This window comes from Cibotium barometz, chromosome 18 (genome assembly GCF_041138505.1).
Source record: "Cibotium barometz isolate CiBa-2024 chromosome 18, ASM4113850v1, whole genome shotgun sequence".
NCBI lineage: Eukaryota > Viridiplantae > Streptophyta > Polypodiopsida > Cyatheales > Cibotiaceae > Cibotium > Cibotium barometz.
The window spans coordinates 4,612,243-4,756,421 of NC_141063.1; positions in this window are offsets into that span (position 1 = coordinate 4,612,243).

A 144,179-nucleotide genomic window follows, 5' to 3' on the forward strand; every position below is an offset into this window, starting at 1 on the left:
TGTGCTTTTGATTGCTTTAAAGCGGTTGCCTATTTTCATGTGCTTTGAACTGCTTTACAATGCTTACCATTTCTTAAAAGCAGTTGGCTACTTTCAAGTGTCTTAAATTGCCTTATAGTGCTTTAAACTGTTGTAAAGCAGTTGCCTACTATCATGTGCTTTTAACTGCTTTGCAATGCTTGCCACTGCTTTAAAGCAGCTTTCTCCACATGATAGAGGATGGAAATTATCGTGAAGATTATGACTTGCATGGACCTAACTTGCTTGTTTGGAAAATATTTGTGGAGATTTGTGAAGCATAACTTCATCTATAGGTGGCAGGCTCACTAGTTCAAGAATTATGTCTCTAGTTTCCCAAGTGATACAGTGGTCTTAGTTGTCGACTTTGCTGAGAACTACTCTTTTAAAGAGCAACATGAGATTTAGTTAATATACTGGCATTCAAGCCAGGTGACCATACTGGTTCACATCTCATATTACTAAGTGGGGTTGGGTGATGTGAAGAAGACTGCATTTCTTTATGTCAGTTGACAAACAACATGATACCTTATTTGTACAGCACTACTTTCCACTCAATGATAGGTGGTTGAGGGAGCAAGGCTTTGTATTTAAGTGGCATTGGGTATGGTCCAACAGAGCTGCATCTCAATTGAAGGCAAAGAGGCCTTTTAACTTTTTTACAAGGTTCTACAATCTCACTAGACGAGAGATGCAATAGAGTTTTTTTTTTTGTTTAGGGCATGGGAAAGGGGAGCACGATGTGTTGGAGATGCAATCCACACTTCTAGAGAGAACTAGCTCACGTGGTGAGACTAGGTTTGAATCTTGGCAAGTTGAGGTTTCTACAAATTGGATAACTGGCAAGTTGAGGTTTGAATCTTGGCAAGTTGAGGTTTCTACAAATTGGATAACTGGAGGTCACCTAACACCTAACTGGCTAGACCAATTTGTGGAACATCTTAGTTAAGCACGCTTGTGCAGGAACACAACTCGGATGGGTGACCTCCCGAGATGTGGGAAAGTAGGAGAATCTATGTTTCCAAAATGGTATCAAAGCCCAGGTTGTGATCTTGGAAGCTAAGACCTCAACCAAAGTGTGGCTTGAGGGGGGGTGTTGGAGATGCAATCCACACTTCTAGAGAGAACTAGCTCACATGGTGAGACTGGGTTTGAATCTTGGCAACTTGAGGTTTCTACAAATTGGATAACCGAAGGTCACCTAACATGTTAAGGTTTTAGAGTTTGGATGGCTAGACCAATTTGTGGAACACCTCAATTAAGCGCGCTTGCGCAGGAACACAACTGGGATGGGTGCACCATCTCCCAGGAAGTGGGGGGATCCATGTTTCCAACATGTTGCAATTTTGAGGCAAGAGGATTACCAATCTCATTGAGATAACAATAATAACACATAGTCCGCTGCATGGACATCCGCTCAGCAACACGAATCATAAGTAAGCACAAAAGAAATAAAAGGATATTGATTAAGCATAAGTTTATCAAGCATAACATAATCTGTGCTTAACATAAATATACCAGTTTCTTTGTCAGATCAATCACGAGGCACAGTGTCAAGCTGAACGGAAGATAAACATAAAACTTTGATAGTATCACAGACCACCTGCGCCAAGAACCCATGACATGAGAGATTCCCAAAGACACTTCAAAATTATAAGTTCTCTTGGTACAACTTCTCACACTTGATGTGCTTCCCTAAAAACTACCACAAAGTGGTGCTACATGGGCAATCGCCACCTCATCTATGAATATAGGAAATTACCCATAACTAGCGTAGTTTCTATTTTCACTAAGAAGCTTACTCACAAAGGTTTGATCACTAACATATAGGATCACAAAGATATAAGATTTCTAACACCCCCACTTGAGCAAATAGTAGAGTATAGAATCACTTAACCTAAAGTGAACTTTCAGAACTGATAAAATTATTTTTTGATTTGGATGCGATGATTCAACATCATCATGATTGAGCTCCTCGTCCCTCTTCTTTTTGCCACAATCTTTGATGACATGTCCAGGCTATTTGCAATAATAGCAGATACGAGGTTTCTTTACAAATAGAGCTTGCTCATTTGCACGGTTGCTTGCTTCATCTTTTGAAGATTCTTCACTTTTCTCTTTCTCTTTCTCATTCTCCTTTCTTGAAGTGATTCTAGTCTCCTCCAAGACAAGGGCAACAACAACATCACTAGGGGTTAAGCTTGATTGATTGGCTAACGAGGACACGCATGCCTCATATACATCGGGCATGCTGGCAAGAAGAACAAACACAGCTTCTTCTTGATCTACAGTCATCCCAGCACCATCAAGTTGATCCACCAAAGCATGAAGATTGCCAAGATGTTCGGCCACCTTCGTTCCTTCAACCATTTCAAGATGGTAAAACTTTTTACAAAGAAACAATCGAGAGGCAACATTCACCTTGACCAAACACACAACAAAGGCGTTCCCAAGCTTCATGTGAAGAGCCCAATGAAGCAACTTGAGCAATTTGAGCAATTTGAGAGTCTTCCAATTTAGAAATTATGAAAGCTAATGCTTTCATGTCCATGGTTACCCAAGCTGTAACATCTTCAGACTACCAAGCAAATGGTCTCCTCTTGATGCCAGATATGATCCCCACATATCACGTTCGATCAAGCCCATCTTCATTTTTGCTGACCATGTATGGTTTTTTCTTCCCATTGAAGTGATCCTTTTTGTCAAAGTATTTACCTTCAGGAGCCATGAACTTTGCCCCAACTAATCACTAGGACTGTTGTGTGGTTGGAAAAAATAGAAGTAAGAAAGCGCACTCACACACATGCAATCACATGCATACAATTATTACTCTCATAAACCATGAGTCCTCAAAATATATCACACACACACTTAAATCTCACAAGGAATCTTGCAAATCAAACACCATAAACTCTCGTAGAAAACCTGGCTCTGATACCATGTGATTTTGAGGCAAGATGATTACCAGTCATTGAGATAATAATGATTAATTATAATAACACACAGTCCACTACATGGACATCACCTTAGCAACACGAATCATAAGCAAGCACAAAAGAAATAAAAGGTGCCTAATAAAGCATAAGTTTATCAATCATAAGGAATAACATAATCTATGATTAATATAAATATACCAACTTCTTTGTCAGATCAATCATGAGGCACAGTGTCAAATTGCATGCAAGATAAACATAAAACTCTAATAACATCACAGATCACCTACACAAGAACCCATAACATGAGAGATTCACAAAGACACTTCAAATTATAAGTTCTCTTGATACAACTTCTCACACTTGATGTGCTTAATCAACAAATATAGGAAATTACCCATAACCAGCACAGTTTCTATTTTCACTAAGAAGCTTACTCACAAATGTTTAATCACTAAGGTATAGGATCACAAAGATACAAGATTTCTAACACGATGGTGGAGCTGGTGAAGTTGATGTCGTGGAGTTTCTAAGGGTTCATTTCAGCTAGGAAGCCCACATTGGCAGCTCAACTAAAACCAAGCAGGACACTAGAGTGCTTTGGGAGATCAAGGTAGGTGAAGTACAGAGAAGTGTGAAGTGGGATGTAAGTGTGTGTAGGGATCACGCTCAATGCACTGTGTGAAATGCATTATGTCTAAGCATCGAACAAGCAAGGCACAAAAGGACCATTGGGGCAATGTTATTGATGCAAACTCGTATGTGGTTACAGGGTATCGGTACTGTAAAGAAGAGAACCTTGAGTATAGCCTTTATGATACAAAAGGTTATGCTCTAATATATTCACTTGGTGAAGAAAATTAAGTTCCACATGGAGCCAGTACCATGTAATTAGTCTATAAGCTGTCGCTCGAGATAGAGGAAGCCATTTACAGTAGCATTCCCTTGGAGCTATCGCTTTCGTTGTTTACTTGAGTAGTTGAACACTGCTGGCACTGAGACAACTTTGAAGTTTTTTGAGTAACGTGATGATTATTTGTCGTTCTCAATTATCTTTTATTGCTTTGAAATATTTTGTACATTTTACTTTGAAATATTGTATATAGTTTGTATTTAAAGCTTTGAGAGACTTGTGAGAGCTGAAGGGTATACGCTAGGTTGTCATTGGTTGGTTTTAAGATTTTAGTGAGAATCTAAATTATATTATCAAAATATGGACCAAGTACAAGTAGCTCTGCACAACTTGGATCCATATATAAGTTCATGGTAAACTCACTCTAAATTCCGATATTTTAGCAAATATATAGTTTGGATTCACTATGATTTCATCCACAATGTGCATACCAACTCCGGTTTCAGCTAGCTGCATACATAGTACTCTCAAAGTTTCTGTGCCCCCCACATATAATGCATGTATAATGTAGTCTCCATCAGATATGGCCCCACATGTAATGCATGTATAATTTAGTCTCCATCAAACATGGCCCTAGCTTGTGTACGGATGCTTGGTTTTAAGTTTGAGAGGGCCATACTATTTTAGTAAATGCAGTCCAAATCATCTCAATGCACTATAAAGTACTCAAAAGCTCCTTTAGTACTTAATAGCACTCAAAAGCATCTTAAATTACTCAAAAGCACCTAAAAGAACCCAAAAAGAACAATCAAAAGCACCTAAAAGTAGTAGGATCTATACGCACCTTAAAGTAGTAGGTAGTACCTTACAGCATCAAAAAGCAATGAATTGAGGAGGGTACTTTTCCTCCCTTCAATAAAAGTAGTTAAACGCACCTAAAATTAATAAAAAACTTTTAAAAGCAATCAAAAGCACCTTAAAGTAGTTCTTGGACCAGGGCCCTCTCCCTTCCAAGCTGTAAAAAAACACTTCAAAGTAGTGCTTACCTCCCTAGAAGTAAAAGTAATCAAAAACACCTACAAGCACCTAAAAGCAGTGGCTCCCAAGCATCTGTTTTCTCATAAGGAGTCAAGTCAAAGCACTTAAATGCAATAAGAAGCACCTTAAAGCAATGTCTTAAGCACCTAAAAGTACTTTTCATCAAGCAGTCCAAAGCACCCAGAAGCAGTTAAAAGCACCTAAAAGTACTGGCTTCAACACATTGTTGAAATCACATTGTAGTTACAAGCACCATAAAGCAGTCAAAAGCATCTAGAAGTAGTTGAAAGTACATATAACTAGTGGTACCTAGAATCACTTTGCTTGCCTAGTAATCCAAAGCACCTAAAAGCATTGAAGAGCACATAGAACTTTTACCCTTTTGAAGCACCTAATAGTTAAAAGAACATTTAAGCAGTGGATTGATCTATGCACAAAGAACTGAAACATGAAAAAACATAGGAAAAGTAGTGTACAAGAACTTTAAAGGACCTAGAAGCACAAAGAATAGTGACCTTATAAGAGAATTAGGAAAAGTACATGCAGTTCTGCCACGTCAGTCTTGAAATTTAATATTTGTTCATCTGTACAAATAGTAGACAAGAGAGAAGTGCGTGTTGAAATCTGTGCTTCTAGTTTCAATACTTCCTCTGTATTTGCTCGGTCTAAAATAGCTAATTTTTTCGTGCAGATTCTAATTGCCCTTGTAAAGTGGCCGAGATGTTAAAGGAACCTTCCTCACAACATTTTCTCCTTTTTTCCATCTAACAGAGCTTTCTTTTGAGCTAGTTGATTCTTCTTTACATCAACTTTTGCCTATGCCCAAGAGGTCCTAGATTCTACAAGGAAGATATGCTTTGGGGACTGACTTTGCAAAACTCTGTGAACTCGGGGGGTCACTCATAAATATGTAAGAGTAGCATGTGGGTTTTTACACGTTTTTTACATACAGACAAGTACCACTTAAAGAGGGTATTTACATATTGAATAGACAAAGGGTGTGTTTTATTCATGAAAAATTTACAAATAAGGGGTTTTTTAATTAGGCCTTGAACGCACGTGATATGGAGGATTTACATATAGTGAACCCCCTGAGTCTGTGAACAAACAATGCTTTTGACCTCACCTTGAAAACTGTGTAGGATCTTGTGACTCCGATTAATCCTCTTCTTCTCACTCCATCTCAGCTATGTCAACCCCTCCAAATAAGGATGTTTGTGCATTGGATGATCCATTGACACCTCTCCAACGGTCCAACTTTTGCTGCAATGCACTCGGTTGCCCTTGGATAATCTGCACCACACGCTTTGCAAATTTTGCCCATGTGACCACACGTGCTGACTTCTTTGATGGAATTTGGACTCTTGAGGATATTTTAAACACCATTTTTTTCCCTTCTAGTATTCTTGGAAATTAGGTATGCTTATCTATCTTTGAGTTCATTATAATTTAGCTTGTTATGTGTTGAATCAGGTAGGATATAAGAATGTTTCTTTATAAACTCAAATAATTCTTTGGCCAATGATGATCATATCTCATACTCAACTACCATGAAAGCTGACAGAGATTGGGTAGATTCTAATATTAGAACATTACCCCTCCTCTCTCTCTCTCTCTCTCTCTCTCTCTCTCTCTCTATTTAGCTTTCAAATTTATCTTTTTGTTCACCCCCCCTATAACTTGGTTGAACACAATGCTGATCAAATACACTTAAATACACTAAGATTTGAGTAACTTGCTCAAATACAAGAAGTAAATTGCTGAATTGACAAGAGACACACAATGAGCTGGAATGGCCGACCCGTCCCTCAAATAAAGTATATTGATCTTGGGAGAATCAAGTACATAGTGTCATGGGCATTTCTGACCAAATTTCCATACCCATGCATATGAATACACTATTGCAAACAAGTGGTTGTCGAAGTAGACTTGCAATCCACACTACCCTCTCAAGTGCCCATGTTCCCTACCATCTGCTCTCTATTGTTCCATCAACACATGGTAGTAACAATCTGCAAGAGAGCACGTAGGACAAGAGAACACTACACAGGGTATGTGATCTTGTAATCCGGTTCCTCCCTCCTGCTACTTGCTTCCATATTTAAGCATAAAAGCTTACCAATATCAAGTAGAGTCGATGACAGCGGAAGTCTTCGATGGAAGTCCTTGGAGTGTTGAGATCTTTGATTTATCGCCTTTCTTCGGCGAGACAAAAGTCTTCAAGACGATGAAGGACACCTTGGGAAAGCTTCCCCTATGGTTCAACTTGAGAAAGGAGGGTTGAAATCAGGGTTTTCAACAAAAAAGACTAGAAATTATGGCAATAAAGAGAGCTGTTTTGCTAAATTTTAGTCATTGGGAGTGTGTAAGAGAGTGATTAGCATCCGAAAACACTCTTGGAAGCTTGAGAAACACCTTAACAAGCTTGGAAATGGAGTTAGGAAGGAGAATGTGTAGAAAATTGCAGTCCAATAGCCATTATGAAGGAGGAGCCAAACTCTAGAGAGAGGGGGGGAGGAGGTGAGGTGGTGAGTTGTCCAGTGCAGGTGGCACAGGCAGTGCTTTGTGGAGAGCAAGCTAGAGTGGACACATGGCTGGCTACTCCCTTTGTACAAAGGAGATAAGATCTGGGTGGTGGACATTGGATTATGTCCACCTCGGGACATTAGTGTGTGTGAACACCGGGCTGGTCATAATTTATAAGTGAGTTTTGGTCGCCCAAAACTTAATGAAGTGTGTACACACTCACTTATAAATTAGTGCTAACTCCTAAGGCCAAGTTTATGACCAATACTTACCACATGTCTCACATGCCACATAACCATGTCAGCAGACAGTTTCACACGCACGGTTCATGGGCGGCGGGCGTCCCCTTACCCGACGAAACTACACATTTGTCAAGAAAGCATGAAAACATCATGCAATTTCAATTACAAGCAAGCACATACGGATGCCGGCCCTACATACTTGCGATGGAGACTCACATGAAAAGCATTGTGTATGTGCCAATGACTAGGTAATGCCAATCTGAAAGCCACTTCATTGATCTTCTCGATCACTCAAAAAGGCCCATAGTACCTGGTTGCAAGCTTAGGATATGCACCCTCTTTGTCAAGCCTCTTTGCAAGTCTTGCTTTCTCAAATTTCAGCAATACCCAATCATTCTCTTTAACATCCAATTGCCTTCTATGCTTGTCGGCAGCCTTTTTATGCTTGTCTTGTCACCTTGCAATGGCTGTCCGCACCTGAATAAAAGTAATATCCAAGTCTCTTACATACTCATCAGCTACATATATCTCATCCTTTGTGCAAAGGATGGGTGGCAAAACCACCTTACCATAAACAATCTCAAATGGGGCCTTTCCCGTAGATGCATGCACCGTGTTGTTGTATGCAAATTCCACAAGCGGTAAGTACTTCTCCTAAGAAGACTTCTGATCCGCAACATAACTTTTCAAAAGATTCAACATGGCTGAATTTGCAGCCTCACTTTGCCCATCCATTTGAGGGTGATAAGCGGATGAGAAGTCCAATTTGGTGCCCATATTATCAAATAAGACCTGCCAAAAGAGACTTGTAGTCCTGGGATCTCTATCCCCCATAATGGACTTCGGTATTCCATGATGTTTGAACACTTGTGCAAGATATATTTTAACCATATGCTCAGCTTTGATGGTCTTTTTGACCGGCAAGAATTAAAACTTTTGTATATATGCATTTACCGATTCCCCTCATTTTGCTTCACCCAATCCCACTTCATTGTTATCTCATTCAATGCATTGGGAGGCAAGAATTGAGCAAAACTTTTGTACATATGCATTTACCGATTCCCCTCATTTTGCTTCACCCAATCCCACTTCATTGTTATCTCATTCAATGCATTGGGAGGCAAGAATTGAGCATAGAACCTCTCCTTGAACTCTTCCCATGATCTAACAGGATTCGGTGAGAGCTTCTCCGTGAGCCACCAATGGGCAGCAGTGCCTTTCATGAACATGCTTACATGCCGGATCATGGATTTCTCAGTGAAATCCTCATATTGAAAGCAATATCAAACTGGGCAATAAAAGCAAGTGCCTTTGATACATCATATTCCCCATGATATGTGTCAAACTTCACAGATTTGTCTCCGGCTTTGAAGTCATGAGACTTTGATGCATGTGCTTGCATCTCAACATGTTTTCCCCCATGTTTGTCCATTGGGATAGCCCCTGTGACTTGCATCATTTTAGGACGAAAAGGTGATGCATAAGGCATAGATACACGTGCCCTGTAAGCATGAGGCATGGTTGGCCCTTCAACATGCATTGATACATTTTTAGCCATAGCTTCTCCCTCATGAGCACACTCGAAGGCATGAGTGGCATGAGAGATATGCGGAATACCTGCACCAACAGAAATTGCAGCCCATGTTGCATGTGTTGTGCATGCACATTTTCAACCGGCAATGGCATTTGACATACATTTTGACCACTACCATAAACATTGTATCCTTCATGGGCTACATAAGGTATTCCTGCATGGCGTGAAGTCACTGATTGTTCCTCTCCCATAGCATGGAGATTCATCCTCTTAGACATAAGTTCTTGTTTGGGCACATGTGGGGACTCCAAGACATGTGGGATGGTTGCCTTTTCTGCATAGGCATGCACGTGATGCATCCCTCGGTTGCATGTGCAACTCTTGAGCAATCATTGCCGTTGCATGATCCATATAAGATTCAGCTTTCTTGGCCTTCAAACGGTCATGTACCAATGGATCCTCGTAGCAAAAGATTCAATTCTTCTTGTTGTGCATGGAGAAGAGCCTACATACGAGTAAGCTCAACCCTCAAGACTATGAACTCTTCTTCCTGCATCTTCTCTTTGCCACGAGGCTGCTATCCCACATATTCATGTTCCCTATTGTGCACCATATGAGTTTGCTCATCCGGTAAAGCATTGGAGGCATGCATTTCATTGTCCCTACCTCTTGTATTAGCATCTCCAACCTTCATTGTATGGCTGTCCATCATGTTCTAAGTGTAGAGATAGCTAGTGTTCATGGTGATCGTCTCTCACGATAGAAATGAAAGAGAACCGTATGCTCTGATACCAATGTAACTTGGTTGAACACAATGCTAATCAATACACTTAAATACACTAAGATTTGATGGACACTTGGTCAAATACAAGAAGTAAATTGCTGAATTGACAAGAGACACACAATGAGCCGGAATGGCCGACCCCTCCCTCAAATAAAGTATATTGATCTTAGGACAATCAAGTACATAGTGTCATGGGCATTTTTGACCAGATTTCCATACCAATGCATATGAATACAGCATTGCAAACAAGTGGCTGTCGAAGTAGACTTGCAATCCACACTACCCTCTCAAGTGCCCATGTTCCCTGTGAGGTCCCTGTTCCCACCGAGCAACGGATTCGGGGTACTAGCAGCGGAAGTAGCACTTCTCGCGCGGGACAGGGGTCCCACACTCGGGGCCTCGCCCACGGATATCCGGACAAGAGACTAATCCGTCGGTTTGTCCAAAACCGAAACCGGAAAAACTTCCTTTACCCGGAAAGCACGGGCGATTCCACCAGGATAACTCTTTACTCTAACGTAGTCAAGATCATTACTGATCAAACTGATCTGACTGCACCTTTAACGGTACTTGGTCAAATCAAGGAAGAACTTGCACTTGGATCATTGGGATCAACGCTTTTTTCCCCATCAAGAGGCACAGCCGTTGATTCCTATCCATAGAACAATTTCTATCCGGGATTTACTTCATCTATCGTAATAATAGAAATTAAATCTCGATTTACGAATCCATCAGTCCAGCCTAACCCCATCCGATCCCATGGGTTAGCCAACCGCCCAACCCCTGTAGTGATGGGATCCAATTTGGAATTTGGTTAGGTTTTGTCCCGGGTACCAAGGAAAAGAGTTCCAAGGCCCCCTAGCCGGAAGTTCATGCAAACATAAAACTAGTCATACCACTTACACACCCAATATGAAATTGCCTTTTTCTTAGCATCAACTAGCTTTAAAACAATCCTTTAATAAAACCATTATGTCACTGATGACAAACCTCAAAGTCCCTGGTTGAATCCTTATTTCCAGTCATTCTTTCATCGGTATACTTATGGCATCATTGGCAACCAGAACGCTCACCACCTGTTCTCTCAGGGGCCTTTTCCATAGTTCCTAGCTCACAGTAATCGGCAATATATTCATATAATAGAATGGAATCTCCGTGGAAGATCAGCAAGATCAACCCACAGATCCATATAAAAGAGCCATGGACTCATCCGTTGAGGACCAGCAAGGCCAATCAACCAGATCCATGCCCGGTTTCAGAAAACAACTCTTTCTCCTTGTTCCAATATCTTCCACGACGCACGTGTGGGTATCTTCGGCGACCCAGAGCCCGAGCACCGTATGGTCAGCACCCTCTAGGATCCTTCGCAGGTGACTTAGCGCTTCACTCATAGGCCGCTTCCTTGGTCCCTCATCCACCGTACCGGAAGCTCACCATTTAGGCTGGTCAAGACCTCGATCGACCTTGCTACGCGAGACGTCCTCCATTGACTCTCCGTCAGCAGTTGCAACTTTATCAGTTCAGTCTTCATGACCTTAATCCTCAAGACGGTCAAAATGCTTCTCCAGCATTCTTGACATAAAACAGTCATTTACAAACAGTCACAAATACAGTTTCTATAACGAACTCTTGTCTTTCCATATTATCCACTCTCGGACCACATTACTTATTTCACATTCCATTCAGTGTGTACTCCGTTCTCATCCATTCACTCATATAGACTACATTATCTCACATACATCTTCATATTCATTATTCTACATACATATCCATGTTCGTACGTCCACATCATACATCCAATTTCACATTCATACATACGCATCTACATGCATACATTCACATCTACATTCATACATCCATACCTTCATTTCCACATCCACACATCCACATTCATATTCATACATCCACATTCACATGCATACATCCATTTTCACATCCTCATTCATACATCCACATTCACATACATACATCCACATCCGTATCTACATCCATACATTCACATCCACCTCTTCATTCACAATCACATCCATACATCCACATCTACATACATACATCCACATCTACATACATACATCCATACATCCACATCTATATACATACGTCCATTTTTACATCCTCATTTATACATACACATCCACATACATACATACACATCCGTATCTACATCCATACATCCACATCCACATCAACATTCACATTCATACATATACATCTACATGTATACATCCACATCACATTCATACAACCATATTACATCCATTCTCGTCCTAACACATCCCATATACATCTTAACACATCCTAACTCATCTTAACACATTCTATCACATCTCATACACATCTTATCACATCTTTTTACATCTCATACACCTCTTATCACATCCTATCACTTTCCATACGCATCTTATCAAATCTTATCACATCTCATACACATTTTATCACATCTTGTTACATCTCATACACCTCTTATCACATCCTATCACTTTCCATACGCATCTTATCAATTCTTATCACATCTCATACACCTCTTATCACATCCTATCACTTTCCATACGCATCTTATCAATTCTTATCACATCTCATACACCTCTTATCACATCTTATCACATTTCATATCTTAAAAAAAAAAAAAGAGAATTCTTATATTTGATATAAGATTTCTCTACACATTTATTTATACATAAATTCCATTTAAGGAGACTAACACTTTCGAAATTAAAATCAATCTTTTATGCATCTTCTTATGCATAAATTCAATTTGGTAGGAAATTACACTTTTAGAATAAAAGAATTTCTCTTATGCATCTAAGTTAAGCATAAAATCCATTTATGAGAAAAATCACACTTTTAGTATAAAAAGAATATCTTTTATGCATACCTATATGCATGAAATCCAATATGATAAAAGTAACACTCTTACAATAAAATAATCAACTTTTATGCATACCTCTATGCATGAAATTCAATTATGATAAAAGTCACACTTTTATAATAAAATAATCAACTTTTATGCATACCTCTATGCATGAAATCCAATATGATAAAAGTAACACTTTTGATATAAATTTTTTTTCTTTATGCATACTTCTATGCATGAAAATTAAAAATGATAAAAGTAACACTTTTGATATAAAAAATTTTCCTTTATGCATACTTCTATGCATGAAAATTAAAAATGATAAAAATAACACTTTTGATATAAAAATTTATCCATTATGCATACTTCTATGCATGAAATAAAAATGGTAAAAATAACACTTTTGATATAAAAATTTATCCATTATGCATACTTCTATGCATGAAATAAAAATGGTAAAAATAACACTTTTGATATAAAAATTTATCCATTATGCATAATATTAAAATTCAATTTCTCCATGATTGTAATGAATTTCTTTCAATTAATCTAGGATGATAATTCCTAGAATATAGTAGGAAGTCCTCTTTTTATGCTTTGAATGAGATTATTTTATGCATAATTTTTATAAAAATTTTGCCATAGCTCCGCTGCTATGACTGATAAATCTCAATTTTTCTAAGGGATAATGCTTATCATTAAGGAAATAATTAAAATGATCTCTAATTGGATTATTAATCCATAATGGATTGAATCATCAATATACATAAACTAAAAGCATAGAAAAAAGCCATTAATTTGACCTCAAGCATAGCTTAATCTTGGGTTAAGGAAAAGCTTTATGAAAAGCTTGATTTGGATTGAGAACGGGTCATGAGTATGACCATTTCTTGAGTGAGAGAGAGAAATTACATAAAAACTATTAGAATTTAAACATAAATGGAAATTAACTTCAATAGTATTTAAAAAACCATACCAATTAAGCTTCTCAAGCTTGAGAGGGGATGAGAAGAGAGAACCATTGAGAAATTATAGAAAGATCAATATTCACTAATTACCTTACAACTTGCTTGATTCTTTGTTCACGGTAGAGGCCCCCAACCAATCAATTGGTTAAGTATGTTGATGGAGCCACTAATGGGGATTGAAGAAAGAGGGAAGCTCCAAAAACTAGTGAATTATTAAATGAATTCACAGTTCTTGGCTTAGGTGGAGTAGAGTAACGATGCATAAACACTATATATTTTTCAACAAGGGGGAGGCTTCTATTTATAGGAAAAATTGAGCTCCTAACCAAACAAACTGATTCTAGAATTTTCCAAATCAGTTTGGTCAATTTTTGACCATTTTTAGGTCAGTTAAGCTAACTTTTTGGAACTAGACTTGAATTAGGAGAGAGGAGAGATGAAATATTTCAATTTTTATGAGTTTAAAACTCATTCAAGCATGTGAAATATGCACCTCCTTTAAAGAACTCCCCTTCCTTACATATGTGTCATAATGGAATCATTTTAATATTGCTCATAGTTTTTTTACTAATAAACCTTGTACATTTTCAACTCTTCATCTTATGTGAAATATGCACCTCCTTTAAAGAACTCCCCTTCCTTACATATGTGTCATAATGGAATCATTTTAATATTGCTCATAGTTTTTTTACTAATAAACCTTGTACATTTTTAACTCTTCATCTTATGTGAGCATTTACTCATTTTTGGATACCCAAAATATCTCATATTTTTAATATGGCTCATAGTTTTTTACTAATAAACCTTGTACATTTTCAACTCTTCATCTTATGTGAGCATTTACTCATTTTTGGGTATCTTCTTTTACAAATTGGATTTATCTCCTCCCTACACATGGATTGATGCTATTGGCCCATAGGAACCTTAATTGGACCATAATCCAAAAATTTCTGAAAATCTAGACCCTTAGGGCAAGGTCCTTTATACCCATTTTCAATTAATTCCAATTGCACATTGGAAAGTTCTTTTTGAATTTCTGTTTCAGGGGAACTTATTTTAATAAGATGAGATAATTTTCTATCCAAAAATATTAAAAATTTGAATATTCTCTCTCTAGGTTAAAACAGTTAGAAACAAGTCTTATATATTTCTGAAGAGGGATTGATTACAGGGGAAGATGCTGGACATTTTGAGAGGCTGGGGAGGAATCTTACATTCCCTACCATCTGCTCTCTATTGTTCCATCAACACATGGTAGCAACAATCTGCAAGAGAGCACGTAGGACAAGATTACACTACACAAGGTATGTGATCTTGTAATCCGGTTCCTCCCTCTTGCTACTTGCTTCCATATTTAAGCATAAAAGCTTACAAATATCAAGTAGAGTCGATGATAGTGGAAGTCTTTGCGATGGAAGTCCTTGGAGTGTTGAGATCTTCGATTTGTCGCCTACAAATCGAAGATGACAAATATCAAGTAGAGTCGATGACAGTGGAAGTCTTCGCGCGATGGAAGTCCTTGGAGTGTTGAGATCTTCGATTTGTCGCCTTTCTTCGTGACAAAAGTCTTCAAGAGGATGAAGGAAACCTTGGGAAAGCTTCCCCTATGATTCAACTTGAGAAAGGAGGGCTGAAATTAGGGTTTTCAACAAAAAGACCAGAAATTACAGCAATAAAGAGGCTGTTTTACTGAATTTTAGTCATTGGGAGTGTGTAGGAGAGTGATTAGCATCTGGAAACACTTGGAAGCTTGAGAAATACCTGAGAAAGCTTGGAAATGGAGTTGAAGGAGAATGTGCAGAAAATTGCAGTCTAATAGCCCTCATGAAGGAGGCGCCAAACTCTAGAGAGAGGGGGAGGAGTGAGGTGGTGAGTTGTCCAGTGTAGGTGGCAGGCAGGTGCTTTGTGGAGCAAGCTAGAGTGGTAGGTGAGTTGTCCAGTGTAGGTGGCAGGCAGGTGCTTTGTGGAGCAAGCTAGAGTGGACACATGGCTGGCTACTCCCGCATGTATACACACCACGTTCTCATTGTGTACATGAATGACAAACAAGTATATAAGCTATAGGCAGCTTGGAAAGGGATCAGATAGCCATGACAGAGGTCGACAATGAGAGCTTCTTTTATCTTGTACATAAGTATGCTCTATTTGCTTTATTTATGCTCTATCTCCTCATATTTGGGCATGCCTTGGGAGGTCACAAAGGAAACTTTGATTTGGTTACAATTATAGGTATTGTTGCTCTCAATCTATAGTTAAGCCCACATGCTCATACAAACCATGCTCTCATTGTGAAAGAGCTTTTTTTATCTTGTAAATAAGTAAGCTTTATGAAGGGCATGCCTTGGGAAAAGCTATTTATAGTATGCTTATGTAAGCAACATCAATGGAGTGGGGACTAGAGCAAACATTTGGTGCAACCAAGTAACCCACATTTGGCTAGTCTCTATCTTGTAATCCTATAATCTATCAACAAAATTATCGCAATATATAACGGGTTCATTTGTGATTGGATACTAAAATTTTTTGTAGTGTGATTGGATACTAAAATTTTTTGTAGTCTTTGAAAACGGACTATAAACTTTTGTAGTCTTTGAAAACGGATAGGGTGACTTAGCCCACTCACATAAATTATACATGACATCAATACAATAATGAGGTTCTCCTTCAATTTTCTTTTTAACTTACTATGAGAAATATCAAAATAAATTTTGCCAAAGATTTTGACATTTAGTTGTAAAACCTTTGTTTAGAAGAGCAAAGTTGAGTTTATTTTCGTGGCCTCATCACATCACTTCGTTTGAGGGGGAGAATGAATTGCCATTTCAATGGAAACGCATGCATGCATGCATGTAAGAGCCCTTGGCGAATATATATATATATATTTGCGGCCATGCTCAATTAAAAAGGTGAGTTTAGGCATGCATATATATATACATTAAAATATATATATTTAGATGCCAATCTTCTTTTTAACTTAATGAGAAATATCAAAATAGGTTTTCTGATTACAAACGAGAATTTTACTTTCCTAATCAAGAATTATTGCCAAAATAATACTTCGGCGGCGGCGGCGGCGGCGGCCGCTTCTCTTTTTGTGCAGGTGAGTACTTAGCCCCAAAAATACTTATGCTTCAATATCCTCCCCAGCAAGCCATACATGGAAAAGAACGTGAAGAACATGAATCGGGAAGTGTAGAGAAGCAGCGTCAATAACTTGTTTGCAAGGGCATACACAGTGCCCAACACTGGAATCAGCTGCAAGAGTGGATCCCCTATGAAATAGCTGTGTTGTGACTTTATTCTTTTCAGCGTCTTCCCTGCGCTAATGTCCTGCGTGTCAAATCATAGGACTTTTTAAAAAAAATATTGCATGATTATGTAACCAATGAATTAAAAAACCATATAATGATTCCTAAGTGACCACCTTTGGGGGCGAGTCCTCGAGCAGGAGGAGGACGTGGGTGTGGAGTGGCAGCTCACGGAGGCCCAGGTGCGTCCAGGGGCGGATGTAGAGGGTGAGGGTGAGAGCGACGGCGTCCATGGAGGGGTCGTAGAGGAGGCCGTGGACGTGGGCGGCCTGGTAGTTCAAGAGGACGTGCCCCATCTGCAGCGCGGCTGTCAGGTCCTTCACCCCGGAGCCCACACTGGCGTACGAGAGCTGGTATACCACGACAGGAGAACAGTAGCGCCGCACCAGCTCCGCTTGCTGCCTCAGGCTCGGCCGATACAGCAGTCCTCGCACCACCGCTTCTATCTCCGTCTTGGGATCCTCCATCATCATATCACAACATCAATCAAATGTGAATATATATACAGACGTAACATAAAGTAGCCCCCCCACCGCTGCTGCGTGTTGCTGCGTCCTGCATGCATGCATGCATGCGAATGAAAATTAGTAAAAATAGCTTTTGCTGCCTTGCCCACACGTGGCCGGGCATATAGTGCCATTTCTAGTCAGAGCTAAAGTGTAGATTAGTGTTTCTTTTAGAATTGTCTATGCAAGTCTTCCCTTCTCTCCTTGGGTTGCTGCTTCTGGATTCCTTTGGCTCATTAATTCTTTTTTTGCTTCTTCTCATTGTTGTGTTCTTTATTTTCTCTCTTATTCACTCTAATCCTAATTTATTTGGTTTTGTTCTTCCTTTTTCATGTCTCTCTTTGCTTTCTTTCTCATGTCCTCATCTTCTTCTTTGTATATATGTTCTTGATATACTCTCTTATATTTACATAAACAATAACAATCAATATTTCATTTGTCAACCTTAAGTGCACACTTTATATGAAAAGTTCATCCAAGGTGACTCAATGTTCACACATACAAACATTCTTACATCTTCTTGAGGTCTCGTGATGGTTGGCACTTTCTCAAAAGATCCCCATTTTCTAATATTGATCCAAGGTGACTCAATGTTCACACATACAAACATTCTTACATCTTGTTCACGAATAAGGGATTCTTGTTCGTAACCACTCTAGACTCCGAATGCGATCACTTTCCGAGCTAGAAGAGGACATCTTCATTGCAAAAGAAAAAGGTAAATTAGGAAGTGATGTGTGGATATATATAAATTATACATGCATTTGAACAGCATGCATCAGTTGTTTGCGCTTTGAAATTTCCCCAGCACAGTATAAGCGTCGATAAAACCCGCGGTTCTCTTGCCTTCTTTTCAAAAGTACTTTTCTAGTCCTAAAACTCCCTCCACTCCTCTACACCATCAATTTAAATCCTAATTTAGCTCCCATGTATGAGTGCTAGATTCTTTATCTTCTTTGACCCCTTCTCTTTGGTGATAGCAATATAGTGACGGCTTCACAAGTGCAAGCTCTCTTTGGCCATGGCTATGGTGTGATGAACTTCTCTTTTTTTTTTTTTAGTTCTTGCTTTCATCTCTACATTTCATGCTTATTGCTAAAACCTTTTTACTCAATCTTAATCTATTCTAAATCTTAATCTATTACGAAACCCTAATGTCAAATCCTAATCTATGGTAGACCTTAATTTATGCTTATGTCTATGTTACACCTCTAATTAATGAAAACCCTTGTCTATGCTAAACTCTAATTTATGCTTATCTCTATACTAGATCCTAAGCACTAGGCTTTTGTACTCTCCATTAGGGCTTAACCTCTTCATTGAATAAAAGAAATCAAACAATAACAAGAGATAAGTAAGCATAGACTTACCTTAGTTGATTGCTCTTCTTTGAATGATCCTCTTAGAATGACCTTTTTCTCATTAAGGTTTGTAGATGAGTGTTCTTTTTAAAGTAGTTAACCCTCATTAAATTTATTCTTTCTTTGCTTTTTTATTTTTTACTAACATTCTTTATTTTTGTTTTTGTGTGTAGGGTGGGTTCACTTATCTTGTTTCTATGCTTTTTATTGTTTACTAACATGGTTTTTGTAGGGCTCTCTAATCTTTTGATAGGGCATAGCTTCTCTTTTCTTTAGCCTTAATCAATAACTATGACTTCTTACCCTATTTAGTTTTCTTAATATTCATGCTCTCTAATGCATGTTTAGATCTCTCTAATGCATGTGTCCCTGTTTCGTGGCTCTTGTTTCGTAAATATTATCTTTTTTGGGCCCAAAAACTTCCCAAGCACTTGATGTAAGGTCTTAAACCCTAATCTTTTTTACATTCTTTTTAGTAATTGCACCCTTGAGTGCTAGGGAGCTCTATTTCTTTTTAGTAATTTCATGCATATTGCTCTATATTACATGAGCTCTATGCATACATAGAGCTATGTATGCATACATAAAGCCTTGTAGCTCTATGTATGCATGCAAAATAGCTCTATGCATGCATACATAGAGCTACAAGGCTTTATGTATGCATAGGGCTCATGTAATATAGAGCAATATGCATGAAATTACTAAAAAGAAATAGAGCACCCTTGAGCGCTAGGGAGCTCTATTTCTTTTCAGTAATTTCATGTATATTGCTCTATATTACATGAGCTCTATGCATACATATAGCTATGTATGCATATATAAAGCCTTGTAGCTCTATGTATGCATGCATAATAGCTCTATATATGAATGCATGCATAGAGCTATTCTGCATGCAATGCATAGAGCTATTATGTATGCATGCATAGAGCTATTCTACATGCATGTATAGAGCTATTATGCATGCATACATAGAAGGCTTTATGTATGCATGCATAGCTCCTCTATATGTAGCTTTATGCATTTCTCAATGTATTGCATTATGCATTGCTCTATGTATAGAGCTGTATGCATGATCTCTATGCATACATAGCTTTATGTATGCATGTATAGCTTGATATATGCATACATAGAGCTATAAGGCTTTATGTATGCATACATAGCTCTATGTATGCATAGAGATATTATGCATGCATACATAGAGCTACAAGGCTCCATGTATGCATGAGATTAGCATAAAGCTCTGTGCATAGAGCAATGCATAATGCAATACATTGAGAAATGAATAGAGCTATACATAGATAGATGCATAGAGAAATGCATAAAGCAATACATCGAGAAATGCATAGAGCTATACATTAAAGAGAATGCAGGAGAAATAGAGATATTCAATTCCTTGTAAGAAAAACACGCACACATAAGAGAGAAATAGATGGCTAAATTTTTTAATATTCTCTACAACTATAAACTAAAGAGATAAGAGAACATACTTTAAGGAAAATTATTATCTTACTATAACATATAGTAGTTGGTTGGGAATCTGACTATATGAGCTAATACTATAATTACACCTTACTCTAGTAATCCAAATATAGCTGTCATATAGCATGTCATCCATGTACAGTATATCAACTAAATCTCACCAACCACGCCAGTGGGGCAGAAGTACAAAAGCTATAACCTCATGCCAGTGGCATGAATACGGAAGCTATTCTGCAAGCATACATAGTCAATGCCATAGGTCTGCGCATAACCCATTGGCAATTAATCTTACCTTATATCCGCTAAATGATCCATGTAAGTTATGCTTGACCTTATACACCCACTTACATCCATTTGCCTTCTTTTCCTTAGGCAAAGGCACTAACTCCCATGTTGTATTTGCATCCAATGCTGCCATCTCCTCATTCATGGCAACTTTTCATTTTTATTTCCAAAATAATTGCTTTCTCAAAATAAATGGCCTCCAACTCATGTATTTCTTTAACCATGTAAGCATAATGATGAGCTATAGATCCATCATATCTCAACCTACCTAACCGTAGACTAACATTGGATCCACTATCTCCAAGTTCTCTAAGCATCTGTGATTGCTGCTCTACATGTAGGACATCATTATTTCTTATATCTATATATTTTGTTGACTCCACTAGTGCATACTAGCTACTCATCAAAGACAACATCTCTGCTTACTCACATCTTATAAGTGGTAGGGTTATATTGTGTATAACCTTTTTGCTCCAAAGCATAACTAATGGAGAACTAATGAGATGAAATTCTCTACCTTTGGATCCAACTTTGTTCTCATTTCATCAAGAACATACACATATGCAATATAACCAAACATTTTCACGTGAGACACATCTAGTTTTATGCTTGTAAACTTCTGTTCAGGCGTCATATCATAAACAACTACAATGGGGTCTTGTTCATAGCAATTGTTTTGCTGTTTTTTTTTGCCCAAAAATAATATAGCATATTCTTTTTAGACTCATCAAGGTAGGTTTCACTTCATGTGCCTATTTTTTCTTCCTACAACACCATTCTGTTGTGGAGTATACTTGTATATGTGAATTGTCTCTTGATTCTCTACTTTCTCAAGAAATCACTAAACTCATTGGAGAAATACTCTCTCCCACCATCTGATCTCAGGTATTTTGTTTGCATACCTTTTTCCTTCTCAACCAAGGCTTTAAATTTTTAAAAGTGAGCAAACACCTCGCTTTTCTCCTTCATGAAATAAACCCACACTTTCCTAGTATGGTCTCATCAATGAATGTAACATATAATACCTACAACCTATAATTCTTAAAGCCTTAGTCGGTCCCCATACATCTAAGTGTATAGCATTCAATGGCCTTGCACTCATGTGATTTTCATACAAGAAAGCATGTTTGGCTTACTTACCATGCTTATGTATACCATCAACTTTAAACTTTGGCAAACCTGCAATAATATTTTGGGCATGCATAGACTTTAGCCACCACCACCTTTGTATATTCATATGACCAATGCACTTGTGTCATATGTCAATATTCACAATGACACTTGTCCTATGCATAAACATGGCCCCGCCTTCGCCTTAGGCATGTTCACATCCAAAGTAAACATCCTTCTATATATATTACCCTTTGCAACCAAGCAGCACTAATTTTTAAAGTCTTTTATAAAACATACCTGAGAATTAAACCTCACTTGTAGACCCTACTCAATCATCTGTCTTACAAAAACCAGGTTCTTCATAATATTTGGAACATGAAGTACATCTGCCAAGTACTTTATTTTGTCATCCTACATAGGCAATGGCGTTTTACCAACATGCACAATGGGATACGCAGTATCATTATCTATTTCCACATATCTTGGTTTTTCTATTTTTTTCATATCTCTAAACCAGTCACCATGACTTGTCATGTGGTTAGAGGCACCAGAGTCCACATACCAAATATCTTCTAATCCTGACATGTCTCATGTTGTGAAATTGAGCATGTGTTGCATCACCACAAACAACGTCCACTTCTATCATCACCACCTTGTTTACTTGATGATACATAGTTACCTTGCTATAACTTTTCACTTTTGACATCATTCTGCTTTTTATAGCATTCCTTTACAATGTGCCTTAGTTTGCCATGGTAATAGTACACTATGCTATTTGCACTCTGATTTCTTTGCCAACTACCTCAGCCTCTCTAGCTCCCCTTATCTCTAGAGTGGCCTCTTCCACCTATATGAGATTGATTTTCTTGTTGCTGCTACTATTGGTTTTGATTTCCAAAATAGCATCCACCTCGGCCTCTAGATGATAATCTATCTCTAATCGTATCCAAGGAGAACGTTTTTTTATTTGTACTTCTAGAGGATGAACCTCCCTTAATATTCATCTCTTCACAGATGAGGAAAGAAATCAATTATGAAAAATCAGGAAAGTTCTCTTGAACTCCAATAGAGATCCAAAACTGGTGGCTATATTCTTTGCCAAGATCATTTAAGGTCACCAACACTATATCATCATTATAGATAGGTGATCCAAGAGAATCAAGGGCATCTGTAAAGCCTTTAACCTTCACTAAGTAATTATTTATACTTAGCTTCCCTCTGGTCACATGATATAGCTCCTGCTTTTAGTTGCATCTTCCGAGTTGGGTGTTTATGCTATACATCTTCAAAGACCAAGGTGTCCTCAGCCTCCTTAGACATTTGTGCATCTTGTATATGAATAATTGTAGAATCTATCACACTAATAGATAACTAATACATCACCTTTCTAGCTCTTTCATGTGATGCTTTATATGCCTGCACTTGCTGAGGGGTGGGATTTTTTTCACCAATCTCTGGCTCATCACCCTGTGATGAAAAGGAGTGGGATTTTTTGGCTACTTTTCATCACCCTACGATGAACTCCTAATATCCTTTTCCAATAAGGGAATTGGTCATCTTGAAGTTCCATGCTTGGTAGTTATGGTGGTTATCCAGCTTCTCACTCACAATCTGGGATAGACTATCAGACATGATTACCTGCAACAACAACTTACCATATGGTGCTTTCAAAAAACTCTTGCACTTGCACTAGCAAACATATAATCTCCAACATAATGATATTGTAAACCTGTTATAATGCCACTATATATGAAGTAGTCACATACACACTCTATACACATACATTCACCAACACTTGTAACACTTAGATTATTTGTATAGACTACCTTGTAATCAAATTTTTATTATATTTTTTTCTTTGACCAAAAATTTGGCATATAGAGTCAAAATCAAACTTTCACAGAGTGTCTACAAAAATCTTGCAAAGCCAAAATGGGACCCAAAACATGCCCGAATTGCACTAAAACGTGCAATAGCTTAGTTGACTTCACACTAGTTTTCTTTCTTCACTGAGGAGGATGCTTCAATATATGAGATAGTGACTTCCCTATCTACTTGTATCTCTCACATCTACCAAAGGTGTTTCTCCAAAATCAAAGAGGAAAAGACATGGAAATACCCTTACCCATTCTTTGCCTTATTCTTTCCTCTTCCTTTCATGTTTAGCTCTCACACAAACCGAAGCTTTGCTACTATAAAGAGAAAGAAGGGGAGCTTGAGTTCCTTGGCAAGAAAGACATACATGCATAAGAGTAAGAGCAAGACATAAGAGAGAGATGGATGGCTTAATTTTTTTCTCTTCTATACAACCACAAACTAAAGAGATAATAGTATATACTATAAGGGAAAGTACTCTCCTACTATAACATATGATGGGTGGTCCATAGTGTGAACGCAACTATATGAGCTGACATTGTAACTATGCCATACTCTACTCATCCAAATATGGTTGTCACTAATCTATCATTCAATGGTAGCATATCAACCATAATCTTACCCAACCATGCTAGTGGCATGAGCTTGATAACTCAACATGCATGCATACATAGATCCTTATAGCTCTATGTATGCATGCATAATAGCGCTCTGTATATCATGCATAGCTATATGTATGTATGTATAATATCTCCATGTATAGCCTGCATAACTCTACGTAGATCCTTGTAGCTCTATGTATGCATGTGTAATAACTCTATGTAGATCCTTGTAGCTCTATGTATGCATGTGTAATAACTCTATGTGTAGCTTGCATAGCTCTACGTAGAGCCTTGTAGCTCTATGTATGCATAACTCTACGTAGATCCTTGTAGCTCTATGTATGCATGTGTAATAACTCTATGTGTAGCTTGCATAGCTCTACGTAGAGCCTTGTAGCTCTATGTATGCATGTATAATAGCTCTATACATGCATACCTAGAACTATGCATGCATACATAGTGTAAGGTCCCCGCCCTAGCTAGCTCAAGGGGAACCTTTTGATAGGAAGCTAAGTCTCCTTTGTCTTCAACTAACGACACCTTGATCTCTTGGACATATGAGGATATGAGCAAACAAAAGGACCTAACTCTATCTCACAGGGCAAACGTAATTATTCTACTAGGAAGCTATTCCTCCGATCAAACGACACTCAATGTGCGTGATCGAGGATGGAACAAGTTCACACTTGGTTCATGTGGAAGCTAATCCCTTTTCGCTCTTTTCTTTATGAGGTATGGCCACTAGCTCATTCTCCTCAAATGGACTTGTTTGGGTGCTATTCTATTACAGATCATAAATAATAATTATGTTAGAAAGTTACCCGACTCACCGAGTCCACCCATCCATAGGATGTTGCCATCGGGGCATCCATCCACCCACTTTCCACTTATGCACCCAATCATTTTTGTTATCTAATTAGGTCCTACCACACTGTGAAACATATAAAAATAGGTTCTTTAATTATTTCCCGTCACTGATTATTTAAGACAGTTCTTCCAAAACAATTGAAAACAAATGGATCTTCAAACAATTTCATAACATTATCACTTGCTCATTACATTATTCACATACTCCCAAGAAATCCTCGCAACCAACATAGGCGACATGGTTCCTGTGGTAGCAATTATTCCTGGAGGAGTCTAGAACTCTCAATATCACTCACCTGCTTGGTGAGGACTACTAAGTGGGTCCCTAGTTCCCTCATACTCGACGTGGCGATGACGTTTATCTATTAAATTTTTAGAATTTATGCAAAGATGTGATTAATCTAAAGCATGCTTAATTTTCTAAGTTAAATTTATATAATTCGGGCCAAAAATGCATGATTAAGAGTGCAATAAAATGAATTAGAGTGGGATTAAATCAAATTCTATGATTTCATGCAAAATTTAGCTTAACTTGATTTATTCATAATTTCCTAAGCTTTTTACTAATTATAGAGTAATTTGGAGTGAAATTTACACAATTTCATGCATAAAAGAGTGGAAAATTAAAAAGAAATGTTAATTTTTTAAACGATTTCAGAAATTAAGATTATTCAATCACTAATTCACATAAGGAAGTTAATATGAGAGTATTTAGTCAATTAGAGAATAGTTTTAATGCAAAGTCAACAAAATAATGCGTAAATAAGATGAAGCAGTAAATTTTACCTTAACTCCATGTAATTACAACAACTCTTGCTGAAAATGATGTGTGTGAGGAATCCACCAGTATCTAAGCGTATGCACAAGTGAGAATGAAGATATATATATATATGCATCTCAAGGTCTAGAATCACCTTGAGGCTACCTTCTTACAGTTTCCCTGTGTAGAGACCTTGACAGAACCAACAAATTATTTCAGCCATAACTCTCTGATAAAAACTTAGAATATGGTCATGTAGCCAGTCAAAAGAACCGGCAGGCATCTAATCCACAAGCTAGCGCGAGTACAATAGGAAAAAAACGTGTGTATATGGCTAGCCGCAAACGCGCTATCTTTAGAAACATGTTGCTTTTTCATATTTTATGCATGGACTCTAAATATGTAAAAGTACTCTAAATATGACCTCCTATCACCTAAATTCAAAATTCTATTTTTGGAGATATTTATCTCTTAATATATCTATTCTTATCTTCTTATTTCTTTCAGATTTTTGGAACTAATATTTTTACTCTATCACTTTCTTAACGTTTCTAGCCTTATAGTCTCACTTGAAGTGCACTCTCTTTCTTCTTAAAACCTATATTAAAAGAGAATCATTACATGGCTTGGGAGGGATCTTACACATAGAGCTACAAGAAGGCATATAGCATACATGGAGCTACAAGGCTATAGCTATGTATAAATGCATAGCCCTTTGTATAGCTCTATGCATTTCTCTATGCATTGCTTTATGTGTTGCTCTATTTAGAGAGCTTTATACATGAGCTCTATGGATGCATGTATAATATCTCTGTTTATACATACATAGAGCTATGTATGCATACATAGAGCTTTGTGGCTCTATGTATGCAACATAGCTCTTGTAGCTCTATGTATAGTTCTATGCATTTCTCTATACATTGCTCTACGCATAGAGCTTTATGAATGATCTCTATGCATAGATAGATCTATGTATGCATACATAGAGCTGTGTATGCATACATACCGCTTATAGCTCTATGTATGGCTCTATGTATGCATGTATAAATCTCTTTTGTTCATACATTCATATGGAATTATATTCTTATATTCATTTTACTTTTAGATGTTTGTTATATGATATAACTATTTGGCCGTGGAAAGCATCCTGGCAAAAGTACTTTAGAACCAACTCAACGTTCAATGGCCGTCTCATCAAGATGATCCTAACTTGGAGTGGCTCTCATAGTAGTTAGGACGCATGTCTATCACACTTCTATGATAGAGTGTGAGGAACATCTTTGCTCCACCCTTGATCCCTACTATAGTTAATCCTACTCCTACTACTAGTGGTACTTCCATGGGTGGTGCTACCCCTAGGTTATAAACTCCAGCGCCTATTCTCACTAGGCATTGGGCCATCTGGAGCTGGTTCTGCGATTCTCTCACTCCCCCTTCTTCTCATGTACCTACTCCATGACATCATGGGACCTCCTTGGGTGACATGATATTTGGCTCTTCTCGTCGATTTGGGGGTGAGGGGGGGAGGTTGGGGTGGGGGTTATTTAGGGCTAGCAATAGATCCTCATCAGGTTCCTTAAGCAATTGTACCCAATCAATCTCTGTTTTTGCACCATCATAATTGGATAATCCTCCATCACTATACAATCCCACTCACCTTCCTTACCATCACGTAAGGAGATCGGATGGGAGCATCATTTTGAGGATCACAAAAGGAACTAGGTGATAGCATGGATACATCACCTATTAGTAAACCTCCAACTCATATTTAGGGTATTGATTGGCGAGTACTAGATAATTCCAAAAAGGAGTATATTTTGAGTGTATTGAAGATAGAGTTTCATGTACAACACAAATTCTTACAATTTAATGAACAAAAGATGCTTGAGAGCCATAAGAAGTCACAAATTACTAATGCCATAAAGTGTGATGAACCAAAGCCAGCTAGTTGTTTCAACTCAGTTGGAAGAAGGCACAGAAGATGTATCAAGATAATCCCAAGGCATTTACGCAACAAATAGAAGTAGCCCGGATGCCACAAGTAAAACAAGGACTTTCCACCTTGGTTTGGGCGGCAAGAGGCCATCTTATTATGCATCGTTTGTAAGTATTCAAACCCTTCACCTCTTTTATACCCACTTTGGTTATTTAAAGAACTTGTGTTAATATAAAAATCTTATATGTATTTAAATCTAAGAAAATGTGGTATGTATATCTCTTACTTGTGAGTATGACTACGCTTCACCATGGGATCTTGATGACGTGGGATTAGTTGTGCAAGAATAAGGTGTCCGGTTGTTAACCATTCTGGTTAACATGACCTTTTGCGTGGCTACTATACCTCCTTTGTAATTCATCTTTTTTGTAACCGTGCTGCTAAGTGCTAATTGTAAAAGAGACATGGGATGACTGAGCTTACAGCTTGTGTAATGCCGGTCATAAGGAATTGATGTACATAGAGCTAGTTCGACATTCAAGCAATTTTCAATTTTTGTGTTTTTTCTTCATGTTTGCATTTTTATTTAATCATTCAATTAATCTCAATCCATTAGCTTAAACCATGCATTGTAGGTATCATTAAGTATCTAGAGACTAGCTCTAACTCCTTGTAAAAACAAAAACATCAAAGAAGGTGCCTGAATCAGCTGCTGCTAATTGGAGAGGTTCCCGGTGAAATTGCATTTTGCTAGGCTTCTTTGAGAAGCACACATCCATGGCAAGTTTAGGGAATATCCGTTTCAACTCTGGCATGCCCGTTCTTTTTGCCTGCAATCCAAATGTGGTAGATTTGCTGCCTAAATTTGCCAAGAGCATTAAAATTAGTTTAATTGCATTTAATTAGACCTCATGTGCATTGAAGTGCATTTAAACTAGGAGAATTTTGTATTGTCAGAGTGGCTGTCAGACTTGCAGCCATAGGGCCAGTCAAATTTGAAAATTCCCTGCCTGACAGTGCCATGGTCGTACCCTCCAAAGCGCACGTCTGTTCCAAGTCTTGCCACATCCATTCCCTCCTTATCCTAGAGCGAACGCCCATTCAAGTTCCCTTTTGCAACTTGCCATGTCCATTCTACACAACCCATAAACTCGCATGTCCATTCCTTCTCCTCTGAGAGAGCGAATGCCCATGCCAATCAGTTTACCACGCCCGTTCCAATTCGTTTCATCCCGAACACCCATTGCTTCCTACCCTGAAGCGAACGCCCGTTCCAATTCGTTTCATCCCGAATGCCCATTGCTTCCTACCCTAAAGCGAACGCCCATTCCATCTTGCAATCTCATTCCAAAAGTATGTTCCCTTCCTCACCTGAAGTGAATGCCTGTTCCATGTCGATTTCCTCGAAGCGCACGCCGTGCCAGTCTCGAGAAGTGAACGTCCGTTCCTTCTCTCACTGAGGAGCGAACGCTCGTTCACTCACAAGTGTAGAGCCGTTCCTTTTATAATAAAAAAATCTTTTCTCAAAGGGCTCTACACAGTACTTCTATATTCCCATGCACCTCTTCAACGAAGTGAGCTCTAGATGCCCCTTCGTAAATCAGATCGGACCCATCGGTAAATACCGCGTGGAGTGAAATGGTGCTTGTCTTTGATAGTACTAGAGAGAGCGAGGACCTCCCCATTAGTGGATGAGGGACTCCAGACCATATGGCAAGAGAGCCCGAACCACAGTGTATGGACAGACCATCTATCCAGGAACCTGCTTCTATCTCTCAATCAGTAAAGCCTTGCATCAAGGCTTCGCAATTTTATCATGGGAAACACACGGTCCGTAGAACCGCAACCTAGAGTGAGAGATATGTATCAAACTCAAGAGACTCCTTCTCTAGACCCTAGAGTGGAAGCGGGCACTAGAGCGAGAGCCATCACAAACCTAGACCCAGCTACCAGACTAGAGAGCCATACCTAGCTCGAGGGTGGTAGACTCATTCAACCCATGAGCCTACCCTCACAATTTCTCAGTCACTATGTCATGGATGGTGATCAGATGTACCTTGTGTACTTAGCAGTCCCAATATCGCAGGGCTAGGGATATGAATCAAACAACGAGAAGACTGCCCATACAGTGTTATGATTGTGGTGGACTTCACCAAGTGGTTGAGTGTCCCAACTGGAATAGAATGGCAAGTGCCCCTGCGGGGCAGGTGGTCCCACCCATGACTCCATTGTGCATTGGATGTGGTATCGATCATATGTACAAGACTTCCCGCTAAGACCAGGAAAAACTAGAATGGCTCATGAAGCTAATCCTAGCACCAACCTTAACCTACTAAGTGTTAGAAATGGTTTCATTCAAGCAATTCCCCTCAATGCAGTAACCAGGCTATGAAATAGGCAAAGGGCTGCAGCACATGCTGCTGTAGGGGCATCAACCTCTCAAAACTAGGACCAAGCAAGATCCCCTGAACAAGCCTGAGTAACTCGGCGCTCACGAAAGAAAGCCACCAAGGTTGGGAAAGGAGAAAGCCGAGTGATTAGCAAAAGCAATTCTGACTCTGGCACAACAACTCATCCTTTGACTTCTTCATCTCAAGAAGAAGATATGCTACGTGCCGCTGCCCAAGAACCCATTTACACCTGTCAGCTACCCAAAAAGCTTATGGAATATCCAAATCCTATTGAGGATAAAGAAAGGCTCCTAGCCACCCAAGAGTTAGTTCGTGAGTGCCAAGCTCAGTTGGAAGCTGATCCTCCTACTGCCTACCTTGAACCATGCCCGTCTATCTCAGACCAGAGACCTACACATGATGCTCAGGTTTATCCTTGCGAGCTTCCAAAACAATCACTCCTGCAAGAGTTAACAGAAGAAGAAGCTACCCCCAACAGAAAGAGTGTGGCGGAATATCTTAGAGACTTGGGAGATGAACATCACAGGGGAACCAATGCAGAAATCCATGTTCCCATCCCATACACCTCAAAAAGCTTGAGACAAAGCAGACCTGACCTTCTTCAAAGGATAACCTCCATTCCAAGAGACATTGTAGGTCTCTCTTCTTTCCTCTCTTCTTAAGTTCAAATCCCTATTGGCACCTTGCTCCAAGGTAGCCCAAGCCTATGGAATGACCTGAAAGACTAGATGGAGGGATGTCTTTGGGCAGGCATGCAAGAAACCATGGAGCCTGATAGCTCTGATGAATCTGAGGAAGAAAAATTCCACATACCTCTTAGGTAAAAGGGACTCCTACCGTTCGAGTGAACAAGCTTGAACAATACTTTATGGTGATGAACTTAATGCGACCTTGCTCTGATAACTTTCGATGGCCACCAAGTTACTGCAATCCTGGATGGAGGAGAGCCAGAGAGTGAGCAGTGTGACTAAGCAATGTTGGGAAAAATGGGGAGCTCCTACCTTGGATTAAACTCGTTGTTGATGGAGCCATTGCTAGACCCGCTGGTCTACTAAGGGATCTTAAAATTAAGATTATGGGAACCACCTACTGCCACACTTTTGTGGTGATGAATTTTGGACGTCAGCTAGTTTCATATGACTGCATCTTTGGGCAGACCCTTTGTGCAAGAATCCAAGATGATCCATGATGAGGATACTAACCACATCTACATTTGGAGAGAAGATCTTAACTTCAAGATCAATCTATGCATGTGGAAAGTACACCCCATAATACCATTTGCAGAGGGATCAATCACAGCTACATGAACTACTGAAGTCCATCTTTGCCATACATGCCATAAAACACTAGGAGAGTGAGGATCGTGCACCACTTCCAGAGCTGGAAGCTCTAAGAACTAGATGCATATCCTCGCTCCCTAGACATCTTGCCTAGAAAAAATTGGTACAAGATTTTCCACAACAGATGGGCAAGAGCTTACATCATTATATATACTTAGTTTAGCATATTTGCCCAATATAGCCACGCAAGAGCTTGAACAAATTGTTTGAGCTAAGCCATCAAGGAGTACACGCTCCCATAAGAATCATAGGCCCGAAGGATTCCTTAGGCCAGAGCGGTATGCCGAGACAACTATGAAACCCATTGGTTGAAATATGTGGGTGTCGTGGAAGCACATGAGCATTTCAACAAAATATGGCAAAAAGAGTTTGCAAAAATAGCTCTCTTTTGGTCCACACTACTGTCCCATAGCCAATTGAACCCATTTAACCAGAACCAGTCCCTGAAAAGCTTTGCCACTCTGTATGCAAGGCAACAAAAAGTTAGCACTCATAGAAAAAGAAGCCAAAAGGCTAATTGATGAGGAAAGTACTAAAGCCAAAGAAACACGACAGGTTCCCAAGCACTCTTTAAGACCTTTCAACAAATGGCCGACCGCTTTGTTCAATATGATTTGGCTCAAAGGTGTAATAGTAGGCAACCTGGGACCTCATATGACAGTCTAGCCAAGGTTAAGTAAACTTGCCAAGCCCTCTAGTACACCTGGTCAATAAGCCCTGTATGATGATAGGCAGAATCACCAAGTGGTTTCTTATCTTGCTTGAGTTTAATTTCACCCATTACGGTGAGGAAAGGCTCTTAGCATGTTTCACATGTCAAGGATCCCCAATGGCAAACAACCAGTGGGAGTAGACGATGATTTACCAGACACTGCCCTATTCCAACTTTGCTTAATTCTTGAATGAAGCAAAGAAGTGGCTCACTTCTTAGCCAATGGCTTACCAGTTGATCCTCTCTTCAACAAGGACCGTGCCCATCATTTAATAAAAAAAGGCGTCTCCTTACCAGCTTATCGCGGGTCAACTTTATAAGCAGGGAAAAGACAAAATCCTAAGATGACTTAGAGAAGACGAGTATGTCTTCCTCCTAGAACAGGCTTACTCTACCTATGTTGGCAGTGCACTTTGTAGTAGATATCACTGCTCATAAGGTTCTCACAATTAGGTTATGGTGCCCACTTTAATGGCGGACACTGCTGAGTATGTCAAATGATGTGATGAATGATGCCAAGGCGTAGCAATCCCTCGTTTCAAGGATCACATGTCCCTAAATGCCATCGTGTACTTACAACCATTTGAAAAATGGGGCATAGACTTCGTAGGACCCATTAGTTTGGCAGACAAATACACTCAAGCCAGATATATAATTGCTACAGAAGACTACTGCACCAAATGGGTAGAAACTTGCGCAATCCGCAAAGCTGATGCTCGATCACTTGCCAAATTTCTCTATGAGTCGATAATCACACGCTTTGGTTGTCCTCTCAAGCTTGTCAGCGACAATGGAACGCATTTCATCAACAAGGTAATCAAATTCCTCTTGCAAGATTTCCTTGTCACCTACAGGAAGTTGTCCCCTTACTATCCTCAAGCGAATGGCCAAGACAAAAGCACAAACAAAACCCTGTGTGCCATTCTCACCAAAAGAGTGAAGGCTAGCCACAAACGATTGGGAACAAAAGTTGCCAATTGCACTTTGGGCCTATAGAACTTCGTAAAAAGTAGCAACGAATGCTACCCCTTTCACTTTAACCTACGATACTGAAGTGGTCATGCCCATGGACTTCTTAGTCCTGAGTCTACATGTTGCAATGCACAAAAACTCACCAAAAATGCCTTAAGTTGTCGCCTATTCGAACTTGAAAAGCTTAATGAAACCCGCCTCTTTGTAGTCTATAACATGATTGTAGAAAAGCTCAGGTGTAAACAATGGTTTGATGATCAGCTCAAGGATAAACAAATGAATGAGGGTGACATGGTCCTCTTATTCGGCACCAAAATGCACAAGAAAAAGCTCAAGCTCAGGGGCTTAGGACCTTTCCTACTCTCTAAGATCACACCACACACAGCGCTGTGCGTATTAAAACACTTGATGGTGTTGAGATGGCTGCTTACTTCAATGGTAGCAAACCTTAAATGCTACTATGGCCCTCTCACCGAGGCCACCTTGTAAGCCATCCGTGATTTAAAAAAGAATGAAAACAAGACCATGAGAATATGAAAAAAACTGCGTAAGAAGAGGCCAAAGTGAGGCAAGCCAAACTGAGGCAAAAGCATATCATGGTCAACATGGCCCAAATAGTTGACTTAGAAGAAGAAGACTGGGAGGTGAAGCCATCTCGGTCATGGTTAGGAATGACCACACCAACTAGCTTTGTCCAAAAATTAGCTCTTGTTGATACAGGGGCTAGTTACAATTTACTGTCCCATGAAACATGGCGTTCCCTTGAGGAACCCACATTGAAAGAAACACCTGTCGTTGTCACTAAGTTGCCTCACAACATATTCATTGCATTGGCACAATTACACTTTTGTTCCACATTGGAAATAATCCCTTGGAAGGGAAGTTTTATGTGATGCCTACAAGAACTATGCATGAAGAGATCCTCCTCGGTAGGGAATGGATGGGCCATAACAGATGCAACATCGATTGGGATGCACGGACGATCACCCTACAATTGGCTTCTGGCCACGTTACCATTCTAATGACAGATGAAGAGCCAGTTCCCATTACTTCCCCATGCCAGAACTCTCATTTGCACCACCCACAAGTACCCCAATACTGAACCCTTATCACTCCATTCCCCCAAAAAAGAGGCCGCTCAACATGCCATCCACATCAACACTTCTTGCACCCACACCACCACACACACAGTGGCAGCGTGCTCTCACATGACCAAGTCACAAAGCTGCCCTACCACATCACACTAACCAAACAAACATTGCTAACCACACTAACAAATCTCCACAAGGTCTGATATCTCACCACTGGGTGCCCAAGCAACTTCTTACAGGACAAGGCTACTATGAGGGAGCATCTCCATTGTGGATCCCCAAAAGGTCCCACCATCCCCCTCACCAACAGGCATCCAGAGTTTCTCAATCCCTAGTGTAGGTCCCCCATTCGCTAACCTCAAGCCTACAGGGTACAAGATCGAGACAAACCTATACTCTCTCCTAGGCGTTATGACCCTTGACCGAACCCTAAACCCACGTACTCAATCCTTCAATGGATCCCAAAATCTCTTCTCCGTGCCCAACATTACTATGAAGGAAATCATACCATACGGATCCCCAAACCTCTCCAACCTAAGCTCCTACCTCGTGTCACACCACAGTCACCCAAGGCAACATTGTAGTTAAGATTACTCAAGACAAAGGGAAGCAGAAAGTCCTATATGACACAGCCACCCCCAAGATACTGCTAACAAACTTCCTTATAGATATGCCTCCACCTGTCCTTCAGAGGCTTGTTGAAATTATAGAGAGTACAACATGGCCTTTCTCTTTCATGTGGGATAATTCTCACTTGGTGATGTGGCTTCTCACTCTCACTCTATATTTTCCTTGTGCTCTTTGGCACCACATTTCTCAACACCCCCTTGGTGCCAAATCTTTGGGCTACTCAAGGTGGTTGGATGTCAGTTACAAAGTCTTGTTTGACTTTACTTTCTATATTTCCCTATGTGCTATGAGAAACTTTGGCCCATGTGCTAATTTGGCACTTCCCCCCCTTAATGGTAGATTGGGTACAATTTTTAGACTTCCACTCTTCCTCTCTCTCCCCTTGTGCTAGGCTACTTTATTTAGCCTTTATGCTACTTTGGCTATGAATTTCAGCTTGAGTGCATCATATGGCCTCAGAGACTAATTACATCACACTTTTTTTGTAAAGACAAGAGGGGTGAATTTCTAGATTGGGTACATCATCGGTCCCAGAGGCTAGATCAAGCACTTTTTTTAGGAAGTAGGTTTTTTTTCCACAACAAATTTTTGTTTAAGAGATTGGTAGTGAGATGAATTTTTGATGCGAGACTTTTGCGGCTCCTCTTTCTTCTTCATTGTAGCTTTTCTTGTTACTTTCATTTTTGTTGTAAATTATGCTTTGTTTGTGCATACTTATGCTTGCATACTCATTTGGTTGCAACGTTTTTACCAAGGTTGTACTCTTCTCTTTCACACACACTAACGTGCTCATTCAGTCGTCCTCGCTGATTACAAGCACTTTTGACTCATGGTCAAACACAAAGGATTTGGTGAAAATTTCCTTGATGATGATGACATTGTTGTAGAAATTCATCTTTTTTTGATGAAGATGTAGCATAACAATGTGTGAAGCACAAAAATGCTTTCCGATGTGAACTAGCCTTATAGAGGGCTCTGTTACACCAACAAAAAAAGAGAACCTTATCTCTTTAATTTTTTTTCTTTATTCCTTCGTGTTAGTGGTGTTGCGCTACTGCTTCTTCTTGCAGGTTGGTGATGGCGGCAACACTGCTCATTGTACTATGCTTTACTTCTTCTTCCATTGCTCTTCTACTCTACTGGGACAATTGGTAATGGTGGCAGCCTGCTCGATTCCTTATCTATTTTGCTTTGTTGGTTATTGTGCTCTTACTTGCTTCATCCGCTCTATTATGTTGCGCTGCCTACTGGCGCAATGTGACGAGCTGTTTGCATCTGGCGATGCTAGTTGCCTACTGCTTGCTTTGACAATAAAAGGGGTTGGTATTTGATGCAACTACTTGAACTATTCTTGTTGCTAGCTCTCTCGCTTTGTATGTGGCTTCAGCTTCTCTCAACTCTACATTTTTGCTATACTGCTACGTGAATGTTGTCTAAGTTTCTAGAACCTTTCTTGTTTTGTTACTCTCTATAGGCCACAGTTTGATGTGTCTCTACTATTTTCTTTCCCGTGAGTTTCTTACTACCACATAGTGATGACTACTTTACATACACTAGAGCTCCTACGTACTTGGATAAGAAGAGTACACTACAATGAATGGGAATAGGGAAACTCTACTTAATTACTAATCTCACTAATGAAGCTCTAATCAAATATACTAATCACTTGCTAAGCTAAACTTAAATTGAGAAAAGCAGCAAGATGTAAGCGCTGATACCATGTTGAAATTATTGATCGGGCTCTCCTAAACAACTTCCTAATAACAAGACATTTACCTAATCATAAACTAATCTTATAACTAATGACAACAATAATCTAAGGTGGATAAAAATGAGCAAGACTCATTGTGATGAGTGTGTGCTAATTAAGTTTAGACTCAAGTTCAGTTAGGTTACATGATGGAAACATGTACTCATAAAAAGACTTGAGATGTTGTGCTTGTATTCCACTGCTTGAAACGTCCTCCTTTTATATGAGGAGAGTACAACATGGCCTTTCTCTTGCATGTGGGATAATTCTCACTTGGTGATGTGGCTTCTCACACTCACTCTATATTTTTCTTGTGCTCTTTGGCACCACATTTCTCAACAAGGCTCGACAGGACCGCAACACTTCCATTAACCCCCTCAGTCCTAGCTACTTCTGTGCAAACCTCATCAGAATCTCTTCAGGAAGTGCCACCCCCTTCTTTGCCATTACCTAATTGGCATAGATTCCTCTCTTTGGCATAGATTCCTCTCTTTGGCAAACTCGGCATGCGGTCGGTAAAAAACCCGCAATGGGCTGCTCCCGGACATAGCCTCTATGTACAAAATCTATTATAGGGTGCACAAATTTTTTTTTCTCACGGCCGTTCCTTTCTCAAATCCTAAGTGCATGGCCGTTCCTTCATCAGCCACAAAGCACAAAGCCTGTGGCCATTCCAAGTTTCACACGGCCGTTCCCTTCTCAAAGTTTGGATTGCCATGGACATTCCCAATTTGGAACGGTCGTTCCCTCTCTCGCACATTGCCACGGCCATGGGGCGACTCTCTATTCAAAAGCCCTCGGCTATTCCAACCAGTTCTGCAAGCCCGTGGCCATTCGCTCCTCTTGCCAACGACTCATTGTCTGACTTCGTACGCCCGTATGCTTACAGTAGCACACATGTTCCTTGAACTTGCCACGATCGTGTCTTCCTCATAGGGTTATAAATATGGGCCCCCTCTTTCCATTTCCTCATTTTTCACTCTCAGCCTAGCCAAACTATTGCAATTTTTTTTCCCCAAGCTCTTACCCTCACAACAAGCCCTCAATATGCTTCTGACTCATCCCTGGTGCTCCACCACACTTCTCTGAGGAGCAAGAGGCCTACAAGTGGCCGCTTTGAGGAGTACGCAAAGCACCCCACTCAGCTCTCCCACCCGGGTGAAGCACTAATGAAACAAGTCCATGGACACACTGTCCATTCTGTGATGAAGAATCAAGTTGAGCACAAGATCCTTTACTACACTGGTCCATGCTATGGAGCTGTTGTTGCAGCTGACCTAGCAGTGGTGTAGAAGTTAGAGCAGCTTGGATTGGGCCGACTGCCCACCCTCCATGGAGCCTTGGGGTTGGATTTGTATAATGCCTTATACTTCACCAAAACTTATGATGCAAATCAACACACTGGTGTTATCTTGGATATTGAGGGCCGAAAGCATCCAGTCCAACTTAGCATGGGGCTTGTATGAGAGGCTCTTGCAATGCCCTTAATCTCACCCGTGGTGTGTACAAAGATGGAGTTGAGTGGGGAAACATCGCCCAAGATGACATGATGCCAACATGAGCTAGATGCACTAGGTGGACTGATAGGTTCAGCAGGTGTAGCTTAACCACCTTAGCTTGTGTGCACCAAGGGCAACATGTCAATTGGTGTGACTACCTCTTCTGAGAGCTACATGATGTATTCTCAAACCCCCAAGGTAAGCTGGTGGCAGCAACATTACTCACCAGGGTCCTCTATTATGTGGTGGGATGGGAAGAGCTGCTAGGTGCAATCCAATTGAGTAGACCGGATGCCGTTGTTTCTTCTTTATACCCTCCATCCACCTCTCCCATTTCCCCACCATCCAAGAGGCCACACCACAAACCCACACCTACAGAATAGGCTCAGCCATCCCCAAGCCCTAGGCCCACATAGGAAGAGCTCGCTGGCGCTGCAGCTGCAAAAATTGCAAGGAAGGCCACAAAAGAGGAAGAGGAGCACCAGAGGTAGGACTTTCTTAATAGAAGCTTATATGAGACACCACCCCCTGATAGATGCACAGAGATGCCTTGTCATGATCAGGCCAAGCCTTCCTTCCCCAGTGACACACAGAATACAGTCAACACTCTCCGTTGGGCTCGTGCAGGCAGTTTCAGTTCCAACAAGAATTACGCAGAGAGCATCCATGCAACCCATGAAGATGTGCCTAACTTTTCCCACGGATTTGCCAACATGGCACGGGAACTAATCCAATAGATGACAGAATGCATCTCCCAACAGCAAGAAGTAGCCCAATTTTCAGAGAGGAAAATGCTATTAGCCAAAGCCTATGAGAGAGCAGTTTCTGAGGAGTTATACCAGACCAACGTACAGCTCATGGAGCTACAGAAAAAGTTTGACCAACAAACAGAGTAGCTGGGCATGGCTATCAGAGCTACAAAAAAAGTTTTGACCAACAAACGGAGTAGCTGGGCATGGCTATCAGAGCAAAATTACTAAGCTCCAGCAATAGGTCAACCAAGCCACACAGCAGCCACAAAGAGCTTAGTCATTGAAGGACTACATCAAGAGGCCATGAGCGGGGCCCAAACAGCAGAGGATGCTCTAGACCACACCACCACAGATTTTATAAAGCATTGCGACTTAACAGAGGCTACCATCCATTTCCTACATGAGTAGCTTGGAGATGCTGAAGCTCGGGCCGCCTAGCCTCCATCCACTCCATTGGCTCTTTCATCCAGCTCGTTTGACCACAAGGTGGATGCACTCATGGAGACCACCATAGAACTCTCCATTTTGGCAGTTCCTCCTCAAACTCCTTATTAGCTTCTCGATCTGCAGTTTTGAGCCCTTAACCTTCTCCAACATGATATATATATATATATATATATATATATATATATATATAATATATAAGAAGTCCCTCTCCCACCCATAGTATACATATGCTCTATCCAAGCTCCCCATAGATAGCCTAACTCTCATCCCCCATTTTTTCTTATAGGGGTTGCACACCCTCACGATCTCTTTGAACTCCCCTTCCACCCCCTTTAAGCCACCCTCATAGCCTGTAGTTTACTACTTTGCTATGGCTTCCCTATCGCCACAATCCAATCTAATCTCATCAATTTATCTTTCCCATATCTCCCCCTCATCCCAAGCCAGGCGCTACAATACCTCCGCACAGCTAGCTGGCACATCATCCACGATGCTTACCTCTCCCTTCTCAATGATCCTCTACCACCCTACTTGGTGCCTGGCTTACTCATTCTCTACCACCGCTGCTTCATCCAAATCAAAGTCATGGAGGCCACTAGCATATGCCAGTTCGACAACACTCACATCGCCTTTCCATGGGAGTACAGCGAAGCCGAGGCTGCCACCGCAATCAATTTTTTCTATGCTCACAATCCTCAGGCTGCCACTGCAATTGGCCCTGGCCCAGATGACAACAATGATGGAGCTGATGGGTAGGGCGGCTTACCTCCTCCATCCCCACGATCTTCTTCACAACCACCCCCTCCTCCCCCATCAGGCTCCTCGTCTGCACCTCCTCACACAACCCCCACTACCCCCCTCAAGCACCTCCACTCTTCTCCTTTTTGGTTCCCCATCTTCTTCTCCCCCCCTTCACTTTCCCACTCCACCCCATCACCCACACCCCCCTTGCCACCTTCACTATCCCTCAGCTTAGGAATGCACCTTTTCTCAATGCAAACCTCACCACATGCCCTTCATCATCGACACCCCCACCGCCCCCACTGTCGGCTCCGCCACCCACTAACCCACCACTCAAAGAAGGGGAGATCTCGCCAACACCACTTTCTGAGCACGAGGAAGTTGATCCTCCACTAAAACCTTTGAATTGGCGTGATCTTGTAGACTGCATGGAGTTCAAGTAGGCCATTGCCATCTTGCTCGGTTGACAGCTCCAACATCACCCCATCACCCGCATCATCGACTGCCTCAACATCCATTTCCTTTGCCCATACCTTGATGCCAAGCACACAACTTGGCAGTGGGATCACTGACCCCGAACTCACGGGCGAATAGTATCATCCACCTACCGCTACTAGTCCCATAACGTTCGATCTCATGGGGGAGCAGCCAGCCTAGTGAGGGACGGCCCTTCCTTAGCAAACCCTTCATCTCAGACATCTACTGTAATGCGCCCCGCGCACTGAGGATCAGCCTTGATTACCTTCCAATTTGAAGATGGTGGGCTTGGAAGACGTTCCACGAAGAACAACATAAAAATCCGAAGTTGAATTTCAACTTCCCATGGTTCACGCCTCTGTCACCACAGCATCCATGTACTAAAGAATCCATGGTCAGGCGCTTCCACGAATTCATTCCCTACTATAACCAGGTCCCCAATCCAGTGTGGTGATTGCCCATGATTCAATTCTTCAACCTCATCACATCACTTTGCTGGAGTCCTTCCCAACATGGGACCATTAATTCGAAGGAGCCCAAGGCCTCGCCTTTGACATCAACAAAGGGCCCACTCTCAAGTAGTTGTTCGGCTACTACCAACGAGTCATGTGGATGCCTGCTTGGCGGCTCCAAACCTTTGAAGACATGACGAAGATGACCTTATGGACGAGCTATCGCATCTTCCGTCGTACCCCTCTCGCTCCTACCTCGCGAGATGGGACTTTTTCTGCACTTACTCTATCTACTACAGATAACTTCTTCAACCAATTCCAAGGAACCTGCAATTGAGAGGGGGGTATTTAACTGCTTTGGTTAACATGACCTTTTTGCGCAGCTATAGAGACAAACACATGTTATAATTGTGGCTTCAAACATGCTTTCAAGGGGGGATGAGGATATAACTTGTCCTCTGTCGACCTGGCTTTGAGGCTGTTTATGCGATTTCTCTCATGTATCCCTTTGTTATGAGGTAGTCCCTGAGAGTGGCTCCTTGCCCGTCCACGTGTTCCATGTTCCTTATCCAAATAGAGAAGAATTGAAACTTGGTTGCGTGGTAAATGTGCTTTCATAATGGGCTATGTGTAATGAGTGAAAAGGTTTTCAAGAGAGTAGTTATAAAATTGAATTAGTATAAATATTATCATGAGTGGAAGTTCTTTTTTTCAAAAGATGGTGTTATTGGTGATATTCGTTATATGCAGATGTTTTGAAGAGTGCACGAAGTAATAGAATTTGAATGAAGACATGCTAAAGTGCTCACAAGGACTCTTTGCAATTAAGTGTGGGGGGAATGATAATCCTACTTTTGGGCCTAATTTTAGCATTTTTAGAGCATAAAATTATAATTTTTAACTATTTTTAGTCATTTGTAGGGTTTAAAATTAGAAAATTTACTTTTTTAAAGCCAAAGTTTAGGATTTTTAGGTTCATTTGGTTTTCTATCATTTTGGGTATTTATCCTTATTTTTAAGGACTTTTTGGTAATAATTTAACCGTATTTGACAGAAAATTTGACAATTTAATATACTATGGAGATGCAATGGTGTTGTTGCCGGGATGTTTCTCAAGCCTAGGGAGCTGGGGAAGAGCTTGGAATTGAGAATTGGGGTATTAGAATGTATTTTAATTTTTTGAAATTATTTTTGGATATTTTACTAATTATCAATTAATTTCTAAGATTAGGATGTTTTGATAATTTAACACAAATAATTAGTTAATCAAATAGTTTAGGGTTGAAAAAAATGTTAGTCTTGAGGGAGTGTTTGATTGTTAACAGCAAAATTTGTGAGAGAGTTTTGATGTTGTTTACTAATTATATACAATGATTTTCCTTGTTTTTAAGAAATTACTAAATATGGAGATAATTAGCGATAATAAGTAAAACACTTGAGATAATTTTGGAAAATTAGGGTAAAGTTTCCCAATGTTTAAGAGTCTAGTTTAAGACAAAACATCTTAGATAAATGCGCAAAAGGTAAATAAAATGATTTTTAATTAATTTGAAGGTATTTTTATAAAATTTATATCTCTCAGAGGTTAAGGAATTTGGAGATGGTTAAAAATACATATTTTTTTATTTTTGAATATCTATATTTGAGGGAAAGGGCTTGGATATATTCTAAGTCTAGCTTAGGGTTGTAGTTCAAATTGACCATTTTCAAGGATTCCTTGGAGGATTCTTATTTCCTTGTGTGAGGAATTTGGGAAAGAGTTGAACTAGGACCCTACATCATTTAAGTATTTGTTTGACTATATATGAGTGTTTGGCAATATTTTAACTCTATGATATGTTCCAAATGGCCATATTCCCTAGCTGAGTGGAGGATAAATAGTGAGAATTATAAACGAAAGTTGCTCAATATAAATTGAATTTTTTACTGTTTTACAAGTTTCTACAAAGTTTGAGTTTGATATGACCATATTTGCTTTGTAAATTTGCCTTATTTGAGCATAGTGAAGGGCTAGTTAGAGTACCCTTGAACGTATAAGTGCAATACAATGAGAGGGGCTTGTTGGTTATGCTCTCTAAAGAGTATGTGCAAACCTTAGATATTGAAAATAACCAAGTAATGGTATTAGAACCCTTTAGAATATAGGATGAGTTAGACTAGGAGTGGTTTACTTGGGAGACTACAAGAACTAATTGGACTACATTGGCCAAAGCCTTATTCTACCTTAACTCTTATCTTGTGAGACTTTAAATACCTCTTACGTAGTGTAATAGCCTAATGTTTGGCTAGCTAGAAACCTGATTTATGGACATATTGAGGGAAGAGTATTTGTAGGTCATTTTTGCAAGAAAGAACAACCACCGCCCAGTAGCTATAGTATATTGGTGTGCTGTAGACATTCATTGAATATTTATAGACAATTGGGGAGAAGAGTTACAAAAAGTCATGTATTGTAGACCACCCCTAACTAATAAAGCTCAGGTGGAAGTCTCTAAAGCTAACCTAAACTTAGTTGTTCGGCTCGAAGAAGGAACCAAAACTATACATTAGCCCAAAATGAATGAGAGGCTAAGGCTAAGGCTAAGGCTAAGGCCATCAAAGTAGCTAAGGAAGAGAAAGAACAAGAATCTGACTTATGCCCAAAACGAGAGAATAACAAATCATACACCATAAGGGATCATAAGTTAGTGTTTAAAAATGCAAAATGAGAACCTATAAATGACAAGTGAGGAGAGCGGAGTCTATGATGGACCTACTGGCTGAAGGGAAGGAGGTAAATTTGGCAGAATCTGGTGAAGATTCCAAGCCAATTCACCTTGCTAAAGACCTCACCAAGGAAGAGGAGGTTGAACTCATTTCTCTCCTCAAGAAGTATAAGGATTGCTTTGCATGGACATACCATGAAATGAAGGGAGTTCCCACATAGAGGTGGTATAACACACCATCTTCACGGTACCCAAATGCTAAACTAGTCCAGAACAACCCTTTCCAGTGAATCCTAAATATGCAAGCATTGTTAAGGAGAAGAGATTAATAAACTTATTGAGTGTGGATTCATCTATGAGATTCAACACCTAGAATGGGTGTCACCCATTGTGATTATGCCCAAAAATAATGGAAAACTTAAAGTGTGTGTTGATATCAAGAAAGTAAATGTTGCCACGTGTAGGGATCACTACCCTTTGCGATGTTCAGAACATATGCTTGAATGAGTTTGCGGGTAAGTAGGCTTATAGTTTTCTGGATAGTAGGCTACAATCAAATTTTGATTGCACCTGAGCACCAAGCCAAAATAGATTTTTTCACTGAGTATGGTGTGTATGCTTACAGAGTTATGTCATTCGGTCTAACCAATGCACCAACCACATTCCACAAAGACTTATGAATATTGCTTTTAAGGACTTCTTAAGAAAGTGGGTCTTAGATTTGATTGCCCCTATTAATCCTACTGCACGTGGCACACAAGCACGCTTCATCATTGCTACCACAGATTATGTAACCAAATGGGATGAGGCAAGAGCTTCACAAAAAGCGGATGCCATGGGTGACTGCTAAGTTCTCTATGAGAACATCATTACCTGCTTTGGATGTCCATTTAAGCTAGTGAGTGATTAAGGTAAGCATTTCTTCAACGATGTTATCAAAAATCTCACTAGCACATTCATGATCACACACCACAAGTCAACGCCATATTACCCACAAGAAAATGGCCAAGTAGAGAGCACAGACAAGGTTCTTATTTTGATATTGACAAAGGCTATTAATGCTCGATGCACCGGCTGGGAGTTTGAGCTTATAAAAACTTTATGGGCCTATTGCACATCAGACAAAGTTGCAATTGGTTGCACATCATTTAAGATGGTGTATGGAGTTGAGGTAATAATGCCTTGGGAGTTCATGATCCCTAGCTTAAGGGTAGCTATAACTGAAAATCTTGATGGTAATGAATTGATTGAACTGGTCGTTTGTTTTAGAACAATGTACAGAAGAAAGATAAATTACAATGTAAAACATAGCGATGATAGAAAAGGAGGAAGAAAGAAGTGGTTTGACCAAAATCTCAAGGATAAAGAGATCGACGTAGGAGATCTTGTACTTATATATGGGGTCTGTAATGAAAAGAAAAATCTCAAATATACTAGAAAGGGACCATTTAGGGTTTGTGAACACCACATGGTACTATACGTGTTGAGACTCTTGACAAAGTTGGAACTATCAATTTTCTTAATGGTAGTAAGTATAAAAAATACTATGGACCTGTTTTACTAAAGAATCCTTACGTGCTTCTCATGACACAAGCTACAACCAAGGAAAGGGCCACTCAAAAGAAGACCCAAGCCTAAGAGGAGGCAAGGGAAAGATGGGTAAAAAACTCAGCAATGTCGAGAAGCAAACCTTGGACCTGCTATACAAGTTTATATTGGAGAGAGGTAATTGACAGCATGGATAGCATCAACACCTCTCTAGGAACTTGCAAGTCCTATCCGTGATTATGAAAGCCTCTTACCACCTTTAATCCTCGATTACTCAATATCATCAACAACTAGGTGTATCCCAAAGCAAGAATCCCAATTGGATAAAAGCTAGAGATGATGGCTACAGAAAGCTTACATAAGCCTCCGTGAAGCCCAAGGATGACCTGAGTAGGAAGGGGAGCGTTTCCATAAGGCTTAAATCTTTACCCCCCAGAACATCTCCACTCCCCGACAATTCTTCATGTCCATATGTAAAGGGAATTGTACATCTATATATATTTATACAAAATATACACATAAACTAACCCCCACAGCAAAAAAAAAAAAGAGAGAGATAAGAGAGGAGCACAATAGCAGTAGAAGAAGAGAATGAGCAATCTCATTGTATTGACTTTTTTTTGTAAGAGTGATTGTTGATATTTCAGGTACCAGGTAATGGATTTCACTTAGCGTGACACAAATGCACCTATCTTGGACCCAAACTATCATGAATGGTATTATCAGGGAGTGACTAGCAGGCCACCTTTCCATACCCACTCTTATTACTTTTATGCATATTTAGGGGAGAATTTTTGTGTGAACATGCATTGCCATGCATGTGAGCGGCGTATGCTCTTTACATCGTCCCATATTTGTTGGCACTGTAGAACCTATTTTTGATGCTATGGGGACATCATTACTGCTATCCATGGTAGGAGTAATGCTGCAAAGGCATGATGACCCGAGTGTTCTATATGCAGTCAATGGACCTAATCAAATAAGAACACCCCTGAGGAAGCAGATGAGCGATGGAGGAAAGAGCATTATCGTGCACTCACCCCCATCACTTCATGAGATACTTTTACCCATACCATGTCCATTCTAGGTAGTAGTAAGGGAGTTTATTACAACTTTCTAGGACGTGAGACGCTTGAACACCTTATCTGTAGTTTATATGCCATTTTATAGCTAGAATGCATTGAGACCATTGCCTACTCATCCAACATCAGGGTATATCTTAAGGCCCAAGTGAGGAGGAAGATCCACCTAGTGATGTCAAATTAGAGCTTACTTATGAACTATGGTTATCTGACAATGAGCTTACTTATGAACTATGGTTATCTGACAATGAGCTTTCTAGATAAAGCTATTTTACAAGTTATCGAGTGCGGTCTAAAGACTTCCATCATAATGAATCAAATCTATTTTAACAACACACACAACCTCAATATGGAACAACTTGCTTAGGTGTATCCTAAACTGACTTAATCTTTTAAATTTCTCTTCAGTACACCTCCGTGCATTCATGACATTAACTAAATGAATTTATGAAGTTGGACTAAAGTCTCTTATGCTTCTCACTTAGAGGAACCCTAAGGCCATATTATTTCTTAGATTCAATGATAAATCTATCTGTCCCTAACTGACCTTTGAAATATATCGATGGAGTATGCCATGTACTCCCACTCAGTTTCTAGTGAAGTCTTTAAGTATATATTCTAATCCTTTAGGTAGGTTGTAATGAGAAGACTCCTATATATTTTAGGTAGGTTGTAATGAGAAGACTCCTATATATTTTAGGTAGGTTGTAATGAGAAGACTCCTATATATTTTATATATGTATAAAAAAAGGGAAACAAATAAAACAAAACAAAAAAGTGACCAAGATAACTTACGGTAATTACTTTATTAATTTTTGGGTGACCCAATAAGTGAAAAGAATATCTTGGGTCAAGTTGATTGTGAGTGAATCCGATCAACGATAATGTGTGAGACATGTCGTGTAAGTTTGATTGTGAGTGAAACAGATCAACTCTGTGAACATGTGGGATTCGTGTGAAGACATTGTGAGTGAATCCAATTAATTATGTTTCACATAGTGTGAGGACATTGCGAGTGAATATGTGATCCATGGTTTATCTGTGAAGCATAGTAGTAAATGATTTCCATTTGTCAAAATTATTTTCGAGAGTGATTCCAAAGTAATGGTGAACTAACATTGTGGACTATATTGAGTATAGATTATGAGTTCGGGGGAACAACCAAGGTAGACATTGGACGAGATTATCTAGCCGAGCGCATGTGTGCTAAATATTTGATTTTGTATGGTTTGGCCCATTGTACATATGTTAGGAAAGGTTTATTTTTTATGAGATACTTTAAAAGCATTGGACTATGGTTCAATTTTGTAAAAATATAATTTAAATACTGCGTGTGGGAGTGGAGCCACACACGTCCGAGGGGGGGGGGAGAGGGGGAGATTACACCCAATCTTGTGTTCTTTGATTTTTATCCTCTTGAATTATGCTATGGTGTTTATGGTTTATTTATTTTATTATTCAATTTGTGAAATATTCTAATCTCCATGTACCATGGTCCTATAACAGTGGTATTAGATCACAACAAATTCAAGTATTGAATTTGGGTCATGTAGACTTGAAAAAAAATCAAGAAATTGATTTTTTCTCAAAGGTAATAGGCTTGGAGCAAATTTGAAGGCTTTTCAACAAATTCAAAATAGTTTCACAGAAAGAGGAGAATCTCCAAAAATCACGTAGCAAGGGTACAAAGAGAGAGTTCATTCAAAAATCCATGGTTATGTGAATTTTGTGCACCATTGAATGAACACCTAGATCAAGGGCAAGGAAGAAAGCCACCATGGATTCCCAAAACCCACCCTCTTCAAGCAAAAGTGGTTTTCATGGATTCTCAACCACTTCCTCATCCGTTTGTATGGATGAAACCGGCATGAGAAGAAGGCTTTGGTCCAATTTTTGGATTGCTAAGCTAGTGGAAACATCAGATTTCTATAATGGATGGCTACGGTGGGCTCAAGAAATGAATTACAAGCATGAAATTAAATCACTTTTCTTCTCTCACAGTAATTAGATAATTGGAAAATATTGAAGAATTAAATTGCTAATTTTTCACCTCTCTCTCTTTCCTTGGGCAATGACGACTGCTACTACGGGCTGCTCTTCTTTTTTCCCTCCAAATTGTGCTATGTGCTTGGTAGGTTTTCTTTTGTTTACTCATGGGTGATGAAGATTTTTACAAAGCTTGGTAGCTTTGATTCAAAGCTTAGTAAAGCTTATACTTAAAATCTTTAAAATTTAAAGCTAAAAAGCTTTTGAGGGTTTTAAAGAAGACAACTTAAAGGAAAAATTTAAAATTTTCAGGGCAAAAAATTACAAAAAATTCTTCATATTCTTTTGGAAGCCTCTTGCAACAAAGATTTTGGGTGTTATTTCGCAACAAAATTTTTGAAGAATTTTTCAAAGCGATTTAGAGAACGAGCTTCTTTCCGAATTGTCAACATTAAGACACTATTGGATCATTATTCTTGTTCTTCGTTGGATGCCATCGACTTTGACTTGAAACGGAGCATTGAAAATAATAATAAGTTAATTTATTTTACCACAATTCATACCATCTCCATATTATATCTTCTTTTTCTTTAAATATGGCTACAAATCCACAACCACTACTATCCAAGATCAGCTAAATGCACTTCAATCTCAATTGTTGCGCGAGAAGAGGCAAAGAGAAGATCTTGAGCAAAAATTTGCTTCACAAAAAGCGAAGACGTGCATATTTCAAATCAGATTCTTTGGATTCTAAGGAGGACCCTATTCAAAGGACTATGCGAGCTACTCTCAACGCTCAAGAGTCTCGAAAGGGACACAAGATCAAGAAAAAGGCTTTTACTTTTCAAGATTATGATGACAAAAAGGATGCACATGTCATACTCGCATGGTTGAGCCAGCTTGATGATTATTCTCTTGGAGAAAAAATTTCAGAGAAGGATAAGGTTAAATGTGATACTAATCATTTGGTAGGCAGTGTAGCTCTTTGGTGGAATGTTATTAGACAGAGTAAATGAAAACCAAAGTCATGGAAAGAATTCTAAAAGCTGATCAAGAAGGATTTCTTACCTCCGTCATATAACAATAAAGCTAGACAGCAATGGGATATTTTTAGATTGCTCGAAAAGAAGAACATATCAACCTATGTTGACAGATTTTCACAAACTTTATTGCAACTTCAAGCTATAGAGAAAATGCATGAAAAAGAGAAAAGGAGAAAGTTCATAACAATTATGAAGCCAGTTTTTATTAGAGAAAACATGAACATGTTTCATCCTTGTTCTCTAGTGACAAACTGCGTGAAGAAAAATAGATTTTTGAGGGACACTATAGTGGCATATTCTCATATTTCTCAGTTTTCTCAATCTAAACATTTTGAGAAGTTTCAACACAAAGATGAAACAAGGAAGGACAATGGTTCACAAGTAAATGGTAGGAAAACTGAAGCCGCAAAGAAGACCAACAATGGTGGTGGAGATTGAAAATCTCGTGTGATTACATGTTACAAGTGCGACAAAAAGGATATTATGCATATGAGTGCCCAAAAAAGAGAAAGAATCGAGTTGCGGTCGCCGTGAACGTGATTGAAGACAAAGACAACGACGACTAACCAAATCAAGAGGGTACTCCAAATCATGATTTCTACCACTAGAAAGGTAAGCCTAAAACTCATACTTATGCATTGTTCATGAAAAAAAAAAGAATTTAGAGTCCTTAGGTGACCTTCTTACCAGGCAAGGGGGAAAAACTATAGTTAAATTAAAATATATTGGTCAAGACAGTTTAATTATTGATATATACTTTCTACACGCGGAACAAAATACATATTAAACCATTCACTATTAGGACTTAAGTGAACTAACAATGATGCACATATGTTTTTTGACTGACCACCAAAGAATACATGTAGCTTATTGTTATTTCACATTCAACCTCTAAAATTTAACACCTCATTTAAAATATTTTCTTCAAATTATTCTCTTTTCTATTTCAAATAAGGTTAACAAGATGTTTGTGAAAGATACTCGTGTTGGTGTCTGTGAAAGATACTCATGTTAATGTCTTTGAAAGATACTCATGTTGGTGTCTATGAAAGATACTCGTATTGGTGTATGTGAAGGATACTCTTTCGATGTCTAAGTGATATCTATCTGTGACGGATAACTTATCACAATCTAGTGTTGAGAGGGATTCTATCTGTGATGGATATTATATCCTGGCTCTCTTCACTTGCTAATTAAATATGAAACTAAGGTCAATTACAACCCAAGCAAGAGGGAATGTTATGGTAATTAATTTATTAATTGTTGGGTGACCCAATAAGTGAAAAGAATATCTTGGGTCAAGTTGATTGGTGAGTGAATCCGATCAACGGTAACGTGTGAGGCGTGTGGTGTGAGTTTGATTATGAGAGAATCCGATCAACTCTGTGAACACTTGCGATTCACGTGAAGATATTGTGAGTGAATCTAATGTGGGAGTGAATCCAATTAATTAGGTTTCACATAGTGTGAGGACATTGTGAGTGAATCCAATTAATTATGTGTGATGCATAGTTTATGTGTGAAGCATGGTAGTGAATGATTTCCATTTGTCAAAATTATTTTTGAGAGTGATTCCAAAGTAATGGTGATATAATATTGTGAACTATGTTGAGTATAGATCATGAGTTCGGAACAACCAAGGTGAACATTGGACAAGATTATCTAACCAAGCACATGTGTGCTAAATATTTGATTTTGTATGGTTTGGCCCATTGTACACATGTTGGGCAAGGTTTATTTTTGATGAGATACTTTAAAAGCATTAAGCTATGGTTCAATTTTGTAAAAGCCTAATTTTTTGAAAAGCTATGCTATTTATGGCTCCAAGGGCTAAACTTATGATAATATGATTAAATATCTCGTGTGGGAGTGGAGACACAGGTTGGAGGAGAGATTGCACCCAATCTTATGTTATTTGATTTTTATAATCTTGAATTATGCTATGGTGTTTATGGTTTATTTATTCTCTTATTCAATTTGTGGAATATTCTAATCTCCATGTACCATGGTCCTATAACATAACTATCACCATGTAGAATCTTGGTAGGACTCTTGGTTCCTCATAGTAGTACCTTGAGGCTGATGCCTTAGTCCTCATGGGGTAAGTCCTTGTGTCGTAAATATGCTAATAAAGTAGAGGCTATGTGAGTGCCATAATCAAGAGATTCCTAGTGGTCCTTTGATACTCTTGGCACAGAGGTCTATGGGCCATTGCCTTGGTCTCCATGGGTTGGCGCCTAATCCTTACATATTTAGAAATTTTTTTAAAGGAAAATTATAGGAAAAAATTACCTCAATAAAATCTAATCATCTTCCATCTTACCAATAGGCGTAGCATATACCTTCTAACTTCACAAAGTTTGAGTACCTTGAGACTGAACCATAACGCATGTGACTAAAATCAATTCAAGTATAGATATGCTAATTACCAACCTCTAAGTGAAATTGGCCTTAACTTTTCTCTTTATGACATGTGATTAACATTAAACCAGTCATAACCAAAACAGAAACAATCTTCATGCATGCGCATCCTTTTCTTTAATTCCTTGTTTAACCTTATTCTTTTTACAAGATGTTGACTTGTAATTTATGTAGGTATCACAATATGCCTTCTTGTATGTGACATCGACTCATCTTCATCAACATCTTATGAGGATGAAATTTGCATCAGGAAGGGGAGCATACCAAAGACTTCTACATAGCCGGTGTTAGCCATCCTATAATTTTTAACCAATTTGGTCAATGTCATTGAAAATGCCAAATTTCACTTAAAGAAATCTTGTAATTTATTATTTTGCATGTGCAATCACATCTTGTCTATGAAGGTACACCACGAGATCCTAGGTTGAGAGTGCTAACTTTAGAATAGGTGTTTACACTAGTTAGAGTGGCCATATGAGCTCGTGGACTGGACTTTTAACTTTGGTTGCCCAAGAGTGTGAACCCTAGAGGTCACCTACAAAACCTAAAATGTAACTCCCACCACCCATTCTCTTATGCATTATCTAGTGTGCTCTTCTCTACTCTCTTACATCATCCTTACCTCTTGTGCTTGGGCTCTTGTGTTCTTGCATATTATTGTTTGAGTGAGTGAGTAAGTGAGAGGATCTGTTGAGAAATGAGGTGCCATTGAGCACAAGGAAGAGGTAAGCAGTGAGTTGAGTAAGCCAAAGAAGACATTGTCCATAGCAAGCAACCATATGAGGCAAACGTGGAATTATCCCACATAAGCTAGTAAAGCTAATGATGTACTCACCAATATAAAAGGGGACCATTTTCAAGTAATGAACATATCACTTGCACTTATCTCAAGTCTCTTTATGTATCCAAGCTAATTCATCTTGTTTAATTGTACTTGAGTGCATCTTAACTAACACACACTCATATGAGTTTTCCTCATTTCTATCCACCTTAGATTAGTGTTTTCATTAGTGTAGGATTAGTTTATGATTAGATAGATATCTTGTCATCGTTAGGAGAGCTTAGCTTAATCCATGATTCTTAACATGGTATTAGAGCTTAGGTCTAGCTCTCAAGGTTAGTTTAGTTCATTAGTAAAATCGATTTATAATTTTAGGAGGTAATTAAGAAATTCATTAGCATTATTATTTTCTTCACACCTCAATCCTGCCCAATTTTTGAGTTGTGTATCTATTTTCAAGGCACACTTTATAATTATCGATATAATATGGGGATACTGCTCATGGAATGCAAGGAGTGGGGCTTAAAAACTGAGAATGACCACCTTACAATAGCCTAAGAAAATGGCACCAAGTGGGGATGCTGAGAAACGTGGTGCCATTGAGCACAAGGAAGAGGTAGGGAGTGAGTTGAGTAAGCTAAAGAAGATATTGTCCACCAGAAAGCTGCCACATGAGCAAAGGTGTAATTATACCACATAAGCTAACAAAGCCAATGATGTACTCACCCATATAAGGGGACCATTTTCAAGTAATGAACATATCACTTGCTCTTATCTCAAGTCTCTTTATGTATCTAAGCTTAATTCATCTTGGTGTCTAATTGTACTTGAGTGTATCTTAATTAGCACATACTCACACATTAAATTAGTGTTGTCATTAGTGTAAGATTAGTTTATATTTAGTTAAATATCTTGTCATAAAGAGAGCTTGATCCATGATCTTGGTGTCTAATTGTACTTGAGTGTATCTTAATTAGCACATACTCACACATTAAATTAGTGTTGTCATTAGTGTAAGATTAGTTTATATTTAGTTAAATATCTTGTCATAAAGAGAGCTTGATCCATGATTCTCAATAGGATCAAGCTATGAGGAGTGTGTGGAGGACGACGACAAAGCAAACTCCTGAGTGCTCTTTATGACCAAGTTTCCTATGTGAGAATCTTGCCGCGAGAAATCCAAGGTGAGTGACACACCATGACCCTCTGTTTATGTGAGCTAACTATAGCATAATAGTTATTTATTTGAGATGTGTATTCTCTCAATGGTGTGGAGGAGCTCCTCAAAGGCAATGCACCTATCCCCATTCATATTTGCCAGCTAAAGTCAATTGGTCTACTAGTGTTGAGTGCACATTTTTGAAGATTCTTAGTGCGCTCAAACGACCTTGGAAAATCCTACTCTTCCCCATGCTATTACACCCAAACATCATCCAATGGTGATAATATTTTGCAGGCATATGGGGGGATCCTACCCACATGCTTACAAATTTTCATCACCATCAAATGATGTCATTGGTCTAGTAGAAGCCAGTATACATTTTTCATCACCAATCAGTGCTAGCCACACCAAGCTACCCTTGGCTTCTCCAATAGCACACTGACTCATTTAGAACCCTTTCTAGAACTCGAAAAAACTACAAGCCCCCCTAGTAAGAAGACCAAGCCATCGATACACCAACCCTAACACCGACACTACTGTAAGCAAGCACTTGGTATACCAACACCGACACAATCCTAAGCGAGCACCAAGTATACAATGATGGTGACACAGTAACATCACCACCGGTGTGAGGAGAAGAACTCATTTGGCCACTCTTGGCATTCCGACAAGGGACCACCAATGCAACATCCATGTCCATGTCTTTTTGACAGCCAGGAATCGAAGGTAAGACACTCTTCACTCTATTTTTACTACTTCTTTTGGCTCCCCCACTAAGTGGGTAGAGTGCTCTTTGGATCGTAGAGCTGATATAAATGGGATTGTTTGCAAGTACATTGCCTAGATAGCCTAATTTCCAAACAACCCATAAACCTACAAGACAATCCCACTACCACCAAATCCAAATCAGCTTCCACTTATAGCCAGACCCTTGCAAGTTTCTAGTGTGCAATAAATCCTCTTTACTCACATCCTTTCACCAATTACGGGCACTTAGGAACTTTGACCCGGGTAGTCCTTCTTACCTTGTAGTCCATCTGGCACCCATCCATGCACTTATGCCTTTCATCACCAAGCACATCCACAGTCTCACAACTGCACATTATCAGGGTACTTTGACACCTGATACTATTCTTGCACACAGTCCCATGCTAACACCTTTACATGTTTGCCTGTGATCCAATTGTCTTTCCTGGTCTTGTCTTCTTCATTGGGTCTCATTCTTGCATAGTCTATCCCTCTTTCCATCCATGAACCAAAATTTTGGTGTCTACACACTCACAAGGGCTACTAGCATTCCATTTGAGCATTCCACACTAGGACTCTGTGTTGATGCCATAAGAGAATCCTCCATCTTGCCCAATCAATATGTAGTTGAGGCTACACCATAGGATAGGCAAAAGATGAGGCACACTACTATAAAGGGGATATTCTACTACCTCTAGGACATCATAGGGGTATGGTCCACTCACACAAGTGATGTTATTGATGATCAAGGATACCTGGGGATATACTTTTTGAGCAAAACATGTATCATAAGTGTACTTAGTGTTAATAAATTTAATGGTAGTCACCTAATTATTACACAAGCAAAACAAGGTCTAGTATGGCTAAATTCACATTACTTTTATGTTGGTGGCCAAAGAGGCTTCACTAATTTAACTAGTCTTCATTTCAAGTGAAGAGGAAGAAGCATTAAGAAGGCCAAATAGAAAAATATATTGATTAACATGAGTTCCCCATTTACGCTCAGGCCAACATATCTTCAACCCATGGTGAGAGCATAGATCTTGAAACTATTGTGAGCCACTTTGCTCACAATGGTGGTTACACCTAATCTTGTCTTGGGAAGTCAAAACCACCATGTGGACTTGTTTTCTCACATGGTGGTTACAACTAATGTAAGAAAAAAGGTGGAAGAAACTCATGCATATAAAAGAGAGACCACATACATGCAAAACATGGTCTTGAAAAATGGAGAATATGTGACATTTGTGGACTTGAGATGGTAAAGAAATAACATATTTGTAAAAATACAAGCACATGCAACAACTAATAGAAGAACATGGTTTCAACAAGAAAAAAAGGGTTTAGAAAAATAAGAAATTCAAGCAAGATTTTCTCCTACAACCCAACTTAGGAAGTTCATACTTTGGTCATGATGGTGAATATGATAACAAGCTTCTTGTTGTTGTGAGGATGATGCCAGAAAGTGGTGTTGTTAGTGTGAAGAGGGTGGCACTTGGAGCAAGAGATGGTGTTAGTGAGATGAACTTTGAGAGAGATGGTGGTGGCACTTGGAGTAAGAGATAGTGTCAGGATGAACTTTGAGAGAGAGAGAGAGAGAGAGAGAGAGAGAGAGAGAGAGAGAGAGAGAGAGAGAGAGTAAAATTAAGAATAATGTGGAAGGAAAACAAATCCAAATTTTAGGGATAACGAAATGCATAGGGCTACAACTAAAATAAAATCATGGTAGGTAATTTTTGACTTGGCCAACACATGTCATGTTTTGATTAGACCTTGAGAATCATGTATTTTTATGATGTGAAAAATAAAATTTCTTCATGGCATGAAAAGGTTGAATTACTTAATTCCTCTTGGCTTTCCCCTTCTTCTCGATGTTCAGAGAATGCACTTATCACACAGACATGCTAAAAATGATGAGTGCAAGAACTTTTGAGTTATGTGATCTTATGCTATTAATAATGAATTATTATTGATGTAAGACCAATAACTTTTCTTATATTTTCATGATGTGAAAATCCAAAGACTTTAACCATGTGAAACTTCCCTTCAATTTTTGCTTTTAAGTGATATGAAGTTGATGGAGAGGTTGTGGAGTTATTTAGCATGGGTGCCTTTTTATGTTTAACCTAATGGAATGAAAATCATAAAGTTTTTTACTATGTGAAAAACTTGACTAGTTTTTCATGTTTGTATTTTTAAATTGTTTTTAAGGTTGTTTGATTCCTGATGCACCAACATGAAAAACTTGACTCGTTTTTCATGTTTGTATTTTTTTTAATTTTTGAGATTGTTTGATTCCTAATGCACCATCACGAGTTCCTTGGTTATACCCAATTATACCTGGATGTTCCCTTGAATCTTGACAACAAGTGTTTATGAAGGTTCTCTTGCTGCTCATCCTTAGAAAATTGTAGCTTGAAGTTTTATCCAATAGATTCAGATGTCCATAGACACTACAATGGGCTCTTATGGGTCTATCCCTTTGTTAGGGTTGGGCTCTTATGTGTCTACCACTTTCTTCTTTCTTTTGTGATTCTTATATTAGTAATGTATTGGCAACAAGGTTCTTGTGGATTTCATCTCCATGTTTTTTGAGGTCCTCGTGACTTATTATCTCCATGTTTTTTGAGGTTCTTAGTAGCATTGTCCTTTGCCTGTAAATTTTCCTTGAGGGTCACAAGAGCAACTCTTTCTTTGATCTCCTTTTCCCTTAGAAATTTCAATGTTAGTGACACCTTCATAATAAACTTGAGCTTGTAGGATTGTCATTAACATCCAACATTTGCTTGATGTATCCTTCTTAAGGGTTGCATGTCATGAGTATGGCTTTATGGCTTTTGTTGTTGTGGGCTAGGAAGTTGATGTTGAGACTTACCGTGGTTGGTACATCTTGTGTTTTGCTTTTGATAGCTTCCTACTTTGGTATCCATAGCTTCTCACTTCTTGCTTTGGTATCCATAGCTTCTTACTTATTGCTTTGGTATCCTTTTGACAGCTTCCTGCTTTGTGTCCACATCTTCTTAGCTTCATAATATCCATTTGTGATTCTATAGAAGATGTTTTCTAACCCATTGTTTCTCATTGGATCAAGTATTTGATTTAAGGAGTGAGGGTTTATCTGTTGATTTTCCTTCCATAGGGAGCCTTGTTCAAGGGGCGAGGGTTTATTTGTTGATTTCTCTTCCCTAGGGAACCTGGTTTACGGTTCCTCTTGTGCCATTGAAGCAATAGTCTTGTAAAGTATGTGGTGTGGGGATCCATAATGGCATCATGATTGTGTCACCTTCCCTTTTTAATTGAGTGGTTCTACCTTTCCATTAGATGGTGCAATTGGTTGCGCTTATCCAAGTCCTTTTTAGAAGCATCTTCACTTCCATTTTTCTTACAGGCATCACTTTTTGGCAAAGGGATTATTTTTTATGGAAATAATAACCTTTAAAAATTCTAACCTTTACTATATAAGAAATTAAAATTTAAAATTTAGCATTTACGGGTTCAAGTTTTGATTTAGCTAAAGTTCTAGATGTTTTATATGAGAGCAAGATGTGACTTTCCCCCATATCAATTAAATCAATCCTAGAGGTATGGTTACCAAAGATAGGTATACTAACCTTCAATGTCTATATTAATTAACCCCATATCAATTAAAATGATGCATCAATTAAAATGATGCTAGATGTATGGTTTACCAGAGATAGATATACTAGCCTTTCATGTACCTAGTTTTCAATGTGTAAGTCCTAATCTTCCAATGAAGTAAGTGTACTATGCTTACATGTAATGTTTTGTTTTAAAATTGTCGTTTGGCTTTGGCCTCAACTTGAGCTTCATGCTAGGATTATTTTTTTATTTTGTCATTTTCTTATTTCTCTAGTCTTTTCTTGTGTACCTAGGATTAACATGCATGTCTTGGGATAGAGGTCCAGCGTACCATTTTAGCAGCCTTACTCCCATTGATGTATTCCTCCATCTCGAACCCACCATCAAGGCTCTAAATTCTTATCAAAATTATTGTAGAGTGATCTCCATGACTCAAAATGGTCCTATTCCTCAATATTTAAGCTTTTTCTTCTATTGGAACCAACTCCAAACATGAAGACTGAATGTCATTTCTTAAGTTCCATTTTCTTAACATTTTGGTTAAAACCATTTTTTTAAATGAAGCTTTTCTACCATCAACCTATGTGAGGCTACCAAACTTGTTTCTCTTGTTTTTCAAAGTCTATCATCTCTCAATAGCTACTATTGCATTCTTAGTTAGTGGTTCACTGACTATAATTTTGTCAATATATTCCATAGGCATTCACTACATCTATTCCATAGGTCAATCAGAATGGTGTGTATCTAGTTGCAACTTTGTAAGATGTATGAGAGGCCCAAAGTGCAGCCACGTAAGGATAGCTATGTTCCCAATCATTTTACAATTAGGTTCAATGGTCTTTGTAAGGATTTCACATAATGTTTTGTTTTAGTGCTTTTTGGCTTGGCCATTTGCTTGTGGATAAGGTAAGGATTTTTATGGACCACCAAGGAATCTAACCTCATTTGTAGAGTGTGATTCTTGATCACTTATTACAAACTCCAATAGGAATCCAAATCTAGAAATTAATTTCCCATGAAATAATTTAGCACTGGTACAAGCATCAATATTTCTAGATAAATTCCATATTGTCAAACAATGTTGACCACACGCACCATAAACCTGCATGCAAGTAGTTACCTTACTAGCAAAATATTCTCTTTCGATTCTAGAGTGTGCTTCTTCTAAAACATTTACAAATTTTTTGTGCCGTGTATATCTTCTTAGAAAATAATCTTTACCAAGATTATACAATTGTCTTGATATATCAGTTAGTAAGCCTATATAGTTAGCATGATAAGATGGTGTGTCTTATCCTTATTTAATGATGGGCATACTGTGTGATATCTCATCACTCCATTCTAGTACCAAATCTAACTTTAATTGAAAGGATCATCATTAATGCGGGTTCACCATTAGGAATTCGAGATAGGTAAAACATGAGATCCTTTTTATACTATGATCGTAAAGTCAAATTCCAAAAGTAAAAGCAATAATAATGTATAGAGTTATGCCAAGAGGATTGTTTATAAGATATAATAGAGCCTAATGTTCCATAAAAAAATAAACTCACTGGCTAATAGACAATGGTAATACATCTTTACAACATATACCGTGGTTAAATCCTTCTCTTTTCAAGGTGGTATAGTATGTCTCTGCATCATTATTTTATCTACTAACAAACATGGTAGTCCAACTTGTATTCCCCTGGTTATTCCAACATATATTCACTTGCAAAGTTTGAAGCATCAATGTGTACATGGAAGATTAAATCCCAATTGGGTGGTCTCAAGGTTGGTGCACTAGCTAGTGCATGGTTAAGTCCATTATCAGATGCTTTTGACTTTCTTCCATCCATGCCAAGGCTATTATTAGTCTACATAATGGTTACAACTTTTATGTAGATTATATGACAATATCCAATACATCCCATGAATCTTTTTACACCCTTGTAGTTTTCTTGAGATGGTAATTCCAAGATAAGTTTGACTTTGTTATATTTATTATTTATCAAAATACTACAATGTGTCCCAAAATGACCCCCATATTTTACTCAAAATAACTATTTCAATAGATTTAGGGATCATTCTAGATTTTTAAGTGCATGATAATGGGTCTAGATATGCTAACCTCCACTTACCACACCAATGTCAATGTTCAAGTTTCTATTGGATATTAATGCTCCACCCTCATATTGTATTATCTAGGCACTGGCTAGCTCATGTTTATATGTTCCCCATTATGAGGAGCCATGGTTGGGAAGCTTAGGCCACCCGATATCCTGCCACCCGATATCCTGCCACCCGATATCCTTATATTCACATCGGAAGGTGGCCTATGATAATTTAGAGATGACTTGGATTAAATTTGACACACTGCTAAATAGGTACTAGACTATTATCTCATAATGGTCCACTTATGGAGGAGTAGATAGTCTTTACTCTTACTGGTAGACACCTGTTTTGACATTATAGGGCCCAAAAAAATGAGGCCCAGTATGAGCTCGCATGGCCGTGGGAGGTGGGGATACTACTACGCATTTTTAAATTTATATTTATGGGCCAAGTCTACACCATAGATGGTGACACTCACTGACTATGACCACATACCTAAGTGATTACCCTGTGTATATATAGGCCTATAGATATACATGATTAGTCCCTTCTCCACGTAGTTCATCAATATCGCACTATGAGTTTACTCCCTAGCTTCTACCAACATATAGCCTCTATCTTAGTAGTTCTAGATTAGCCACCATCAAAGCTCATGTTCATAGGAGCATATGGATGTGAGGATTTTCCATCTATTGTATCACATTAGTAGTATATTATTCTTCTCTATCTTTGCTATTATGCAATTTAAGTTTTAAAGATTTATGATGTGAAAGATCCTAGTTATTATGAGTGTTCTCCTATACACACTGCACATTGTATTCTCTTACATTGTATCAGAGCTCCAGCTCAATACAAACTTCTTTTCTAATTGCAATCCCTTAGAGAAATGGCATCTTTTGTAAAACCCCTCCCACCACAATTCGGTGCTGATGCAAAGCTTAATGGCACCAATTATCCTCTCTAGAAGTTCAAGCTTAAGGGTATTCTTTCCTCTTATGAGCTTTAGGACACTATCATTGGTGTTGATGTTCACTCGTCACCAACAAGGGATCTAGATAAAGGGATTCACATACTCTCTATGCCATGGTGGCATTACGAGCGTGGAAGATAGTGTATTGACCATGGTTTAGCATATCTCCACAATTGCAAAAGCATGCACCAAGTTGTAGAGTTAGTACCAGACCACAATTCCCTCAAGGATTCAGAATCTCAAAAATTAACTTCCCTTTTTTATATGGAAATGGATGGGACCCTTTAAAATTAGGTAGCTCATAGTACACCCTGTGATTTGAGTGTGCCCCTAGGGATATGTGTACTCCAATTTGAAAATTTCTCAATTCAAATACTTTTTTGGACTCTCTTTTCTTCGACAACACTCCTTTTCTTAGTGAGTCAAATATTATTAGATTATTGAGGCATGGTAGGGGACTTTGCCCATAGTTATTAGATAGGACTTGGTGGTTTCTATGGCACAAGAGATTTTATAGTAGTAGCCAGCACTGGGAATGAGGCAATGCGGATCAGTTAAGGGTGGTGGGAGCAAAGAAGAGGCTACGGAAGGTTCCCGATAATTTGAGAAAGGTCTAGGCAATGGTCATACATGGGCCAGGTTGCACTTGCCTTGATCTCCCCACGATATATTTTAAGGCATGGCATGACAGACTTTGCCCATAATGGCGGCTTCTATGGCACAAGAGATTTTGCATTAGCAAACATTTGGGGAAAGAGGAAATGTGGATCAATTAAGGGGGGTGCAGCTGAAGAAGAGGCTATAGAAGGTTTTTGTTGATTTGAGGAAGGTCTGGGCAATGAGTCGTACCATGGGCCAGCTTGGACTTACCCTAGTCTCCCCATCGAGAAAACATACCTAGATGACAACAAGGCTTAAAGGTAGGTGCTTAAGATATCAATGCCTATTAATGTGACTATGAGATATAGAGTCCATGTGTATGGGCTTGAGATATCATCTACTAGATGTAGAGCCCACATGTATTAAAGGTGTCATGCCCATGCATTGGGCAAAACGTGTGCTTGTGTACACATGGGAAAACATTGGGCAAAACATGTGCTCATGTACACATAGGCATTCGGCAAAACGTGTGCCTGTGTACACATACACATTGGGAAAAACGTGTGCTCGTGTACCCATGGGCATATGGCAAAATGTGTGCTCATGTGTATTAAAGCTGTCATGTATGGGTATTGAGCAAAATGTGTGCCCCTGTAAAAGCTCCTTTTGGTGAAAACTCCAATGCAACACTGCTTTCTTCGACACTTATTTGTTTACTTTCTTCAACACTCATTTGTCTGCTTTCCTCCACTCTTATACATGGTTTAAGACAGGTAATTGAGTGTTGATGTTTATAACAAGGTTGGTTTTGATAAGGCAAGTGTGAGAATGGAAGAATTGAGGACACTCAATATGGCATGTTCATGCTTGTAGGAGTGGTGATGAGTGAAGAATAGCAGAAGTGGATCCTTTGGATGGGTCCATGCATGTTTGAGTCAGATGTGAGACTTGTGAGGGATCCTTTGGTCTCAACACAGTGGTTCGGGATTCCATTTCGTTATCAAATACATGCACACACACACTGAATACAAAGTTTACACATGTGCTCTAGTTTTTAAAAAAAATCTTTCTATTAAGAATATAAAGAAATACTTTCAATTGTCAATACAAAAACATTTCTTTATTTTAAGAATAGAAAGAATAGAAGCACAAATTTCAGGTCTTCAATACTGAAATCCAAATGAATATCATAAGTATGAGAATCTTTCTAGATAGGCCTAGTGTTAGGGTGAAAGGCTAGACCTATGGGATTGGACAAGGCTAGGCTGAGGTTATGGAAGTGGTCTAAGCTATAAGAATCAAACACTGGCAAGGTGGACCTGAGATTATAGGTCCTTTCCAACTTGATATCCAACTTGTTTTAATAAATATATATTTTGGAAAAAATAGGGATTAGGATTTAGTGCATTATGGTAGAATGGTTGCCTTCATAAATGAAGAGTTAAGCTGTCCACGAGAGAGAATAATCTTGGTAGGGTAACTCTCCCTTCGTGGAGAGCTAGGGTACTTAACCTTACCTCGTTTATTGTTACAAATGTTTGGGGAGCAAAGAGAAAGAGAGCTATAGAAAGCTCAACCTCTACTTTAAGGCCACAATCAGTAAAAGTATGAGAGAGTAGACAAGAGAAGGAGTTGGGGAGAAGAGAGCATACATCAACACAATCACTCACCAATGCAATCCCTAAGCATGTATATAAAAAAGAAGAAGAGAAAAGCATTTAAGCAACTTCAATTACAAAAGCAAGAAGACTCAAACTCAATTGTGAGAATGGGATTATGTGTTTTCTTATTAGTCAAAATGTCTTATATAAAATACTCATCTCCGTACAACAATGCCCAACTACCCAAGTAATGTCTGGGGGACCGATGAGCTAGTTTAGGCTAATTTCCTAGTCTAATTATATATCATCCACACTACACGTCATAAGCTCGAAGATTTCCCATAATAATTTACATGAAACGCATTACACGTGCATTATGCAGTATAAAAATATAGCTCGATCTCCCTAATCATTGTTTTTTCCTGAGAAATCAACACTTGAAATTGGTGGCAATGAAGCTCCATGGGAGCCTAGTGGTAGAAATCATTGAAGTTCCAATAGAAGTAAAAGCAAGACTTTGTGTACTGAGTGGTTTGATGGAAGGTTGAAATGGAACATCACCAATGTAAGATTAAGGTAAGGTTAAGCAAGATTAGAGGCTGAGATATGGGATAAATCATTATGTAGATTAGCATGTAATTAGCAAGAATCACACACAATGCCTAAGTGGTTAAATCTCCCACCACCACGAGAATGGAAATAGCCTTCCATAAGCCAAAGTATGGTAGCTCAAGGCTCCAAGGTTCATTCAAATGTCAAATTGTCAAAAGATACAAATGAAGATGCATGAGCTCCTTTTATGTTGAGACCATGCCCATGCCCTAACTAAAGTTCATACTTTATTATAAACCATCCCTTCTCCAAAGAATTTGTCCTCCTCAAAATCTGCTTTATGTATACTTGGGTACATCCTCCTATATACATCAATGGAGAGGATTGAGCTCCCGAGTGCTCTTCATGACCGAGCTTCTTGCAAGAATCTCAAATGACTGACACACCACCACCCTGTTTATGTGAGCTAGCTATAGCATAATAGTTATTGATTTGACCTTGTGTAGAGCAGAGGAGAAAAGTCCCCATGACATTATGAGTGCAGCCTACACCTTGTGGTGCAAGGAGCCTCCATAAGTGGCGCCGCTACTGAGGAAAAAGCCCCACTGCTTAGCCCCATGGTGGTTAAATGCTTGCATTCGGTTCAAATTTTTTATTTTTGCTATTTAAAGAAGAATAAAGCTTAAAAAATTGTCAAATTTATTGCATTTCTATTTTCCCCTCTTGTTATCTTTTAATCCCCTTGATTTTCACTCCTCTCAACACCCTAAACCTTAAATTTCATGCATTTTTAAGCGTTCTATTATCCACTGCTATAAATTTCATGTAGTTTTAAGCTTTCTATTATCCACTGCTATAAATAAATTAAAAAAGTAATTTGGGCTTTGATTGACTCAAATTTGTTGAAACCCGTTGCATAAACAGGTTTAGCACCCTCGAAAGTTTGATATATTGCATGACTAATATGGGGTAAACAAACACAAAACTAGCCAGATTAATTATCACGAGTACTTATGTAGAAACCTGCATAAGTGATTAGCACTATTTATGATTAGTATCAATTTCAAGTCATTGACTTATACTAAGTGGGAGAAGCTACTATTGCTATTATAGTGGGTAAAAATTGAGCATTTTCATTAAAGAAGATAGCTTTACGAATTTGTCACACAGGTAGAGTGGGTGAAGTGGTGCTGAAAAGTCAAATCGACCCACACACCACGTTGCCAAAAAAAAAAGGTAAAAAAATTTGTGAAGGGGGAAGGGAAAGGAGACCATAACAAAAAAATATGGAGATCCAAAAAGAAGAGGGGCCATACAAGAAAGAAATCCATAAAAGTGGGCAAAACTGAGAAAACGGAATGAGGAAACTTGGGAAGACCTGATGAACCTACTACATGAATGATATTGATGAGGATTTTGATTTAGTGGACACACATGCTGTTTCTAAACAAACAAGAGACACTCAAACAAAAACCAAGGAAACCAAAACAGAAAGGATGCAGGCCATCAAGAAATAAAACAAAGAGAAACTTGGTTCATACCCTGACCTTGTACTTTATAAGCTGGGATATGGTCACACATACTCGGGAGAGGAGTTAGAACCAATACTAAAATAAATAAACATCTCTGACACTGTTCATCAAAACAACCTAAAGCATGTGTAACCCATAAACCATTGGATATACCTAGTTTCATCCTTGAGGTTGAGAACTCACCTATCCTAGGCATTAATTCTAAATTTGAATCTCACTAGAACCCTCATATGGTAGTGAGGTGATGGGTACTCCATTAACAATCCCCAAGTTGATGAATTTCATGGCTTGGCTTCAAAAACTGAAACCATAATCATTGCACGTTTGTGTGGAGACCCTAAACTATTTGCTACATTGAAAACTCTTCTTAATGGGAAACTTAGTGTACCACCCTTTGCAAACATCCATAAATGACATCCTTTCTATGAGACTACACCAAAGCCTCAAATGGATGAGGACAACATCAAGTTTGTGGTCAAAATAACATTGAGAAAACTAGGATAATATTTTGAGAGTGATGAGACTAATGCAACCCTCTCCACCTCTGCAAGGGAATCACAATAATGGGAGTCCTAGATGGTGCACCAGTGTGGGAGTGAGTTTAATCACCAAAAAAAGTTGGGAAAAGATGAGTAAACTTTGTCTTGAAGTGTCTGACACTGTTGTCAAGATGGCGGATGGAATAATTGCTAAACCTATTGGGATGTTACGAGATCTTAGGATCAAGGTGCTTAAACATCGGGTGAAGCATACCTTCATCGCTCGTGATGGTTTCTTCAAATAACCAAACTCTTATGTGATGATCCTAGGAAGACTATTTATACGTGAAGCTAAAATGGTCCATGATTAGGAAAGGAACCATGTCTACTTTTTAGTTCGATGATTCAATCCTTAGAGTAGACCTGACTGGTCATGTACATCCTATGGATAGTGGTGGACTTTTTGGCAATCACCATCAATTTTGTTCCATTATAATATTGCTTCACATGCAAGAAGAACATCGATGTGAACCATGGACCATCCCAATCGCAGGTCATAGATGAAGGTGATGATTTACATTGGATTCCAATGATGGCCACCATAGACACTCAGGGAAGGCAAGGATCAACATGGGTAACATCGGATGGTGAGGAACTTCCCAAAGTTTTACAATTACGAATGATGAGTTACACTTCATGTACTTAGACAACAAGGAAACCAGGGAGTATCGTGAGCTTGAATCCACATGGGAAGAAGACTTTGATTTATAAACTTCTAACTCCTGCACCTCTGGTGAGGAGTCTGGAAATGAGATAGAAACAAAGCCAAAGCAAACACGGGTGTGTGGAACCGACCAAGCAAAATTGAGACAAGTGAAATAAAAATAGAATCAAATGAAGAATCTTCTCACCAAATCAAAAGAACATTGAAGAAACAAAACAAATGAAAACATCATAAGATAAACACACTGATAATCCTATTTTTGGGCCTAATTTTAACATTTTTTAGAGCATAAAATTGTAATTTCTAGCTATTTTTAAGGTTAGAAATTAGTAAAGCCATAAATTCGGATTTTTAGGTTCATTTGGTTTTTCTATCATTTTTTGTCTTTATCCTTATTTTAAAGATTTTTTTGTAATATTTTACTTGTATTTGACAAAATTTGATGAAAAATTTGACAATTTAACATACTACGGGGATGCAATGGTGTTGTTGTGGGATGTTTATCAAGCCTAGGGAGGTGGGGAAGAGCTTAGAATTGAGAATTGGGGGTATTAAAATGTATTTTTATGACTACTAAGGTTTAGAGATGTGAGAAGGTGCAAATATTCATGGATTTCACATGAAGGGGGAGTTAGTTAGAGTCGTGGAAATCAAGAAGAGGACATCTCTTGATCATTTGGGGGATGAGGAGGGTGTTTTTTAAGCAATATTTGGCTATTCCATGCTTCTATCTCTCATATCTATGCATTCCCTTCTCTATTTATACCATTCCTCATGCCCAATTGCTTAATTATGCTAATTAAATGAGTGATTAATGGGAATTGTGAGTGATTAAGAGTTTTGATGAAGGATTAGGCTTGGAGAAGGTGGAAACATTAGAGTCAACAGCACAATTTCATTTTTCTTATGAAATTCTTCCATTTTCTTGAGGTTGGTGCCCTAATTTCAACGGTGATTAGTGCATAATTAGTGAATACTAGATGAAATAATGAGTAACTAATGAAAAATATTTAAAAAAGAGAAATGAAATGTTCCAATACATTGAATCATGATTTTATTATCAAATTTGAGGAATTTCCTAATTATAATGAATTATTTAAAATTACAGTCTATTTTGAGGTTAATGAAGGAACTATTTAAAGAAAAGATCAAATATGTGTAAAGTGTACAAAAAGAGGAAGAAAATAATTAAGGAAAGCTATGTTAATTTTTTGGAATTATTTTTGAATATTATACTAGTTATTTATTAATTTTCAAAATTAGACTATTTTAGTAATTTAACAAAAATAAATAGTTAATCAAAGAGTTTAGGGTTGAATTTTTTTTTAGTATTGAGGGAGTGTTTTATTATTGACATAAAAATTTGTGAGAGTGTTTTGATGTTTTTTACTAATTATCTAAATTTCCTTGATTTTGCAAAATTATTAAATATGGAGATAATTAGTTATAATAAGTTAAAAAAACCTAGGATAATTTTGTAAAATTAGAGTTAAGTTCCCCAATGTTTAAGAGTCTAGTTTATGAGAAAACATCTAAGATAAATTCCTAAAAGAAAATAAAAATATTTTTTTATTAATTTGAGGGTATTTTTAGAAAAAAATTATCTCTCAGAGGTTAAGGAATTTGGAGATGGTTAAAAAAACTATTTATGTGAATTTTTAAATTTCTACCTTTGAGTGAAATTTCTTGGATAGATTCTAAGTTTAGCTTAGGATTGTAGTTCAAATTGACCATTTTCAAGGATTCCTTGGAGGACTCTTATTTCCTGATGTGTGAGGAGTTTGGGAAAGAGTTGAACTAGGACCCTGGATCATTTAAGTAGTTATATTACTATGTAAGAGGTTTTGGTAAGATTTTAAGTCTATAATATAGTTGTAGTTCCAAATGGTCATATTCCCTACCTGAGTGGATGATAAATAGTGAGAATTATAGAGTGAATTAAAGGAAATTTTCTCAAGATAAATTGAATTGTTTACTATGTTATAAGTGCCCACAAAGTTTTGAGTCTGATGTGAGTTAATTTGACCATATTTGCTCTATAAATTTGCCTTGTTTTGAGCATAGTGATGGGCTAGTTAGAGTACCCTTGAGCGTATAAGTGTGATACAATGAGAGGGGCTTGTTGGTTATGCTATCTAAAGATTATGTCAAGACCTTAGATGCTGATAATAAATAAGGAGTGGTATTAGAACCCTTTAGAATATAGCATGAGTTAGACCAAGAGTGGTTTACTTAGGAGACTACAAGAACTAGTTGGATTACATTGGCCAGAGCCTTATTCCACCTTAACTCTTATCTTATAAGACTTTAATTACCTCTTATGTAGCATAATATCTTAATGCTTGGCTAGCTAGAAACCCAATTTATGGATATATTGAGGGAAGAGTATTCGTGGGTCATTTTTGTAAGAAAGAACAACCACTGCCCAATAGCTATACTGCCCAATAGCTATACTGCATTAGTGTTGTAGACGTTCATTGAACATTTATAGACAATTGGGGAGAAGAGTTATAAAAAGTCGTGTATTGTAGATAGTGGAAGTCTCTAGAGCTAACCTAAACTTAGTTGTTCAGCCCAAAGGAACCAAAACTGTACGTTAGCCTAAAAGGAATGAGAGGCTAAGGCTAAGGCTGTCAAAGTAGCTGAGGAAGAGAAATAACAAGAATCTAACTTACGCCCAGTACCTGAACATTACAAATCATACACCATAGGAGATCATAAGTTAGTGTTTAAAAATGCAAAATGAGAACCTATGAACGACGAGTGAGGAGAGTGGAGTCTATGATGGATGTGCTGGCCGAACGGAAGGAGGTAGATTTGGCAGAATTTGGTAAAGATTCTAAGCCAATTTACATTTCTAAAGGCCTCACCAAGGAAGAGGAGGTTGAACTCACTCTCCTCAAGAAGTATAAGGATTTCTCTGCATGGACACACCATGAAATGAAGGGAGTTTCCACAAAGAGGTGGTAGAACACACCATCCTCACGGTACCCAAATGCTAAACTAGTCCACAACAACCCTATCCAATGAATCCCAAATATGCAAGCATTGTTAAGGAAGATATTATTAAACTTATTTAGTGTGGATTCATCTATGAAATTGAACACAGAATGGGTTTCACTCATTATGATCGTGCCCAAGAAAAATGGAAAACTTAGAGTGTGTGTTGATATCAAGAAAGTAAACGTTGTCACGTGTAGGGATCACTACCGTTTGTGATATTCAGAACATGTTCTTGAATGAGTTTGCACGGGTAAGTAGGCTTATAGCTTTTTGGATGGATACTCAAGCTACAATCAAATTTTGATTACACCTGAGGACCAAGCCAAAATAGCTTTTATCACTAAGTATGGTGTGTATGCTTACAGAGTTATGTCATTCGGTCTAACCAATGGACTAGCCACATTCCAAAGACTTATGAATATTGTGTTTCTTGAAGCTTTCTTAGATGATTTGTGCATTCATTTGTCTTAGAAAGAGCACCTAGTGTGCCTAAAAAGGGTGTTTGAAAGGTATCAATTTTATCGCATATCCTTAAACCTTTACAAATGCCAATATTGGGTGAATCACAGAGATATTCTTGGGCATATAGTGTCCAAAAATGGGATTTCCACTGATAAGAGCAAAATCAAGGTCATCCTAATCACCCCCACCAACAAACTATGGGTCATGTTGACTACTACTATTGGTTTATTCTTTTCTATGCAGAAATAACTCATCCTTTGTACAAGATATTGATTATACATGTATGGACCTAGGAGTGTCAAGCTTATGACGTGTTGAAGCAAGCCTTAGCAAGTGCTCCAATCTTGAACACCTAACTAGGATGTAATATTCTGTGTACATTGATGCCTCCAATTTTGCAATTGGATGTGTTCTAGCATAGTCAGGAGAACACAAGTTGGACTATCCCATTAGTTTTGCAAGTGGAAAAGGCTAAAATAAATTACAGCACCACTGATCATGAATGGTTAGCAATGGTTTATGCTTTAAAGAAATTTTGGCATTACCTTCTTGCTAACAAATTTATTTTCTATATCAATCATCAAGCCTTATTGTATCTGGTGAACAAACCATGCTCCATGGGAAGGATCACAAGGTGGCTGTTGATTCTTCTTGAGTTCAATTTTACAATAGTTATAAGGCCTAGTGTAAGATTCCTCCCCAGCCTCTCAAAATGTCCAGCATCTTCCCCTATAATCAATCCCTCTTCAGAAATATAAAAGACCTTGTTTCTAACTGTTTTAATCTAGAGAGAGAAAATATTCTAGAGAGAGAATATTCAAATTTTTAATATTTTTGGATAGAAAATTATCTCATCTTATTAAAATAAGTTCCCCTGAAACAGAAATTCAAAAAGAACTTTCCAATGTGCAATTGGAATTAATTGAAAATGGGTATAAAGGACCTTAGCCTAAGGGTCTAGATTTTCAGAAATTTTTGGATTATGGTCCAATTAAGGTTCCTATGGGCCAATAGCATCAATCCATGTGTAGGGAGGAGATAAATCCAATTTGTAAAAGAAGATACCCAAAAATGAGTAAATGCTCACATAAGATGAAGAGTTGAAAATGTACAAGGTTTATTAGTAAAAAACTATGAACAATATTAAAAATATGAGATATTTTGGGTATCCAAAAATGAGTAAATGCTCACATAAGATGAAGAGTTAAAAATGTACAAGGTTTATTAGTAAAAAACTATGAGCAATATTAAAATGATTCCATTATGACACATATGTAAGGAAGGGGAGTTCTTTAAAGGAGGTGCATATTTCACATAAGATGAAGAGTTGAAAATGTACAAGGTTTATTAGTAAAAAAACTATGAGCAATATTAAAATGATTCCATTATGACACATATGTAAGGAAGGGGAGTTCTTTAAAGGAGGTGCATATTTCACATAAGATGAAGAGTTGAAAATGTACAAGGTTTATTAGTAAAAAAAACTATGAGCAATATTAAAATGATTCCATTATGACACATATGTAAGGAAGGGGAGTTCTTTAAAGGAGGTGCATATTTCACATGCTTGAATGAGTTTTAAACTCATAAAAATTGAGATATTTCATCTCTCCTCTCTCCTCATTCAAGTCTAGTTCCAAAAAGTTAGCTTAACTGACCTAAAAATGGTCAAATATTGACCAAACTGATTTAGAAAATTCTAGAATCAGTTTGTTTGGTTAGGAGCTCAATTTTTCCTATAAATAGAAGCCTCCCCCTTGTTGAAAAAAAGATAGTGTTTATGCATCGTTACTCTACTCCACCTAAGCCAAGAACTGTGAATTCATTTAATAATTCACTAGTTTTTGGAGTTTCCCTCTTTCTTCAATCCCCATTAGTGGCTCCATCAACATACTTAACCAATTGATTGGTTGGGGGCCTCTACCGTGAACAAAGAATCAAGCAATTTGTAAGGTAATTAGTGAATATTGATCTTTTCTATAATTTCTCAATGTTTCTCTCTTCTCAACCCCTCTCAAGCTTGAGAAGCTTAATTGGTATGGTTTTTTAAATGCTATTGAAGTTAATTGGTGAATAGTAGTGAAGAGTTACATAATTTAATAAATGCTATTGAAGTTAATTTCCATTTATGTTTAAATTCTAATGGTTTTTATGTAATTTCTCTCTCTCACTCAAGAAATGGTCATACTCATGACCCATTCTCAATCCAAATCAAGCTTTTCATAAAGCTTTTCCTTAACCCAAGATTAAGCTATGCTTAAGGCCAAATTAATGGCTTTTTTCTATGCTTTTAGTTTATGTATATTGATGATTCAATCCATTATGGATTAATGATCCAATTAGAGATTATTTTAATTATTTCCTTAATGATAAGCTTTATCCCCTAGAAAAATTGAGATTTATCAGTCATAGCAGCGGAGCTATGGCAAAATTTTTATAAAAATTGTGCATAAAATAATTTCATTCAAAGCATAAAAAGAGGACTTCCTACCATATTCTAGGAATTATCATCCTAGATTAATTGAAAGATATTCATTGTAATCATAGAGAAATGGATTTTTATATTATGCATCATTGATTTTCATGCATAGAGCTATGCATAAAAGATTATTATTTTAACATAAAAGTGTTACTTTTATCATATTTGGATTTCATGTGCATAGAGGTATGCATAAAAGATTATTATTTTAACATAAAAGTGTTACTTTTATCAAATTTTAATTTTCATGCATAGAAGTATGCATAAAGGATAATTTTTTTATATTAAAAGTGTTACTTTTATCATTTTTAATTTTCATGCATAGAAGTATGCATAAAGGAAAATTTTTATATCAAAAGTGTTACTTTTATCATTTTTAATTTTCATGCATAGAAGTATGCATAAAGGAAAAAAAAATTTATATCAAAAGTGTTACTTTTATCATTTTTAATTTTCATGCATAGAAGTATGCATAAAGGAAAATTTTTTATATCAAAAGTGTTACTTTTATAATATTGGATTTCATGCATAGAGGTATGCATAAAAGTTGATTATTTTATTATAAAAGTGTGACTTTTATCATAATTGAATTTCATGCATAGAGGTATGCATGAAAGTTGATCATATTGGATTTCATGCATATAGGTATGCATAAAAGATATTCTTTTTTATACTAAAAGTGTGATTTTCCTCATAAATGGATTTTATGCATAACTTAGATGCATAAGAGAAATTCTTTTATTCTAAAAGTGTAATTTCCTACCAAATTGAATTTATGCATAAAAGATTGATTTTAATTTCGAAAGTGTTAGTCTCCTTAAATGGAATTTATGTGTAAATAAATGTGTAGAGAAATCTTATATCAAATATAAGAATTCTCTTTTTTTTTTTAAAGATATGAAATGTGATAAGATGTGATAAGAGGTGTATGAGATGTGATAAGAATTGATAAGATGCGTATGAAAAGTGATAGGATGTGATAAGAGGTGTATGAGATGTAAAAAGATGTGATAAGATGTGTATGAGATGTGATAGAATGTGTTAAGATGAGTTAGGATGTGTTAAGATGTATATGGGATGTGTTAGGACGAGAATGGATGTAATATGGTTGTATGAATGTGATGTGGATGTATACATGTAGATGTATATGTATGAATGTGAATGTTGATGTGGATGTGGATGTATGGATGTAGATACAAATGTGTATGTATGTATGTGGATGTGTATGTATCAACGAGGACGTGATAGTGGATGTATGCATGTGGGTGTGGATGTATGGATGTGAATGTGAATGAAGAGGTGGATGTGGATGTATGGATGTAGATACGGATGTGGATGTATGAATGAGGATGTGAAAATGGATGTATGCATGTGAATGTGGATGTATGAATATGAATGTGGATGTGTGGATGTGGAAATGGAGGTATGGATGTATGAATGTAGATGTGGATGTATGCATGTAGATGCATATGTATGAATGTGAAAGTGGATGCATGCATGAAGATGTATATGCATAGATGTGAATGTGGATGTAGATGTGGATGTATAGATGTGAATGGGAATGTGGATGTGGATGTATGTGAATGTGGATGTAGATGTGAATGTATAGATGTGAATGTGGAATGTGGATGTGGATGGATGTATGTATGTGGATGTAGATGTGGATGTATAGATGTGAATGGGAATGTGGATGTGGATGTATGTATGTATGTGGATGTGGATGTATGAATGAGGACGTGATAGTGGATGTATACATGTGGGTGTGGATGTATGGATGTGGATATGGATGTGTATGTATGAATGTGGATACGAGATGTGGATGTATAAATGAGGATGTGAAAATGGAGGTAAGCATGTAGATGTGGATGTATGGATGTGAATGTGGATGTGGATGTGGATGTATGGATGTGGATATGGATGTGAATATATGATATGTGATGTGAAGGAATCTGAAGTGAAGAGATGGAAAATGATGTGATTGGATGAGTACATATATAAATGGAATGTGGAGTAAGTAATGTGGATTAATGAGGGATAATGTGGAAAAATGAGAGTTAATATAGAAACTGTATTTGTAAACTGTTGTAAATGCTGTTTGTAAATGGCTGTTTTATGTCAAGAATGCTGGGAAAGCATTTTGACCGTCTTGTGATTAAGGTCGTGGAGACCTAACTATTAAAGTTGCAACTGCTGACGGAGAGTCAATGGAGGACGTCTCGCGTAGCAAGGTCGGCCGAGGTCTTGACCAGCCTCGGTTCGATTAAAATGGTGAGCTTCCGGTACGGTGGATGAGGGACCAAGGAAGCGGCCTATGAGTGAAGCGCTAGGTCACCTGCGAAGGATCCTAGAGGGTGCTGACCATACGGTGCTCGGGCTCTGGGTCGCCTAGGATACCCACGCGTGCGTCGAGGAAGATATTGGAACAAGGAGTAAGAGTTGTTTTGTGAAACCGGGCATGGATCTGGTTGATTGACCTTGCTGGTCTTCAATGGATGAGTCCATGGCTCTTTATATGGATCTGTTGGTTGATCTTGCTGATCTTCAACGAGAGTCCATCTTGATTTTTATAAGTGATTATATTGCCGAGTATTATGGGCTAGGAACTATTGAAAAGGCCCCTGTGTGGACAGGTGGTGAGCGTTCTAGTTGCCAATGATGCCATAGATACTCTGATGAAGGAATGAAGGGAAATTATGAATCAATCGGATAAATTGAAAGATTGTGATCAGTGGTACTATGGTTTCATTAAAGGATTGTTTTAAAGTTAGCTGATGTTAAGAAAAAGGCAATTTCATATTGGGTGTGTAAGTGGTGTGGCTAGTTTTATGTTTGCATGAACTTCCGGCTAGGGGGCCTTGGAATTCTTTTCCTTGGTACCCGGGACAAAACCTAACCAAATTCCAAATTGGATCCCATCACTACAGTGGTTGGGCGGTTGGCTAACCCATGGGATCGGATGGGGTTAGGCTGGACTGATGGATCCGTAAATCGAGATTCAATTTCTGTTATTATGATAGATAAAGTAAATCCCGGATAGTAATTGTTCTATGGATAGGAATCAACGGCTGTGCCTCTTGATGGGGAAAAAAGCGTTGATCCCAATGATCCAAGTGCAAGTTTCTTCCTTGATCCGACCGAGTATCTTTATAGGTGCAGTCGGATCAGCGTGATCAGTAATGATCTTGACTACGTTAAAGTACAAAGTTATCTTGGAGGAATCGCCCGTGCTTTCCGGGTAAGGGAAGTTTTTCCGGGTAAGGGAAGTTTTTCCGGGTTCGGTTTTGGAAAAACCGACGGATTAGTCTCTTGTCCGGATATCTGTGGTGGACGAGGCCCTGAGTGTGGGTCCCTGCCCTGCGCATGAAGTGCTACTTCCGCTGCTAGTACCCCGAATCCGTCGCATGGTGGGGACAGGGATCTCACAGTTGGTATCAGAGCGAATTGGTTAATAAAGATCAACTGAGAAGCCAAATATGTCAAAAATTTATCAAGAAGCACAAAAAGGTTGTAATTATGTGATATAATTCATACAATTTGATATTCAAACTGAAATTCGTAATTTGGTAATTGGGTCTTCAGATGGAAGTACCGTAATTATATAGAATCCCTGACTTGCTTGAGGCCTAGACATGATGGTATTTACCTTATAATTCCAAGGGCCGTGACTACCCGTATATATCGAGAGTATACTGCAGCTCTTTACTGACAGTATATACGAGTAAATCTAAGACTTGAAATTATAAGCGTTAATGCTATCCAGAGGATGATTTCAAATGTGGTTGATATGATTTTTAATTCGGTTTGAGAATTGATGAATTGATTTGGATTCTGATTGAAAAATGATGATTCCTGAAAATTGGTTGAAATGTAATAAGCTGAGCGAAACCTCAATGAGGATGAATGGGACGAGTCCCTGTGATGATATTCATAACTGGAATGATAATAATGATTTCAGCAAATCACTATGAGATTAGTGGATTGTGCTGTCAGATTGCTATTGTTAACACTTGACTCGTAGATCAAGTTAAGGGATGGCAAATTGAGAACTTGCTTAACTGAAATTTCCGTGGAGGAATCTTCAGAAGGGAAATTTTTGGTCTAATGGACCATTATCATGTTAAAGATATGAATGATATGATTTGAATGAATTGTCATTTAATGATGAGTTCCATTTAAGGGATAATTATCCCAGTATTCTGTTGGGTTGACCAGAATATAAGGAACCCAGGAAAAAAATTGGATCTTAAGAAAAAGAGTTGTCCTCTACCTTGCGAGATGAGGACATCTCGCACTTTTCAAGTGGGGTAGAATGTAAGATTCTCCCCCAGCCTTCGAGGTATACAGGAGTAAGAATCTCCCTTTCTGATCTTATAATTATTCTCTCTCTAAAATAAAAGAAAGATTCTGTTTAAAAAAGGAAGAACCTTTTCCCTGAATACTTCTCAAGAGTCCCACCTGTTTTAAGGATTCAGAACAATGAGTTCAGAAGTGAGAATCGATGTTGTGGATATCAAGGTTTTGGTCTTCATTCGAGTACGGCCCAAAAGAAGTTCTTTATCTCTTGGGAAGTATAAGAAGTTATCTCCCAGATATTGTGGACCAAAGAAAGTAGGTGATTTAGCTTACGAACTTCTTTTATCTCCTCATCTCAAAGTTTTGAATGCCTTCTATAGAAAAATGTGCCAAACCCAAATCATGGAAAGACGGTAAAACTTCAGTGGCAAGTTACCGTTGGCTTCTAAGTTACGCTAGCTCCTTCCTTTATATAAGTCGTAACTTTTACTTGTCATTCACAGTAATCTTACTCCCATCGATCTCCTTTCTTTCTTAATCTCCTTCATGGCTTGGCAACAAGAATTAGTTTTATCCATAATGATTCCTCACCTTCAGGACGCAAGTGAGTCTGTGAAGAAGGATTTTATAGAACAGTATGAGCGCTCACTTTTTCCTCACCTAGGAACTTCTGTAGCGCAGACCAAATGGCGGACCTATCAAGACATAACTAGGGTAACACCCTGGGGTCAGCAGCACTTTCGTAACAATGTCCGCTTAGCCATGGTTATCGAAGCCTTGGGTTTGGGTCCTCGATACTACTGCGTCATGAGATCAAGACATCTTGGGTTTTCTGAGCGGGTCTTCTTACTGGCGTGTTTTCTTCCTCATGAGAAGATATGCCTTTACCCCGTTTTTGGCTTGCCTCTTAGAGGTCCTTTTGTTAGAACACCTCATACCACTGAGATAGGCGCAGCAATAACCAACAGAATCATTCCCATAGATGAGTTACCTTATACGTGCGCAGCTTGTGAGTGCTGCTTTTGTGATCATATGATGGACGGGCTTATGGAAGTGTAATGAGTTCTTCTATCTTTACTGTATGTGTTCGAAGAATGAATAAAGTTTAAATCTTGTTCTTGTCTTGATCCTTACTCTCTTTGAGATTTTTTTAATTGGTGATTAATCTTAATTAAAAAATTTCTCTCAGTCTCATACTTGTGCATCTTGCGAAATTACCCCCACCAGTTTGCGAGATGAGGGCATCTCGCGTTTTTCAAGTGGGAGAGAATGTAAGATTCCTCCCCAGCCTCTCAAAATGTCCAGCATCTTCCCCTATAATCAATCCCTCTTCAGAAATATAAAAGACCTTGTTTCTAACTGTTTTAATCTAGAGAGAGAAAATATTCTAGAGAGAGAATATTCAAATTTTTAATATTTTTGGATAGAAAATTATCTCATCTTATTAAAATAAGTTCCCCTGAAACAGAAATTCAAAAAGAACTTTCCAATGTGCAATTGGAATTAATTGAAAATGGGTATAAAGGACCTTAGCCTAAGGGTCTAGATTTTCAGAAATTTTTGGATTATGGTCCAATTAAGGTTCCTATGGGCCAATAGCATCAATCCATGTGTAGGGAGGAGATAAATCCAATTTGTAAAAGAAGATACCCAAAAATGAGTAAATGCTCACATAAGATGAAGAGTTGAAAATGTACAAGGTTTATTAGTAAAAAACTATGAACAATATTAAAAATATGAGATATTTTGGGTATCCAAAAATGAGTAAATGCTCACATAAGATGAAGAGTTAAAAATGTACAAGGTTTATTAGTAAAAAACTATGAGCAATATTAAAATGATTCCATTATGACACATATGTAAGGAAGGGGAGTTCTTTAAAGGAGGTGCATATTTCACATAAGATGAAGAGTTGAAAATGTACAAGGTTTATTAGTAAAAAAACTATGAGCAATATTAAAATGATTCCATTATGACACATATGTAAGGAAGGGGAGTTCTTTAAAGGAGGTGCATATTTCACATAAGATGAAGAGTTGAAAATGTACAAGGTTTATTAGTAAAAAAAACTATGAGCAATATTAAAATGATTCCATTATGACACATATGTAAGGAAGGGGAGTTCTTTAAAGGAGGTGCATATTTCACATGCTTGAATGAGTTTTAAACTCATAAAAATTGAGATATTTCATCTCTCCTCTCTCCTCATTCAAGTCTAGTTCCAAAAAGTTAGCTTAACTGACCTAAAAATGGTCAAATATTGACCAAACTGATTTAGAAAATTCTAGAATCAGTTTGTTTGGTTAGGAGCTCAATTTTTCCTATAAATAGAAGCCTCCCCCTTGTTGAAAAAAAGATAGTGTTTATGCATCGTTACTCTACTCCACCTAAGCCAAGAACTGTGAATTCATTTAATAATTCACTAGTTTTTGGAGTTTCCCTCTTTCTTCAATCCCCATTAGTGGCTCCATCAACATACTTAACCAATTGATTGGTTGGGGGCCTCTACCGTGAACAAAGAATCAAGCAATTTGTAAGGTAATTAGTGAATATTGATCTTTTCTATAATTTCTCAATGTTTCTCTCTTCTCAACCCCTCTCAAGCTTGAGAAGCTTAATTGGTATGGTTTTTTAAATGCTATTGAAGTTAATTGGTGAATAGTAGTGAAGAGTTACATAATTTAATAAATGCTATTGAAGTTAATTTCCATTTATGTTTAAATTCTAATGGTTTTTATGTAATTTCTCTCTCTCACTCAAGAAATGGTCATACTCATGACCCATTCTCAATCCAAATCAAGCTTTTCATAAAGCTTTTTCTTAACCCAAGATTAAGCTATGCTTAAGGCCAAATTAATGGCTTTTTTCTATGCTTTTAGTTTATGTATATTGATGATTCAATCCATTATGGATTAATGATCCAATTAGAGATCATTTTAATTATTTTCTTAATGATAAGCTTTATCCCCTAGAAAAATTGAGATTTATCAGTCATAGCAGCGGAGCTATGGCAAAATTTTTATAAAAATTATGCATAAAATAATTTCATTCAAAGCATAAAAAGAGGACTTCCTACCATATTCTAGGAATTATCATCCTAGATTAATTGAAAGATATTCATTGTAATCATAGAGAAATGGATTTTTATATTATGCATCATTGATTTTCATGCATAGAGCTATGCATAAAAGATTATTATTTTAACATAAAAGTGTTACTTTTATCATATTTGGATTTCATGTGCATAGAGGTATGCATAAAAGATTATTATTTTAACATAAAAGTGTTACTTTTATCAAATTTTAATTTTCATGCATAGAAGTATGCATAAAGGATAATTTTTTTATATTAAAAGTGTTACTTTTATCATTTTTAATTTTCATGCATAGAAGTATGCATAAAGGAAAATTTTTATATCAAAAGTGTTACTTTTATCATTTTTAATTTTCATGCATAGAAGTATGCATAAAGGAAAAAAAATTTTATATCAAAAGTGTTACTTTTATCATTTTTAATTTTCATGCATAGAAGTATGCATAAAGGAAAATTTTTTATATCAAAAGTGTTACTTTTATAATATTGGATTTCATGCATAGAGGTATGCATAAAAGTTGATTATTTTATTATAAAAGTGTGACTTTTATCATAATTGAATTTCATGCATAGAGGTATGCATGAAAGTTGATCATATTGAATTTCATGCATATAGGTATGCATAAAAGATATTCTTTTTTATACTAAAAGTGTGATTTTCCTCATAAATGGATTTTATGCATAACTTAGATGCATAAGAGAAATTCTTTTATTCTAAAAGTGTAATTTTCTACCAAATTGAATTTATGCATAAGAAGATGCATAAAAGATTGATTTTAATTTCGAAAGTGTTAGTCTCCTTAAATGGAATTTATGTGTAAATAAATGTGTAGAGAAATCTTATATCAAATATAAGAATTCTCTTTTTTTTTTTAAAGATATGAAATGTGATAAGATGTGATAAGAGGTGTATGAGATGTGATAAGAATTGATAAGATGCGTATGGAAAGTGATAGGATGTGATAAGAGGTGTATGAGATGTAAAAAGATGTGATAAGATGTGTTGAGATGTGATAGAATGTGTTAAGATGAGTTAGGATGTGTTAAGATGTATATGGGATGTGTTAGGACGAGAATGGATGTAATATGGTTGTATGAATGTGATGTGGATGTATACATGTAGATGTATATGTATGAATGTGAATGTTGATGTGGATGTGGATGTGGATGTATGGATGTAGATACGGATGTGTATGTATGTATGTGGATGTGTATGTGTATGTATCAATGAGGACGTGATAGTGGATGTATGCATGTGGGTGTGGATTTATGGATGTGAATGTGAATGAAGAGGTGGATGTGGATGTATGGATGTAGATACGGATGTGGATGTATGTATGTGAATGTGGATGTATGAATGAGGATGTGAAAATGGATGTATGCATGTGAATGTGGATGTATGAATATGAATGTGGATGTGTGGATGTGGAAATGGAGGTATGGATGTATGAATGTAGATGTAGATGTATGCATGTAGATGCATATGTATGAATGTGAAAGTGGATGCATGCATGAAGATGTATATGTATAGATGTGAATGTGGATGTAGATGTGGATGTATAGATGTGAATGGGAATGTGGATGTGGATGTATGTGAATGTGGATGTAGATGTGAATGTATAGATGTGAATGTGGAATGTGGATGTGGATGGATGTATGTAGTGGATGTAGATGTGGATGTATAGATGTGAATGGGAATGTGGATGTGGATGTATGTATGTATGTGGATGTGGATGTGGATGTATGAATGAGGACGTGATAGTGGATGTATACATGTGGGTGTGGATGTATGGATGTGGATATGGATGTGTATGTATGAATGTGGATACGAGATGTGGATGTATAAATGAGGATGTGAAAATGGAGGTAAGCATGTAGATGTGGATGTATGGATGTGAATGTGGATGTGGATGTGGATGTATGGATGTGGATATGGATGTGAATATATGATATGTGATGTGAAGGAATCTGAAGTGAAGAGATGGAAAATGATGTGATTGGATGAGTACATATATAAATGGAATGTGGAGTAAGTAATGTGGATTAATGAGGGATAATGTGGAAAAATGAGAGTTAATATAGAAACTGTATTTGTAAACTGTTGTAAATGCTGTTTGTAAATGGCTGTTTTATGTCAAGAATGCTGGGAAAGCATTTTGACCGTCTTGTGATTAAGGTCGTGGAGACCTAACTATTAAAGTTGCAACTGCTGACGGAGAGTCAATGGAGGACGTCTCGCGTAGCAAGGTCGGCCGAGGTCTTGACCAGCCTCGGTTCGATTAAAATGGTGAGCTTCCGGTACGGTGGATGAGGGACCAAGGAAGCGGCCTATGAGTGAAGCGCTAGGTCACCTGCGAAGGATCCTAGAGGGTGCTGACCATACGGTGCTCGGGCTCTGGGTCGCCTAGGATACCCACGCGTGCGTCGAGGAAGATATTGGAACAAGGAGTAAGAGTTGTTTTGTGAAACCGGGCATGGATCTGGTTGATTGACCTTGCTGGTCTTCAATGGATGAGTCCATGGCTCTTTATATGGATCTGTTGGTTGATCTTGCTGATCTTCAACGAGAGTCCATCTTGATTTTTATAAGTGATTATATTGCCGAGTATTATGGGCTAGGAACTATTGAAAAGGCCCCTGTGTGGACAGGTCTAGTTGCCAATGATGCCATAGATACTCTGATGAAGGAATGAAGGGAAATTATGAATCAATCGGATAAATTGAAAGATTGTGATCAGTGGTACTATGGTTTCATTAAAGGATTGTTTTAAAGTTAGCTGATACTAAGAAAAAGGCAATTTCATATTTGGGTGTGTAAGTGGTGTGGCTAGTTTTATGTTTGCATGAACTTCCGGCTAGGGGGCCTTGGAACTCTTTTCCTTGGTACCCGGGACAAAACCTAACCAAATTCCAAATTGGATCCCATTACTACAGTGGTTGGGCGGTTGGCTAACCCATGGGATCGGATGGGGTTAGGCTGGACTGATAGATCCGTAAATCGAGATTCAATTTCTGTTATTATGATAGATAAAGTAAATCCCGGATAGTAATTGTTCTATGGATAGGAATCAACGGCTGTGCCTCTTGATGGGGAAAAAAGCGTTGATCCCAATGATCCAAGTGCAAGTTTCTTCCTTGATCCGACCGAGTATCTTTATAGGTGCAGTCGGATCAGCGTGATCAGTAATGATCTTGACTACGTTAAAGTACAAAGTTATCTTGGAGGAATCGCCCGTGCTTTCCGGGTAAGGGAAGTTTTTCCGGGTAAGGGAAGTTTTTCCGGGTTCGGTTTTGGAAAAACCGACGGATTAGTCTCTTGTCCGGATATCTGTGGTGGACGAGGCCCTGAGTGTGGGTCCCTGCCCCGCGCATGAAGTGCTACTTCCGCTGCTAGTACCCGAATCCGTCGCATGGTGGGGACAGGTATCTCACACCTAGCAAGAAACATGTGATGTCAGATCATATATCCTGCATACCTAATGGTGAAGCACCAATCATAGTTGATGTTGAGTTACTCGATGCTACACTATTCAAGATAGAGGCTACAATAAGGGTAGAATAGATGACCGATATAGATGCATTCACTGGGAGTCAGGAGAACACAAGTTGGACTATCCCATTAGTTTTGCAAGTGGAAAAGGCTAAAATAAATTACAGCACCATTGAGCATGAATGGTTAGCAATGGTTTATGCTTTAAAGAGATTTTGGCATTACCTTCTTGCTAACAAATTTTTTTTCTATGTCAATCATCAAGCCTTATTGTATCTGGTGAACAAACCATGCTCCATGGGAAGGATCATAAGGTGGCTGTTGATTCTTCTTGAGTTCAATTTTACAGTAGTTATAAGGCCTAGCAAGAAACATGTGATGTCAGATTATATATCCTGCATACCTAATGGTGAAGCACCAATCATAGTTGATGATGAGTTACTAGATGCTCCACACTATTCAAGATAGAGGCTACAATAAGGGTAGAATAGATGACCGATATAGATGCGTTCATTGGGAGTCAGGAGAACACAAGTTGGACTATCCCATTAGTTTTGCAAGTGGAAAAGGCTAAAATAAATTATAGCACCACTGAGCATGAATGGTTAGCAATGGTTTATGCTTTAAAGAAATTTTGGCATTACCTTCTTGCTATAACAAATTTATTTTCTATGTCAATCATCAAGCTTTATTGTATCTGGTGAACAAACCATGCTCCATGGGAAGGATCACAAGGTGGCTGTTGATTCTTCTTGAGTTCAATTTTACAATAGTTATAAGGCCTAGCAAGAAACATGTGATCTCAGATCATATATCCTGCATACCTAATGGTGAAGCACCAATCATAGTTGATGTTGAGTTACTCGATGCTACACTATTCAAGATAGAGGCTACAATAAGGGTAGAATAGATGACCGATATAGATGCATTCACTGGGAGTCAGGAGAACACAAGTTGGACTATCCCATTAGTTTTGCAAGTGGAAAAGGCTAAAATAAATTACAGCACCATTGAGCATGAATGGTTAGCAATGGTTTATGCTTTAAAGAGATTTTGGCATTACCTTCTTGCTAACAAATTTTTTTTCTATGTCAATCATCAAGCCTTATTGTATCTGGTGAACAAACCATGCTCCATGGGAAGGATCATAAGGTGGCTGTTGATTCTTCTTGAGTTCAATTTTACAGTAGTTATAAGGCCTAGCAAGAAACATGTGATGTCAGATTATATATCTTGCATACCTAATGGTGAAGCACCAATCATAGTTGATGATGAGTTACTGGATGCTCCACACTATTCAAGATAGAGGCTACAATAAGGGTAGAATAGATGACCGATATAGATACGTTCACTGGGAGGTCTAGTAACACTACAATAAGGGTAGAATAGATGACTGATATAGATTTGTTATGACTCAATGAGATCTTTCCCAAGGATGTTAAGAGGAATATAATAGAAAATCTCCTCAATGCGAGATGCGTACAGTCTATTTTAAAAGTAAAGAGGAGGCATCTCTTGTCAGAATTAGGGAGTATGCACAACGGAAGTAGTAGTTGATGGCAAGATAGAGCAACATATATGAGAGAGCAAGAACACGAGATGTATAGAAAGCTTCTATATTACCTTCTATTTCAGCCACTCCAAAGTTGGCTTAACCTTCACCCTCATGTGTTAGTTGTGTTGTGTTACAAAAAGTGAAGCCTCCTGCCCTTTATATAGGGTTCACCAAAGTGCTAGGGTTGGGCCATCCCACCCACATGCCCACTTTAATTAGGGTGTGTTCACACACCTGCATGACCTCTTTCTCTCACCTTTTACCACTTGTACATCATATATTTCAACAATCTTTACAAGCTAGCCTACAAAATGAGATTGGGGAAGGGATTAGCAAGATAAGGAAGATAAAGAGCCCTATTGGACCTTGTGCATTGATGTTTTTGAGTTAGAATATGTGAATTATTATGACCCTAGTTATCTAGCAATACAACTAGCAACTTATTGGGAATTAGTGGATAAGTTAGAATTTAAGACAATCCAATTTTCTAGTTGTTTAGGCTATTGGAGAGGATCTAGGCCCTTAACATTAATTCCTAAGTATGTGCACTTTGAGGACTTTAAGAAATACCTTCCATTGTGTAGTGGTATGAAAGTAGAATTCTCTCCAAACACTAAAAAGGAAGTAGAAGGTCTAAAACACGTGTGGGAGGAGCAACCTTACTTTGAATAAAGGAAATTGTTTTACTTAGGAGGGTTAGATACCTGGACATATTACTAAAAGGGAACTTAGGAGGGTGTTAGGAAGACTAGCATACTATAGATGCTTTATAAGGAATTTTTGTACTGTAGCATGACCTTTGCAATAGTTTCTATTAAGTGAAGCCTCCATGTCACTACCAACTATAGAAGAAGTGATTACCTATTTAGATGAAGAAATAGAGTGGATTTAGGAAAGGAGCGAGTGATAATTAGAATGGATGAATGGGGAAAGTAGAAGAGAGGAATTACGGAGAGACGGAGAGAGAGAGAGAGAGAGAGAGAGAGAGAGAGAGAGAGAGAGAGAGAGACGAGCAATGGAGACAAGATGTAGCCAACAATTAACTGAGAGACTGTAGAGAATAAATGATTTAATCCAAGAAGGATTAAGAGGGCAAACAAACATTAGTATAAACTTAGATCAAGGACATTTAACAGGTAGTAATCCCTCGAGTATAAGCGAAGATGATCCCTTATTTTACGGTTTATTACTTTCAAGTCCTGCGAGTGACAATATAGGATATCATCCTAATGTTAGTCCAATCAAAGAGGAAGGTGCGAGCAGTGCTAAAAAGAGTGAAAGTAGTGTCCATACTCCTATTCCAAGTGTGCGAAAGAATCTTGGAAATTTCTAGGATAGCCCACAATGGCTTTCCTTGCACAAAGAATGGTAGTGCATCTCACAGACTTTACCCAGTATAGTGGATTATGGTATGAGGATCCCGATGCTCATACGCAATGATTTGAAGTCACATGTGTGGCTAACGAGATCGTGGATAATGACCAAAAATTGCATATCTTCCTAGCTACATTAAAAGATCTTGACCTAGATTTAAGAGAAACGTATCAAGACCTAACATAGGTCTTTCTTACAAAAGACAAGGTTTCCAAGATCGATTAGCACAACAATTAGAGTATTTATTCCAAGGCATTAATGAGAGTATTGACCATTATATTGGGAGGATGGAGACAATTGTAAGGAAGATGGGACCTAATGCCCTGAAACACAAAAGCGTCGACTCAGAGATGGACTTAGAAATACAGGAGCCCAAACTCATGTGCGCCTTAAACATCCTGCGACATTAGCAGATGCTAAACAAGAAGCTATATATTGGGAAGAAGTTAAATTATGTTAGCAAAGATGATGAGAATTATTACAAGATCCTAAGGTCTCACAACCATCTTATGTAGCACCCGGTGAGGTGAGTGGAGCTATCACAATCTTATGGGATGTCTCAAATGCCAAGAACTAGTATGCAAGGGAAAACTATGATGAGTCCTAGCCCATCAATGTATATCCCATATAATCCTTGTGTCAGCACCTGCTTATATGGTTCAAATAGGCATGCCTCAAGTACCTTTAAGTGAGGCTAAAGTCACTAAAATAGTGGCAAATTCATTAAGAAAGTTTTAAGAAGAGATTCTAAGTGCGGTACGCCCACAAGAGAAAGAGGCATATACTGTAGCACTGCACGGTGCGTCAAATACTCAGAACCCACCTAGATCAAAAATTTGGTGTGGGAAATGTCATGGGTATGGTCATTTGGCAACGGAGTGTCCAACAACCTCTAGGATTGTTCCAGACCAACCCGAACCCTCTTTCCAACTACTGTTTGTTTTGCGAAACAATTACGTTGAGGAACAGTGTTGTGTAAGGCATAGTCATCAGCAACAATGATAAGCTCAGGGATTGCAAACTAACTATAACTTTATGGATAGATCAAATGCAACTTATGAGATAGGCCCGCCACCACGACGCATGAAGTCAACATTACACAATCACACACACACATATATGTGCACACATAATCACACACATATGCGTGCAAGTGTGTGTATGTGTGTGTGTGTGTGTGTGTGTGTGTGTGTGTGTGTGTGTGTGTGTGTGTGAGAGAGAGAGAGAGAGAGAGAGAGAGAGAGAGAGAGAGGTATATTGCACGTGCATGTGAGAAGGCATTACGAACAAGAACCAAGTCTTTCATTGATCATAAGGGTAAACATGTGATTAATGAAAGACCTAGCTCTTTAGAGAATCGTGTGGAAATAGAAAGTGAAATAGAGAGTGATAGTCCCACGCAGGCCATTAAATCAAAATTTATGCCACATAAAGTGACCTTTGCAAAGGAGCCAATGATTAGCATAGTGACTCATTCACAATTGAACCAAGAGAGGATAGAGGGGAATTCACCTCAATTAGTTGAGAAATTGACAATAGTCTAAGTGTGGGGGAAAACATAGGCCATAACATTGAGCCAGTAGAGTTTGAACCATAAGAACAATCTTTGGATCACCCTATCTTACCTGTCCCTCTGCAAAACCTGCAAATCCATGAGGGAGTAGCACTGTTTGGGACATCATAGCATAGCGGAGGCTACACTCCAACCCACACACTTGTCAATCCGTGAATGCAACCCGGTTAGCGCATAGAGGCTATCCCGAATGGGAGAAGATGAGTTAACCACATACTAATGACTTCTAGTCCTACTCAATCCTTCTTCAACACTCAAGCAATCAATCTAACACAATCAACACATCAATCTAACATAATCAAAGCATCAAGATTAGGCTACACTTAAGCATAAAAATGCAACTTATGCAAAGAACCTAACATGCAAAGAGCTATCACACAAGCCTCAACTACACATCATTTCATGCACAAGCTTCATCACATGCACTCTACAACTCACAAATCAAAACATCATTAAGAAATCTAGATCAGCAAGTGTGTAGACCAAAACCTCATATCATTGAAAATGTAGAGAATAGAGAGTACAAGATTGAAGCATGAATGGAGATGGAGAGCCTTGGGAGAGCACTTGAGAAGGAGCTATGGAGCAAGCTCTCTCTATGAGCCTCTCAACCAAATGACCAAAGAGTGCTCCCTCTCTCAAATGGGCCACCTTTTATACAAAAATTCTAGAACTCCCAAAAGTTCCCATGTGGGATTATTGTCAAGCCCTCTCCCACATTCATCTACAACTTGCTAAGTGTCTTTTTTGTTGCATCCTTGTATTGATCTTCATTCGTCATGCAACACTCCCCCCTTCCTATTTTGCGCACGTCCTCGAGCGCGGTAGTAGCAAGAGCTGCAACAAAAAAAACAATGGATACAAGTAAAGTCTTTTATTGAAAAAAAAGAAAAGAAAAGAAAAGAAAAACCAGCAATGATAATTTCACACGTGAGCATACTAGTGCAAGGCCGATTAAAGTTTTAATGAGTACTAAAATAGGTGAGTAAAGACTAGTCAAAGTGAGACTTAAGTGGTAGATAGTGCTATGCAAAGGCAAGTGTGCTTTGTACACCGCCGGTTATGACCGCAGTCTCAATGTCCTACAAGTATTTAAGTTATTCCTAAGCGGCAAACCTACTCCTAAATATGAGCAAAGGTGATTGGAACTCTCTTTTTTTTTCTTTTTTCTTTTTTTTCTTTTTTCTTTTCTGATGTGTGTGTAGAAGGTGTTAAAGATTAAGGTTCTATCCCAAAGAGACCCAAGCAATGGCCAAGAGACCTCCGCCAAGAGAATCTAAAGACCGCTAAGTATCTCAAGGGCGACAGACCCTTTTTCTTTCTTTTATGACCTAAGGAGTACCCCATGAAGATGAGGGCATCGGTCTCGAGGGCCCATAGTGTACCCCAGAGTCCAACCAACATCCATCAAGGCGATAGATTCCTCAAAGGTTTTTTTTTTCTAAAGCTTTTAGACATCAGTGTTCACCCCATAGAAACCAAGGCATCGGCCCCAAGGTGCTAAGACAACCCCAGGTCCTACCAAGCATTTCTCATGGCTGTAGACACGTCATATCTCAATTTACTTTGTACATATTTTTTTTTTAAAGGGTATAATTTTTATAAATTTTTATTACTCCCAGCACCTAGCTCATATCTAAGAGGTAGCTACCACTAGGGATAACTAATATACCTTGAAAGCATAAGAACTTGGCATACTCGCTTGGTATATATCCTACACTGTCTTTAGATAGAAATATCTTTTACTAAGTCTTCTAAGAGTCCAGAATTCATTCACCATATTTTAACAACTAATCAAAAACTTAAAGCAGCCAACATTGTGTGAACATGCAAACCATATATTCGAAAGATAAGAGCACATAAAGAAATAAACATTAAGATTTGAATACACCTATTGTAGTGCCCTGTTGATGTTGTTCGTTTGCATTGATGAATTGCTGATTTTGTGCAGATTGCTCCTCCTTGATCTTTGTAGGCGTAGCATGTCTCCCCCCTTCCTAATTTGTGTGCACGGTAGGTGGACTATTGGGGCGTTTTTGATGCTCTTGTTTTAGAGAAGATCTCTGCAAAATTTTTATTAACAAACAAGAAAAGAAAAGAAAAGAATAAAATTTGCTATTGGTGCCAATCACCGAGGGGAAAAACCCAATGGGAGAAAAGTGCCCTGGCTTGTCGAGGGGAAAAACCCAATGGGAGAAAAGTGCCCTGGCTTGTCGATCTTATTGTGGAGTCACTAAGCTTACCCTTACGCTGGTGGGGGAGATCATTTCAAAAAGAACATAATCCTCTAAAGTCATAAAGAACCACACTATTCAAACATTGATCTACCAAAGAGCTTCAATTGTAGTGCTAATGCCTTATCTTTGGTTTTAGGTATATCCTTTTTAGGTGGGGATTTTAGCAATTGTCTTGGAATTTGAGCAAGATAAGAGGATTTAGGCATTGAAAAGCTAGAATCTATGCTCAAATGAGACTCATGTGAAGTTGGATGTTTCTTAGGTACACCATTGGAGGGTGGAATTGTGTAACAAGGAGAATTTGGGACAACCGGTGTTTCAATACATGTTTTAGGAAGATCAACACAAGTAGATTTGTAGGTGCTATCACAGCCACCTTTCCTTTCTTGAAGAGTTTGTGTTGAGGTCTTTTGCACCCACTGATATGGAAAATCAAGGGTGGCTTTTGGAATCTTTTTGAAACACTCTTTTACCCCTAGCAAAGCATGGCATTTTGGAAGCCAAATTGCTGTTGCCCCCTCATAATAGCCTTGTGCTTTGAGCTCATGTTTTGGGACCCATCGAGTAACAATCCGAGATTTAGGCTTGGAAATGATGTGCTTTTTAGGAGGTTTGGCAACTGGACTACATGGTACAAGTTTGTACGCATCTTTGGGTAGCCACATTGATAATTCTTTCATGCCTGGCCTTCTTTGAGCGGCAACTAGAGTAGTTGGAACATACCAGCCATGACCCTCACTTGAGTACTCATCAATTATCCACATCATTTGTTTTGGAGTTTCAATAGCAGATTTTGAAAGTGGGTTGTCCTGTAAGACCTTTGTCACTGGAATTTGTCGTACAAACTCCCATTGGTTCTCAGCCCCCTGATCCATTTTACACTTGCCTTTCCTATCCCTTTCCAAATTTAGATCTACAAGAAGTAAATCATCTATGGGGATGGCTTTGAGGACTGGGCATTGGATGGTCCAGGCATGTCCAGCTCAATGAGCCAGTCATCTCTAGACTCCCTTGCTCTAGAAAATTCTGATAAGTCTAAGAACTCAGTTTTAGAGAGCTCCCCTAATTTGTCTACCTTTTCTGGATGGTAGGTGACTTCGTAGCGAACACCATCTCCACCCATGTACATGTTACCCTGGTCATTGACTAGAGGTGCTCTATCAAGTTCTGAGAAAATGTCTGCGATCTTAACAAGATACCGTTGTTGTGGATCCCTAAAGATCTCAGCTCCTTGAGCATTTGTGTAGACATATCGGAGTCTCACATTGAGTGTTAACCCCATGGTGTCGGCTTCAAATGGATTAAAAGATCTTGTGGGTGTTCTATTTGGGGCTACGGGATGACTATTTGTCGGCCCTAGATTGTCCATGGACAATGAACTAGTTGTTCTAGAGGAAAGGGTATCGGATTGGGATTCAGAAAGGGTTTCAGCAATATCTGCCAAATTGCCTACCGATTGGGTCCCACTTTCTTGCGTAGGTACTCTAGAAGGTGCCCTAGGCCCTATGGCAGAATCTACAAGACGTCCCGACCGCAAGTGCATAAGGTCAAATTTTTTTGGTTTTTTTTATGTGTTTTTGTTTTGTTTTGTTTTGTTTTTTTGTTTTTTTTAAATAAATAAATAAATATATATATATATATATATATATATATATATATATATATATATATATATATATACATATATATATATATATATATATATTAACCTACCTAATCCCTAAATGCAACTAAAATGAGTATGTGGACGTAACTATCTATCCTATTTTTTTAAATATTTTTTTAAAATGATTTTTTTTAATGATTTTATGATTTTATGATTTTTACTTTTTTAAACTTACACACAAATTATGAATCACACTAAAAAAAATACTAATTATGCACAAAGTTACACAAATTAAAAAATGTAGGAAAATACTAATTATGCAAAAAAATTTAAATAAGGAACAATGGATTCAAAAAAATAAAAATTGTTTTTTTTAATTTAATTGTTTTTTCTCTTTTTTTTTAAAAAAAAATTCTATTCCTTTTTTTTTCTTTCTTTTTTTTTAATTTCTTTTTTTCTAAATTTAATTGTTTTTTCTTTCTTTTTTTATAAAAAAAATATTATTTTTTTTGTTTTTTATTTAAAAATACAAAAAAACATGAAAAATTAATAAAAATAATAAAAATAATAAAAATGGAAAATATCACCTACCTTATCCTCCGCCGTTTGCAACTCACCGCACGCCGGATCCTTCGCTGGCGCGCCGATTCTTTAATGCACCAGCTCACCACAGCTTGCGCTCCGCAATAGCCGCCTGGGCTACCAATCGCCTCACAGAAATGAAGATGTCTCATCGTAGCAGCCAGGACGTCCAGCAAGAGCTCGTGATGCCCGATCGCGTGAGCAATCACCTTCACAGCAGGCTTTCAGCTGCAGCCTACAGCTTCACGTCGGCCTTCCTGCAACGCCTTCGCCTTCTCACTCTGGTGCTTGGTTGCCCACTCTGCTGCACAGCGCTCTGCCGACGCCACCCACTGGCTCTCTGTCGCCTTCTACTCCTATTGCCAACGCCGCCCACTCCTCGATTTCTGCCACATCATTATATAAAATATATATATTTATATATATATTTTGTTTCACAAGGCCGCCCTCACTGCCATCTCCAACGCCGTCTTACAGCCAGCCAGCTTCGCCTCCTGCTGCGCTTCAATCGTATATATATATATATATATATATATATATATATATATATATATATATATATATATATATATATATTCTCACTCTACGCCGACGCCTCCCACTCTCTGCTCCAACGCCTTCGCTTCAGTTGCAGACGACGCCAGACGACGCCTTCCACGTTAATGTATAATATATATATATATATATATATATATATATATATTAAAGCTGCCTTCACCTGTGTCCACTCCTTCGCTTCCCACTTCCAGCCGCCTACGTCTGCAGGCTGCGCCCACTGCAGGCGCCCCCCAGTGTAGCACACGATGCAGACGTAAAAAATTATATAATTTTTTTTTAAAAAAAAGCCGCCTTGGTCTCCTTTCAACCGGCCGCCCACTCCAACTGCAGACTTCTCTGCATTTTCAACTGGCCGCCCATCCACAGCCTCTCCAATGTATATATATAAATATATATAAATATATATATATATATATATATATATTTTTTTTTAAAGCCACCTCCAATGTTCTACCTCCTCGCTATAAGCCGGCCGCCCAACCGCTACAAGGTATATATATGTGAATAAATAGATATATATATATATATATATATATCTCTTTATTTTTCTTTGCTGCGCCTCCAACGACACACCTCTTACAGCCCCTTCGTCGGAAAATACAAAAACAGAAATCACTTGAACCTACTTAATGGCGGGATTACTCTACCGCAATGGGGTTTTAATTTTTTTTGCTTCTAATAAAAAAAACGAAAACACACAAGGCGCCCTTGAGATCACACACTCAATGCCCTTGCAAACTCTACTCTAATCTACCCTAATCCACGATTTTGCAATCAATGGAGCACTTAGTAAGAAGTAATGGTTAACACCCTTCACTAACTTAGGTGTGCGTTCCCCGGCAGCGGCGCCATTGTTTGGGACATCATAGCATAGCGGAGGCTACACTCCAACCCACACACTTGTCAATCCGTGAATGCAACCCGGTTAGCGCATAGAGGCTATCCCGAATGGGAGAAGATGAGTTAACCACATACTAATGACTTCTAGTCCTACTCAATCCTTCTTCAACACTCAAGCAATCAATCTAACACAATCAACACATCAATCTAACATAATCAAAGCATCAAGATTAGGCTACACTTAAGCATAAAAATGCAACTTATGCAAAGAACCTAACATGCAAAGAGCTATCACACAAGCCTCAACTACACATCATTTCATGCACAAGCTTCATCACATGCACTCTACAACTCACAAATCAAAACATCATTAAGAAATCTAGATCAGCAAGTGTGTAGACCAAAACCTCATATCATTGAAAATGTAGAGAATAGAGAGTACAAGATTGAAGCATGAATGGAGATGGAGAGCCTTGGGAGAGCACTTGAGAAGGAGCTATGGAGCAAGCTCTCTCTATGAGCCTCTCAACCAAATGACCAAAGAGTGCTCCCTCTCTCAAATGGGCCACCTTTTATACAAAAATTCTAGAACTCCCAAAAGTTCCCATGTGGGATTATTGTCAAGCCCTCTCCCACATTCATCTACAACTTGCTAAGTGTCTTTTTTGTTGCATCCTTGTATTGATCTTCATTCCCCGACAGCGGTGCCATTGTTTGGGACATCATAGCATAGCAGAGGCTACACTCCAACCCACACACTTGTCAATCCGTGAATGCAACCCGGTTAGCGCATAGAGGCTATCCCGAATGGGAGAAGAAGAGTTAACCACACACTAATGACTTCTAGTCCTACTCAATCCTTCTTCAACACTCAAGCAATCAATCTAACACAATCAACACATCAATCTAACATAATCAAAGCATCAAGATTAGGCTACACTTAAGCATAAAAATGCAACTTATGCAAAGAACCTAACATGCAAAGAGCTATCACACAAGCCTCAACTACACATCATTTCATGCACAAGCTTCATCACATGCACTCTACAACTCACAAATCAAAACATCATTAAGAAATCTAGATTAGCAAGTGTGTAGACCAAAACCTCATATCATTGAAAATGTAGAGAATAGAGAGTACAAGATTGAAGCATGAATGGAGATGGAGAGCCTTGGGAGAGAACTTGAGAAGGAGCTATGGAGCAAGCTCTCTCTATGAGCCTCTCAACCAAATGACCAAAGAGTCCCCTCTCTCTCAAATGGGCCACCTTTTATACAAAAATTCTAGAACTCCCAAAAGTTCCCATGTGGGATTATTGTCAAGCCCTCTCCCACATTCATCTACAACTTGGAACTCTTTTCAAGAGCCCTAAGTGTCTTTTTTGTTGCATCCTTATATTGACCTTCATTCGTCATGCAACAAGCACCATTTCTAGAACGACTAGTACAAGTGAAAAGAAGGACAGATAGAGAAACTGGTAGGTCCTTGGAGAATAGAGAGTTTAATTTATGGACTAAATTAGAGAAGGTTCCCTTGTCCATAAACTTAAGGCAACTATTAGAAATTTCTTCTAGCGGTAGAAAACAACTCTATCGGAAGTTGGTAAGACAAAGAGCGCATAGAGTTAGAGCCGCTAATAGACTAAACCCTAAGCTAGGAGAAGCAAAAGATGTATGAATAGTAGATCTTTTCCTAGATCCAGGAGCCCTTGTGATAGATGTGAACATAGGTAATATGTCAATTTTAGGAACACAATTAGATGGTTGAGCAGCTATCAACTTAATGACAGAGTAAACTATGTAAGAGTTAGGATTAAAGAACTTAGAGCCAACTATTTTAGTCCTACAATTAGCGGATCAACAAAAACCCTTAGGGGTGTTACCAGCCCTAAATACTACCATTGCAGGCCTTGAGTTTAGAATTAGCTTCTTAATTGTACGTCCTACTTCTCCTGTCACATCATGGAGACCATAGCTTTTGCAAGCTCATTGTGACCAAAGTTGGCACGAGGGCTTGATCACAATTGGCCCTCGGGATGACCAGGTTAAGATAAGAGTAGTGCCTAAGGAGTGTCTTAAGGAAATAATCGAGGAAGATACCACAAATTATGGTGGAGATGTCTCCAAAGGGGAAGCCACAAGCGAGTGAGGAAGTGGGTTTTGAAGGTGAACAACCTTATTCATGGTTGATTAGAGCCTTAAGACGTAGTGCATCTCCTTTGGGGGATAATATGAAAGTTAACATGGTACCCCAAAGAAACTATGCAAAACAAAATGGGTTAGGAGAATACAAAGTGCACTATTCCTCAAGGAATGATTCAGATAATGACATCACTGATTGGCTGTCTACATCGGAAGAATGGACAACTAATTGTTTTATGATAGAAAGTATAGTAGTAGATAGTGAGAAAAATAGAAGGAATTGGAAGTTGTTGATGAGGAAGAGTTAGAAAGGAAGTGTGAGAAAGAAGGAAAGGAGATGTTAAGGGATGATGAAGATGTTAGTAGTTGTGGAGAGGATCGTGAAGCACTAGAAGAGGAATCCCTAGGTAGATGAAAAAAAGTCCATGATGAAGAGTGAAGGTAGTGAAGACATTAGGAAACAATGCATGGACGACATGGATCAAAAAGTTAATTCAGAAAATAATCTAGGTGAGATCGGAACTATAGTGTGAATGAATTAAGGGAGTGGTATGTTTCATTAAAAGAAGAGAAGATGGCAATTGAAGAAGAATTAAGGGTAGTAAGAGGAGTGATCTTGGGTCTAGAAATAGATAAAGCACAAGCTTTGCAAGAGTTGTGCCAAAGCAAGGAATTACGAGAGATGGCAAATGTGTATCACAAGGAAGAACTAGTCGCGTTAGATGCTATTTTAAAAGAGAAAATTTTAATTGTAAAAGAATGAGAACTACTTATATGCCAACTTAGGTAGAAGGAGTACATTCTCATTCAACAATTCGAGAGAGAAAAACAAGAAGTTATATGGGCATTGAAGGAGGAAATAGACCTAAATGAGGGTTATGTTCAACTGCTAAAGAGCAAAGTCAATCCTTGGAGACAAGAGACTAGACATGCACTCCACCATTTGATCATGCTCAACAGAGGATGCGCGAGATATGTGAAAAGGTAATATCCCCTATAAGGGAAAATCAAGCCCAACCCATGGTGGATATAGGAGACATTTGGAGAACGGATCTATAGAAGAGAGATACATTGACAAAGGACAAAGGAAACATAATAAGCAACAAAAGCAAGTAGTGAAAGGGCCAAAGATGAGGAAAAAGAGTTCTTGTTATTTACATGAATTTGAGGGAGTTGAGGATGGGGAAAAAGAAATAGTACTTAATCGCTTGATGGTGGAATTAATGGAGGCACATGAAGATGAGTTTTATGAGTGTCGTGAGATTGTGCCTTATGCGCTTGTGTCCATCATCTCATGAAAGATGAAGAGAAAGAGACGGTTAAGTCAAATCCACATGGTCTTTTAGAAGATGTACCAATACATATCTCTCAAGAGATTCCTATAGTACCTTCTAGGGAATCTCAATCTAATTTTGTAGGTGATTTTGGTGTCAAATTGAAAAAATTGAGATAAACGAAAGGAAATCTGTAAATTGGCAATTAAATAATAAAACAAAGAAGGACCACTTTCCCTTGCCATTCATTGATCAAGTTCTATAAGCTTTATTCTTTATAGACGAGATTGGGATGAGCGACTATATGAAGCGTTATGGTCTTACCATATAGCATATGAAGTTAATACGTAAAATGCTCCATTTAATTTAGTCTATGGGACAGATGCAATATTTCCCATTAAACAAAAAATTCCTACTCTAAGAATAGCATTAGCTATGCGGTTGGGTGATCGTGCTTCATTGAATGATCGGCTATCAAAGTCAGTAAAACTAGATAAGGAACAATCGATAGCTCTTCAAAGTTTAGAGGCTATGTAGAAACGTAGAAAATCTTGGCATGATCGCAATAAAAAAATTTGTAAGTTTAAGGAAGGAGACTTAGTGCTAGTCTATGATAGTCGTTATTTTTACAAGTTCCCTAGCAAATTACAAGCTTGATGGTTAGGTCCTTTTAGAGTTTTGGAAGTGTATGATGACGGATCTTTACATATACAAGATTTACAAAAGGAAAATGTACCATTTCGAGCTAATGGTTTGAGAGTGAAACATTATGTGGCATGAGTTTGAATTTGTAGTAGTTAGTTTTCTTTTCTTTTCTTCTTATTTTTTCTTTTCTTTTCTTTTTTCTTTTTTGAAGGTATAGGGTATATAAGGTATAGGAATTGTTGTTTTAATTTTCTTTGTTTTGTTTTGTGTCTTACTGGGGGGGTAAACAGATATTTGGGATGGATCTTACTTGGACAGATACAACATACCAATGATTGATAGGGCTAGTACAAATCGTTTTCATTAGGGAGAATTTTGTCTACCCAATCTTAGAACTTTTTCTCGTTTTTTATTTGCTAACAGGGGTGAACGGTGTTGTGGGTTATCCTTCATAGAATTATTTTTTCTTCAGTTCCATCCTATCTGTCCTTGCCATGCTTGTGAGAGGAGGATGCTCGGAGCAGTCTGATTTATATGTTTGCAGTGTAGGACCTATTTTAGGCGATATGGCATAGGGTTTGTTAAAACTATAGTGGGCGTGACTCCTCAGGGTCATGATTTGATGAATATAATTTTTCCTAAGAGAGGGCCTTAGCAGCATAGTGACTACCTGGCCATAAGGAAGATGCTGAGATTTGGAGGATGCAGAGAATATATGATCTTCCTCCTTCATTCCATGAGAACATGCTACCTTCTATTTGCTCATTCTGGGCTATGATAGGTGATTATATAGAGGAGTGTGAGCGAGTTAGTAGATATTCAACAGTATCGTCTTTGGTGCATCTTCCTCGAACCTCTATGCCCTTTCATAGTTTGGTTGCATTACAACCATATTTGTGGCAAGATTTGGTTTATGCAACCTCTATATATGAGCCCCTTACCCGATGGACACCCTCGGGGTTTTTGTAGTGTTCCCTAGAGCCAATGAGTCCATACACCTAGGAGAAGAGATTACTGAGCTCTGCTCTATATTTACGATGATGGAGGAAAATTTACTTAGATGATAGTTTTTCTTTTCTTTTTTTTTCTTTTCATGATTAGCATTTTCTTACTTTTTTTTTGAAAAAAAACAACCTAAAATAAAAATAAATTAAAAAACTCAAAAAATAAATAAATTAGGACAACACTACGTAGAGTGTTGGAATTAGGGTTGCAGGAAAGCACACAAACCTTGGAGAAGAAGAAGCAAGAATGCACACAACACACAATGTATTAGATTGTGTCAATGTACAAAAGATAAGTTAGCCCTAGAAGAATGGGCGTATATACAAGCCGGGGGAAAAAACCTCCTAAAGAGGAAAAAAGTGCCCCGGTGGTCCTAAGTGTGTTCACACACATCACTGCCTATATATATATATGGCAACAAATCCCCCCTGGGTGTGAACGAGAGCTGCCACTCATGTATAGGGGAGTGCCATGCCCGAAGTAGATCAGTCCACAAAGGGGAGCAAGCCCAAAGCTTTGCAGAAAGCTTCGAACTTCTCACGAGGAAGCGCCTTTGTGAAAAGATCGACGAGGTTGTCCTGTGTTGACACATAGGCCAAGCTGATCTCTCCTGTTGAGAGTCTCCCTGACATAGTGATAATGCACCTCAACGTACTTTGTGCGAGCATGAAAAACTAGGTTTCTCGTAACTGCCAATGCGCTCTGACTGTCAGTGAAGATAGAGGTGGCAGACTCCTGTCCAACACCCAAGTCAGCCACCATAAGCCATCTGAGCCACACACACTCAACCGTAGCTGTGAAAGCTGCCCTGTACTCAGCTTCACAACTAGAAGTGGCCACAGTAGGTTGCTTCTTGCTCAACCAAGATATGCATGAGCTACCGAGCATGAAACAAAAACCACTTGTGGACACTCTTGGTTGAGCATATCTTGCTCAACCAAGATATGCATGAGCTACCGACGAGCATGAAACAAAAACCACTTGTGGACACTCTTGTGTCATAGCAACCAGCCTAATCTGAGTCCGAAAAAGCATGTAAATCTGGCAGCAACGATCCCCCCTTGGGATAAAACAACCCAAGATGTATGGTGCCACTCAAGTAGCGAAAGATGCGTTTAACTGCCTTCCAATGCTGAGACCCTAGGCTATGCATAAACCTGCTCACCTGTGAGACTGCAAACTGAATGTCCGGCCTCGTAATGCATACATAAATGAGGCAACCAACAGCTATTTTGATAGAGTGTGACATCAACGTGATCTCCAGCATCATGAAGACTCAACTTCAAACCTGTCTCCATTGGAGTAGCAATAGGCTTGCAGTCTTCAAGGCCAAATCTCCGCAACAATGTCTCAATATACTTTGTCTGACACAAAGCAATACCTCCATCACACTGCTTAAATTGTATCCCCAAATAATGATGCAAATGCCCCAAATCTGACATCTCAAAAGAGGCATTCAAATCAACCTTAAAATCAGCAATATGACTTTCATTTGGTCCTGTGAGCAGCATGTCATCAACATAGAGAGCAATGATTAAATGTACATCATCCACACATTTAACATATAAAGTGCTTTCTGTTGGACTATTCTGAAAACCATGTGCAGTCAAATATGCATGTATCTTTTCATACCAAGCTCGTGGAGCTTGCTTTAAACCATATAAAGCCTTTTTCAACCTGCACACTTTGTTTTCCTACCCTTTTTGAACAAAACCACGAGACTACGATACATACACCTCCTCATGCAAATCTCCATTCAAGAATGCAGTCTTTATGTCCAACTGATGTACATTCCAACCATTATGAGCTGCCAATGCACAAATGCTATGAATGGTAGTCATACGACAAGTGGGAGCAAAGGTCTCATCAAAATCAATGCCCTTTTCTTGAGCATAACCCTTTGCAACAAGTCTAGCCAACACTGCCATCTAGCTTTCGTTTCAACTTAAAAACCCACTTACATCCAATGGTCTTTTTACCCCAATAGGCAAATCACATAAAGACCATGTACCATTCTTCATTATAGCATCATATTCACTTTGCATTGCAGCCAACCAATTTTTTGATTTTTGTGCCTCATCAAATGAAAGAGGTTCTTCCTCTTCACACATACTAGACACAGCCAAAGCATAACAATCTGATGCATAAGAGGCATGCTGAAAACCTGAACGAGTACGACTAGATATAGGTGTATCAATTTTACTATCACACAAGGTTTGCACCAGCCATTTAGGCATATTTCTAGCCTGCTCATTTTCAGCCCTATCCTCAAAAATTACATCTTGTAAATCTGCATGAGAAATAGGCTGATCTGTGATGTCGTTTAAAATCTGCATAGGCTGAATATTTACCTCATTAGGACTTACATTTGAATTCCCACCTGTAAACAGAGGCAACAATGTATCAAATACATCCCGTGAGCTCACACCTATCTCTTTGGTACATGATAACAAAGGCTGCATAGCATCTTCCACAAAAACAACATCTCGACTAATCAAGATACGCTTTGACTGCGGATGATACAATCTGTAACCCTTGCTCTCAGCACTGTAACCAACAAAAATGCATTTGACAGCCTTATCATCCAATTTTCTGCGTTGTTGCACAGGCACTAAAGCATAGGCCAAGCAACCAAAGACACGCAAGTGACCAATAGAAGGCTTCCTGCCATGTCAAGCTTCGTATGGAGTAATAGACTGCAAGGCCTTAGTGGGACACCTGTTGAGTACATATGCAGCACACATGACAGCCTCAAGCCAAAACGGATGTGGCAAAGCTTGGCTCTTGACCATACATCGTGCCATCTCCATAAGTGACCTGTTTTTCCTCTCAGCAACACCATTTTGCTGAGGGGTATACGGCACTGTACATTGGTGTTTTATCCCACGACTAGCCAGAAATGCATCAAACTCTTTAGACATGTACTCCCCCCCTCGATCAGAACGGAGGGTGCCCACAGTACAATTGGATACATTTTCAACCATAAGAAAAAATTGTTTGAAGCACAAAAACACTTTGGACTTTGCCTTCAGTGGATATACCCATGCATGCCTTGAGTAATCATCAATGAAAGTCACGAAGTACAAGTGTTTACCAAATGACGGAGTTTGCATAGGCCCACATACATCACTATGTACAAGTTGCAATTTGCGAGTGGCCTGCACATAACCATCCTTTGGAAATGCAGAACGCTGCATTTTGCCCAAAATGCAGCCTTCACAAACATGTTTCAATGGTGCCTCAAGAGGGGGCAATGAAGCAACCATATCAAATTTCTGCAAACGCAGCAAACTAGCAAAGTTCAGATGACCAAAACGAGCATGCCATAGTTTTGTATCTGAAACTGCCTTTTTATCAGAAACTGCATCTACTGAATCTTCCACACACTTGTCATAAGAATTGAGCCTATACAATCCACGAAACAAGGCGCCAGATGCAATAATCGTATAGCCAGAAGTCAAATCATGAACAGTACATCTGTCATCCACAAATTTGACTACAAATCCAAGTCTATAGCAAGCGCAGAGAGACAGACAATAGATTCTTCTTTATCCCTGGCACATACAAAGCATCTGAAAGTGTGAAAGCGCTGCTATTTACAGCAGTAAGCATAATTTTACCAATGCCCTTCATTGGGTAAGAGGCATTATTGGCACATGTGACAGTATTCCCATTAGAGACAGCCTCAAGATAAGTGAACATATCATGATGTGAGGTAATGTGCTTTATAGCACCACTGTCAAAATACCATACATTAGAGTCAACAGAAACTGCCAAACATGCATCATGTACAGATGGGTCATACTAGCAATACACGCTAAACGCCCATTCTTTATCCTGCACAACATTTGTAGAATCTGCATTTGTAGAAGCATCCGCTATTGTGGCTGCATTTGACTCTTTCTTCTTTGCCTCTTTAGCCTTTAGCTTAGGGCAATTCTTAATGACATGATCATTTGCCTTACAATAGTTGCACCTGGTCTTTTTCTTGCCTTTATCAAGAGCCTTCTCAGACTTATTGTTGCTACCTGTGGAAGGAGAAGAAGTTGCAGACCTACTAATAGGAGAAGAAACAGTGGAAGGGGTTGCCTTACCACTTCTTCTCTGCTACTGGGGCAATAATAAATGCTTGATCAACTGCACGCTGCCTGGCCCTGTTTTGCCTGGACTGCGCTTCTTGCAAGAGCTTGTTGACTAAAGTATCATACTTGATAGCATCAGGTCTATCCTCAGTAAGAAGTCTCCACGTGGAAGCAAAAGTCTGATATGTCTCAGGTAAAGCATCAAGAATAGTCTGCACAAGAGAATGATCAAGAATAATCTCACTTGCAGAAATCAACTATTCTTTGAGATCTTTAATCTCAGTAAGAAAAACATTCATGTCATCATTTTCTTGCATAATCTTCAATTCTAGCTTTTTACGTAGGTAAGAGATTTTTGCCTCGTTATACAAACCAGCTAGAATATCCCAAGCCTGTTTTGCTGTTTTAGCTAAACAAATATGTGGGGTGATGTTACGTTTGACAGAAAGTGCAATCGAGGCATGAGCCTACGCATCTTTACCATCCCAACAACGAGCTTGTTCAGCAGTGGGTAAAAAAGCAGCAACAGTAAAGCTGCTAGAACCTGCAACATCCTCAACAGATCCTACATCCACAGAACCTGGACGCAACAGTAGAGCTGCTAGAACCTGCAACATCCTCAACAGATCCTACATCCACAAAACCTGGGCGTACATCCATACCCTGCACAATGTTCCACACTCCTTTTGTAACCAAAACATGCTGCATCATGTATGCCCAAAGTGGGTAGTTGCTATCTCCATCCAGTTTATCTTCAGCAGACAACATGCGAAATACATCATTAACACCATATTCGAGAATTTGGGAATTCCAAATCAAAATGAATCCCGTGAATTTGGAAATTTCATTAATTTGGAACCTTGAATATTGGTGAAGTATATTTATTGTATATGTAGAAGATATTGATAAAATCTTAAATAGGTGGTGTTAATAAATACCTTATCTTTGGCAACCTCTCCAGCATGGAAGTCTTTAGCCCAATGATTCTTGTAGATTGGCTTTAGCCTTCAAGACAACCTTTGGAGGGATTTTAATTTTTTTGGGAACTTTGGTAGCTTTTGTTATCCAAGAGAAAACAATTGTATCCACTCTCTCCCAACGTTGAGGGTCTTTCTTGTTGCACATCCAGTATTTATCCCAGCAATTCTGATATACCTCCTCATCTGTAGCATTTTGTCGACCACAAACTGGTGCCCAATATTGTATACAGATCTTTTGATAGTTGCTTGATTTTTTATTTGTATCAACCTCACTTTGTGCAACACCAAGCCATACTGGATATATTGGATCTGAAGGTCGAACAAGTACAAAGTCGTCTTTCTTGACATCTATCATTGGTTGAAATGCATCTTTTGGTCGCTTGCTGAGAGGACCATAGCAGTGGTCATTCAACTCCTCCAAGCCAAGAAAGTCATCCACATCATCTATGTCTTGAAATAATGTATCACCTTGTGTCCTTGGCCAAAAGTCCATGAATACTCTTGCTTCTTGGACATTTGGAGCTTGAAGTGCATCAAGCATGGTTTTCCAATAATCAATCACTGGTGTTATGAACTTTGTGTACTCCGCTTCAGGACCTTGTACACTTGACCATCTTTCCCAATACTTGAGATAGTCTTTGATTCCACTTACCACCTCTTGATGATCTTTAATATACTCAGACATGGGTAGCAAGGTTGGAAGACCCTTTGGAAGGGTAGGCTTTCCTGTTGTTGAGTCTCTTTTCCATAGTTCAATACTGCCTTCTCTTGGCAACCATTCTACTGACTTAGGATGGATCTTGTATTGCATTAGAGGTGTATCCCCTTGCATGTAGAAACGAAAGTGAAGTGGTTTTGAGTGACCAACAAGTGCATCCTTGGAGTCACATAAGTATCCTTCAATGTAACTCTTGAAGTCTGGTACATATGTCAACAAAAAAGGAGAAGGCCTTGTTGACTGGCACAATTGAAAATGCTGCATAAGGTGAGGAAAAGTGAATGTCATGCTTGTTCTAAGCTTCTCTGAGAACTTGCTGAACATTGCATCAATATCTTCATGTGTGTGACCCACCATGAGAAACCCAACTTGGATCATCTTGAAGGTCCCTCGTGCCACAAGCAATGATAAATATGCAAAGAGATAACGGTTTTTGTTTTCTGATCCACAATTATCTAGCTGTAGCAACAAGTTCTCTGGTAGTCGTCTAAAACCTTGTTGTCCATCCTGTAGTATTATGTCCTCCATTTGTGTAGTAGTATGAGAACCTTGTTGATGGTACTAGTGCTTTCCTTGAGTTTAAAGCATTTAGCAACAAAGAGCTTGATCTTGGCATTCCATCTAGTTGTAGATCACCAGCTTCATGCCTGTCAAGTCGCTCCAAGTTCTTGAAACACAAAGACAATGAGGCAATTGTGAAGTTAGGATCATGGGGCCAAAGATCAATCGCAAAGTGCCCATATCTTCCTTCCCCATTCCCATGTGTGATCATGCCTATCAAGGAAACTGGTAGTTGAGTGGATCTATCTGTCTCTTTTGATCAAACTCTCAACCTCGAGATAGCTATCTTTTGTTGGTCCATCTTGTCATGTATGATGCACAAGTTCTTTTCAGGATTTAGCACTGATGCTAGACGCCATCCATAGTATATGTTTCGACGACTTTGTTGTTGCAGCATGTGACTTCGACACTTCCTCAATAGTATGTTGCGTTCTTCAAGACATTTGGTTGCTGCAAGTTGTTCTTTGATCTCTGAGCAGACACTACATTTGGAGAACTCGCTTGTCTTTGCTAAGGTGACATGCTTGAACTCTGTATTCCAAATTCGATTGAATGTGGACAAAGACATTTGCTTACATCCAATAGCATCTAACGTGGCATTCACTTCTCCCCATATGTCTATTTGCTTATAAACATCTGGGATGACCAATTGTGTATCTCTGGAACCATCCTGCATGGTTCTACTTTTATGTGGCATTTGCTTTGCATTCTTCTCAATAAAGTCTCTCAAGATTGCCCTGCCCATTTGTGTGTGATCCCAAGCTGCTCTAATTGCTCCTTTATTGCCATGCATTGCCCTCCTTGCACCATTCTCAAAATGTAACCTATACCTATAGAAAGATGTTTTGGGGATGCCATGCATCCCATACCATGCCCTACCGCATACAACTTTCCCATTGAATATAAAACTGTATTTTCGTGTACCCATATTGTCAATGCGGCATGATGACTCCAAAACATCATAAACATAGTTGGTACGTTCTTCCAAACGTAACCCCCAGAAGTGCCTCCGCAATTGGTGTACTGCATCTCTATCAGCATATTGACAACACTTTGCAGGACAACAATCAATTGTAGCAACAAGTAAAACTGATTCCATTGAGGTTCTCAAGTTCGAAGCTTTGAGAGCAAGAATTCTAGGCCTTCTATTGATCATACAATATGATCTCTTCTGTAAGAAAATGGATTTTGAACCTGAAATAAAGTCCTCAGTTTCCTCACACACATCTTTTATGCTCTCATTTGGAGATGTGAAAGCTTGTGTTTCCTGTTCATGTAGCAGTGGTGTACCATCATCAAAGGTGACCTGTTTGATAGGCCACCTAACCAAATTGACACACTGAAGCATGTCACATGTGTCTATCCCTGTATAGTTGGATCAAGGATCTGATCTACCACTACACCCACATCTTCTTCTCCTAATAGATCAAAGTTAATCACATCATATGGAAATGTTAAGAGAATAATCCCTGTTCCAACGTACTTCTCATTGCCTTCTGTCCAGAGCATCACTTTACGCTCTTTCCAACTTTCACGGATACTTGGAGTGTCCTCATCTCCAACAGCATTAAAATCATTAGAAGGTGGCACCGCATGATCATCATCAACAATCATGACGGCACCTGTAACAACCACCACATCTTTCTTTTCCCACTTTACAAAACTACCCACTGCCTAAATGACCTTTGTTGCATTGTTGTTTGGAAATGGCAAGCAAGCTACATCATTTAGGCAATTGTCGATAGAAACTAAAAAAATCCATCTCCAAGGACACACCCATGGCATGTGTCAGTTGGACGTATTGCACATACTGTTCCAAGTGCAACAACATCTCGATCTATCATCAAATTGACATGATCCCCACAATGAAAGTCTTGGTCCATGTTGCCTGAGTAAGTGAAAAAATTTGATTTAATCATAAGCGATTAAGTGATCTTATATTCATCATAAGATATTTAATCATAAGAGATTGAGTGATCTTATATTCATCATAAGACATTTAATCATAAGAGATTGAGTGATCTTATATTCATCAAGTAATCACATATAATTGATAATGAAAACATGCATTAATAGATGACAAGCTAAAGTACACATTGCAAAATTAGTGTAGTATTCCATTTTCCAACATCATAAGAGAGAGAATAAATTTGACCACATGGCCAAAACTTGTTTTCTCAATGAACATGGTAGTATATCCTTGATCTAGATTACTTGAGTTACTAGATAAAAAAAGGTCTATGTAGTCATCATTGCTTAGTTGAAATGGATGCTTTGACCATATGGCCAAAATTTCAATAGCCTATAATATATGCACATCATATCTTACTTTAGTATATATGCACATCATATCTTACTTTAGTATAAAAAGTATTCATGGTGTGTGTGATGGTCTACATAATGTTTTAGCCACATGGATAAATTCTCGCACGGCTTATCATTCTTAAGACATGGGTAGATCATCATGTTACTTTTCCATGGGAAGACAATTTATTGTGTGCTAGTGTAGAGAATGTTTTAGCCACATGATCAAATCCTATCAAAGCTTATTGTTCTTATAATATGTACAAATCATATGTTACTTTTCCATGGAAGACAGTATATTGTGTGCTAGTGTAAAGAATGTTTTAGCCACATGGTTGAATCCTCTCAAGGATTATCATTCTTAAAACATATATACATCATATGTTACTTTTTTGCGGAGGACACTTTATTATGTGCTAGTGTAGAGAATGTTTTAGCTACATGGTCTGATCCTCTCAAGGCTTATCATTCTTATAATATCTATAGATCATATGTTACTTTTTCATGGAAGACAATTTATTGTGAACTAGTGTAGAGAATGTTTTAGCCACATGGTTGAATCCTCTCAAGGATTATCATTCTTAAAATATACTTAGATCATATGTGACTTTTCCATGGGAAGACAATTTATGGTGTGCAAGTTTAGAGAATGTTTTAGCCACATGGTCGAATCCTCTCAAGGCTTATCGTTCTTAAAATATTTACAGGCCATATGTAACTTTTCCAAGGAAGACAATTTATTGTGTGCTAGTGTAGAGAATGTTTTAGCTGCATGGTCAAATCCTCTCAAGGTTTAATGTATTGCAGGCATAGTATGAATAAGATTTGGTTGGTGCAAAGTTTATGTCCACGTGGTAAGTAGAATAGTTATTAATATATTGGGAAGCACAAATGTTAGTGCATGCAAAAGCAATAATTTTGGATGCAAAATTGAATAATCATATACCAATAGCCATTATGGCCTAAATGTAGTGCACATTGTCAGTAATATACATCAAGAAGTAACTAATATGAGTTGTGTCAAATTAAAAAGTAGATTTGAAAAGAGTAGATTTATCCATATAATGAAAAGTAAAGGTCGTGAAAATAAAATAGCAAGATATGAATCTTATTTTATATGGCATTAATATTAGAATAGCCTCAACACCTCTTGAAATATCTATGTAGACATAGGAACTCTTTTAGCAAAGCAATAAATGATGCAAAATGAGTAATCCTATGTAACTAACTTATTACTTTCTATGTTGTCTTATAAAAAATATATCAATAAATTAATATTATATTTAATAACATAATATTTTATATTTATTATTTAATATAATATTTAATAATATAACTTATTATCATAATATAAAATAATATTATATTATAATAGTATATTTTGGAATATAATAATATTATAATATTTTTCACTATAGTGGTGGATTTCTTGGAAACTCTAAACGACATTTGAGGCACTAGTTGCTATGGGCAATGATCCCTAATGGGGGTCTAGGAGGCAGCACCCTTGGTGGGGGTTGGGGGCAATGTCCCCAGTTGGGGGTCCGGGGGGCAGCGCCGCCCGGTGGGGGTCTAGGGGCAACACCCCCTGTGGGGCGTCCGGGAGGCAACGCCCCTCGGTGGGGGCAACGCCCCCAGTCGGGGGTCCGGGGGGCAATGCCCCTAGTGGTGGCAGGGTCCGGGGGTCCGAGGGCTGGGGGCAACGTCCCCAGTCGGGGGTCCGGGGGGCAGCGCCCCCAGTGGGGGGTCCGAGGGGCAACGCCCCCCGGTGGGGGGGCAACACCCCCAACCGGAGGTCCGGGAGGCAGCGCCCCCCGGGTCTGGTGGGGGCAGGGCAACACCCCCTGGGGGGCAACGCCCCTTGCAGAAGCGGGGTCCGGGGGTCCGGGGGCCGGGGGCAACGTCCCCAGTCGAGGGTCCGGGGGGCAGCGCCCCCCGGGGGTAACGCCCCCACCAGTGGGGGGTCCGGGGAGCAACGCCCCCACGGTAAGACCTATGTGTGATATGAAAAAAAATCGATTGCTTAATTCTTATTACGAACTTTGATAAAAGTGATTTTTTAAAGATAATTCCATTTATTATCAAACGTCCATTTTTTATAAACGTTCTCATTAAATGTGATATATTCTTGAGAATATATGCTTCATTAAAGAAGATATCCTTTAATGATGTGAACCTAAAAGTGATTTTTTAAAATAATTCTATTTATTATCAAACGTCCATTTTTTATAAACGTTCTTCATTAAATGTGATATATTCTTGAGAATATATGCTTCATTAAAGAAGATATCCTTTACTGATTTGAACCTTTTCTAAGAATTTGAATTTGGCCCTCTCTTTCTATCTTCTCTCTCTACGATTTTCCTCTTCTCCTAAAAATGTACTCTTCTTCTTGCTCGCACTTTCGACCCTGGTTTTTGTTCTTGCTCTCTCTGTGATGTTTTCTCTGCATTACGCCTCACCTAAGCTCTCTAATCAAAAGATTTAGTTATGCTTAAGCAAGATTTTGACCCTTCATGTATGTTTCATTTGCATATCTACTTCTTTTCATCTTCTTGTTTCTGTCTTCACACGCTAATCAGACGCTAATCAGAAGTGACTTTTCTAGCAAGCTTCGCAACAACAACAGCCATTCACAATATTGACGCTAATCAGAACTTTGCCAGCAAGCATCGTAACCATAGCCATTTAAAGGTAGGCTCTTTGCCATTTAAAGGTAGGCTCTTTGCCTCATGCATGTTCTTTGTTTTCTTGATTTTTTGGTTCATAATACTTAATTACATAATTAATCTTTCTTACTCATAATTAGCCTAGTAAGATAAATGAGATCATGTAGTACATTCATGACATAAAAATAAAAATATGGTTAACTTCACACCCAGTTTTCTTAAAATCGAGAATGTTTCTTGACTAAGAGCCTACTTGAAAAAACAAACAATGCAGAAATAAGAAAACAAGTATGAAACTAACCTTGATCAATTTTTCAACACTCTTGTTATGGCAAAGATGCGACCTTGTCCCTTGAGAATGCTTCTGTCTTGCTGATTCTTCTTGTATGCTGCGTTGACCTTGCTTGTATAAGCGTACTTCTATATACTACTTGCATATATGTGTAATCACTCGCTATGCAGAAAATAGTGATCTATCCATGTAGCACAATAGAGACTAATTGGACATTGTAGAATAATTCTCTGTATATGTATGCATTTCACATGAAATGACTTTTTCAAGACACACATATACTTGTGCTTACAAAAGAGGTAATAAAAATATACTTCTGGTTATATGATGCTTCAAACAAAAGTGACTGTGTGGCCAAAAGCCATGGTCAATATGAAAGCTTCTTTCTGAAATAGCCATAGGATATTGCCTTGTGGTCAAATCTTTGTACCTCAACTATTACACGTAACATGTTGTGTCTCTATTGCATATCAATCTAAAATCGGATGAAAGTAAGAAAATCATGCATACTTTCAATGTCACATAATAATATGGCTAAAATCCATGGGCACCTATGTTTGATTGTTACATGGAATTATGGTTAAAATCCATGGACACCTAGGTTATTAAGATGGTTCTTTTTGTGTTCTAAATTTTTTTTAATCATCTTATATCCAAGATCACTTGTACATTGAAAGGATTTAAGGAAGTTGGCCAAGTAGAGCTGTCTTCTAAGAGTAAAACCAAACATAGCAAAGTTTTTACCATATGGTCAAATTCTACAGAAGACACCTCCTTCAAAAACCCATGCTACTACACATAGAATATAAATTATCAAATGGCCACTTTCATGACAATATGTCCACGATGAATCTATGACGATGTCTACATGAAATTTGGTATTACAAAAAAACCAAACATTGTGGCATGAGAGTATGGATAAAATCCATGCTCACTTCTGTATATCCATTAGTGATCTCTAACATTAGTGCTCTCCATTGTCACAAGATTTGTTCATATGGTCAAATTCTACCTTATAATTATTACATTCAACATTTTGGACACATAGGCTTTTGCCTTGTGGTCAAATCTTTGTATCTCAATTGTTACATGTAACACATTGTCTCTCTATTTCATGTCAAACAAAATTTGAAATTATGGGAAAAAAGTAAGAAAATCATGTATTCTTTCAATGTTGCATAATAGTATGGCTAAAATCCACAAGCACGTATGTTTGATTGTTGCATGGAATCATGGTTAAAATCCATGGACACCTAGGTTACTAAGATGGTTCTTTTTCTGTTCTAAAATTCTTTTTCAATCATCTTAATTACAAGATCACTTGTATATTGAAAGGCCTCAAGGAAGTTGGCCAAGTAGAAGCAAAGTTTTACTCTTAGAAAGGCCTCAAGGAAGTTGGCCAAGTTGGCCAAGTAGAGGTGTCTTCTAAGAGTAAAACTAAACAAAGCAAAGTTTTTTCCACATGGTCAAATTCTATAGAAGACATCTCTTCAAAAGCCCATGAATATGAATTATCAATTGGCCACTTCCACTATAATAGGTCCATGATGAACCTATGACCATGTCTACATGAAAATTGGCATTACAAATAAACCTTTCATGGCATGAGAGTATGGATAAAATCCATGCTCACCTGTGTTTGATTGTTGTATGAAATTATAGCTAAAATCTATGAGCACCTAACTTACAAAGATGGTTCTTTTTGTGTTCTGAAATTGTATATGGATCAAGATCACTTGTATATGGAAAAGCCTCAAGGCTAGGTAGAGATTCCTTCTCAGAGTAAAACTAGAAAGAGAAAAGTTTTTGCCATATGGTCAAATCCTATGCATGCATATTGTAATCATAACACTATTGAATAAAGTTTTGGCCATGTGGTCAAAACCTAATATTTCTATGCAATATCTTGCCATATGGTTAAATTCTAACTTAAACCCTTTCTATGATGATATTTGGACATACATTGGTCAAATCCTATGCATGCATATGGTAATCATAACACTATTGAGTAAAGCTTTGGCCATGTGGTCAAAACTTGAGATTTGTTTCTAATATATCTTATTTTTTGTACTTATGTAGGTTTATTCAATGGCAAAGAAATCTACTTCGGCAAGGAAGGAGAATCAAATCATTGATGGAGTTAGTGGGGATTTTGTGTGGCCTTGGTTTATGGATGTTTATGACAAAGAAGGAAAAAGGGCAAACAATGTCCTTTTATATGCTTCAAAGCTTGAGGATTCAACATATGATCAAGTTGGGATCATTGAGGGGTTGATGGATGGATGTGCTGGGAAGGAAGGGATCCCGTGTATTGTAGTAAAGATCAAGGGAAAGAACATTGAATACAACCTGGATCCCTTATCTTTTCAATCTACACATATAAAAGAGGATGAAGTATACTCTTTAAGAGCAATGGGTTGGAGCCTCCCAGAGGAGATATCAGGCACACAGGACATAATAGCTACATTTGAGTCTATCAAGCATAGTGAACTTCTTTTTCCTACAAAACATGGTGTTCGACCAAAGAAGAGGAAAAAGATTCAAGATGCACAAGCACAATCAATAGCTTCAAACTCACAGGCTCTTGGTGTGAGTGTACCTCCTAACACTCCTCTAGACAACACTCCTCTAGACAACACAAATCAATAGCTTCAAACTCACAAGCTCTTGGTGTGAGTGTACCTCCTAACACTCCTCTAGACAACACAAACCAATCTTCAAAGGCACAAGTAATCCAAGCAACACCTTTGGTGTCACTTGAAGTCAAGGGTGTTGAAAGAACCTTTGACTTTCCAGACATGGTTAAGAAGAAGGGTAAAAAGGATGGTTCAGGATTTCACATGTTTGAAAAATACTTTCCATTTGGCTCAACCACACAGTTTCCTATTGATGTTGGTAGATGCTATGAGGCACCACCTTTATATGCCTATAGAACACTTTGTTGGGATTATGTGCAAAAGTTGACATCATCTTTTGTAAAGAATTCCATGAATCTAGCAACAGTAATATACCTCATTCCCTTTTTGGAGGAGAGTGATGTGAAGCGACCCATGCATCGTGACGAGGTGGAAGTGGATAAGCTACATTCTTACTGCTGTTGGATCATATCAAGTCTTCACTCAATCCATGCAGCAAAGATCTATATCCTAAGTAGCACTCATCGATGCCTAGCAACCAAACATCTATATGCCACAAGGAATGCAAGAATCTTGGTGGACTGTCCTGCTGAAATGTGCATTGAGCTTTCTAGGATGACAAATATAGAATGGTCCTTATCTTGAGCAACTTCAACAAGTAAGGGATCAATGGATAGCATTTGGGTCTCCACCAAAACCTTAACAAGGGCTTCCAAAGGGTAGTCCTCAAAGAGTACCATGGGAGGTAATGATGTACAACCTTAGCTTGTCTTATTCAAGATGCATTTGGTGTTTTCTTTCTCATTTCATATTTTTATTTTTGATAGAGATTTATAGAATACATTGGAGAAAAGTGTGCATCACGTGATTGTCATATGATAGTGAGCACACAACAAGAGATATTTGATGGTTGGATTACCATCATGAAGAGATACTCAAAGGGGGAGCTTTCATCTCAAGGGGATACCACCACAAAGAAGGGAAGGCAGCCTTCTCCCGTAACTTTTCGTTGCCTTATGGGTCTAAAGGATGGGGACATTCTCTAAAGGATGGGGACATCCTCACATTACAAAAGGAAGTTAATGATGGACACATCATCTTTCTTAGAAACAAATCGAACAAAGAGGATGTTGTTGACATGGAGACAAGGGCAAAGCAAATCAAGCAAGATAGGGTGCTCCATGAGGATCTAGTTTCTCTCTTCAATGCCTCAACTCATGCTAGCAATAGTATGATGAAGAGTTGGGAAGATCTTGTTGCTGAATACGACATCACCAACGATGTATACACAAAGATTTTAGGTGTTTGCAGTGATTGGGTGTCAAAAAAGCTCACATGTGGGGCTGATGCAGGACCATTGCCAAATGGTGCAAAAGACATTGTGAACTTTCTTATTGTGAAGAAGCAAGATCCTCTTCATTCTTCTACTAGCTTACCTTGGCAAGTATATATTGTGGGGTGCATGCAACCTTGAGGCATTCGATCTTATATACAATGTGTATAAAGATCCTATTACCATTGGTGTGGTTGTCCTAGAAGCGGCACATGGAGTTGGGGGCATGACATGGGATTCTATCATGTTTGGAAAGGTGGTCTTCACATTGTTAAAAATGACATGTGAGCCTAAACAATTCATTTTGTTGTCATTTCTCAACCGCAAACAAATGGCAGCTATGGAGGAGGCCCTTGAGAATCTTTCATGCAAGTACCATATGCAAGTTGGAAGTGTTGACTTCCTACCAATGGCCAAGAGTCTTGCTTTTGGGGCCATGGATTCATTTGTTGTGTTGACACTTGTGACCATGGAGAAAAGCTTCATCAATCTAGATCGATATGTTGGAAATTCCAACAAGCCATGCATTTTGGATAATGAATCCATTGAAGCCATTGACAAAGAAGGAAAGGATGGAGAGCTTGAAGAAGAACAAATTATTGCAAAGGCCATATTTAGAAAGAAAAAGAAGGTCATCAAGGCTGCAATCAAGGCATTCAATGATGCACATGAGGTTGTATGTGATATATTCTCATGTGGTGTTGCATCAACGCTTGCATTGGAACATCACATGAAGACTATTGCACTGGTGGGCAATAGTCAAGAGCAAAGAGAGATTGAAGCGGCATGTTGGAGAGCCCATGAGAGCGCCAACCCACCTACAAGTGCTCAAGAGGTTCCTCCCATTGGTGCTCTAGCTCTTGACCTACCGCCGGAGGGTGTGGATGAATCAAGTCAAGACATAGCAAATATTATTATGAAAGAGAGGTTGAAGGCTACTTCAGGTGTTTGAACCTCTCTATCTCTAACTTTTGTCAATGAGAACACTATGGTGTAAGGTTGAACTTGTGTTTTGGAGGATGATTTCATGACATAACATTTCCTACATATTTTCTCATTTTGTGGTGCTATCTAAAGCAAGCCTTACAAGCCTATTTCTCTCAGTTTTGTGTTTATTGTTTAAGAGTCCTTATTTCTAGAAATATTTTCATCATATTGTACCTAAAATTGGTTGCAAAAAGTTTGTGCTTCTGTATTAAAATACAAGTATGAAGTACATGATAATGTTGGAAGAAATATTTTCTTGTATGGTATAGCTAGAATGCTTCAATCAATTGCTATTACATTACTTTGATCCAAATGTTGTTATTGGTTTTCTCTAAAGTTTTGTGTCCTTCAATATTTTGCCATAAGGTCAAATATATTAGAAGAAAATGTTTTGTGTCATACAACTACATTGAGTTTTTCAATTTCAATTGCAGTGCTTTGATTGAAACATTGGTATGACTTGTATTATCAAAGGTGTCAATGTGGTGTCTATTGATATTAGGCCACATGATCTAATATTTTTTCTCTTGAAATATGTTTTTCTAAGTATGCTCAACATGCATGTCCTACATGCACATCAATGTGGAATATTGTAGCATGTGTGTATGGAAAAATATTCTAAAATGTTCATTGCAACTATATACATTGTTGTATCTTAATTCAATAGTCATATAATATTACTTTTTGAGATTTTTTTACCACATGGTCAAAAATATATTTTGATGAAGTATCTACCATCCATGCATACTATTTGCATATTAAATTTAATGTCTTATACAATGTACATATGGAATAGTATAATAAACTTAGCCCTATGGAATAGTATAATAAACTTAGCCCTATGGAATAGTATAATAAACTTAGCCCTATTGAACTATATATAATGTTTTTATCTTAGCTTACTAGCTCTAAAATGAAAAAAAAAAACTTGTAAGAGACTAGATGTCTATTTTGTTCTTAACCTTTGTGTTGTATGATAGAATGATTCAAATTTGACTAAGAATAGTCTATTTGCATATTTGGCAGATTTGAGCAGAGCAAACAAAGTAAGTGATGTGGCCTTGGCGAAAAGTGCTACCAAACTATGTGTGATACTTGATCTCAATGGTCTTCTTTTACAACGTTGTTTTTCCACATCAAAGAGGTTCCAAAGTTTTCGAGTGGGCAAGCAATGGGTTGTTCTTCAACCAGGATGCATTGAGTTTCTTGAAGCTACATTTGCAAGATTCCAAGTGGGAGTTTGGTCTACAGCTTCACACAAAAATGTCATCGCAATAATCAATTGCTTGGAGAGCTATGCAAAAAGGAGATATCCTTTTTTCATGATTTGGGGACAGGAGAAATGCCATACGCATCCACTCAAGATCATCTATCGGCCAGACAAGATGGGGGTGGAAGCAATGTTCAAGCCCCTTCAGTATGTGTGGAACGAATATGGCAATGTTTGTGAACATAGGAAGACTATTTTGATAGATGATAGTCCCTACAAGGGGTGTCCTAACCCTCTTGAGAACTGCATCTATCCACAGACATTTGATGTTAACCAAGGAGACTCAATCTTGATTGAGGAACTTCTACCCTACTTGACTCGCTTAAGTGGATCCCATGATGCACGTGAAGTCATAAAATTTGATCGATATGGACTTGAGCCAGTTCAATATGGACATGAGTTGTACACACAATTCAAGGTTGTGATTGACACATGGCTTAAAGGAGATGATAATGCTATGTCATCTTCATCATCAGTACAACCCAAGAACATCAATCGTGGAGATGGAATATATATGAAACAATCTTCAATCACTTCTTGCTTGAAGAGATCATCAATTGTACAAGGATCATCATCAGGAGTCTCAATTCATCCAACCCCATCCATTGGGTGTCTCACAAGTATCGAGGTTAAAGCGGATTCCTTTGGTTTCTACTCTAAAGGATATGGAAGCAATGCAACTTGCTCATCAGCTAGGATATAAGGACGACTACATAAATGGTCGTGTAGCTAGACACTTCATAAAAAACCTTCAAAAATTGTACTTTCCATGAAAATGGTCGTGTAGCTAGACACTTCATAAAAAACCTTCAAAAATTGTACTTTCCACGAAAATGATGTGACACAAAAATAATACACTCTTTTCTACAACTTGTACCTTGGTGTTTATAAATGCGTTCAACATCAGAGAGACTAGCTCAAGATTTCTACATAAATGGTCGTGTAGCTAGACACTTCATAAAAAACCTTCAAAAATTGTACTTTCCACGAAAATGATGTGACACAAAAATAATACACTCTTTTCTACAACTTGTACCTTGGTGTTTATAAATGCGTTCAACATCAGAGAGACTAGCTCAAGATTTCTGGATTGTGATTTCATGGAAGAATTCATTGCTTTATATACAAGCTCCTCAATGAAGAATGATATTCTAAATGTAATTTGATGGAGAAAATGTGTTTTATGAAAAGGTATACTAATTGTGCTTTGATATTAAATGAATGCAAAATATACTAGAAAAGTTTAAATCTCAAATTAGCCTCGGTATTGTTGTTTTGAATTTTATTTTCAAGTATATTGTTGAAGTTATATTGGAAGAAGTAATTTCTTGTATGGTAGCTAGAATGCTTGAATCAATTCCAATTGCATTACTTTGATCCAAATATTTATCTAAAGTGTTGGATCTTTTGATGTTTTACCACATGGTCAAATATATAGGAAGAATTTTTTTTGTATCATATAGCTACAATGCTTTTGCCAATTGCAATCGCACTGCTTTGATTGAAATATTGGTATGACTCATATTATCAAAGGTATCAAGTTGGTGTCTATTGATATTTGGCCACATGGTCGAATATTTTTCCTCCTAAAATATGTTTTTCTAAGTATGATCTACACATATGTCCTATATGCATATTAATGTGGGAAGTGTTGTAGCATGTGTGTATGGAAATATATTCTAAAATGTTCATTGCAACTATATGCATTGTTGCTTCTTAATTCAATAGTCCTATAATATTATCTTTTGTGATCTTTGGCCACACGGTCAAAAATATACTTTTATGAAGTATCTTGTAGTCATGTAGCTAGACACTTCATTAAAAAACTTTAGAATTTTACCTTCCGCAAAAATGATGTGACAAGGCAACAGTACATTCATGTCTCTAACTCATACCTTGGTGTTTATAAATTCTTTCAACATTGGAGACTAGCTCAAGGTTTTTGGGTTGTGATTTCATAGAAGACTTGATTGTTTTGTAAACAAGATCATCGTGGAAGAGTGATATTCTAACTATATTTTGATGGAGAGAACGGGCTTTGATGAAAAAATATACCAACTGTGCTTTGATATTAAATGACTGCAGTATGAATGCAAAGTATACTAGATTTATTAAATCTCAAATTAGTCTCATTATTGTTGTTTTGATTTTTATTTTCAAGGTTAACGTAGATATCCTTTTTCCAACTTAGAAACATTCAGCACAAATATAGACAAAAAGAATATAGTGTGCTTTGATCTCAAATAATTCTAAGTAATATTTTTTGGGATTTTCTTTTCGAGACTATTAACCACACATACATATTCTTTCCAACTTACTAGAAAGAGCTAACCAGAATTATAACCATACTATTATATTGTATGGCGACTATGCATATGTAGTCAAGGGTTGGAGAGAGAGAGAGAGAGAGAGAGAGAGAGAGAGAGAGAGAGAGAGAGAGAGAGAGAATGCATTGATGTCCAAGCATCGGGTCCCTTTGGGCTTATTTGCAAAGTATAGGGACCTGCAAGCGATCGTGAAAGCTCACCTCAATCGGAGAACGTGAGTCGGAGGGTGCTGGCGGCATAGCCCTGGGAGCCGATGCCTGCTCTGATACCAATTGTTGGAATTAGGGTTGCAGGAAAGCACACAAAGCTTGGAGAAGAAGAAGCAAGAATGCACACAACACATAATGTATTAGATTGTGTCAATGTACAAAAGATAAGTTATCCCTAGAAGGATGGGCGTATATACAAGCCGGGGGAGAAAACCTCCTAAAGAGGGAAAAAGTGCCCCGGCGGTCCTAAGTGTGTTCACACACATCACTGCCTATATATATATATATGGCAACATAGAGGTGGTGTTGTGGTTATGAGAATAGGTACCCCTAAGAATGATAAGAGATTAGTGATTGAAGATTTGAGAGAGTGATGGATGACAAGCAATATGAGGGTGCAACTATTCAACTATTGAGATCAGGTGTATTCGAACCCTCTATAGTTATGTTAATTTGTTATTAAATGAGATCTATTCAAATTTAAAGGAAATGAATGAGTGAGATTAAATGAAGTTTAAAGATTATAAAAGGGAGAAGAGACACTCTGGGAGGATGATTGGTCTTATGACCCATATAGTTTTGCTATCTAGATGATCTTAAAGCTTTAACCCTATTTAGAGGCTCGTATTAGTCCCTTTATGTTTAGATATTCCTTGCATTGTGTTAATGAAGTATGCCAAGATAGTTGTGCATTGTATTTTTAATGGACTATTTGAGACTCTGTCCTATCTTTATAAATATATCGTGAGTGAAAGGGTGCGCTAGCAATGTAGAAAAGGAAAGAAGGGAAAAATAATGAGTTGGAGAAAAAAAATAAAGCAAAACCAAAAAAAACAAGAAAATAACTATCGCCATTTGAGATTCTTGGTAGGTTTCTAGGAACACCCTTGGCGGTAACATCAAGGCCTAGAGCCGATGCCTTGGTTTCCATGGGATGGGACCTTGTATGAAAAAAAACCGATGGCAGAGGGGAGTTTCACTGCATAATTTATTAGTGTTGGAGTATTAAAAGCTTCAGAGTAGCCCAATTCTTTACATACTATTTATAGAGTTACAATATGTAGTCTTGGATAGTTTCATGATGAGATATTGTGTAGTGGGACTAAGGTCATAACCGTAGACATAGGTTAAGGAGTGTCTAAGTATAGAGTGGACTAGTACTAGTTTCTAAGAGAGGTAAGGTTTTATTATTTGTCTTAGCAGCACTTCTATATGGAGATCAATACCAATCATGAGATGCATAATGAGTGAATAGGATTTCAAGAGAGTAGTTATAAAATTGAATTAGTATAAATATTATCATGAGTGGAAGTTCTTTTTTTCAAAAGATGGTGTTATTGGTGATATTCATTATATGCAGATGTTTTGACGAGTGTAGGAAGTAATAGAATTTAAATGAAGACATGCTAAAGTGCTCGCAAGGAATCTTTGCAATTAAGTGTGGGGGGAATGATAATCCTACTTTTGGGCCTAATTTTAGCATTTTTAGAGCATAAAATTATAATTTTTAACTATTTTTAGCCATTTTTAGGGTTTAAAATTAGAAAAATTACTTTTTTAAAGCCAAAATTTAGGATTTTTAGGTTCATTTTGTTTTCTATCATTTTGGGTATTTATCCTTATTTTTAAGGACTTTTTGGTAATAATTTAACCGTATTTGACAGAAATTTGACAAAAAATTTGACAATTTAATATACTATGGAGATGCAATGGTGTTGTTGTTGCTGGGATGTTTCTCAAGCCTAGGGAGCTAGGGAAGAGCTTGTAATTGAGAATTGGGGGTATTAGAATGTATTTTAATTTTCTAAAATTATTTTTGGATATTCTACTAATTATCAATTAATTTCTAAAATTAGGATGTTTTGATAATTTAACAAAAATAATTAGTTTATCGAATAGTTTAGGGTTGAAAAAAATGTTAGTCTTGAGGGAGTGTTTGATTGTTAACAATAAAATTTGTGAGAGAGTTTTGATGTTGTTTACTAATTATATACAATGATTTTCCTTGTTTTTAAGAAATTACTAAATATGGAGATAATTAGCTATAATAAGTAAAACACTTGAGATAATTTTGGAAAATTAGGGTAAAGTTTCCCAATGTTTAAGAGTCTAGTTTAAGACAAAACATCTCAGATAAATGCACAAAAGGTAAATAAAATAATTTTTAATTAATTTGAAGGTATTTATATCTCTCAGAGGTTAAGGAATTTGGAGATGGTTAAAAATATATTTTTTTTATTTTCTAATTTCTATATTTGAGGGAAAGGGCTTGGATATATTCTAAGTTTAGCTTAGGGTTGTAGTTCAAATTGACCATTTTCAAGGATTCCTTGGAGGACTCTTATTTCCTTGTGTGAGGAAATAAGTTTAGCTTAGGGTTGTAGTTCAAATTGACCATTTTCAAGGATTCCTTGGAGGACTCTTATTTCCTTGTGTGAGGAATTTGGGAAAGAGTTGAACTAGGACCCTAGATCATTTAAGTATTTGTTTGACTGTATATGAGTGTTTGGCAATATTTTAACTCTATGATATGTTCCAAATGGCCATATTCCCTAGTTGAGTGGAGGATAAATAGTGAGAATTATAGAGGAAAGTTGCTCAATATAAATTGAATTTTTTACTATTTTACAAGTTTTTACAAAGTTTGAGTTTGATATGACCATATTTGCTTTGTAAATTTGCCTTATTTGAGCATAGTGAAGGGCTAGTTAGAGTACCCTTGAACGTATAAGTGTGATACAATGAGAGGGGCTTGTTGGTTTTTATGCTCTCTAAAGAGTATGTGCAAACCTTAGATATTGAAAATAACTAAGTAATGGTATTAGAACCCTTTAGAATATAGGATGAGTTAGACTAGGAGCGGTTTACTTGGGAGACTACAAGAACTAATTGGACTACATTGGCCAGAGCCTTATTCCACCTTAACTCTTATCTTGTGAGACTTTAAATACTCTTACGTAGTGTAATAGCCTAATGTTTGGCTAGCTAGAAACCTGATTTATGTATATATTGAGGGAAGAGTATTTGTAGGTCATTTAATTTTACACTCCATGAACATTGCCTCCACATAAAATGCGTTGAATCGGCGGCAAGAATTTGAATGTCGTAATAAGGACAAAGCCTCACATCCAATGTTGTTTCCTCCACATTGATATCCACTTCACCACCACAAGCTTCTTCATCTTCAAGCTCCACGTCTCCATCTATCTCTATATAAAACCAACTACCAACATGGCATCAACACAGAAAGCCACAACCTACCCTTAAGTGGGTCCCAAAAGCCTCTCCACTAGTTCTCAATTGCCAACCCACTATCAAAAAACCCAAGAAGCCTTGCTGCAATAAGAATCAATCCAATCCACAAGTTACCTCCTCTCGATGGATTCCAACACATCTTCTTCAAGCTCAAGGCTACTATGAGGGTAACACATGGATTTGGGTGCCAAAAATAAAGCAAACTGTCGTAACCTTTTTAACAAAAGCAACATCTATGGGCCGACCCTCAATCTTGTCCACTCACAGTACCAAATTTGACAAAGGGAAGAACCAAATCAAAATCAAACCTTCCTCACCAATCTCTCAAAAGATTTGTATCCCTAAGATTATCAACATGATGGAATACACCTTAGAAAGGGGGGAGTCAAACCAAATTTTTAGCTCCAGTAAAACATCTCTATAAGTGCCTTAACAATAAGTCAGGTTCCATCTACACAAATACCTCTAAAAAGCCCACCACTTGAGGAAAGGCCTGCTACTTAACAAGTTCTTGCATCAACATCAACACCTCTCTAGGAACTTGCAAGTCCTATCCGTGATTATGAAAGCCTCTTACCACCTTCAATCGTTGATTACTCAATATCATCAACAACTAGGTGTATCCCAAAGCAAGAATCCCAAGTGGATAAAAGTTAGAGATGATGGCTACAGAAAGCTTACATAAGCCTCCGTGAAACCCAAGGATGACCTGAGTAGGAAGGGGAGCATTTCCATAAGGCTTAAATCTTTACCCCCAGAACATCTCCACTCTCCGACAATTCTTCATGTCCATATATAAAGGGAATTGTACATCTATATATATTTATACAAAATATACACACAAACTAACCCCCATAGCAAAAAAAAAAAAAAGAGATAAGAGAGGAGCACAATAGCAGTAGAAGAAGAGAATGAGCAATCTCATTGTATTGACTTTTTTTTGTAAGAGTGATTGTTGATATTTCAGGTACCAGGCAATGGACTTCACTTAGTGTGACACAAATGCACATATCTTGGACCCAAACTATCATGAATGGTATTATCAGAGGGAGTGACTAGCATGCCACCTTTCCATACCCACTCTTATTACTTTTATGCATATTTAGGGGAGACTTTTTGTGTGAACATGCATTTTCCATGCCATGCATGTGAGCGGTGTATGCTCTTTACATCGTCCCATATTTGTTGGCACTGTAGAACCTATTTTTGATGCTATGAGACATCATTACTCCAATCCATGGTAGGAGTAATGCTGCAAAGGCATGATGACCCGAGTGTTCTATATGCGATCAATGGACCTAATCAAATAAGAACACCCCTGAGGAAGCAGATGAGCGATGGAGGAAAGAGCATTATCGTGCACTCACCCCCATCACTTCATGAGATACTTTTACCCATACCATGTCCATTCTAGGTAGTAGATTCTAGGTAGTAGTAAGGGAGTTTATTGCAACTTTCTAGGGCATGAGATGCTTGACCACCTTACTTGTAGTGTCTATGCCATTTTATAGCTAGAATGCATTGAGACCATTGCCTACTCATCCAACATCAGGGTATATCTTAAGGCCCAAGTGAGGAGGAAGATCCACCTAGTGATGTCAAATTAGAGCTTACTTATGAACTATGGTTATCTGACATGAACTTGCAGATAAAGCTATTTTATAGGTTATCGAGTGCAATCTAAAGACTTCCATCATAATGAACCAAATCTATTTTAACTAGATAAAGCTATTTTATAGGTTATCGAGTGCAATCTAAAGACTTCCATCATAATGAACCAAATCTATTTTAACAACACACACAACCTCAATATGGATCAACTTGCTTAGGTGTATCCAAACTGACTTAATCTTTTAAATTTCTCTTCAGTTCACCTCTGTGCATTCATGACATTAACTAAATGAATTTATGTTGGACTAAAGTCTCTTATGCTTGTCACTTAGAGGAACCCTAAGGCCATATTATTTCTCAGATTCAATGATAAAGCTATCTGTCCCTAATTGACCTTTGAAATATACCGATGGAGTATGCCATGTACTCCCACTCAGCTTCTAGTGAAGTCTTTAGGTGTATATTCTAATCCTTTAGGTAAGTTGTAATGAGAAGACTCCTATATATTTTATATATGTATAAAAAAAGGGAAAAAAATAAAACAAAACAAAAAAGAGACCAAGATAACTTACGATAATTACTTTATTAATTTTTGGGTGACCCAATAAGTGAAAAGAATATCTTGGGTCAAGTTGATTGTGAGTGAATCCGATCAACGGTAATGTGTGAGACATGTCGTGTAAGTTTGATTGTGAGTGAAACAGATCAACTCTATGAACATGTGCGATTCGTGTGAAGACATTGTGAGTGAATCCAATTAATTATGTTTCACATAGTGTGAGGACATTGCGAGTGAATCCGATTAATTATGTGTGATCCATGGTTTATGTGTGCAGCATAGCAGTAAATGATTTCCATTTGTCAAAATTATTTTCGAGAGTGATTCCAAAGTAATGGTGATCTAACATTGTGGACTATATTGAATATAGATTATGAGTTCGAGGGAACAACCAAGGTAGACATTGGACGAGATTATCTAGCCGAGCGCATGTGTGCTAAATATTTGATTTTGTATGGTTTGGCCCATTATACATATGTTAGGAAAGGTTTATTTTTTATGAGATACTTTAAAAGCATTGGACTATGGTTCAATTTTGTGAAAGCCCAATTTTGGAAAAGCTATTCTATTTATGGCTCCAAGGGCTAAATTTATGATAATATAATTTAAATACTGCTTGTGGGAGTGGAGCCACACACGTCCGGGGAGCGGGGAGGGAGATTACACCTAATCTTGTGTTCTTTGATTTTTATCCTCTTGAATTATGCTATGGTGTTTATGGTTTATTTATTTTATTATTTAATTTGTGAAATATTCTAATCTCCATGTACCATGGTCCTATAACAGTGGTATCAGATCACAACAAATTGAATTTGCGTCATGAAGACTTGAAAAAAAAAATCAAGAAATTGATTTTTTCTCAAAGGTAATATAGGCTTGGAGCAAATTTGAAGGCTTTTCAACAAATTCAAAATAGTTTCATGAAAAGAGGAGAATCTCCAAAAATCATGTAGCAAGGGTACAAAGACAAAGTCAAAAATCCATGGTTATGTGAATTTTGTGCACCATTGAATGAACACCTAGATCAAGGGCAAGGAAGAAAGCCACCATGGATTCCCAAAATCCACCCTCTTCAAGCAAAAGTGGTTTTCATGCATTCTCAACCACTTCCTCATCCGTTTGTATGGATGAAACCGGCATGAGAAGAAGGCTTTGGTCCAATTTTTGGATTGCTAAGCTAGTGGAAACATCAGATTTCTAGAACTATGGTGGGCTCAAGAAATGAATTATAAGCATGAAATTAAATCGCTTTTCTTCTCTCACAGTAATTAGTTAATTGGAAAATATTGAAGAATTAAATTGCTAATATTTCACCTCTCTCTCTTCCCCTGGGCAACGACAACTGCTACGGGGCCACTCTTCTTTTTTCCCTCCAAATCGTGCTATGCGCTTGGTAGGTTTTCTTTCGTTTACTCATGGGCGATGAAGCTTTTTACAAAGCTTGGTAGCTTTGATTCAAAGCTTAGTAAAGTTTATACTTAAAAGCTTTAAAATTTAAAGCTAAAAAGCTTTTGAGGGTTTTAAAGAAGACAACTCAAAGGAAAAATTTAAAATTTTCAAGGTAAAAAATTACAAGAAATTCTTCATATTCTTTTGGAAGCCTCTTGCAACAAAGATTTTGGGCGTTATTTCCCAACAAAATTTTTTTTAAAGAATTTTTCGAAGCGATTTAGAGAACGAGCTTCTTTCCAAATTGTCAACATTAAGACACTATTGGATCATTATTCTTATTCTTCGTTGGATGCCATCGACTTCGACTTGAAACTCTGCATTGAAAATAATAATAAGTTAATTTATTTTACCACAATTCATACTATCTCAATATTCTATCTTCTTTTTATTTAAATATGGCTACAAATCCACAACCACCTACTATCCAGATCAGCTAAATGCACTTCAATCTCAATTGTTGCATGAGAAGAGGCAAAGAGAAGATCTTGAGAAAAAATTTGCTCACAAGAAGCGAAGACGTGCATATTTCGAATCTGATTCTTTGGATTCTAAGGAGGACCCTATTCAAAGGACTATGCGAGCTACTCTCAACGCTCAAGAGTCTCGAAAGGGACACAAGATCAACAAAAAGGCTTTTACTTTTCAGGATTATGATGGCAAAAAGGATGCACATGTCATACTCGCATGGTTGAGCCAGCTTGATGATTATTCTCCTGGAGAAAAAATTTCAGAGAAGGATAAGGTTAAATGTGATACTAATCATTTGGTAGGCAGTGTAGCTCTTTGGTGGAATGTTATTAGACAGAGTAAATGAAAACCAAAGTCATGGAAAGAATTCTAGAAGCTGATCAAGAAGGATTTCTTACCTCCATCATATAACAGTAAAGCTAGATAGTAATGGGATATTTTTAGATTGCTCGAAAAGAAGAACATATCAACCTATGTTGAGAGATTTTCACAAACTTTATTGCAACTTCAAGCTATAGAGAAAATACATGAAAAAGAGAAAAGGAGAAAGTTCATAACAGTTATGAAGCCAGTTTTTATTAGAGAAAACATGAACATGTTTCATCCTCGTTCTCTAGTGACAAACTGCGAGAAGAAAAATAGATTTTTGAGGGACACTACAGTGGCATATTCTCATATTTCTCAGTTTTCTCAATCTAAACATTTTGAGAAGTTTCAACACAAAGAGGAAGGACAATGGTTCACAAGTGAATGGTAAGAAAATTGAAGCCACAAAGAAGACCAACAATGGTGGTGGAGATTGACAATCTCGTGTGATTACATGTTATAGGTGCGACAAAAAGGATATTATGCATATGAGTGCCCAAAAAAGAGAAAGAATCGAGTTGCGGTCGTGAACGTGATTGAAGATGAAGACCACGACGACTAACCAAATCAAGAGGGTACTCCAAATCATGATTTCTACCACTAGAAAGGTAAGCCTAAAACTCATACTTATGCATTGTTCATTAAAAAAAAAGAATTTAGAGTCCTTAGGTGACCTTCTTACCAGGCAAGGGGGGAAAAACTATAGTTAAATTAAAATATATTGGTCAAGATAGTTCAATTATTGATATATACTTTCTACATGCGGAAGAAAATACATATTAAACCATTCACTATTAGGACTTAAGTGAACTAACAATGATGCACATATGTTTTTTGACTGACCACCACCGAAGAATACATGTAGCTTATTGTTATTTCACATTCAACCTCTAAAATTTAACACCTCATTTAAAATATTTTCTTCAAATTATTCTCTTTTCTATTTCAAATAAGGTTAACAAGATGTCTGTGAAAGATACTCGTGTTGGTGTCTGTGAAAGATACTCATGTTAATTTCTTTGAAAGATACTCATGTTGGTGTCTGTGAAAGATACTCATGTTGGTGTCTGTGAAAGATACTCGTATTGGTGTATGTGAAGGATACTCTTTCGATGTCTAAGTGATATTTATCTGTGACAAATAACTTATCACAATCTAGTGTTGAGAGGGATTCTATCTGTGGTGATGGATATTATATCCTGGCTCTCTTCACTTGCTAATTAAATATGAAACTGAGGTCAATTACAACCCAAGCAAGAGGGAATGTTATGGTAATTAATTTATTAATTGTTGGGTGACCCAATAAGTGAAAAGAATATCTTGGGTCAAGTTGATTGTGAGTGAATCTGATCAACTGTAACGTGTGAGACATGTGGTGTGAGGTTGATTGTGAGAGAATCCGATCAACTCTGTGAACACTTGCGATTTGCATGAAGATATTGTGAATCTAATGTGGGAGTGAATCCAATTAATTAGGTTTCACATAGTGTGAGGACATTGTGAGTGAATCCACCAATTAATTATGTGATGCATAGTTTATATGTGAAGCATGGTAGTGAATGATTTCCATTTGTCAAAATTATTTTTGAGAGTGATTCCAAAGTAATGGTGATATAATATTGTGAACTATGTTGATTATAGATCATGAGTTCGGAACATTGGACAAGATTATCTAACCAAGCACATGTGTGCTAAATATTTGATTTTGTATAGTTTGGCCCATTGTACACATGTTGGTCAAGGTTTATTTTTGATGAGATACTTTAAAAGCATTAGACTATGGTTCAATTTTGTAAAATCCCAATTTTGGAAAAGCTATGCTATTTATGGCTCCAAGGGCTAAATTTATGATAATATGATTAAATATCCCGTGTGGGAGTGGAGACACATGTTGTGGGAGTGGAGACACATGTTGGGGGAGAGATTGCACCCAATCTTATGTTATTTGATTTTTATACTCTTGAATTATGCTATGGTGTTTATGGTTTATTTATTCTCTTATTCAATTTGTGGAATATTCTAATCTCATGAGGCTTGAGATGTGTGCAAGTGCTATGTTTGCATTACTTGAAATGGCCCCCTTTTATATATGGAGGTACACCCTTGGGCTTGTACATCAATGTGGGATAATTCCCTTTGCTCATGTGGCTTCTTGCTAGACTTTGTTCTTGTTTGGCTTACTCAACTCACTCCCTATCTCTTGCTTTGTGCTCTTTGTTAACCACACTGTTTAACATCATTTTCAAGCGTGGTTACACTTCTTTAACACTTGCTAGAGTCATTGCATACCCCAATTGGAATGCAAATCCCCACTGGTTGGTATGTTTGATATGTTTGTTTGTTTGTTTGATCTTGTGTTCTTCACAATAGAGTTCAATGGAGCATGAGCAGCTTCGGAGTCTTCATCGAAACTATGAGACACAAGTAAGTGCATAAATTTTTGTCTTTTTAAAACATTTGTTCAAACTTGCATAAGTAGCTTAATCCTTTAATTATTCTTAGGTAAATAGGGTTAATTAAGCATTCTAGGGACCATTGGGTAGCTTGAAACTAACTCTAGTCGCTCACAAAGAGAAAAACACAAAAAATCATCATGAAGGACCCAAAATCTCAGAAATCAGAGGAGGAGGACAGGCACATGTTATGCTCTTCTTGTCTCTGAGGAGGGTATGGCCATACGCTTCTTAGTACCACACCCGTTCCTTCCTTTGCCACGACGGAAGTCGTTCCTTCCTTCTGAGCAAATCTTTTTGGATTTGGTCTGTAAATATGAGCAGAGTACATTAAAGGGGAGTAAATTGCATTTTTACATGGTATAAAGGGCATTAAAGAAGGGGTACAAATAGGGTACTATTGTATAATCAGGAGAATATTAGTGGGTGGCTATCAGAAGACACGTCGTCCCTACACAATTAAGAGATCTGCTTGATTTAACAAGCATACGACCATACCTTCCAAAGCATATGCCCATACCCTTCCAAAGTGTACACCCTGTACCACCCTTCCAAAGCGTATACCTTTTCCTTTCCAAACGTACGCCTGTACCTTCCTCTTAGCTAGGTCCCTGTCTTCCTCAGAGCATACACCAGGCCTTCCAGAAAGCGTACGCCCGTACCTTCCTCTTAGCCACGTCCGTGTCTTCCTCAAAGAGTACGTCCATTCCTTGATCAGTGCCCATGCCTTTTAGAAAAGAATGTATGTTCCTTAACCAACGTAAGGATGTACCTTTTGCCACAAAAAAAAAAAGAATTTATTCAAAAGGGAATCCAGCACTACTAGCTCCCACATGCATGCACTTACGCTCATGGAAATTAGTGTGAAACAACCCTTTGTTCAATGATGTAGAGCCCTTTAACACTCTCTTGCTTGTACAATTAGACCCTTCGGTTAGCATAGCGTGGAGCCAAATGGTGTTGGTCTTTGACAACACGAGCGAGAGTGAGGAGCATCCAAGCTCGGGGTGCACTGCCCTTGACCTAGAAACAGGTGGATTGGTGGCCTAGTGCATGGATAGACCACCTACCTTGGAGCAAGACCTAGAGTCCCCCATGCACTCACAAAGAAGTCTTGCTTTGAGACTCCAAAATTTTATCCTAGAAATGCGCAATTAGACAATCCATATCCGAGGGGACAGAAGCATGGAATGCTAACCAAAAAGGGAGGCCACGTTGCCTCTTGATCACATACAAAAATAGGGCAAAGAGAAAGTAGCCTAACCCCCAGACCAATCCACCAGTCTAGGGGAAATGCCAACCACTAGAATGGACGACCCACACCAAGACCATAGACCTATGCCAAACTAAGGTCAAGAACCAACTCTCTAGGGCTCAAAAACATCCTATTAGAGAGAGAGAGAGAGAGAGAGCCTACCCGCTGTAGCCCAATCATATCAACCCACTGCACCAATGTACCAACAAGACCCACCTCGTGGGGTATACTCCATATGGGGCCTCACGAAGCACAAACCGGTCCTCCCTTGAGACAAGGACTCCTAATGGTATATTATCCACCCGGCGTAGTCCCCTTGCCTATCTTACCCCAACCCTCACCAGCCCGAGCCCATGGCAGGACTAAGTCCTAAAATGTTGAGGATATCCATGGAAATAGGGAGGGGGTGGTTGTCGGAATAACACTACCAGCACCAATTCAGTTAGCACAAGGGCCGAGACAAGAGCGAAACAAACTGGCCAACATTTCTAAACCAAGTTTGATGGAACCAGAAATCCCATACCACATTTAGAAATGTTTAATCAGATCTGCGAGGCATTTGGCCATGTGGATGACCAAGTCAAGGTGAGTGCCTTCGGCCTCACCTTCTTGGATGACAAAGCCGGGGAGTGGTTTAGATCACTAAAAGTAGAGGATAAGGGCACCTTGAAGCCTTAAAAGAGGCCTTCAAGGTTGGATACTCTCACCAAGGAACCCGATGAGCCTAGTTGAGTAACTACACAATATAAAATAGAAGGATGGGGAACCATCCAGGACTATATCAACCGGGTGAGATACCTCCATTTTTAGAGACAAGTCCTTAGATGAGAGGTTGATCGGTAGGTTCCTCGAAGGCCTATTTCCATTGGGTTATAACTTGAGAACCCGTCAAGGAAGCTGTGTACTCGTTCTAGCACATGCTCAGTGAATGGTAAAACAGACAAGTAATGGTTCTTCACCCTACATCATTAACCTTCTTAAGGTTAAATGAAAACCCAAATCTTTCCATTATTCTTTGGTACTATGATGATTAGGGATAGCCATTCTATGTGCTCTATCTTGTAAATGAATCTAGCTTCAACGAGTTTGCCAATCTTGTCCCTGACCATTCTAGAGTACTTGGATTTATTTGGAGGGCACTATGCTATGATGGCCGTGCTCCTTCCACAATGGGAATTGTGTGCTTAACCACCTCTAGGGGTACGCCCTTCACGCCACTATATTTCCAAGCAAAAAAGTCTTGGAATTCTATGAGAAGGTTAATGAGGTCCTTTTCTTCTTCTAGAGATAGGTCCAAAATGTAACTAAGTGATAATCCAACTATGAAGGTATGTCTCAAGACCCCATAGGTGGTATTCACTGGTTTACCAACTTGGCCAAATCATGTATGGTTTGGAAACTTTGTTGAAGAGCCACAAATGAAATTTCCCGTGTGGGTATGCTACCCTTCCTCCATGTGGATCAAAGTTCTCCATAGCTATGGCTTTGATGGAGACAAGGAGAAAATTCCTACACTTTGGGTCTCACTTGCAAACAACAAGAGGTAGTAAGAGAGTGAAAACTCATGCAAGGGAGAGTCTACCACTATTCCTATCCAAGCATTTTATCAAGCTTTGCAAGGATCCAAGAGAACTCATTCAAGAGAGTAAAAGAAGAGGAACGAGTGCTCATACAAATTCTACTACCAAGGGAATGATTGTTTATTGCTTAATGTCAAAAGTACCCTATATACAAGTGATGTGGCTGACTTAAAAAATAGTATGTGACTCTATCTATTTCTAGACTAAGCACATATGTACATGAAGTCATAGAGTCTCCCTACTCTATCATTGTGAATGAGTGGTGAAAGCTCAACCTCAAAGGTCTTGATTTTGACATTCCAAAGGATACCCAAGGGTTTGGTTGTGTTCCAACCATCTCGGAAAGCTTTACCACAAGACTAGTGTCAATCAATCCCAAGCCTCCCAAGAGCTCTTGGTGATCATTTTGACACCAACCTCACCATCCAAGATTGCAATGACGTACTTGCCCATTGTTCACAACATGTAGCACATGATTCATTTCATTGTTCTCAAAGTAATATCCTAGATTGTTCATGGATACTTTTGGTTGTTCTCCTTGCTTGGTTTTGGGCTTGTATGCAGGCTCAGGGGGTTCATTATAAGTAAACCCTCTATATCACGTGCGTTCAAGGCTTATTTTTAAAATCCCTTATCTGTGAATTTTTCATGAATAAAACATACCCTTTTTCTATTCAACCTATGAATACCCTCTTTAAATGGACCCATTCTATACGTAAAAAATGTGTTAAAAATAGATTTTAAAAATCCCTTCTGTTGAACCCACGTGCTACGCTTACATATTTATGAGTGACCCCTTGAGTATGTAGGGGTCCCCATGTGGCATGGCTCCTCTTATGAATCCTCAACGTGGACTCTTAAAGTCCCATTTACCCAGTCTGGGACAAGTCTCTCCAAAGCTGAGTTTTTTCTTGCAGAAGAGAGATCTTATTAGAACTTGGCCTTTCAAATAACAAGATGGTTGTAAGGCCAATTACATCTCTTGTGTAGTACTTGCACTCGGGAATGGAGTAATAATAAAGCTGAGATATGGATTAATATAAGATTAAATAGATAATCTCGTATGAATTCCATGATGCCTAAGCGAGTTAACCTTCCACCAAGAGGATGGAAAAAGCCTTCCATAAGCCAAGGTATGAAAGCCATGAGGCTCCAAGAGTCAAGATGACCAAATATCAAAAGATGTCAAAAAACAATATACAATAATAGTCCATGAGCCCCCTTTTATACTTGAGCCCATGACCATGGTCCTAGACCTAATCTAAAGTTGTTGCTTCATTACAAGCCATCCCTTCCTATAAATGATTTCGTCCTAGGTGGTCGTGCAAAAATCAAACATATACAAAAGGCTATATATGAAAGCCAAAATATATGACCAAGTGTCACCACCATCACAAAGAACCAATACCAATACATGAATATCATGACCCTTGGGGTCATACGGAAAAGATGAAGGAATCCCATCATCAATGATGAGGCTAGTCAAGTATCCTCCACGATCAAATGAAAAAGATACGAATGTCACCCTGAAGATGAGGTAATCCATACAAGTGTGACCATATATAGATGGAATGTAAATCTAAACCATGTAAACTCCAAAGCAATGCCTCTCAAACCACTTTGATCGAATGGAAAATGTAGAGAGCCAATGTCAATGTCGTGGCTGGCCAATCCTCATGGATCAAATGGATAGTCACCCATGTCGATGATGTAACTCGCTATATCTCCACCTAGGTCAAATTAATATTCAAAGTGTATACTATCTGACTATGGAACAAATGTGTGATCACGCGGATGGAGAAAAAACTATCCAAAGTGAAATGACTACCAGAAATATCATAAATCCATGGCCCAAATAACTGATGTGGTGAAAATCTGGATGCAATGCATGTAAATCCACATAATCAAATATCATGCATTCTAAATGACATATACTACATCCAAAAGTAAATGTCTTGTGGCTCCAAAGAAAATAGGATCATGTTGAACCAATGTTGTCATTCCATGTAGCATCACTCAAAAAGTCAAATACATGATCCAGTACATCAATAGGTATAGAGGCATGAGATAAACCATGCACTGCCTCCTCATGTGCAAAACCCTCTATGTGTGTATGATGATCTAGGATATCAATATAATCATCAGCATCATCCACTGAAAAATGAAGAGGTATCCCCACATGAAAGACAAATGGTGTCATCTCCTAAATCATCATCTATGGCATCTCTGAGGCCTCCAAGGCCATCCTCATAAATATGGTCTATCTCTATCAATGGTGCCCCCTATGTGACCTACATCCCATGGATAAATCTACCTCCAACAATATAGGATCTAAGGAGATGCCTAGATCAAATGCAAATCTCTCAAGATCTATGCCATATGATTTAATACTATAGATATGATCAATATGCATAATCCTACTACGATGTCTCACCTCAATGAAATCATCACTACTCTCATGCACTATCCCTGATTGCTCAAATACATGAACTCTATCCACATAAACGCTGCCAAGAATGCTATGAAAACTAGGAAAAGTAGTCATATCAATGATACTCCACAAATAGAAATCCTAGAAGAATAGCCTGATGCATCTAACACTAGGTGTCTCTGTCACTCGTATGTAGAGTGTGTCCACACCCCCTTGAGGGGACGACTAAGGATTTCTCGGAGCAATACTTCCCTGGTTCTAGACCTAAGAGCGCACTTTTCGAGTATCCCATAGAAGTGTTGATGCTCAGTATGCTCACTGCCATCTCTACCCTCAAGATCATGCCCACATGATCTGACTCACAAAAATCACTATCACATACATCATCATCATGTGCATGTGTCAATGGCATTATGTGCACTTATATCACTATGACCATGTGCATGTGTGCGATACATCAATGTCATCATGTGTGTGTGTGTGTGTGTGTACAATACATCATCATCACCCACCATGTGCATGTGTGCGATACATCAATGTCATCATGTGTGTGTGTGTGTGTGTACAATACATCATCATCACCCATCATAATACAATGAATGAGTTGGTCTAAGTAAATGAGAACTAATGAGATGATGGCTAGTTAGTGTCATGGGTGAGTCATAGAAGCTATTGAGACTCATGCAAACACCACTGCAACGATAGCGGGCGAAAGTGTACGCATGCTTGATACGTGTCCTCCAAAGATTGGCCCTATCACGCCATAACTCTCCAAATGTATCCCATGAATGATCATCATGATCATCATCACCCATATAATCGATCTATAGCTGCATCATGAACATCATCACATTATCATAAGTATCCGTGGTGTCGGTGTAGTCCATGTCCTCACTCATTAGGAACATAATCAGGATGACCCAAGAGTGTAGGAAACCTAATCAAGTCACCAAAAGAAAAATCATCCCATGCGAACAATACTGAACCATCTAGAGAGATGTGTGCATGAAGTTTTCCTGATTCACATCACAGAGAGGCACAAGAAGTGGGTGGAGGGGCGTGTAGCTGATGGACCATGAATCACATCACAGAGAGAGGCACAAGAGGTGGGTGGAGAGGCATGAGTCATTATGTGATGGAAGGTGATCCCATGTACCCCATATACCTAGTAGCGCGCAACACCACGAGGGCAGGACTTAAACATTATGTTTAAATGGCCACCTATGCAATGTTATCAGTGTGCTGGACCTCATCAAATAGCTGAATGTATGGTTAAGAAAAGGATGGCGAGTACTCCTATGAGTACCCCCGCCTTAACTCCCTTGTGCATAGGTTGTGGGATAGACCACATGTATAAGGACTTCCCATTGAGAATTGGTGTACTTGGAAAAGGAAATGAAGCTAAACCACACCAGCATTAACTTGTTGAGCATGAGGGATGGGTTCATCCACACAGTGCCTCTTAATGTAGTCACAAGAATGCAAAGCAGGAGGAGAGCTACTGTTCATGCTGCTGTTGCTAAACCATCTACTTCACAAAAGTAGGGAATCATGGAAGTTCTTGAGTACAGGGCGCACTTGGAAAGAAAAAGGCCACAAAGATCGACAAGGGAGATAGCCTGGTCACTATAAAATGTGTATCCGACAAGGGCACAACAACATATGGGTCCTCTTTATCATGAAGAGACAAGATACTACCATCCACCCCTCAAACAAGGGAGCAGATAAACCTTGACCATTTGCCCAGGAAGTTGGCTGAATATCCAAACCCTCTTGAAGAGAAAGGTAGGTTCAAGGCTACTCGAGAGCTAGTCAAGGAATGTCAAGCTTAATTGGAAGAGGAACCTCAAGCAGTTCAAGCTACCCAAAGTTCCTTGATGCCTAACATAAAACCAATTGATGAAACAAATGAGCTAAATAGAGGTCTTAATTACTGAGTACTCTTTGAGTATCTCCCTCAAGAGGCTGAACCAGGACCAGTAACAGTAACAGTTCCACATTAGGTGGATCCTGTTACTCCTTATCTTAATAATATGAGGAATGACCACCCAAGAAAATCAGACACTGGTAGTCATATCCCTATACCATACACTTTGAGAAGCCCAACCAGAAATAGGGATCATCAAATCCATGAGCCCACCCCTGTTCTAAGAGACATTACTAGTCTCTCCTCCTTTCTATCTTCACAAGTCCAGATTCCGATTGGCACCTTCTTCAAGGTAGCTTGAGTCTATGGAAGGATTGGATGGAAGGAAGGCTTGGAGCTGGAATAGAGGAGCAAATGGAACCAAGGAGTCCAATGAGTTTGACAACAAAGAATCCATAGAACCACATGGAATCGCAAGTGTATGGGTGAATAAGTTAGGGCAGCGTTTTGAAGGACATGAACTCAATGTAGCATTGTCCCTAGATTTCAATGAGCTTGTTAATAACCACTCCGGTTAACATTATTTTTCAAGCATGGCAATGCTTCTTGTAACTTTTTTTTTTGTAATTGCACAAAGCGTTTAATGATAAAAGAGATATGGGATGACCGAGCTTACGGCTTGTGTAATTCCGATCATAGGAAAGAGATGTACATAGAGTTAGGAAGCTAGTTTTTGGCCCCTAATTGTAAATGGGCGGCCAACCATTGTAAAACGAGAGATCTTGTATATAAGACATTTTATGAAATATGAAGAGAGACAATCCCATTAGTCTCATTTGAGTTTTCTCTCTCTCTCTCTCTCTCTCTCTCTCTCTCTCTCTCTCTCTCTCTCTCTCTCTCTCGCTTGTGGATATATGCTTGTGTTGTTGATGCTTGCATGCTTGATTGTGGTTGTGTATGCTTATAGGGATGGTGATGATCTAGCTTCTCCTCTCCTCTCCCCTCTCCTCTCTCTACCAAGGTCACTCTTGGATGCATGTGGAAAGGTTGAGCTTATAGGGATGGTGATGATCTAGCTTCTCCTCTCCCCTCTCCTCTCTCTACCAAGGTCACTCTTGGATGCATGTGGAAAGGTTGAGCTTTCCATAGCTCCCTCCTTCTTGCTCTTCACCTAGCTCTTGTATCTCAGCTTGGGTGACACAAGTGGTGGTAGAGTGAGCCTTGTTTCTCTTCTTCTCTCTGCCTCTTGTGTGCAAGGTTGTATGTTAGGATTAACATCTTTGGCGCCGTTGCCGGGGATAGCACTTAGCTCAGGGTCCTCTACTTATTTCATTTGCTAGAGTCCTCATTTGGCCCGGTTGGAGTGCAAATCCACTGGTTTTTTTGCTTGTGTTAAGTTTGTTGTTTGTTTGATTGATGGTGTCCATGGAGCTATGGAGGTCAACCGGAGCATCGGAGCTTAGAGGTCTTCACCAAGTGTGGGAGACACAAGTGTTGAATCTTTGCCCTTGACATTCATACAAATTTGGATTTTTTGTTCATCTTTCATTAAGTTTACACCATAGCTTAATTATCAAATTAATCTAAATTTGTTAGGTTTCTTTAAGCATTCTAGGCATCAATAGGTAGCTAGAGACTAGCTCGAGCTTCCTATCAAATAAAAAATCCAAAAAAACACTGGGAAGATACCTGAAATTCAAAAACCAGAGGAGGAAACATGACATAAATCCTAGCCTAGATGCTCCTTTGAGAAGTGAACAGACATTCCATTCACAGGACACAGCCGTACAAATGTGCCATGCCCGTAGCATTCCTTCTAGGCAAATTTGGGAAAATATTTTATAATTAATTTGATAATTAGCATTAAAAAGAGAATATTTGCATTAAGTAGGCATAAATTGCATGAAACCAAGGGGTATAGCTGCACAGTTAGAGAATATTGTAGGTGGCAGTCAGACTTGGAGCCTTAAATTCTTTGAAAAAATCTCTGATTCTGGAAGTGCCACGGCCATTTCATTTGTGCCACGAACGTTCCTTCCCAGAAGTGTACGCCCATTCCAACATGCTCCTTTCACTTGCCACACCTGTGTCATTCTCTTTTGCCAGCCCCAGCAAGCGTATAGCTATTCCACTTGTGCCATGCCCATACCATTTGTCTCATCTAAAGCATACATCCGTAGCAAACCATGTCTTTCAGGAAGCGTACACTTGTGCCATCTGCTCCCTCAGAAGCATACACCTGTTCCCTTTTGAAGTGCATGTACCATTTCAAAGTGTATGGCCATACCATTCCAAAAAATTGATGATGTAAACTCTCTCAAAACTCCCTCACTCTTCATAAGGTCAGACCCATCGGTCAATACCGCGTGGAGCCAAACGGTGCTCGTCTTGACCTCGAGATAGGAGAACCTGAAGCTCAATGTATGGACAGACCATAGACCCTACCTCTCCCACACATTCACATAGAAGTCTTGTTTCAAGGCTTTGCAACTATATCCTAGGTAAGACACAGTTAGAAGAGCCACAACCCAGGGTGAGAGGTATGGAACATCAATAGGAAAGTGAGCCCACACCCGCTCTAGATCCTAGAGTGAAAATAGGGCAAATCGAAGCCCAAGGCCATCAGACCCAAACTCAACCTCCAGTCTGGAGAGCCATGTCTATCTCAGGGTGGCTGATTCATTTAGGGCTCAAAGATCTATACAAAACCTAGGGCAAGGTCTATCTTCCCAAGGACAGAAAACATCGTACTAGAGAGAAAGGGCCTACTCGGCCCCGTCTCATCAGCCCACTCCACCTATATATCAACAGTACCCACCACAGTCTACCACATGGGACCACAAGGGACACAACCTAGCTCACCCATAAGACAAGGGCTTCCAATGGTCTATTATCTGCCTGGCCCCAGTTCTCCTCCAATCATTCCTCAAACAATATCCACTCCAGCCATGGCAGGGCTAACATCAGAAATGTTAACATTAGCCATGGAAATAGGGAGGGGGTTGTGGCAGGTATCACTCCTGTAGCCCCAGCTCAACCAGCACCAGGACCTAGAATAGAGCGGAATAAGCCCGCAAATATCTCAAAGCTAATCACTAAATTCCATGGGAATGGACCCAAAATAGAGAAGAATGATCCCGCTATAAGATTCCTCCCTAGCCCCTCATGATGTCCAGTATCTCCCCCTGTAATCAATCCCCTCTTCAGAAATATAAAAGATCTTGTTTCTAACTGTTTTAACCTAGAGAGAGAAAATATTTTAGAGAGAGAATATTTAGATTTTTAATATTTTTTGGATAAAAAAATATCTCATCTTATTAAAATAAGTTCCCCTGAAACAGAAATTCAAAAAGATTTTCAGAAGGTGAATTAGAAATTAAGTATAATCTGTTCAAGAGGCATTATCCTAAGGGTGAAGATTTTTTTGAAAATTTAAATTAAGGTTCCTATGGACCAATAAGATTCATCCAAATGTAAGGAAGAGATAAATGAAGAAATAAAAGAAAAATCTCCCAAAAATGAGTAAATACTCACATAAGATGAAGAGTTGACTAAGGACAAGGCTAATAGTTAAAAAGGGGAGATATTTAGAAGTAATGATGCATTTTTGACACCTCTGCATAGGGATTTTTCCCTCATGAATGAGGCACCTACTTCACATGTGCAATTGACTTTTAAATCTTCAGAAATTGAGATATTTCATCTCTCCTATCTCCTAATTCAAGTCTAGTTCCAAAAAGTTAGCTTAACTGACCTAAAAATGGTCAAAAAGTGACCAAACTAAGTTGGAAAATTCTAGAATCAGTTTGTTTGGTTAGGAGCTCAATTTTTCCTATAAATAGAAGCCCTCCCCTTTGTTGAAAACTCAATAGTGTTTATGCACTGTTACTCTACTCCTTCCAAGCCAAGAACTGTGAATTTATTAATAATTCACTAGTTTTTTGACATTTCCCTCTTCCAAAGATTGGTGGTGGACACTCTTGTTACAAACAAGAGTTGAACCCTCAAACCATCAAGCCAAAGGAGAGCTCCAAGAAATTATGTAAGTAGAGATTCTTGTATTTTTCTTATTGATTTTATGTTTTTCTAATGTTTATGATTGTTTGAAGTGATAAATAGATGTTATTGCCTTGATCGAAAGGCTTTTCCCCTCTCTCTTCTTAGAATCAACCCTTCCTTATCCTGGTTAAGTGAAAATTGTTGGAATTAAACTTTTTATAATGTTTTTTTATAAGTGAATTTTGATTAGTATAGATTACTTTAAATCAATTAGAGTTAATTTTTAAGATAAAATTAAGTAGAAAAATTTAAAAAATGGTCAGCCATACAAAGGAGGTTATGGCCAAATTTTTGGAAATAAGAATTATCTTTTATTATGCTAAAAGAGTAATTCCTATCAATTCTATACTCTAAAAGTGTCATTTTCATGCATAGAAGATGCATATTAATTATTTTTATTCTTATGCATAAAGGGATAATTTTCTTTTATTATGAAAGTGTTACTTTCATTAAAATAGATTTTTATGCATAAAGGAATAATTTTCTTTTATTATGAAAGTGTTACTTTCATCAAAATAGATTTTTATGCATAAAGGAATAATTTTCTTTTATTATGAAAGTGTTACTTTCATCAAAATAGATTTTTATGCATAAAGGAATAATTTTCTTTTATTATGAAAGTGTTACTTTCATCAAAATAGATTTTTATGCATAAAGTATGCATAAAAGATTATTTTTTTTATAAAAGTGTTACTTTCATCATAAATGATTTTATGCATAAATTAGATGCATAAAAGAAATTCTTTTATATAAAAAGAGTGATTTTCATCATAAATGATTGTATGCATAATCATATGCATAAAAGATATTTTTATATAAAAAGAGTGATTTTCATCATAAATGATTGTATGCATAATCATATGCATAAAAGATATTTTTATATTAAAAGAGTAATTTTCATCATAAATGATTTTATGCATAAATAGGATGCATAAGAAAAATTCTTTTATTCTAAAAGTGTAATTCCTACTAAATTGGATTTATGCATGGAAAGATGCATAAAGAAATCTATTTTTAGTTCAAAAGAGTTATTTTCGTCAATTTTGATTTTATGCATAGGAAGATGCATAAAAGATTGATTTTTAATTCAAAAATGTCATTCTCATTTAAAATGAATTTATGCATAGGAAGATGCATAAAAGATTGATTTTTATTTCGAAAGTGTTAGTCTCCTTAAAATGGAATTTATGCATAAATAGATGCGTAAAGAAATCTTATATCAAATATAAGAATTCTCTTGTATTCTATAAATAGATATTAGGATGTGATAAGATACGTATGAGATGTGATAGGATGAGTTAAGAGTTATATGAGATGTGATAAGAATGAGTATGGGATGAGTTAGGATGTGGATGTATGGATGTAGATACGGATGTGGATGTATGTATGTGGATGTGGATGTATGAATGAGGATGTGAAAATGGATGTATGCATGTAGATGTGGATGTATGGATGTGAATGTGGATGTGGATGTGGATGTATGGATGTAGATACGGATGTGGATGTATGTATGTGGATGTGGATGTATGAATGAGGATGTGAAAATGGATGTATGCATGTAGATGTGGATGTATGGATGTGAATGTGGATGTGGATGTGGATGTATGGATGTAGATACGGATGTGGATATATGTATGTGGATGTGGATGTATGAATGAGGATGTGAAAATGGATGTATGCATGTAGATGTAGATGTATGGATGTGAATGTGGATGTATGGATGTGAATGTGGATGTGGATGTGGATGTATGGATGTAGATACGGATGTGGATGTATGTATGTGGATGTGTATGTATGAATAATGAATATGAATGTGTATGTGAAATAATGTGTCGTCGATATGAGTGAATGGATGAGAATGAGTACACATATGAATGGAATGTGGAATAAGTAATGTGGACTGAGGAGAGATAATGTGGAAAGACGAGAGTTCGATATAGAAACTGTATTTTGTGACCTGTTTGTAAATGACTGTTTTATGTCAAGAATGTTGGGGAAGCATTTTGACCGTCTTGTGGATTAAGGTCATGGAGACCTAACTGATAAAGTTGCAACTGCTGATGGAGAGTCAATGGAGGACGTCTCGCGTAGCAAGGTCGACCGAGGTCTTGACCAGCCTCGGTTCGATTTAAATGGTGAGCTTTCGGTATGGTGGATGAGGGACCAAGGAAGCGGCCTATGAGTGAAGCGCTAGGTCACCTGCGAAGGATCCTAGAGGGTGCTGACCATACGGTGCTCGGGCTCTGGGTCGCCAAAGATACCCACACGTGCGTCGTGGAAGATATTGAAACAAGAGTAAGAGTTGTTTTCTGAAACCGGGCATGGATCTGGTTAATTGACCTTGCTGGTCCTCAACGGATGAGTCCATGGCTCTCTTATATGGATCTGTTGATGGATCTTGCTGATCTTCAACAAGGATTCCATCTTGATTTTTATATGTGAAAATATTACCGGGTACTATGAGCTAGGAACTATTGAAAAGGCCCCTGAGTAAACAGGTGGTGAGCGTTCTGGTTGCCAATGATGCCATAAATACACCGATGAATGAATGATTAGAAATATAGATTCAACCATAGATTTTGAGGATAGTGATCAATGACATAATGGTTTCATTAAAGGATTGTTTTAAAGTTAGCTGGTGCTGAGAAAAAGGCAATTTCATATTGGGTGCGTAAGTGGTGTGACTAGTTTTATGTTTGCATGAACTTTCGGCTAGGGGGCCTAGTACCCGGGACAAAACCTAACCAAATTCCTAATTGGATCCCATCACTACAGTGGTTGGGCAGTTGGCTAACCCATGGGACTGGATGGGGGGTTAGGTTGGACTGATGGATCCGTAAATCGAGACTCAATTTCTGTTTAGTTCGATAGATGAAGTAAATCCAGGACAAAAATTGTTCTATGGAAAAAGGATCAACGGCTGTGCCTCTCGATGAGGAAAAAAGCGTTGGTCTCTATGATCCAAGTGCAATCTGTCCCTTGAATCTGACTATGGAACTTACGAGTTTGGTTAGATCAGTTCAGTTAAGTAAGGCTTTGGACTACGTTAGGGAAAAGCTATCCTGGTGGAATCGCCCGTGCTTTCTGGGCAAGAGAAGTTTTTCCAAGTTCGGTTTGGAAGAATCGAGGAATTAGTCACCTGTCCGGATATCCGTGGGGCGAGGCCCCGAGTGTGGGACCCTGCCCCACACATGCTACTTCCGCTGCTAGCACCCCGAATCCGTTGCTCGGTGGGGACAGGGATCTTACACCCGTGCTCTACCTCAAGCCTTGCTTGCAAACCTAAGGCAACCACTGGCCTTGCCATCACCTACTCTTCACAATGTACCTAAACTAGGTCAAGAAGTGGCCCAAAGAGAAATTCTTAGGGTACCCAAAATACCCTTACCACCCCCAGTACCCAAAATACCCTTACCACCCCCAGTTCTCCCACCTCAACCCCCATTGCCGTGAATCACACCTGCTCGTCGCTCGTCAACTAACCCTAATGGAAATCTTTGA